Source organism: Gymnodraco acuticeps, unplaced genomic scaffold, assembly GCF_902827175.1.
Source record: "Gymnodraco acuticeps unplaced genomic scaffold, fGymAcu1.1, whole genome shotgun sequence".
In the NCBI taxonomy this organism is placed as follows: Eukaryota; Metazoa; Chordata; class Actinopteri; order Perciformes; family Bathydraconidae; genus Gymnodraco; species Gymnodraco acuticeps.
Window position 1 is genome coordinate 8,088,061 of NW_022992351.1, and position 144,179 is coordinate 8,232,239.

General features: G+C 41.2%; 1 protein-coding gene across 2 annotated transcripts; it reads right to left on the reverse strand.

The window, feature by feature from the left end:
- Window positions 1-14,314: 14,314 nt before the first annotated feature.
- On the reverse strand, window positions 14,315-111,219 carry sema3b (sema domain, immunoglobulin domain (Ig), short basic domain, secreted, (semaphorin) 3B). 2 transcript variants are annotated; one of them, XM_034208989.1, is made up of 18 exons: window positions 110,735-111,219; window positions 41,374-41,964; window positions 39,459-39,616; window positions 38,127-38,189; window positions 28,100-28,219; window positions 26,193-26,286; window positions 25,894-26,013; window positions 25,600-25,742; window positions 25,240-25,354; window positions 23,379-23,448; window positions 23,100-23,244; window positions 20,681-20,900; window positions 20,412-20,503; window positions 20,199-20,240; window positions 19,925-20,082; window positions 19,761-19,816; window positions 18,220-18,359; window positions 14,315-17,893 (listed from the first exon to the last, which is right to left on the reverse strand). In XM_034208989.1, exons 2-18 carry the CDS (start codon window positions 41,549-41,551, stop codon window positions 17,381-17,383), a joined length of 2,427 nt encoding a protein of 808 aa, XP_034064880.1. In that variant the 5' UTR covers window positions 41,552-41,964; window positions 110,735-111,219; the 3' UTR covers window positions 14,315-17,380. The 2 variants fall into 2 exon arrangements, with proteins under 2 accessions (XP_034064880.1, XP_034064879.1); XM_034208988.1 differs by lacking the exon at window positions 110,735-111,219 and adding an exon at window positions 48,832-49,632.
- Window positions 111,220-144,179: the final 32,960 nt, after the last annotated feature.

Genomic DNA, 144,179 nt, shown 5'->3' on the forward strand with positions numbered 1-144,179 from the left:
ATTTCAAATCAACTTTTGATCAGAAAAACAACAAAGGTAAGACATATTTGCCGTTTTGGCTCCGTAAAGCTACGTGGTGTGTTGTCTGGGTTTACCTTCGCTGCCCTGAGTTTTGGTTGTTGTTTTGTTTCGGTAAAAATTGTTCATATCATCAGTTAGCTGAGTTTCTTCCCATACCCACTTAGGGTATGACACATTAATATGTTGTTAAAAGTTAAGAAGCCCTCAGATGCTGTTTCTTGCAGATGTTGCATTTTTGCCCCCGCCTGCGTGGCCGTGGGGCTCAACAGGTTAAAAATAGCTTGTTTGTTGTCCTACATTCCTGTTGAACTCACTCACAAATAGCAAAGGGAAAAAAGTTGATTTATTTTCCATATTTCATATATTGCATTCTTCCTTTGATCTGGTAATACAAAACCCACAACAAACCTCTCTTGACTGTAAATCATGTCACTGAAGGGCTCCGTGTCTTTAATCTTTTCCCCAACTTTTAGTGAACTGGCTCACGTTAAAAATGGTTCCATTCTTTCAGGATACCATCAAACTTTTTCCTTTGAAATCCATGCTTCCTTTCAGAGTTTTTAATGATTGCAGGTGTTTGCAGGGCAGTGGATGAACCCTTTCAGCACCCTTCAGATAAAAGGAACCCTTTACTTGGCAAGCTGGAGCCACACACAAACACCCACACACACATAAAAGCCAACATTACTATACCTCTTAAAATAGATTATTAGGTCTGGTTTTCTTATCAAAATCAGACAGTGATCTGGTTTTTAGTTGGAGTAAATGGCATACAAGATTGCATTATCAGTGTTAATCATCAAATTTAGCACTGTAAGTTCCTTTTTTATAACATAAATGGAAGTAGGCCAGACAATAATCCCTGAGGGACACTTTATCAAGCATTTGGGAAATGTTTTGGCAAATCAAAAGCATTGAAAATATATACAGAGCGTGTGAACACACAGTTGCAGCAGTTATTAGATAAAGACCTGGCCAGACTGCTGTGGATACGAGTTACAAGCTCTTAAGGTTTGGAAGTATATTCTTTAAAGCCATAACAGAAGATTGTTGTTAGCCCTGGAACCAGACTGAGTGTACTGACCTTTCCCTTGTGTGCCTGATCCTGAGCATAATTCTTACAGCAATGATTCACCACTGGCGTCAGTTTATTTGCACTCGCGTCTACCATTCAGTTGATCCACTGTGTTGTCATCGTAAACAGTAGACAGCCTGTCATCAGGAACCGCAGCTGATAATGTTAGGACCTGTTATTTCCTGAGATTAGCAAGATCCTGTCCAACAAATACAAGAACCTCCTTCAAGCTGTAAGCAGATGTTTGTTGCATCGGAGAACATGTGTTTTCAACTGGTCTTGCTGACGGAGTCATCCTTTAGGTATTAGAAACTGATGGAGAGAGAGACAATGAGGTGCTGTTTTCATCCAGAGCGGAATAAACAACTGAGAGGAAGAAGAACACCTGGTGGAAGTAAACACTTCACCACAATTACATGCCAAATGTGAACTGAATGTTGTCGGGACCCGGGTAAATAACTTGCATACCACTGGTTGTTTACTTTCTCACACACTTATAGTTCAGTTCCTGTCCTTTTTCCTGTTAAGGAAGAGTGCTCAAGCTGGATTTGGTCCATTTCCAAATTGCCTTGATTATGTCAGAGGTAATGACTGGCTGTGTTTGTGTGTGTGTGTGTGTGTGTGTGTGTGTGTGTGTGTGTGTGTGTGTGTGTGTGTGTGTGTGTGTGTGTGTGTGTGTGTGTGTGTGTGTGTGTGTGTGTGTGTGTGTGTGTGTGTGTGTGTGTGTGTGTGTGTGTGTGTGTGTGTGTGTGTGTGTGTGTGTGCATGTGTGTGTGTGTGTGTGTGTGTGCGTGCGTGCTCTAGCTGCAAAGCTGTACTGGGTAAGAAGCAGGCACCTCTGGAACTGCCCACATGAGACCAATCCTTTTCTTACACTCTTGCCATTCAAGTTAATGTTGTACCTTTCTTTCACACATTTCAATTAACCTAGATTGACATACACTTTTCAAAACCGTGTAGTCAAACATTTATATATATTATATATATGTCTAATGAGTCTGTGTAAATGAATGACAACACAGAAAAACAAAAATTAAGAAAAACGATAAAAGCTCATGTCTTTTCTGACATTTTATTATCCAAACTTCTCTCTCAGTTCTCTCATCTCATTCCATCCCTTTGACTTGTGTACTGTTTCTGTCAAACACATATTGATTTAATCAATTTTCTTACTTGTATTCTTTCCCCCTATCTCTATCTTCCTCCACTCATACATACACAAATCCCACTGCTGCAGCAAAGAAACAACTTTGTATTCGAGTAAGGTGAATGACAGTCCTGCGGAAAATGTGTTCATTAAATATTAACCTCAACTTACTTTGTTTAAGCACGTTAATTGATTTCCCAGATAAGAGTAGAGAGAAGTGTGTGCGTGCTGCAGAAAGAGTCCTGTGTGAAAGGCAGTGGTGCCTACTTCCTTCCAAAAGGTGCATAGGCAGTACTCAAGTTGTAAAAAAAAATCAGGGGGGATGGTGGATTTTATCACATGGGGACATAATTTGTGCTGATAACCCGCCGAGGGTGGGAGACCAACCAGCATAAAGATAATTATTATACTCCTAAAACAACATGCATGTTATGGATGTTCAGATACTCCTTTCATTGCTCTTGACCAAGGCACCTCAGAATTAGAGTCGGTCCCCGGGCTGCCATGGCACCACTAACATTTAGGGTCAAATGCAGAGGACAATTAGTGCTAAATCTTTTTTTCACTTTAATTTAAAGGGGGGGAGGGGATACAAAAATGTGGTTATAATGGAAGTCTATGGTACAAATCTTGTAGGTTAACAGTCCCTCATTTATTATTCAGAGGATCAACTGATTATACTAATAATAAAGTCAAAATAGTTTTTAGAATATTGAATTATAGTGTATTTTTTCAAAAAAGCAGTTACTGGTATACGATCAAAACTGGTATCTAAAGGGTTACATTTGTATCGTAATTAATTAAATCATTATGTAAATTAAACACTTCATGAAAAAATGTATCCGTCATCATTTTATTGCAGTTCAAATGCAAATATTTTATGTTAACATTCCCAATGTTACTTTTTTTAACAGGGCATTAAGTGCAAATTGAAATTGTTTACAAAATATGAAAATATATTAAAAGATTATACAGATAATACAAAATAGGACCAATGTTGTCAATGGCTGCCTACTCCACTCTCCCCCATCTCAGAGAAGTTTCCAAAGATGTTCATAATCATGTTTTTTGGTGTCAATTTGTCTGGCTCTTGCTTTCGGATTGTTAGCTAAGCAATGGCTTTGAAGCCAAGTCTTGACATATACCTCTGGTCTGAACTTGTTCAGTGGAGGGCCAACACACTTGATGAAAAGCCAGGCTGACATACTTTTTACCTCTAGGGAGCTTCTAGTTGTGGTTAAAATGTTCATCTGACTAAACCCACGTTCACACTCAGCTGTGGAGATGACCAGAGTGTTCACTGCTTGAAGGAGGGGTTTCAGCTCTTCTGGTGCTGGTGGTATCATTTCATCAACAGTTTTGTGTCTTACCAGCTAGCTAACACGAGAGAAAAACGTAGCTAAACTCCAAACTAAGTTGTTATTGCTGCTTATGTCCATAGATTCCACCTTTGGTGAGTAAAGTAATGAGTAATGACTAAGATTACTGACTCTTGACTTACCTGAAATGTTATTTTTAAATATGAAGTCCCTCAGATCGCGTTGTCCTCCTGGTCGCTTGGCCATTGTGATGACCGTTACCTGCGCTTCTGGCATCGATCAAACAGGCGCATCACGGCGCTCTGGCGCCCTCTAGGGCACTCGCATAGTATAGCGTCAGTGACTTGGTAAAAATGTCATTGCGTGTGTGCGTGCTCCCTCGCCCACAGTATTTTACTCAAAATGCGCAAAATTAATGTTGAAATAGCAGTAATACCAGTGCCCCGTTCATTGATAAAATGACATAAGGGATGGAAAGGGGGAATGTCAGTTTTAGAAGGGGGATGATTTTGACCGTTTTTATTTCAGGGGGGATGCCATCCCCCCTCATCCCCCCCTCAACTCGAGTACTGTGCATAGGTCAAGCAGGAAGTCATGTTCACATGAGGTCTGACTGAGTCATTGTCAACAGTGGGACCCCTTTTCTACTATATCTGTGTATTTTTGTGTTACTAAATTCCTGAATATAAGCTTGATTTGTATTCCAAAAAGAGCTGTATTTCCAATTTATTTTAAAATTGACTGATGCAAGAATGAGACTTATATTCGCTTTATTAGCCTTACAAGATGCAAGTTAAAGCATTTGTACAAATTAGTCACCTGTTTTTACTTGATGTAAAAATAGATGGTTTTGTTATACTATTTCGAAGTGTCAGATAAAAATCAACAATTTTTGGGGTTTGGAGAACAATTGTTAATCTGATAGGAAAACATATATCTATCTAATGTGGTCACATGTTTGGGAACATTTTTGTTTTAAGTAGGGCCGGGACTCGATTAAAAAAATTAATCTAATTAATTAGAGGCTTTGTAATTAATTAATCGAAATTAATCGCATTTTTAATCACATATAAATATTTGACCTGAGAACAGTGAGAAGCAATTTGTTTCACATGGATTTTAGTATACCATTAGGCGCATTCACACCGCAATACTTTTCCCACAAAGGTTCATGAGAACTTGGTTCATGAGAACTCTTTGAACCTGGGGGTGGATTAGGCAAATGAAGCCGCTGACGTCACTTCTTCTTCTTCTGCTTTGGGTTTACTGGCAGGCCGCAAACCACCCAAAGTCCCCGGCCGGAAGTCCCCGGAGTTGGGGACTGGCTTCAGTAGAAGCTGCTGGGACTCCCAGCAGCTTCTACTGAAGCCTTCCGAGTAAATCGCCAGAACGCCGACACCTCCTCATCTCCACCGCTCCCATGTTTTATTTTGTGTTGCCATAAGTTAGTCTCTCTGCGTTTCTGCGCTGGGCTAATGCTAATGCTAATACGAGGATAATAAAATGGCGGCTTCACAACACTTTTTGGGAGTTTTACGGGGCATGGTTTGCAATCCGCCCAGCCAATCAGAAATATAGCTCTTTTCTCACAAGAGAGCCGTACGAAAGTCCCTGCTCTCTAGCAGCTCTCTGCTCTCTAGCAGGGACTTTCGTGGGGGTAAAAAGGTTCTCATGAACACATTTTAGTACCGGCTCTTTTTGGTGTGAACGCGATAAAAGAGGCTAACGTCCACGCTAGCTGCTATATGTTTTGCATTGAGGTGATACTTGAGGCTTGATGTGCTGCGGTGATATGCGAATTTCTTTTTGCATAATTTGCACACAACCGTGCTCTTATCGACGCTTCCATCCGTCCGTTTTTTAAAACAACATTTCCCACTGTTGTTCACTGTGGTTTGTTGTTGTCTGAAGTCATGAACGTTAGTTGGTGCTCCAGTATAATCGGTACACCTGAAACTCATCCAGTGAGAAACGTTCCGCGGTGCAAAAATAAATGCGATTAAAATGCGTTAATTTTTTTAACGCGTTAATTTTTGTGTAATTAATTAATCTTAATTAACGCGTTAAAGTCCCGGCCCTAGTTTTAAGGCCTAGCTGCAACCATGTCTATACTCTTTCACCTCTTCAACAAGATAATTGTGGTTGCCAACTTTGCTTAACCATAAAAGTTGCACAAAACTCTCATATGAGTCATTTGTGGGACCATGATGAAGGAAGCACAGAAAAACATATTTTGTCATTTAGCTTTGAGGCATGAACTCCTCATTCGACCCCAACTTCTTCTGTGTAAAGAGGTGATTAAATGAAGTGTGATTCAGGGAAACAGCCGCCCTTTCGCTTGCCCAGATCATTAGATAGCCTGATTTTGCTCAGGGGATATGTCACTTTGGCAGAACATGTATATTATTAGACCAAAAACCTTTTTTAAACAGAGCTCTATACCAGTCTAATAATGTAATTGCCTGCACATTACTTGCACACGGTATTAGCCTACACCTGACATAACAGAGACAGGGGGGCGTTGGTATTAGATGAGCCAATTAAATAAACACTTTCTTAGTCTTTGTAGTACAACGCTATTGAAACTCTAATAAAATGACTAGGCCGGCGGTATGTAGTAATTGCAGATAATTTAAGGTATATTTATGTCTGTGTAGGATAAACTATTCCATTCTGTCACCTAAATGTCCAAGCACACCAGGCCAAACAAGCCTTTTAAAGCCTTTCCTCTCAATATCCTGTTCATCCGGTCTTATATTTGTCGAGCGTTTTCTTTCTTTCCAAGCTATTTGTTTCTGCCGTTACAATATGAGAGCGTATTAGTATAGCTTTAGAAACAATTTGCTGTGGGAGTTTTTGGGTTATCAAGAGCTGGTGGGCTTCCATCACCACAAATCAAGCCTTGGTCAATGGGTGTGTGTGTGTGTGTGTGTGTGGTGTGTGTGTGTGTGTGTGTGTGTGTGTGTGTGTGTGTGTGTGTGTGTGTGTGTGTGTGTGTGTGTGTGTGTGTGTGTGTGTGTGTGTGTGTGTGTGTGTGTGTGTGTGTGTGTGTGTGTGTGTGTGTGTGTGTGTGTGTGTGTGTGTGTGTGTGTGTGTGTGTGTGTGTGTGTGTGTGTGTGTGTGTGTGTGTGTGTGTGTGTGTGTGTAAAGAACTGTTTTGTGTTCTTGATAGCTATGGACTGACTCAGCATGTGACCGAGCCCACGCACAATAAGGGGCACACTCTGGACTTAATTATCTCAAAGGGTCTGAATATCTCTAAGGTTGTGGTGACTGATGTTGCACTCTCTGATCATTCCTGTGTTTTCTTTGAGAGCTCTATTTCTGTTCACAAAAATGTTCAAAAAGAGGTAACCACAAAGCGATATTTAACTGAAAACACTAGGGAAATGTTTACTCAGAATTTTTCTTCCACACTTGCCCCTGCTAACATCTCAGTAAATGAGCTAGTAGATCATTTTAATTAAAAAATTAAAAATGTTATAGATGCCATTGCTCCAACTAAGGTAAAGGAAGTGTCTGGCAAGAAAATATCTCCATGGAGAAAGGCCATGACCGTGAAAACAGAAAAAAGAGAATGTCGAAAAGCTGAACGCAGGTGGCGAAAAACAAATCTCCAGGTTCACTTTGAAATCTATAAAGAGAGACTTGGCCTTTATAATTTGGAATTGAAAAACGCACGACAATCGTTCTTCTCTGACATCATTACCAAAAACAAAAACAAGGCACGTGCCTTGTTTGCTACCGTCGACAGACTAACTAACCCCCCAGTGTCAGTAGCCTCTGAATTTCTATCCACCAGGGCGTGCAATGATTTTGCCTCCTTTTTCACTGACAAAATTCAGAAAATCAGACAAGCAGTCAGTGCCTCTGCATCAGGAACAGCAAATGTGTTGTCCCTATCTCCACTTAACATCAATTCAAACACCATGACACAATTCCATCAGATTAATGATAAAAACCTAGAGGACATTATACAACTTCTGAAATCCTCCTCCTGCTGCCTTGATATTATTCCAACAGGATTTTTCAAAGATGTTTTGCCTTGCATGGCCTCAGATCTACTTCATATAGTAAACAAATCTCTTCACTCAGGTATTTTTCCACAGGCCCTGAAAACTGCAGTCATTAAACCGCTCTTAAAAAAGAATAATCTAGATGCTTCAGTAATGAACAATTACAGGCCCATATCAAACCTCCCATTTCTAGGTAAAATCATTGAAAAAGTCGTTTTTCAACAGTTGAGTAATTTCTTGCATTTAAATAACTGTTTCGATGTGTTCCAGTCAGGCTTTCGTCCAAACCACAGCACTGAGACTGTTCTTGTAAAGGTCTTTAATGACATCCACTTAAACACAGACAGTGGCAGAACTTCAGTGTTAGTATTATTAGATCTCAGTGCTGCGTTTGACACTGTTGACCACAACATATTACTAGACCGACTGGAAAACTGGGTGGGACTTTCGGAAACAGTTCTAAATTGGTTTGAATCCTACTTAAAGGACAGAAACAACTTTGTTTCTATAGGTAAATACACATCTGAGTTGACAAATATGACATGTGGGGTTCCTCAAGGCTCCATCTTGGGGCCTCTTCTCTTTAACATCTACATGCTACCACTGGCTCAGATAATGAAAAACAACAAAATAAGTTACCATAGCTATGCAGATGACACACAAATGTACGTAACAATTTCACCAGGAGACTATGCTCCAATTCAAACACTGAGTAAGTGCATTGAACAAATCAATGACTGGATGTGTCAGAACTTTCTCCAATTAAACAAAGATAAAACTGAGGTAATGGTTTTTGGAGCCAAGTCAGAACGTATAAAAGTTAGCGCTGAGCTTCAGTGTGCAATGTTCAAAACAACAGATAAAGCCAGAAATCTAGGTCATGGACTCTGACCTGAGTTTCAACAGTCACATTAAAACAGTTACTAAATCAGCCTACTATCACCTAAAGAATATATGTAGGATTAAAAGACTAATGTCACAGCAGGATTTGGAAAAACTTGTCCATGCTTTTATCTTCAGTAGACTCGACTACTGCAATGGTGTCTTCACAGGTCTCACTAAAAAATCTATTAGGAAGCTGCAGCTGATTCAGAACGCCGCTGCTCGAGTCCTCACTAACACTAAGAAAGTGGATCACATCACTCCTGTTCTGAAGTCTTTACACTGGCTTCCTGTGTGTCAAAGAATAGATTTCAAAATACTGCTGCTGGTTTATAAAGCACTGAATGGTTTAGGCCCAAAATACATTTCTGACCTCCTGCTAAATTATGAACCATCCAGATCTCTCAGGTCTTCAGGGACTGGTCAGCTTTCTGTCCCCAGAGTCAGAACTAAACATGGAGAAGCAGCGTTCAGTTATTATGCTCCAAATATCTGGAACAAACTCCCAGAAACCTGCAGGTCCGCTGCAACTCTGACTACTTTTAAATCCAGGCTGAAGACTTATCTTTTTGCCTCTGCTTTTAATTGAACTATTCATATCTTAGACTGCACTGTAACTTTTATCCATGTACTTTTTCTTTTAATGTTTAATTGAACTATTTATATCTTAGACTGCACTGTAACTTTTATCCATGTACTTTTTCTTTTAATGTTTATTTTATTAGCTTTTCTTTTTAATGACTGATTTTAAATGCCATTTTCTTAATGTCTTTCATTTTTTGTAAAGCACTTTGAATTGCCTTGTGTTGAAAAGTGCTATATAAATAAACTTGCCTTGCCTTGCCTTGTGTGTGTGTGTGTGTGTGTGTGTGTGGTGTGTGTGTGTGTGTGCGTGCGTGCGTGCGTGCGTGCGTGCGTGCGTGCGTGCGTGCGTGCGTGCGTGCGTGCGTGTGTGTGTGTGTGTGTGTGTGTGTGTGTGTGTGTGTGTGTGTGTGTGTGTGTGTGTGTGTGAATGAGTGACTATAGTTAGCAAGTGGGAGCCCTGTCTCCTTTGTGTCAACAGGCTTTCTGACTCGCTAAGGCTAATCACCGAAGTAATTACTGTTAAATTGGCTCATTAATCATTTGACCTGTCAGACTGCTTTACTGCCTTCTTCTGTTTCCTATGCATCTTGTATAGGTGGGTAAAAGACTGGATAATTGAAGTTAATCTTTTTTAAACCTTTAAAAAGAAAGAGTTATTAAAGTAAAGTAAAAGCAGAGTTTTCCATTGCAAAGCTTTATATAATTGTTCACCACCTTTTATTGATATATTGGTATCCTTTCAAGGGGCTTTCAAAACAAAAACTCCAAGGAAGAATGTTAAAAGAGGTAAATTGCATTGTATGTGTATCGCTTGAATGTTTAAGTTGAAAGATGGAAGCTTTAATGTGACTCTATACCCCCAACATGTATCCTACAGGGGGACTATAATGGAGAAATCATCTAAATGCCCTACAACTAAATGAGCCAAATCACTTCCAAATCAAAATAATTAGTGGCAGTGTTGCGGTTATGCATTCTGTTGGTTAATTTAAAGTGCTTTCCATTTACCATACCATGTGTTTATTGTACAAGGCAGAGATGTAATCACAGGGATACACATTCTCCTGTTTCTCATTTAAAACCCAACATAAACAATCCTGCATAAAGTGGAAGAAATGTGTTTATTCATACTCTAAATGCAATTGAAGCCTCTGTGCAGCTTTAACTCTGAACATGCTCTCATATTATTGAATCAGTGATGGTCACGATGGAAATTCAGAATCTGTGTTAGATAGTATCCCTTTTGTTTACCCCAGTCAGTTCAATACTGAATTTGACAAAAACCTTGTATTTGAGATCATTTGAAAGGGGTACAAAAGTTAATATATTCCCATAGATCTTGCAGTACAGAACCTTTTTTGTACACAATACTTTTTTTGTGAAGAAAACGTATTTAACAGTGGTTTGAAGGTACCCTTTTAAGTTTTTGGGCAGAAGAAGCACTATGGAATAAAGCACCTTCATTCACTGTTAGCTTTTATTAGAAAGTACACTTTATTTAACACAAAAGACAAACTAACTTAATATAGTGGGAAAAGAAAACCCAAGAATCTAAATAAATAAAAGTAGGAAAAACACTTGGTTGAAAGCAGCTGACATCGACAAATGCTGAGGGGTTTGTTTCTGATCTTTTACAATACCATAGTAACATTTCATTACTTTGATAAGGTTGCGTAAAGTGAATGATGTGTCAAAAATGAGCCAGGTTCTGAGTGCACTTCAATATCTTCCACTTAAGAAAAAACTGTCAAATATTCCAACAGCAACAAAGTCTCATATTGGGTCAAAATGGCATGTTCAGAATCTAAATTGAATCAGGAGCTCGATGAGAACTGTAGCATTTAACCGGCTCCATATATATGTTTAATATTGTATTGAATAGCATTGGAATGACTTGAATAAGCTTTGACTATTCTACTTTACTGGTGAAAAACATTTAATGTAAACTGGCTGCTGTATAAAAAAAAGGGCTTGTGTGTGTGTTGAGGTCTCTGTGATATCATGTTTTATACAGAGGCCACTTTGTGCCAAAATTACATTTCCTCTGTTATGAAACACTATAAATGGAAATGTGCTTTGCTTTGAGAGACACCTGCATCAATGTATGTGAATTAATATCTCAATTAGGATGCTTAAAGAAGATACATTTACTTACACACATGTTTGTACTTGAGTACTTGTGAGGACCGTCACTGATGCAATGGCTTCACTTTCAGTATCTCAGTGTGTGTCCACTGCCTCCTGTTTGTATGTTTTAACTATAAGATTACTTCCAAATGTTTACCGTCATACAGCCCTTTAGAGCAAGAATGACTTTAGGTCGTCACTTTAAAAAAAGCTTAGTCCTCACAAGTACACACACACAGAAAGGCAAGTGGTCCCCTATAAAATCAGCATACGGAAATGAGTCCTCAATTGAGACCCCACGGACCATTGCAGACCAATTTAACACACACGCACACTTACAATGTGTAATTGTATGTCAAATGTAATTTGAATCATTACAAATTATTTGACAAAATGTGCCAGAGAGGGGTACCCAAGTACATAATAAGGATCTTAGCCTTTTGGTATGCACATCAGACTATGCAGGTGAAGTGGGGCAATACTGTGTCTGAACATTTTTATGTTGGTAATGGGGTCAAGCAAGGTGGGATTTTATCTCCTTTGTTGTTTAATCTGTACATGGATGATCTGTCGAGGAAACTGAACTTGTGTAAAACTGGCTGTGTCATCGGTGCTACTGTTGTCAACCACCTTATGTACGCAGATGATTTAATCATCTTTTCCCCGTGCAGTGCTGGCTTACAACAGCTTCTGAGGACTTGTTCCCAGTATGGCATTGATTTTAATATTAAGTATAACGCCAAGAAGAGTAACATCATGATTGTACGAAGTAAAGAGGATAAAAAGGCTGTATTTCCTCATTTTATTCTCAGTAGCAACATTCTTCTTGTGTGCAGTGAGATCAAGTACCTTGGTCATTATATTTCTGATGATCTCACAGATGACAAAGACATCCATAGACAGCGCTGCAAACTGTATGCCCAGGCAAACATATTAATGCGTAAGTTTCACAAGTGCTCTGTAGATGTCAAGGTATCACTTTTTAAAGCTTTCTGTACACCATTGTACACGGCTCACCTGTGGAGTAACTACAAGGCTCACCTGTGGAGTAACTACACGGCTCACCTGTGGAGTAACTACACGGCTCACCTGTGGAGTAACTACAAGGCTAGAAGCATGCAAAAACTAAAAGTTGCATACAATGATGCTTTACGGTTGCTGGTGAGGGTACCAAGATGGCACAGTGCCAGCCAGCTGTTTGTTAACTTGGGGGGGTACTACCTGTCACGCCCTTTTAAGAAAATTAATGTACAAATTCATGTGTCGCCTAGTAGACTCGGACAATTATGTTATTTTGATTTTAATTAACCCTGTGAAGAGTTCTACCCGGTTCTCTTCCATGATTTGGAGACATTGGCGCAGCAGCCTCTACAGACAGTGAGCATGTGTGGCTCGCTGTGATTGGACTGATTTTATGTTTTTATCTGTTTGTTTTTATCTGTTTTGTGTTTAGCTTTTTATCTTATTTATTGATGTGTGTTTTGTCTTTTTGTGTGATATGGACCTTGAGTCTGGAATAAAGATTGGACTTACATAAAATACAGAAAACTGAAGGCCATTGATAACACTAATGAGTTGCCAGTTTGAGTAAAATGAATGACTGGTGACTGCATACTGCATTCGTGTATGTGTGTGTGTGTGTGGTGTGTGGGTGTGTGTGTGTGTGTGTGTGTGTGTGTGTGTGTGTGGTGTGTGTGTGGTGTGTGTGAGTGTGAGTGGTGAGTGTGTGTGGTGTGTGTGTGTGTGTGTGGTGGTGGTGCGTGCGTGCGTGCGTGCGTGCGTGCGTGCGTGCGTGCGTGCGTGCGTGCGTGCGTGCGTGTGTGTGTGTGTTAAGTATGTTCCTTGGTGGATCTGTGTTCCCAGTGCTGAAAGGCAGCTCATGATGATATAGGTATGAAGAATGTGGGTCTTAATGTAAAAAATAGAGACACTGATACACAGATGGAACAGGGGGAACAGAGACGGGTGTGGGTCTTTGGATTTATTTTGTTCACTTCTTTCTTGAAAACCTTTGTGAGTGACAATTATGTTGTAGTATTTTTCATTCTTTATCCATCCACCTCTGTAACCATCCATGTCTGTCTGACTTTAGGAGGATAAACAATAATTTGATGTACGTCTGTTGTGCAGGTTTTCGTCATCTGTCAGATGATCCAGTGATGACTGTTTCAAATGTATGACCATTTGACACAATTCTGTGAAGAACTTCATCAGAAGAATCCCAACAAAAGAACAACAAATACTTAAAGGAAATCAAACAAACTGCACTGTAACACCGTAGCATGTGACACAAACACGGTGTCATGTATACAAAGATTCAAACTTAGACTGTACTTGGATTTATACTTTGAAGAATTTATACCATTTCTAGAAAGACCCACTTTGCTTGTTAATATGAATATGTTGAACCTGTCTAGATATATTTTTTAAACCACGCAGGTAGGTTCCAGAGATGACAAACTGGCCTTAATAAACTCACATTATTACTTAAGCCTCCAAATTGTTGAATGTGAAAAGTAAAATTCTTGAGATATTGAGATATCTCATATATTAAAGGTAGGGTAGTTAAGAATGGAGAAACCAGCTCGAGTAAGCTAGAATTTTAAAGTGCACAACCGAAAAAAATCTGCCCCTTGAGGGCACGAGATAAGTTTGTGCACGAGATGGAAGGCTGACAGGCAGGTAGGTCATCCAATTATCTGCCACGGGCCGAGGCAGATAATTGGACTTGCTTTTTACAGCGCCACGGCTTCCACAGATGAAATATATATATATATTCATTGTCAAAGCATTTAATTTGTTTCATTGCTATTGGGATGTTAAGAGCATTCCATGGAATATAACAAAAAGTGTTTCTGAAGTAAATTACCTACCCTACCTTTAAGGAAGTCTCATCATAGCGTGACTGCCACCATGTGGTCAAAACGCAGAAAACATAATTTAGAATCTGGAGTTGGTCTATCTTACTTTATTTATGACATCTAATCCTGGAATAAATTAAACACAGAAATGCATCACATCCTAACATTGTCATGACTGTCATGACTTAAAATATGACTCATATTTGTTAATCATTAATAAAATAATGTTATACTGTTTTCATGATCCCCCTCCCAGCATAGTACGGAACAGATCAGAAATGTTTAAGTAACTGCATATTTTTATTGTGTTAATCAAAAACAATCTGACATGACATTTCACAAAGACCTCTGGGAGTATTACAGTGCACCACGTTAACTTTGGTCTTCAACCTTCGACCTTTGAACTCTCACCTACAGACTGCTCTACACACACACTGTTCCTTTGCCATTATATACAGAGCTCTGCTTTCCCCAAAAACTCTTTCACACACATACACACACACATACAAACACAAGCCTCTCCTTGTGAGCTATCGTACAGGGGTGCGTCACATGGCATGGGATACAACAGGAGTGTTGATTGGAGGGCTGTGTGAACAACAAAGACTAACTGGACACTGGATGAGGTTTTTTAACAATTGGCTGCAATGTCCAAAACAATTGTTGAGTCCTTTTCAGCAGAACATGAACAATACAGATGAAAATCTACATTTATAACAAAAAATAAAAGAATCCACCACAACATATCAGCTTATCTTTGCACATAAATACTTAGGAATAATATTAATATTCAACATTGTGCTTTCTTTCTCTTGCTCTTTCTCGCCGCACCATTGTCAATGCGTTAGCCACTAACATTGGTCATGCAATTTCAAAAGAGCACAAAACAACAGCTGGCTTAAAAAGAGAGACTCAGGCAAATTTGACATCACTACCAATCATCTCTTATTAAAGAAATAATACATCACTAATAATATCCATGTAGTTAATTAGTAGTCTAAATTCAATTTGTTCTGGGGTTTAAATTATGTCAGCATTTAAACAGTTGTTTTCCAAAAAAGGATGTGGTGTCAAAAAGCAGAGTGTCCCTTTTACAGTCAGTACTTTAGAGTCAGTCAGTTCAGTTCGGTTAAAGAGTTAATTACATCTCTATAAAGAAGGTATATAAATAACAACGATAATGGTTCCATACATCTAAAATCCACTCACGGACTTAATTTGTGCTGCCTCCTGCTATCAGGGCCTGTGTGAAATAATGACCACACAAATAGTAAATAGTAAAACTTCAGTAAGCTGAAAATCTTTGAAACCTTGATATTTCTCTGAAATGTGTGGCAGCAACACAAATTAGACTATAAATTCATCATTAAAATCATACGATTTCATGAATGCAAAACCTAAATGCATGATGTGCATGACCAGTTACATGACCAGTGGCGTTCGTTCATGTGGATAGACTATGATATAATAAAGTATGGTACCACAGAGGCTCCTCATCTGAGCCTGTACACACAATGGACACTAAGGGGAAGGCTACACACACCATGTCAGCACAGACAGCAACAAACATGTTTCTTTACAGATATTACACAGAGAAAGGGAGGACTAAAGACAGGAAGTAGGAAGACCTTATCGTACATCAGGAAGATATGACATCATTAAGCAGCTAAAGTAAATGATATTAATGACTAACACTACGTTGAAAGTCATTCCAACGGTGTATAGAGTCAGATGGAATTTGTTTTGTTTTTGCAAACAGTGAAATGCATTGTGGGTCGCGCAGAACAACAGCTTTCTGAGCACTTTTCGTGCTGGAGGAGGTGTCGGCATAACACTCATCTCATATTATTTGCATATATGTATTTATCACAAACAACATATGCAAGAACAGTGTAAAAGAGCAAGGAGTAGAAGTACCGCTTAGAATACAAAAAACAAAATCATAGTTTCACTCATAAATATCATGCTAATATATATACTGTACTGTAGCCCAGAAACATGGGTTGTCATACTAGAGTCCACTTCCCTCTATCTCCTCATCATATTAATGCTTTTCACCCAAAAACCACCATTTCTCCTTAATGTTAATGCACAAAACATTAAACACAGCCAAAAATAAAAACCAATAAATAGTGGATTTTAAAGGAAGGTATTTGGATTTTGTCAAAACTGTTTTATTTATGCACATCTGATGCTTATTACAATAATTTTGAAACTTGCTTAGACGTAATCCACGTATTATTTGGGCTCCATCTGCGTACTGTAAACTCATCTTTCTCTCACATCATGGAATGCCAGTAGTTTTTCCACCCCCAATTCTCTAGTGGTTTTTACAACACAAGCAGTGTAATCATATCTTGCCAGATTTGACGGTTCTCTAACCATAACTGCGTTGAATTGTGTGATTTATTTTTCTGCAACATGCCTCAATGTGCCTAAGGAAACCACAAAAAAAACAACTATATAATATAAGCAGTTTTGCAACATGCTGATCTGTTCCACAGGCGGTCCCACAGAGCTGGTATCTGTATCTCTTCTGTTACTGCAATGTGTTATATGTACACAAAACCATGAAAAAATTGAGGTTACTGTGAATATGTGCACCAACCCCACCTCAGGAGATTGATAAATGTGTGTTTATCACGTTCTAAAATGTTTCTATTAATCTGCATCATTGTGGAATTGAACATAAATAGTTAAACGTGTTTCCAGTTTGAGACCCTTACTAAGCAGAGTATTCCAGTTATTCCATTCCCCCATTTTACGCAGCACTCAAGTCCGCAATTTTTCTTCACTACTATGAAATATCCAGGTATGAAAAGCCATACGGAGAGGTCATCCAAACTAAATTGGGACCTTGATTTTGTTCAGAGTGGTATAGTCCAGAGAGTGGGTGTTCATACTGTGAGCCACATAGAGTATGTGTGGTAGGCCAACTTTAATTACCCAACAAAAAATGTGGTAATCCGGTGTTTCCATATACAGTCAGTGGCAAAGGGTAAGAAGGGTAAGTGTGTTTGTTGTCCACGGATAAATGTAGGTTCACTCCCACATACCTGTTTGTACACTCAACTACGCTAATGGAACAGTGTAAAGGGATCGTGCAGAATGAATTTGGACAGCACATGCATCGGCTGGCCAGTGGTACCGTATAGTGGGGGAATCGATAGATAAATATACACAATGGAGGAGGTGCTGTGTGTGTGTCTGCATGTGTTTTTATGTGCATTGGTGTATTTGTATGCATGAACACCTCCAAGAGTTCTTTGTTTTCTCAGTCTCGTTCTATCATTCTTCTCAATTTTTTCTTGTATCAGTCATTCTTTTCTCCCTCCATCTATGTGCTGTTACAGCCCTGCGCTGCGAGGAGCCCGGGGGTTAGGTTTCCCGTCGTGGGTCCGGCGGTTTCTCCCCTTCCTAATCTCTTGAAGATGCTTCCACTTCTTGTTAGCTGGGCGGACAGCTGGGCCCAGAGGTGGGACTTCCTTCCCCGGAGTAGGAAAGGTTTTATCCGCTTGGTCAGCTCCGGCATTCTTTCGTGCCCACACTTGCTCACAAATCTGGTCGACGGTGCTCAGGTTAGGGTGGTCCACCAGCTGCATGAAGTCGCGGTACCAAAGCTTTTGGTTGGTAATTGGGGGGCCACCTCCGCTGCGGGGTTCTAATCGGACAGGGGCATCGGAGGGTAGGTTGGAAACTGATGACGATGTTGAAGGTACCACTTCCAAGGTGATGCCTAGTAATGTTTGGGTGAAGCCGTGTTCCATGGCATGGCACTGGTAGAGGCCGACGTCTCTCTTAAGGACACGACGAACCAGAAGCCCTCTGTCTGTGTGGAGGACGCGGTCATCGAGACGCACCTAGAAAACATTAATTAATTGAAATGTTTGCACTGAATTATGTGGACTAATGCCCTTCAGTCTTATTGTTCAAGTTTGTTTTTGGCATCAATGTAACCTAGCAAAGTTGTATGTGGGCTACTAGCCCTAATGATGAAAAAAAAAATCACACCAATAGCACATAGCAAAATAAGGGCTTTCTGGTTTGATATACTATATATATATATATATATATATATATATATATATATATATATGTATACATATATATACTACATTAACTTTGGCAATGTCCTTATCAGTGTTATTGTTTGTAACCTCTTTCCTCTCCCCGCCATCCCTCTCACCTCTTCCCGTGGGTTCTGTGGATGTTTCTGGAAAGTCCATGTGACTTTGGCCTGAAGGGATTTGGGGATACACTCCAAGAAAGTGCTGCTTCCCTCAACTCCATACAGCTTCCTCTCTGCAACACGATGCTTATGGTGGTCTGAAGGGGGCAGCAAAGACAAGGACATTATGGGACTGTTACTACAGACATTCACTCACCAATGACAATACAGATAAGGCAAGGCTTGAAAAGGCAACACATTAGGAAAGAAGAGGGCAAGATAAATGGTAAATGGACTGTACTTATATAGTGCTTTATCCAGTCTTTAAGACCCCTCAAAGCGCTTTACATACTACATGTCGTTCACCCATTCACACCCATTCATACAGAGCAGTGTATGTTACTCTAGGACCTAACATTCACACACATTCACACACCGTTGGCCATGCCATCGGGAGCAACTCAGGGTTAAGTATCTTGCCCAAGGATACATCGACATGTTGACTGCATGGGCTGGGATCGAACCCACAACCTTCTGGTTGAAAGACGACCGCACTCCCTCGCAGCCACAGGATGACACGGGACAGGAAAAATAAATGTCAGGAGTAAAAAAGGTCAAACAATCCTTGACAAAACAAGGGCAGGGCAGACCAATAAATGATTTATTAATATGGTACAAAAAATATTTGAGCTGATATTGCTAATAAGAAACCAGCTACTAGATTTAAGCAGTTTTTTCTGTCTATAATGACTCATTCATTTGAGCAAATACACTTAAACATTGGCACAAAAATACATAACCTGAATTACTACTTAGCACAATTGACGTGTTAAAATAATAGTCACATATAACACTGAACAAAAGTCAATGTTGGCTGTTAATAGGAAATTGTAATACAATCTCGCATAATGTGAGATTATCTAAAGGCTGTTGATTCAAACAAATGTTCACATGTTTGATGTTTGAGAACTCTTCTGGTCTTAACAACGACTCATAGTCTTGCATGTTGTCAATATGAGTGGTGAGTTTTAGCAATGGAAAAAGTTCCAACCTCAAGACTGTGATTTGTTCAGAAAAATATCAGTTACTAACTATTCAAGCCACCAGCACCGCATACATAATTGGGGAAACCATAGTTTCTAAATTGCTAAACTGACCTCTGATCAGTGCTTTTGTGCAATGCCCCTCTCAGCAGAGACAATCACTCCAAATGTCATTAGTTTTTCACAACCCGGCTTGCATGCCACAGGATGTAATTGTATTACTCAGGAGCTGCTAAAGTTTGAGCGATTAGCTTTATTCAGTTTTGTGGCAGAAAGACAGATAGCAGCAGAATGCTGGTATTGTGGTCTGGGAACACAGAGGTCACCAGGGGTGAAGGGTTTGGGCTTTTTTTGGCACAGGGACAGTGAGATGTCAGATGCCAAGAGTCTCTGTGAGTCAGAGCAGGATCAGAGTAAAGCTTAAATTGTTGTTTTCGAATAAACCTCATCAGCAGTAAGCCTTAAAAACGTTCATGTTTTGAACAACAAATCAAAGCAATTGTTTTTTAATCATACCTCCAGAGCACAGGGTGTTGGGGTCTCCGTTCCTTACATCCTGGCGACGGAAACGTCTGCAAAATGAGTATGTGTTGATTATACTAGCAGTCTTCTTCGTGTTATCCATGCTCAGTAAAATGAACTATCATCTGGTGAGTGCCATTAGTGCTCGTGTCACATACCTCTTGGTATTTGGCAGGTAGCGAGTACAGGATGTTCCATCCCAGGCGCAGTATGGGTCTCTTGCCAGGCAGCACTCAGCACAGGCCTTCCCATACACACTGCAGCGGTGCAGGGGGACCTGGGCAATGCCTGTGTCTGAGCCCAGATACAGCTGTTGCTAAAAGGACACAAAGTTGAGGGACAAAGATTAAAAGGGAGTTTTAAAAAGAATACAAAAAACTGAAGACATAATGTTAAAAACAAAACATTTATTTTTTGTATAAAACAACATACCCGTTTTGAAGATATTTGCATGTCGATGATAGACGAGGCATCCTGAAGAGCAGAGAAATAGAGAACATATATTACCATGCTACATAACAAATACATTTTCATTATTAGAGATCCATTTAAGATGAAAGAATAGCACTGTATTGCCCCTCAATACAATTCACTTATTAATGCTTTGTCAACTACAATAAATGGGCTTTATCATAGTTTTCTTACTTTAAAGACCTCCAGCTCCTCCAGTAGAAGCTCCTCCATGTTGTTCCAGCTCTCCTTGGGGATATTGATCACCTTTAGTACTGTCCCTTTGTCTGAAATAAGAGATGCGATCCATCAAGTCACAAAACATATTATAGACAGGATATCATAAAGCCTTAATACAATCGAATGTAAAACAAAAAAGTTATGATTGATGAAAGTAGTAAATCGGTCAAATTTGACCCGAAGACAACAGGAGGGTTAAGATAAGAGCCAGAATTGTATTTTACCTGTGCCAATAAACATCACATCATACTGTCCGTCCGCAGCATTGACTTTGTCCACAGCAATCTGTGTGAAGCTGTAGTCCACGTTGGTTCTGACGAATACGGGCCGTCGGCTCATAGGGTAGACCGGGTTATACATCAGAGGGTGGTGACGCGCAAACTGGATCACATCATCTGGGAAACCCTTCGTGGACTCAAAACTGCCAAATGTCTTGCTGGGACACTAATGGAGGGCAATAAAATAAATTAATATTTCAGCAAAAGGTTATATTTATACAAACTTGCAAATCATATACATCACAAAATTATTAATTTGCAAGAACATTTTTGGTTGTTGCGTAACTTTTTAGATTTGTTGTTTTTTCGAGGTCGCATTTTGGTTCCCTTGTGGGATGCAAAATGGTAAAAGTAACTTTCAAATATTCAACTTTAATACTGATTAAACCATCAAGAGTTAAACAATTTTATCGGTGGGAATGTAGTGTACATAAAAGGATTTGGGTACTACCCAGCAATTCAAAGTACTTTAATAATTCAGCCATCTACTTCTACTGTAAGGGATTTGTTTAAGCTCTGCACGTCAGGCCTGCGAGTGCAAAACAGCTCCAGCTTTTTTGATGACATTTTTTTATGTTGTGTATGTAAACATATATAAAATGTGTCAGTCCAGCAGTGAGGTGATTTGATGTAATGGCTCACAGGAACGTGAGAGATTTTCTCCAGGTCAGAGTCCAGCCTTCCTCTCGAATTAAAATTACAGTCCAGTGTTTCTTTACAGATACTCAAATGTTACTTAAATATGCTGTAACATCATGCAGTATTAATGCTTTGTATGTTGTGTACAGAAGATACACTTTCATCATAAAGTGAAACACTTTTGATCTGGTTTCTGCATTTTAAACTCTGAATCAGCTTTTTTTAGGCAGCTTTGCATAGTTCACTAGTAAGCATGATCGGATTATTTGAATTTGATTCGTCCCGCTAATTGTACAACCCAGTGAGGTGATGATGGCGTGAGAGAGAGTTTACTGTGGGTCAAATACAATTACTATTCTGCAGTCATACAATGGGGATTGTTCTGCTTTGGCAGTAACAGCTGAAGCTATAACAAATCTTGCTGACGCCACGCTTGTGTGCTAAGCAGAACGTAAGAGCCCTGATAAGCACATATTGATTGGGAGGGCTGTGGAGAGCTTTGGATGAAATTAGGTCTATTGCTGCAAGTGTATGAAGTGCACACAACTCAATATTAAAAACCTGGGAGCATAAGTATTCAAAGGTGCTACTTAAGAATTGCATACAAGTATTTCAGCAATAAAAGTGACATAAAATTAAACTCTAGACCAGGGGTGGGGAACCTCCGGCCTCCGGGCTGTATACGGACCACGAGAAAATTTGGTACGGCCCTCGAGGTAATGCAAATGTTGCACCTTCGATGCAACGCCTCTGACTCCTTTCTCTCGGCACTACACTGGTGAACATGGCTAGAAACGCAGTTTTTCGCAAACTGCCGGAGATTTTTGGAGACGTCCGTGGCTGCCTCGTGCATACGGACTGAGGCTCGGTGCGCCCTCCGCGGAATGGCAGAGGACGTCGCTCGAGACAGCAAGCCTTCCGACCACATGGAGACTATACACGACCTGCTAGGTACGGAAGAACCCGACTTCTTGTTCATGGGACTGTTTCTTCGGGACATGCGGCTGTCCCCACGTCGCAGCACGGCGACCCAGCTTTCTACGCCTGGCAGATGTTGTCTTCATCTGCCACGACGCCTACCACGGCCCTCTGCGGCCCCCTTTCGACGGCCCGTTCCGTGGCCCGCCCCCCAACCCCTGGTGGGGATGCCCTCGCCCTCGTTGGGGCCCCTACCCTCTTCTGTGGCCTCCTTCCGACGGCCCGTTCCGTGGCCCGGCCCTCGCCTGCGGCCCCACCCTCCTTGGCCCCTGTGGTGCTTCCTCCCAGACGCGAGGATTGTGTCCATGGTTGAATTATGGGGGGGCTTGTGTAGTGATCACTAATTAACTAGGTTACATAATTCACTCGTGGAACTACGAGTTGGGGGTGTTGTTTCCACACGGACACATATGATGTTGACTACTTATTGTGTGCCCCCCTCTCTTCTTTCTCTTGGCTTTCCGGTCTTCAAGCCGACCACATGTGCTTTTCTCCCGCTTAATAAAGCCAACTTTGCAACTTTCTCTCGGCACTACAATATGATCATTATAGTTGTAAAAAAATAAAATGCATGAAAGAAAGGCGAAATGAATGGGCTGTGATTTTAGTATTTTTAAGCAGAGGTCAATCATTTGTACGGCCCTCGAAGGATGTTGAAAAAATTCAAATGGCCCTTGCGAGGAAAAAGGTTCCCCACCCCTGCTCTAGGCACAACTTTGTACCCAGCCCTTTGGAGTTTTGGACATACCATTCCTGGGCGTGGGTAGGGGACTTTTCCTTGGAAGGGGACCCACTGGTAGTTGGGCCCCTCTTTGTGAGCGAAGGGCCCCAGGAAGGCCCTGCGGATGTCATTCATGGAGTAGACACACACGGCTGAGCCTTTGAATACACTGCTGCTGGGGGACAGGGGAAGCTGTTAGAAACATCAAAACACAAATGTAACACACTCTTGTCTTTCTCTCTCTTGCACTCGCTGACACACACATATCTACTTGCATAAACACACACACTATGAGTGGACTCTGACCTGGAAGTAGAGAAGACAGTGTAGACCAGAGGGTTCTTCCTGTCACGCGTCTGCAGCAGAAACACGTCGCCTGAGGACGGACACACACACGTACACACACACACACACACAAACTGAGGTCAGGTTGTGGTAGTCCAGAGGTCAAAGGTTGAGAGAAAGATAAGCAAAGCTTTATTGCCATGTCAACTTTAAAGAAATGTTTCTCTAATAACTCCACAACAGCTTCAAGCAGTGGTTTGTATACGTTTTTTTATTTTTTTTTAAATAGTCTCATTTAAACATTTTCTTTTTGTAGAATACACCCTTCCAACTGGTATCACATGTTTCAAAAGTTATGTAGTCTAGGTATCTCAGCAGAATAATTCCAATGGTTTAGATCAAAACAAATAATTCTACAGGGAGGTCCTTTAAAAAGATTTAGCCTCAGGCATGGTCAGAAAACTCTTGGTCAAGAGATAAGGGGCTCATTGTTCATATGAGGGAATGTGACGGACTGACTTAGCCTGGGGTAGGGTTAGGTTTTGGACAAACTCTTTCTCTGAGATTGCCTTTCACTGCGTCACAAGATAAGCACACAGACATATCATATTATGGCCCACAGATATGGTCAGAAAGATCAATCAAAACCATCTTGATAGGTGAAACCGCTATGTAAACCACATGATTGGAAGGTTTGGTGTTTTTCCTTTTGAGACATGCTATTTGGTTTAGAAAGAGTTGCCAAATGGTTTCACAAAAAATATGCACTCTATTTCAAGTTTACAGCATATCAGTAAACAATGATAATGATGAAAGATCTACATTTTTCATAGTTTGAACAAAACAAATTGAAGCTTGATTTCACACAGCAGCAGATGTTATCAGGGGAAGATAGTTTACAAGTTAAGCTACTGCAGTGTTAACTCCGTGCAGAGTTTTTAATATTTCCAGCTGGCTCAAGCCAAAGCCGCTAAAATAAACTGAAGAAAATAGTAGCCTGGCTACAGGGAACATGCCTAATAGAAACATGATGTTAACTTTTGTCATACGAAGAATCACCAGAGACAAGCCTGCAACTGTCTCTGAACCCACAGCAACAACACTGGCTTCAGATCAAGCCAGGATATATTACCAATTAATCTTTTACTCATGCTTTTTCCAAGTCTGCAGGAATGTGGGTCTGAATGATAATCTACAATATACGTCAGAAATCCTTGTTAATGTATTATGCTTTCCTAGACTTTCTCTTCCTTTGCACCCACAGAATGTGCTTCTGTGTAAAAAACAAATCAAGTCATGGATGGAAAATCATACTCTTTTTTGCCTTTTTCTAATTTCTGCAAAATGGTATTTCTTTATCTATGCCCCAGTATGAACTTTTAGCTGATTGTATTATGTGGATCTGGTGTTTTTAGAATAGTTAATTGATTGTTATAAAATAAAGTAATTGTGTTAACTGTAACTGAAACTGTCTCTGGCCCGTTATGTAAAACGAACCTGTGTTCCTTGTGTGGTAAATCTTTTATAATGAATAGTTAGTTCCTAGGGGGGAAACTCCCTTAGGTGGCGTTGTTGGCAACACAAACTCTTACCTACACCACACCGTCACATTTGGCTGATTTGATTGAATAGATTCAGAAATAGGGATATAAGGTAGCCCAGACGAGTCAAGCGATTTATAAGTTCACTGGACATGACAACACTTGTTTTGTCTAAAGGTTCTAGCATACCTCAGGCAAAATTGTACTTTCTTCAAACTCAGGTTCGTACAGGGCTTTCACCTTGACACAATTGATGTGACCCAATGCTTTTTTGTAATCGTCATATTCAGAAATTACTTTATACACAGTACAGAATCTGTCTGCATGCAAAGAAAACTTACGCAGCTCGTCAAAGTATGTGTCGCTGCCGTCTGCACCTGGCACCGAGCAGATCAGACGGGTCTTGAGGAATGTCGTCCACTTGTTCACCAGACTCCGCTGACCGCCCATGTCATTCTGATTTCAAGATAAAGTCCGTCAAGAGTTGTTAAACAGGGTATTATCAGTTAAAGTGTGAAGGAAGAGAGTATGAGCAGTATTAAATATTGGGCACAAACCACTTTCACAACCATCTTTAATTCCTAAACAGAAAATGACCTCATTTTTGTTATAGTAGCTGTCGACTCAAATAACCAGGTTGAGTAGGCCTGATGCAGACTTGAATTATAATACTGAATTTAGGGGTTGAAACTTTCTCTTACCCTGCAGAGCTGTCCAATGCGGGAGTAAGTGGACTTTCCCAGACCCTGGGCCTCAACCGCCGTCTCACGGAAAAAGAAAAACACCTTGTCGTCATCAGGGTTTTCACTTTCTGGGACCCAAAAGGAACCAACAAACTTTGGTTCTGAGAGACAGAAACAATCAGGGAACAATGTCAGTTTCTGGAACAAGTTGTGAGTTTCATTATAACAACAACAGACTGAGGTACGTTATCACATAAAGTTAACTTAACAAAATAGAATAAAGCATTAGCTGACACACAAACACACACTGACCATTGAGCCAGCGGGAGTCGTGCTGTTCGGTGCGGATGGAGGGGCGTTTCCCCAGGCTTCTGAATATGGTGAAGTCCCGTCCCATTAGGTCTGTAGCTACGCCTGCATATAGCTCATCACCTAAGAGACAGAACGAATCAATTAGTCCGTGATTGGTAATGTGACCTTAAATGATGACTGGATCTTTGTCATAAGCCAAAACCAGCTGAAAGTATGGCATGAAAATGTTTGAAAATGAGAACAACAATCAGTTAATCGCTCATTAGCATCATCAGCTAACATTAACATGAGTTATTTACCGACGAGTACAGATGCAGCATTGTGGCGAGGATCATACGGACTCTTCCCTTTCCCGTCTTCCACCTTAGAGGGGTCAATCCTGAACACGTGGTCCTGACGGCGGGAGAGGACAAGCAGAAATGGATTTAAAAAGTGAAAAAACATACAATGCAATGGACTCAAAACTAATTTGCAACTAAGAACTTGACCTATAATGGATTTGTCTGCATCCGAGGTTCAAGGTTCAAGGCTTTTATTGGTCATACGAACATAGCTACAGTGTAGTTATGACGATGAAAATCTTAGGTCACAGGCTCCTCCAACAGTGCAACACAATAAAACAGATAAACAGAATGACCATACATTGTTAATGTGCTATAAGCTTTCCAAGCATGAGCAACTGCTACATTTTGTTAAACACATACATCTTGTGTGTGGAGGTATGTGCCTGCACTTTATTCAGATGATGTTCTCACTTATAATTAACAGTTTGGCCAACCCTCTGAGACCCACGGGGGCGTATACGATCCCAAATATCAAGTTGTGTTCAAAGCGTCATAACTTCTCCGCTGATTCAGCCAGAGACATGCCGTGTTTTTGCTCTTAAACTACAGAAACGGCAATAAACAACTCCATTAAGTTTTTAATTGAGAGGCGTTTACTTAGGCTACAGTATTTCGGTGAAACTAATGTGCGTAAAGTTTTAAAAGATGCGGATAGTCTCACCTTGATTCTGTCGCATTGCTTATCATTTTCTGTTTTATAGATCTATTCTCATCCACCATCTTTGTTTGTGACGTAAAGAGTGTAACCCCCTAATCGCACCAGGAGCGTCTGCGCTGCGGCTGCGCCGCGCTGCGACCTCCTCCTGCGTCCTAACCCACCAGGCGCGTTTCAAAACGTTGCGGAAGCGGAGCGTCGTGTGTGCAGCCTCGCAGTTGTTGGATGAACATTCTACTTCCTGCCTGCGGCGCGCTGCGCCGCGTCAAAAATAGGATTCATCCTATATTTTAGAAATTCCTTGCGGCGAGGAGCTTCTGGGACGCTTCGAGCCGCGGCGCAGCGCGGCGCAGCGTGTCTGGTGGAATAGCACCCATTGACTAGAGTGGCCGCGATCGCTAAAAACGCCGCAGCCGCAACGCAGCGCAGACGCTCCTGGTGGGATTAGGGGGTTAGACTCACGTTTCTGAATCAGACACTCTGAGTAGATGCAGTCACAGCCAATCGGAGTCTGATTCAGAGGAGTGCCTGTCAGTTCCGTTGTTATGTGTACTGAAACGAAAGCCGAGGCCTGTACGACGAAGCCGGTTCAACATAACCTGGATATGTTTGAGTTAGCCGGTTGGCCTAATCCAAAACATACGCGCTCTCGCTAAGCGGTCCTACGATGCTGGTTATCAAGTGGATCGCTCAAGCCAGCCGTGTCCTATCTAGTTAGGTGCGCGTTCACACGAAAGGGGTGGTATTTGGAGCATTCGACCAATCACAAACATGGACAAGCGTACTGACAGCGCAGCGCGTCATACTTCCTGAATGAAAAGTGAACTTTAATATTAGACAAATATGAAGACGTTAAACTTTAAACATCCATGACTTAAACACTTTATCCAGTATAAAAGCCACATAGTTGCACCTGCAAGGTGAATACAGCTGGTAAAAGAAAAAGTGTTTGAATGCGTACATTAATTAATGAGCACGTTCAGGCATTTGAACACTGTTTCTCTGTGTGTGTGCGCATGTATGGGTAAGTAAGTAAGTGATTCAAGTACTCTTTGCACCAAGTTTAGTAACTGATTAAAATACCAAGGAAATTGTTTTGCGCACAAATATTTTAACTATCTGTGCACCGTCAAGTCTGTTAAATGATGTTGTACACTAGCTCTTCTGATACAGTTCAGTGTGAGTTATTTCATTTTTAATATATTACCTCCATCCTTTGTCCCACCTCCACGAAGGCACAGGTAGGGTGAAAGGCCCCGGTCCCACAGGCGTACAGGTGGGTGCGGTTAAAGTGGTGCACAATCTTCACATAATTCACACAGTCGGACTGAAAGAAACACAGAACGACAGTTTAAGTTTAACTATGAAAAGCAATTTGAAGTGTTATAAATCGATATAATGTTTTGTAATGTTTTTCTTAAAAGCTTTGAAACAACAGAGATACAATTCTGGTGAGGAAAGGCTGTTATATTAATACACATTTTTGCATTTTGCGTCACTTCAGGTCACTAAACCCTTCAGAAATTACCAGAAAAATACCATGGATGTGACCTCAGTTGGCTGCAGCCTAGTTTCAAAGTGTAAAAACAATTAAGCATGACAAGACAAGAAACAAAAAACCCTCAAAACACAAATCCAACGGACAAAACTTGGACTCTGTCTCTATTTTGTTTTGGTGATGTACATTCCTCACATAGCTCCTTTCACCCTGTCCGCCTGTGACAACACTGTTGAGTCCCCAGCTCACTTCCAACAGCCTGTTGTGACAGCCTTTGTGTCCTGGTTCTTCAGACACATGCCTTCAATGTTATTTTGTTTGTGCGTACTTAGGGTAAAAATGGTTATAAACCTTTATGTGAATGCATTAGTTATGAAACCATTAGTTTTAATGCTGAACTAAGCTAGCTGTTAGCTGTAGTATTTCAGCCTGAACATTTAGCTTGCAGTTATTTGACTCTTGACAAAAGAGATAAATTGTTTTAAAATAACTATATTTTACAACTGTGTCATACTACTTACCTAGATTACAACATACCTGCTTGAAATGTGTCTTTAGGAGCCATCTAACATCAACCAAAAGTATAAGAAATTACAAAAGTAAACTTGTGCTTTATTATCTTACTTTTAGCGGAAAAGGGACCCTAACTAAACATAACCATGTTTATTTCTTTACCTCCTTTTGTCTCCTTTCCCGCATCAAATTTCTGGACGCTTATCCCTTTTCTGTCTGATCCCTCCTCTTATTATCTAGACAGCAGGTTATTGACCGGCAGTAACATCTGTCCATCTGGGAGTCAGGTTACAGAAAGCTTGATCTCATGAGACAGCTGTAGAAATGATTTACTGTACACTATTAGCCGGGATAGAACACATTCCTTTTCTGTTCAGAGTACCGTCCTAACCACAGGCCTTGATGTGATTGGCCAGTTTTTTCAACTGCCCCTTAAGGAGAACATGAATACCATGATTATTGGTGCTCCTCTGCCCTTGGGCACTGTAATATATGATGAGCTAATATTATGCTTTTGAATGTCTGGGTTGTCATTCCAGAAGTACTCAATATCCTAAAAAGAATACTCTACTAAATAAGATCCCACTGTCTCACTCTGAGTCCCTCCCTTTCCCCCTTTGTCTACTTTTCCCCAGACAGGCCGCTGTAACATCTGTCTGTCGATCAAGTTACAGACACTGTTGAACCCCTGGGGGCCTCTGGAGAAGAGGTTTTTAGAGTCAGGAATATGACTGTCAATGAACAATTGCCCTGTGCAGATTTTTCACTATTGGATTTATTAGTCTTAGGAGAATAAGTTATTTGGTATTAGTATTAACCCTCCAAGATGGTAGCACTGTTAATATTTGCATTTTATATTGATGTGTTTTAAAAGATGCATGCTGTTTTTTTGTTATTGCATTTCTTTGATTTGAGTGTTTAGGGCCGAGTGCACACCAAATGTCCTTCAAAATGGAGATTGAAGAATTAATGGATAACTGAAAGTCTATGGTATATATTTCCTTTTTTCCATCCCCCTCTTATCTGTTTTTCTTTCTTTCTTTCTTTTAAGGTGGGGTAGGTAAGTTTCAGAAACCGGCTCGAGATACACTTTTTGTTATATTCCATGGAATGCTCTTAACATCCCGATAGCAATGAATATCTGAAGTGCTTTGACAAAAAATCCATAAAAAAATGTCATCTGTGTCATCTGCATATTTAGCAATCCAATCCGTTTAGCCGGCTAAACGGATTGGATTGCCGCCCTGTCTGTCAGCCTTCCATCAGTACTTCAATGACTCGCCAGCAACAGGCGGCCACTTTCACCAGTCTGCTGACGTCATGTGCGCGTTCATGTGTGTTGGAGGAGGTGCTCTGTAAGGAAGTCTGAAGGAAGGGGCGGATTCTTTTCGGCTGTGTACTTTCAAATGTTAGTGCACTCGAGCCGGTTTCTGAAACTTACCTACCCCACCTTTAAGTTAATGTCTTGCTTTATCCCTCTGTTTGGTATTTCGCCCTCATCCGAGGGTGACAGACGGACAGGACTGGTTGTGAAAACAGCGGCAAGCGGAATTGTGGCTCATTAGCCCTGACATACACACACACACAAGCACACACTCACAAGCACACACACACAAGCACACACAAGCACACACACACACAACCCTCAGTGATTTAGAACAAAGGCCTGCAGTTCAGCCTTTGAAAACCACTAGGGGGGTTAGAGTTTGAGTTGTCGGTGTGTAATACACAGATGCTTAGATGTGGGTGTGCATGTGTGCGTGTGTGTGTGTGTGTGTGTGTGTGTGTGTGTGTGTGTGTGTGTGTGTGTGTGGTGTGTGTGTGTGTGTGTGTGTGTGTGTGTGTGTGTGTGTGTGTGTGTGCGTGCGTGTGTGTGTGTGTGTGTGTGTGTGTTGTGTGTGTGTGTGTGTGTGTGTGTGCGCATGGGAAGGTGTTAAACCTATCTACAGGCCGATAAAGCTATTGACAAACACAGGAGACCTCTGTTGGCCATGAAAGAAAGGTAAACACCCACTACACTTTCTCAACCCTTGGGCTGTAACTTTAACACAATCAATGAACAGGTAGACCCTCACACAGCTCACCAACTTCCGTACAACCATGATCCTCCAAAAAATCCCGCCAAGTTTCAACAACCTTTCTCCAATCATTCCTACAGTAGTGTGTGTATCTGAAATGTATAGTCCAATTAGTAACTTTTAATTTGTATGATTTATAATTGAAGGTGACATTTCTGTTTATCTCCACTACAGGAATACTGCCTGATTTGTTTTAAGTTCTGTACAACCTTCAGAAAGGGTAGTCCCCAAAATCGATATTCTGTTCTGGTGCCCCCATACTCCAGCAAAGACAAGAATGTATGTGTGTATGAGGGCAGAGGAAGGTGAAGGAGTCAGCTGAGTAGTTTGACGAAGTCAATTCTTTGATGTGACAAAAGAGATGGAGAGCAAGAGGAAAATAAAAGTTAAGAAGAGCCAAGATGCTTCAAAGACCTAACAAAGATCAGAAAGGAAGGAGGAGAACAACCGAGGTGAATTATGCCAGCCTTCACATTCCCTTAGTGTGTTGGTGTGAGTGTTAAAGGGTTCACCGGCTAACCTTTAACCTACCGCTGACTCATTAGTCGAAACAGAGAGCAAAACGCAGGCTATGACCTCACTGCAGCCTGAGCTTTAGGTCTTGCCTTCATGTCTTATAAAGCTGTATTGTTCCTCAGGGGATGTCTTTTTTCCCTTTTCTTTTTTTATCCTTTCTATTCTAGAAATGATTAACCCAATCGATCTATTTATAATTTCAGGCATTATCTATCCCGTGCCACTTCCCTATATTCTTGTTCGTCTCAAGCATTTTGTTTTGAGTAATCACAGCTAAATCCATAGGTAAAGATTAATTTGCTCTACTTCGTAATGACTTTTCATGATCCTATTTAAATGTTCAATTGTTATTAGTTATATTATCAGGTCATTATTATTTATCACACACATTTTTAAGAATAACCCCCCCCCCCCATGTTTCCCATTTATTTGGGGCTTACATTTTTTGACCTATCTAAACATTTTAGGCAATCTTTTGTATCCTTATTAAAGTTGAGTTATAAAACAAGCCACTGTTTATATCACTCTGCTTTGATTGTGTCTGGCAGCTGAGAGTCCCAGTGGTCAAGTAAACTTTTAATAAAGTTAATGGCTGAGAGCCTTTGACTGAACACACAGAGCAATGGCTCGCAGTAGATGGTTATTAGATACACAATACGGCACAGTGTAACATACCAGGAATGCCTTAGCTCCAGCTGAACAGGACAATGAAGCTGCATTGACATGTGTCTGACATATTCATACCGTGAAAGAATAATTTATGGACTCTCCCTTCTCAAAACTGTATAGCTACACAAATATCAGTTAGGAACCCATCTATGATTTCCTTTTCTTTACTTTAATAGAAATGCTCAAATATTTCTGCAAATGTATTTTCGAATTTAAACATAGTGGCCACTCAGCTGTTTTAGGATTTTGAGTTTCAGGATTAAGTCCATTGCTCATGAGCACTTCAGGTCCTATGAAATAATTAAATATAGGTTTTTTGGTGTGACTCCCAAAACGTAAGTATTTAGCATACTAGTGGCTTGTGACATTTCTTATCCCTAAAGGAATATTTACTTTGCACCATGACCGGTGGAATTAAACCATTTTATGATCAATTGTGTTTTTTGTTGTAGTGTGGACAGTTTCCGTTGGTTAACCTCAACATTAACCTCTTTTCCTAACCAGTCGGTCAATCAATTTTAACAGCCAATCATCTTTTAACATGTGGTAACATGACACAATCCAATCCACTTCTGAAGATTTAAATATGGCTCCCGCTCTACACTCAAAGTGCTGAGTCAGACTGAGTGTCTGGATGAACTGTCAACTGTTTACTGCTACTGTCTGACTGTGTTTATGTACATGTGTCTGTGTTTGTGTTAGTGTGTCTGTGTGCATGTTAGGTGGCTTTGCTTTGGTCTATGGGTGTCTGTTTGAGCGATGAAGTGTTTATTACTTGTCTTTATGTGGGCTACTTTTTCTCTAAGCCATCATATGAGTGTTTTTTGAGCCACGGGGATAGTGTAAGTTTTGCTAAAAAAAACATTTTGAGGTAGCTAACAGTGAACTTAATTAAGAGAAAGGTGAAAATGCAATAACCTTACTGTTCTGTATAGCAAAATGTAACTCATAAAAAAGAAAGATTTACACAAACAAGTACATAGAGATGGTGGGAGGGTCGTAAACAACATGAGAAACTTCTGGTTCTCAGAGAACCACTAATATGAGATAGGGAGAGAGCATGGGAAGAGAGCAGGAGTAGAAGAGAGCGGTAGGGAAGCCTGAGAGAAGAGATCCAGTGGGGGAGAGGGATGTTGGCTTCTTCCTACGGAGAAACACTTCTCTGTAATAAGGGTCAACGGTGTGAGGTCAGCTCAGTTCTCAGTGTGTGGGTGAGTGTTCAAAAAGATACCAAAAGTAACAAGGAAGGAAATTCAGAGGGGCGTAAATGTTTAACAAAGGTTAAAAATAACATTTCCCAGGCCAGAAGGGCTGGAATAACAACTCATCAGGGGAAAGCTCGTTTCAATGCAACATTTGTTTTCAAAATTCAGGTTTTCTTTTGTTTCAATCAACATTTGTCTTTAAAATTCCCCCAGAATTCCCCCATTTTTCTTTTCTTATCTCTTTCTCCCTTGACGCCATCCCTTCTTCCTTTGGAGCAATTGTACTAACTCTCTCCATTACCCCTGCCTCTGTTTCCCTCTGTTTGAAACAAACACACACACACACACACACACACACACACACACACACACACGCACACACACACACACACACTCCTGGGGCCTGTACTACGAAGCTGGTTCAACCTAACCTGGATATGTTTGAGTTAGCCGGTTGGCCTAATCCAAAACATACGCGCTCTCGCTAAACTGTACTACGACGCTGGTTATCAAGTGGATCGCTCAAGCCAGCCGTGTCCTATCTAGTTAGGTGCGCGTTCACACGAAAGGGGTGGTATTTGGAGCATTCGACCAATCACAAACATGGAGAAGCGTACTGACAGCGCAGCGTCATACTTCCTGAATGAAAAGTGAACTTTAATACTAGTCAAAAATGAAGAAGTTAAACTTTGAACATCCATGACTTAAACACTTTATCCAGGATAAAAGCCACATAGCTGTGTGGCACAAATACAGTTTGAATGCGTACATGAACAGGTTTATGATATCACTGCCCCGTCTAAAACACGATCTGACTTGAATTACATTTGTCTCGAGTGTTTCGTCAACTTAATGTGTTGCTTAAAATAATACTTCTGCATACATATGTGACACTGTGAGTGTTGCACTATGGAGGACGGAACATGACTTAAGTATAAATAAATAAATGTATGAAGAAATACAGGAATAAATAAATAAATACGTAAATAAATAAATAAATACAGGAATAAATAAATACAGGAATAAATAAATGACGAAATAAATACAGAAATAAATAAATGTTGAAATGAATACACAAATAAATAAATAAAAGAATAAATGCATAAATAAATGCATAAATAAATATGGAAATAAATACATCAATGTATAAATAAATAAATAAAAGTCGAAAATAAAACAGAACACACGTTATTATATATCTTTCATTTATTTCTACATTTACGCAACATACATTTATTTATTTATGTATTTATGTGTCCGTATGCTAATGAGGTGGGCGGTCCTAACCTCAGTCTGAAGCAGGATTGGTTACAGGAGTGTGTGATCATTTCTGGCAGAGGGCTCTACTACTAACGCCTGGATAACCGCGCTGATTCGAATGCAGGAGCTTTACTGTTTAGCCCTTATCTTTATACATCCATGGTTTATCCACAGTTGTAAGGTTTATTTATGGATATTGATTTAAGAGCCATTGGAGATCATTTACGATCATTAGCGGACCATTTAGAGAACGGAGAACCAAAAGACTATGTCCAGTTTCGTGTGGAACGATGTATAGAGGACTTGGCTCAGCTCGACATGATGTGACTTGCCACAAATCTATTGCTTCTGCCTGGCTCCAACAATTGGCGAATCCTGCTTCAGACTGAGGTTAGGACCGCCCACCTCATTAGCATACGGACACATAAATACATAAATAAATAAATGTATGTCGCGTAAATGTAGAAATAAATGAAAGATATATAATAATAACGTGTGTTCTGTTTTATTTTCGACATTTATTTATTTATACATTGATGTATTTATTTCCATATTTATTTATGCATTTATTCTTTTATTTATTTATTTGTGTATTCATTTCAACATTTATTTATTTCTGTATTTATTTCGTCATTTATTTATTCCTGTATTTATTTATTTATTTACGTATTTATTTATTTATTCCTGTATTTATGTACGTAATTTATTTATTCCTGTATTTCTTCATACATTTATTTATTTATACTTAAGTCATGTTCCGTCCTCCATATTGCACGGCCAGATACGGCTCAACTGACTCAGATAAGGAGATATATGATACATTATGAAGTGATATGCCGCGGACTGTAGCCTACTTAATGTTACTCTGATCCGGTTACTTATGTTGTGGCAGATATTTAAGTAAGCTTTCTTAACGCTAATGTTATAATAGTCAGATTGCTCTGAAGATGGAGGTGATATTATATTAATGTTCACGTTCACACAGTCGGTGATTTTTGCCGGCCGTCTTTCCTGCAACGGCAGCTTTTCTGTATTTCCTTTCTCCTGTAATATGACTTGATCAAGTGCTTTCACTGAGTTGAGCTCTTAGCCTGCAACCTAACCTGCTCCCGACCAGGTTAGCCGCTAAGCATAAGTTACCATGGAGATCTAGCCTGCTAAAAAGAGAAGCAGCTTCGTAGGACCGGAAAGCCGGAGTTCTCCCTGAATTTAGCCGGCTAAGCGAAAATCCTGCTTCGTAGTATACCCCCCTGGTCAGGTGAAACTGTAGCCCGGGATTTTCAATGAATGGAGCCCGTTGTCTGTCTGCTACAGCTGTGTAATCACACTGATGAAGGGTTTGTTTTACACACACACACACACACACACACACACACACACACACACACACACACACACACACACACACACACACACACACAAGAATTACACACACACATCGAATACTTAAATATACACGGACAAACATATGCACATGGTTAAACTTACGAATACAGTATATAAAGGCATATGGGGAATGTCGCCATGTGCATATGTGAAGTTGCTGTTGTACGCACACACATACACACACTCACACACCTAATCACACACACATATAAATGAGATCGCTAATTGTGAGTGATGTAATCCTGGGTGGTCGGCTCCTGGTGGCCTTTACATGTCGGTAAAGCTGAGCCACACACATCATATTTAGACACATAATCAGCACATTCAATATTTACCTGACATATTCTTAGAAATTAAATGTTTCTCTTGTGTCAAAATAGAAAATCTTGATTTTCAAACCGTTTTGGTAGCCGATAAAAAGAAGAAAGTAGCAGGGTGGCTTTGTTCAGGGAAATAGTCCTAAAAGCACTAGTTGGTCATTAGTTTAATACTTTGAACATGTCTATTTTATATACAATTTATAAAGGACATATTTAACCTCAACTAGAATCGCACATCAAGAGTATCAGTGTGTTCCTGTGTTCCTTGGACTTTCCAGTTACCTAAGTTGTGCAGTTGAACTTCCAACTTAAAGTGTTCAAGGCCTCTGATTCTAATTGGGGGAACAACACGGAAAAGGAGAGATGTGCTCAGAGTGTTTAGCTGTTTCTGAGTTGTATGTAGGGGCATAGGAGCCAGAAATAATATGTTCTGTAATCCTGCAAACAGACAGACAAACCAACAAACCAGAGATTAAAAAATAACCTCCTTGGTGGAAGTAATCATGCCTTCCTTGTTAAATAAAGGTTAAACATATGCATTCTTATGTAACCTAACACAGCCTCCAAATTAACAGATTTCTCCCAAACATCCAACCTTATTTTGGAACCACAGCCTAATCACTTTGCTTTAAGTTTATTAGTGAGACAAGATACTCTGTTCAGCTGTGAAACTGACCTCTGGACGCTACTTAGTTCCAATTCAGAATAAGTCGTAATGTTAACTAAATTATTCAAGGACACCTCTTCCTGTCCTTCCCTATATCCCTTTGTATTGCTGTTAAAGCAATACTCACCATCTGTTAAGTCTTTGTAATGCACATGCTCTCTTGTTAAAACTCTGTAATGTGTTTACAACGGATCAGGTTCCTAAGGAATCTCGCTGTGCTAACTGGGTTTATCTAATTGTTTAACTACATTTGGTCACAGCCAAATCTTTGCCCCTTTCCACACTATTCCTGTGTCTTCCTTGCCTATTTGTGTGTGTGTGTTCCTGTTAGTGTGCGTCTTGTTTTCGTTTTGCTAATCACCTTGACCCTGCCTACCATCATACTTGCCAGCAACCAGCTGATCACCTCTCCTTCTTATCAACCCGACACTTCTCCACACTGGATTTTATTTCTCATCTACTGTGGTAGTTCCACTCAGGCCACTTGCTTATGAATTTGTGTGAATAGTTTTTCTTGTTGTCTGCTACAGGGTTCCTGTTTGACAGTTTTTCTCTGCCCATCTTGTTAATGTACATTACAATAAACTTGATGAACTTATTTACCTCTGTGTCTCATTAATATTACATTTAAGGAATATATTTACTTCATAAAACCACAGAATGTACACTAAATCACTGAGTGGAATGTGCAGTGGAAAAACACCTTAGCATTTGACTGACTAAGAATCGTACATATCTAAGATAGGGTTTGAGACAAACAGATATTGAGGAAATGATCTCACCAGGGCAGGTCCAAAAGTAGGAGTGTTGCTCCTATTATTACATGTTATTAATTTAAACATGGTGTTTCTGTCTTGTGATGGCTCCCATGACTGCAGTGGATTAAAAGGTAGCATTGTGTTGTTCTGGGTAGGAGTGGACCGTCCTCCTCGAGGAGCTCCTCAGCCCTTCTATTTAACTCTTAGCGTTGTATGACGTCTGGGGGCTGATGAGCGATTATTAGAAAAGGATGTACAGTCCGCTTGTTTTGCTGATACGTCGTGGATAATAAGTGTGGTCTGAATTCCATGAACCAATAAACAGCTTATGTTTGATAAAAGGTGAAGGGTGTTAGAGACTTACCGTGATATCCTTGCCGGCCCAGTTACACTCCTCCCTCCAGTCGACCGGAGCGGGCCAGTAGATCTGAAACACAGCAGACAAAGGTCAGATGATCCTGTCTCTGAAATAAACATTCTAAATCTGTCTTAATTTACTAATTTTCAATCTGCTTGATTAACATTTTGAGAAATGATTTAAAACCTAAACTCGCTTCTTCCCTCTCTAAATCTGGTACTTTTCCATGTATTATATGGCAAAGATTGTTTCTTTCTATGGATAAAACTCAAAGATTAGAGCTCTAACCTTCTGTTATCTTTTCACCGTAATAGTAGATATAGTCTGATAACCCTGGCCAGTTTTATTTCCTTTCTTTTCCATCATCGCCTCCTCTCATCCTCCCTTCTCATTGTAAAGAAGGATGTCTTGAAAAACAGCTTTAAGTATTGTGAAATTGCACACACAGGTCATAAATCAAAGTCATCCATATAACCAACAACAACAGCGGCTTCACATCTAACGCACCAACCATGTACATTTCTCCAAACAGCTCTGAACAGATGTCCTGTATTTTGTTAGTATATTTTTTATGTGTATCTATGGATTGAAGTGCACTTGTTTTTTCCATTGAATACATTTTTGTGTAAATCTATTATCAGCTCCGGTGTATGTAATCAAGTTTCTGCAGGTGGGCCATGTCTGTGACTAATATTCTACTCCAAAGGTTTCAATCAAAATATGTCATTTGGAAATTAATCACAACGTTATTTTGGATAAATGCTCTCTTTTCATCTCTCTCCATCTCTTTGATGTTCTACCTTTTTCTCTATTAATCCCACATTCCTGTTTCTACTCTTCTCACATGTGAACCCGCACAGTAAATGGTCTCATATGTGCAAGATATGATTCAGTCGTTTTCAAAGGAGCATGTTAGTTAAAAGTTTCCACTGGTTCAAATGTTTCTCTTTCTTCATGGGTCCACATGAAAACAAAATCATAAAGTATCTGTGGCCCGAAAACATTTAGGAATTAGACAATATGGCAGTGGTTGTAAATTAAAAGGTATTTTAATTTCCATCCCGTGCCAGTATAATCTCCTCGATCTAGTTTGTCGTAAAAGTAATAAAGTAATTTTAGACCCATAAAGTCTCTAATCAGTGCAAAGTTCTGGTACTCTTCATTAATACAAAATATCGCCATGAAAACGTAATTTCCCTACGATGAAGAGTAATTACTGCTTTGTTGTGAAGATAAAATACACAATACAATCAAATAATGTGTAGAAAGTCGTTAGTAATCAACAGCCTTTCCATACAGCCACATATTTTATGGTGACTAATTTTGTTTCTGACCAACCTTGTGCTCCTGCTTGGCGATGTTGTCCAGTGATAGCGACAGCAGGAAGTTCTTGGCCCCAACAAAGAGGCGGCCTCTCTCTTCGTCCAGCAGCAGAGCGCTGAAGCAGCAGGAACGCTCCAGCTCGAACCGGCGCACTCCATGAAACTGCTGCAACTCTGAAATCACAAAGAGGGTGGCAACTTTTAAATGTGCGTTGTGTGTATACATACATGGATATACTGATGGCATCCCATAGCTTTACAACACAAAACTGATTTCAGTTATTGCATATGGTTAACGGTCCTCTGCAACCTCCATACCAACAGAAATATACCAGATGCCTCCAATTAAAGCAGTCAAGAAAGATTAAGTAAGTCAGGTTTTGTCCAGTTTATACATCAGGATGATTGTCCTTGACCTAAGAAATACTTTGTGATCAAAGCTTCAATACAAGAACAACCTCAGGTCATCAGATTATTCAGATACGAATCAGTTAGTTGCCCCAAGGGTGCAACAAGTCATAAGGTTGATCAAGAACTGCTTAATTTTAGTATTTACATTTCTGTGTCCTAAGGCCAGTGACATGTTAACAGGCAGGACAAAGCCCCGACAGTAATGACACTGCATTGGTCTCAATGGAAAAATGTAGTGTCTTTTCTCTTTCCAACCTGGCAAGAAGTCACTCTAGGGAAACATTGCCCAGGAACATTTTCCTTGTATTTGTTAACTTAAGCTATAGTTAACCCAAGCCAGTGGAAAAAGAGAAGTCTGAAGAAATAAAGGGACTGCACTTAAACCAGGAACTCACAAAAAGAGCAGGGCCCTCTCTACTCCGACTTTTAAATGGCTTTATTAGTCTGCCATTGTTCTAATGGCAATTTATAACTTTTATTAAGCCTCAGACGCCACCCAAAAGTCGCCTGCATGACATCACGGGCTGTAGGTCTGCTGCTATTATTAAAGTGCCATTTTCAGCAAATGTATTACTTTTCAGTTCCACCCTGATAACATATTGTGTGTTATTAGATTATAATAACCTTGGGGGCAAAGATACTGGTACTGAAAAGGACATTTCGTTTTTTATACATTTTTAAATAATTAATATTGCATTAACAGGCATGTTAATTATCGGCATGATCAATTCCTTATGTTTACCAAGACAACTGACCAACTAACAATGTCATGCTAGGGTAGCCAGTTCTTCTTGGACTTGAATAACCACATAAAATATTGTCTAATGAACGCAATATCATGCCTATTTAGATGATTGCAAGACATGACCTATTCATCAGACAGACATGAATTACTGTACTGGATAAATACATTAACTGCTGCTGTTTTCTGCTGATTTCAGACATTCATGAGGTCATTGGGATCTGTTCTTGTCCTTCATGTGTCAGCTAAAACTAAAGTATTCTGCTTTCTTTCGATCTAGCGTGCTTCTTGTTGCCTTCAGCCTAAATTAAAGGGAGCACATATCCCAGCTGGGCAGACGGCCTTTGACGAGCCTCACAGCCTCGGTGAGTTTGTTCAGCCTGTAATTGCCATCTTTCAATGATGGAACACATCCCTGGTTTATGTGGTTGTGTTGGGCATTGAGCTGCCTTCTTCTAATTTACAACACTCGGGATGAAACACAAAACCCTGCCACTAAGCTGCATTTGTGTGTGTGTTTGTGTGCGCATCTGTTTGTGTGTGGCTGTGAATCCGAGAGAACCACAAATTACAGCTGGCTGCTGTTCAGGACTGTTTACTTTGAAAAATATATGATGGAATCTCACATGAAAGAGATAAAGTGTGTGTCTGTGTGAGGGTGTGTGTAGACAGAATAAAGTACACATTATGTGCAGTGGAAGAGACAAAAACTCCCCCACACACAAGCCAAAAGTGCCTTCTTTTGCTTTTCCACTGCAAAAAAAACGTTGGTTCTTACCTTTGTATGAGAGCTTCATGCGTGGTGAGGAGGAGGACGAAGAAGAGGAGGATGTAGAAGATGAAGAGGAAGTGCGTGTCATGGTAGGGGAGGAAGCGTGGGCGGCAGCCAGACCCAGCAGGAACAAAGAGCTGCAGGTCACCATCATGGCCGCCATCATCATCATCATGGTCATCATCTTGGCACACTTAGAACAAACTGTTTCCTTTCAAAAGTTAAAGTCTGGTAAGGGACTTTCAGCTGGATTATGGCCTAGTTTCCACTTAATGCTCAATATTTGTCTTATTATCTTTTGTTAGAGTCTGGTTCTGGTTCAGAGCAGAACAATATCCCTTGGACTTGTTCTGGCTTAGTCGTTGTTGGTGAGGAATCAGGATCTGCTAAGCTCTGTAAACCCAATGCAGATTCTCCCTCTTGTTGTTTGCTTTTGCAGTAGCTCCTTTCAAGTTCTTGATATTCAGTGTAATCGTTATAAAACCCTCCTTGGTTCTGAAGAGTCTCTGAAGAAGCACTATTCCTCTGGTGAAGGACGACCAAGTTCACCTTTCACATCCAAGACTGGATAAAAACTTCACACATGGGAATAGAGACCTAAAAATAGGGACAGAAAAGGGAGAGGATTTAGAATTGGACACTACTAGCATATGTTTGCAAGTACCAGGGGAGGCCCTTGCACGCACACACACACACACACACACACACACACACACACACACACACACACACACACACACACACACACACACACACACACACACACACAGCACTGGCGTCTGAAGTATATTTAGTCAGATTGATGCCACTGCCAGGCGGTGTTAATGCCAACCTACATTATGGCAACACCACTATAATCTCTTCACATACTCGGGGACAGCTCCAAAACACACACACTGACCATGATGATGGGGTGTGTGTGTGTGTGTGTGTGTGTGTGTGTGTGTGTGTGTGTGTGTGTGTGTGTGTGTGTGTGTGTGTGTGTGTGTGTGTGTGTGTGTGTGTGTGTGTGTGTGTGTGTGTGTGTGTGTGTGTGTGTGTGTGATAGAGATATGCGATGCCGACGGCCAAGCTAAGCATAATCTCACCATGTCTGTGGGACTGCCAACTCAAAGTGGCATCCCTCTCTGTCTCTCTCTCTCTGCCTCCACAGGGGTAGACGGTGTCACCAGATGAGATCTCTTCATTGCTAATGAACCGACAGTGACGTGGATGGATGTATGAATGGATGTATGAGAGCATTGGTGCACAACAGAAAGTCACTTGTGAGCTAGTCCAGCAAAAGCAAAAAAAGGTTGCTTTTTTAATGAGACTTGGTGTAAATATTGAATTACACAATAATATAAAAATGACATTTCAAGTTATCCAAATCTTAAATTGTTTTGCTTTTTATAGTGTTTGCACACAGCTTCTGTGTATGGACAGGGTGTATAAAAAGGAACCTCTATAAAGTTAAAGAACTGGAGTCGAATTTAAAGTGACAGATCTGTTATTGTTTCGGAAAAATCCCCAATAACTTTGTGCCTGGGTTGTGAGCGTGTTGTTGTAAACCACAACTTTACCACAGCAGGGGCAGGAATGAGGTCACTGGTTTGTAAGCCTACATATATATGAATGTTGTGTAGTAAAAAGAGTGCATGCACGGCACAGACATACACTCACACACGCCTCTCTTTCAGTACTTTGGACTCTGTGGTCGGTCGTAACAATAAAGCCTTTCAGGAGAAACAGTCTCCTTTATTATATTACACCTCACAGTTGGCACTCAGTCAGTAACAGACAGACAGTCTGCGTTTTGCTTTCACAAACAATTACCTTTATCACTGTTATTCAAACTGGATGTGTGTCAAGGACTGTCTGCTGCAATTACAGTTATATAATTTTTATTTGGCTTATAGTCTATATATAAGAAACTTCAAAATGTTTAAGGAAGACAATATGGAGAAAATTGGCACATCTGCTACCCCAAGAACATATCCACATCTTGCAGTCATATATGGCGAGACCCATAAATTGCATTTGGACTTCTGGTGAAAGAACCAGCCAACACGCCACTGCTATTATTTCAACTCAGTTGGTAATGTGTTCAGCCTCTAGGATACTTCCTACCAGCCAGCTCAAAGCAGATTTAGGATTTTCTAACTTTTTTACAAGTCTGAAGCCAAGATTAGAGCTAAGTTATTAGTTGAGTAAATATAATAAATGTTTTTAGTGTTCAGTTTTGTATTCTTTTAACTGGCTTTCTTTGGAGATTATCTTGGTTTTGATCAGTATGTGCCTTGACTTGATGGAGGAGGCGTGTGGCGCAGTGGATAGAGCGTTGGTGTTCGGATCAGGGGAGCACAGGTTCAAACCCCTCTGCAGTCAGCATGTCGTTGTGTCCCTGGGCAAGACACTTCACCCCAAATTGGTCCTGTGGGGATTGCCCACAGTATTGAATATGTAAGTTACTTTGGATAAAAGCGTCTAACAAGTTAAATTGAATGTAACATGTAATGATTTAGATTGTTAGACTCATTCATCTATCGCTTTCAAGCACACATGTGAATACTGAAATATGCACGATGACCATGTACACGTACACACACACATGCACACAGAGACAGAGCCGTCGAGGCTGTTGGCACAGTGTTTTATGAATAATGGAGCTATTGAGGCGTGGAGACAGGAGAGCTCTCATAAGCTCACGGCTCCCAGGCCACAACACAACAGGACCGAGCTGAACAGGAACATAAACTCCCACATACCCTGCAGTATGTTAACACACACCCCCCCCACATACACATGTGAATGGACAAAAGCGGACATACAAGCTTCGAACAGCACCATACCTATCATCTGCAAGAACTCTCTAAATCAGAATTGCACTAAAAGGCGTTGTGAGGTCTGAATTGTCCTGGGTTACTTTTATAGTTCTAAACTGCTAAATAAGTTGGCTAAGTTGTGATTATTAGTGTGAAATCCATTAACAAATGTGTGTGTGTGTGTGTGTGTGTGTGTGTGTGTGTGTGTGTGTGTGTGTGTGTGTGTGTGTGTGTGTGTGTGTGTGTGTATGTGTGAAGCAGAATAAAATGCCTTAAGGTTGTCCATGTGTGTGTCCAACATTCTGTTCTGGGCTGCAAAGACACTGCAGTATTTCAAGGAGTAGAACGTCAGCGCACTTGTCAGTCACACACACACACACACACACACACACACACACACACACACACACACACACACACACACACACACACACACACACACACACACACACACACACTGCCCCCTGTCACAGTCCCTGGGAGTGACAGGGGGCAGAAGTGAATCCCCTGTCGGCTGCTATTAAAGGAATGGCCGGTCCCATTGTTCCTCTGAGTCTCCCCGAGCTGTGTGTGCGTCTCAGCGTGTGTTTCTATGTCTTCCATCATGATTTGAGGAGAGTTTTATTGTTCCTTATTGTACATCCTCGTCCCATCCCAGAGCCCTGAGCGAGCACACACGCACATTTATTGGCAAATGTGCTTATATACTCATCTAGTAACTCAGCACTTACCCCTGCAAACACACACACTCACGAATACACAAACTCCTTGCATGCTCCATAATGCATCTTAATAAAAAAAGCCATTGGGCCCGCTGACACTTGCATTCAGTGCAGCTTCAATAGACATGGAGGAGCGGCTTTCCAAGAGGGAGTGGATTAAAAATAAAGAGAAAGACAGAGAGAGATTCTTAAGAGGGGGTGGAGGTGGGGGAGGCAAGCCATCCTGTCAAAAACCAGCCTAAATAGACACAAGAAGACAAAGCAGCGCGCCTCTAGGGTGAGACGTGCTTTTGAAAGGGAGGTTAGAGTGCAATCCTACAGTAGAGCACTATAATGAATGAATGGATATCAGCAGTTTAACCTGTAGCCCTCCACTACCACAGGTTAGAGAGGAGGAGATGGGAGAGACACAGAGGTTCTGATAGAAAGGGACAAACAGAAAGGAGATGAGAAAACCATGATTGACTATAAAAGAGAGAGACAGATAGAAATGATGCATGATTGGAGGGGGAGGAGGACATATGAAGGGCACTGGGGAGGAAAAGGAGGAAAGGTAAATTGAGATAGAGAGAGAAAAAGACAAGTAGGAGGATTAGGGTTCATGGGGGGAGGTGAGACAGTACAGAAGAGAAGAAGGGAAGACAAAGGTGAGAAAAAGATGGAGAGAAAAGTGGGAAGAAGTTGGGAGACAAAGTATGTATGGAGTAGTAAAAGGAGAGTGAAGGAAAGAGGAAAGGAGGAGAGCAAGAGGTTGAGACAGTAAGGAGAAAGGAAAGCCCTGTCCCACGGAAAAAGAGAATATGGAGGAGGGAGGGAGGGAGGAGAAAATAAGCGAGGCGAGAGTTGATGGAGAGAAAGGAGCCAATTGTTTCGCCTGCAGGGAGAAAATAGTTTCCCTGGCCTGTGACCAACAAGTCTAAGCCTCCCTGCGATGGAGAAATTAAAGCAAGGATTGATGGATGGAGGGAAGAAGAGGAAGAATGAGGTGGAGCGGGTGAGGAGGAGGGAGGGTTCGCAGCTTAACGGAGCAAAATGACTGAGACAGCAGGTTACTGGTGGCTTTTTGCACCAGCGAGTGTGATATGGGGGAGAGAGGGAGGGAGATTAAGCACAGTTTTGAGAAATGCAGGAATACAAAATCCAATTCACCTCAGGAAAAGTAATTGGCCCTTATGATCTGATACCTCTTTATCTTTTACGTTATGGGTGAAACTATGAGACAAAGAAAAAACCTAAAAAGTACAACCCATGTGAAAAGGTGAAGACAGGTGACGTAGTATAAACAAAAACCGGACTTCACCCAGAAGAATGCTGTGCGTGTTCTATGTAAACTAAACTAAACATCTTATTATTACGTACGTATTCTAAGTTCTCACCACAGCATTCGTTTCGATGCCAAACTATGGGATGCGCCTCTGTGCGTAAACCTCGGAAGCATCAATCTAAATAGTCCAATCCTGATAGGCTGGTGATCATGGCGGCCGCATCAGAGAATCCACCTACCCATAAGCTTGTGCTACAAGCACCATTCGAAGACCTGTTCTTGCTTCGGACCTCAACTCTTCATGAAAGTAAGCTGGCTAGCTTAACTGTCCATAGACTGGAACTATTTTAAGCTAACATTCCGTTGGCGGGTGTTAGATAGCTTGATAGATAGCTATTAGATAGCTTTGACTTCACCATAGACTGGCGGGTTAATCATTTTGTTTATTAGCATACCAGCAAATGACGTTCGCCTCCCTATTGGTCCTCCAGCTAACCAGGATGGATTGGACGCTATATGAGGAGATAGGGGCTCCTGGATTCGACTCTGCATCTGCAGAAGGTTTAAACATATCCTATAATGGTCTTAATGCCTGGTTTTAATTCTGGTTGCTTTATAACAAAAAGTTAAACTATGAAAATGTCAAAGAACTGTTTTATTTCAATGCTGACACAACACATCTGAAATACATTGGAATTGCATGCACAGGTTTCACGCTACCAACTGTTTTCATTCTGGCATTTTACTGCCTCTATCATAAAAATTGCTCATAATATAAAGCATATCAGAACACAGAGGCGTATTGGTGTGTGCGTGCATTCTTTATACTCATCACAATGTCAAGACTAACCCTAGCCCATCTGCAGACCATTTTTATTGGAACCACCAGGGTTAGCCGTTTATCTTACTGTTAGGAATTGGTTTTAAGAGTTGAGGTTGGAAATAATAACTACAAAAGGGTGGTTGTTCAGCATCTAATTGTGATGGTTTGGGAAAAGCATTCAGGGACTGAAGTGTCTTCACAAGTACTGTAGCACAAGAGCACCAAGCATGTACAAAGTTGGATCCATAACTCACAATATTCCCACTTTGGCTGAGGAAGAAAATTCCTCTGCAGTGGTACCATTTCAAGCTTTGTGGTGTTTTGATTCAGCTCAGATTAAAATGTGCTCATCTTGCGGGTGTGATTGCTTCATTCCCAGAAAAACATACACAAAAGCACAAAGCCTTAAATCTACAGAGAGATGCAAGAGAGGAAAAGCAGGTGATGCATAGCTGCATGTCAACATGCTGCAGACTTTCACAGACAATCCCTAGAGGGAGCAGATGCGAAGTGCAGCGAGCATGCAAAAAGGAGGACTATCAAAATGACTGCAGCTACGGCCTTTTGGTTTTGCAGAACTGACAATTGTCTCATTTCCCTTGAAAAGCGCAGGATTATACTGTTGTGAGTGTTTTTAAGTGGTCCATAAATGTTATTCATTTTGGAAGTCAGGGCTAAGAGTGAAGGTGAAAGGGAGGTTAAGAGAAGGCTTAACAATGATTTGCAGGCACACAAAAAGTAAAAAGCTCATTACAGAAACACTTCAGAAACAGTGTGATGTGTATTGTGGCTTAGACGTACAGTATTGTTTCAGTGGAGGGCCTTGGGACAAAACTGGCTCCAGGTTAAATGGCAGTTTCACACACACACACACACAAGTGAAACAGCTACAAGCCAAAAGTGACTACGAGTCTTTATGGGATTTAAGCTGAAATAACAAAGTGAGAAAGCGAGGCAATCCGGGGCTAGAGGCTTAGTTGTTCTGAAAGAAAAGGAGTGAATGAAGGAGCCGGGGAGGCTACGGCACTCTGCTGGTCGCTGGTACCGAGCCATCTGGCCCAACATCATTAATGGAAAGTTTCCCAGCCTGTGAACCCGTGGCTAGTGTTTGTTCAGTTTGGCTAAATTGTTCTTACTCGTCAAAGTGTGAATGGGAAAAAGCGAAGTCAACTAAACCTGATTGACTGATGTCCAAAATGCAACCCTGTGCACCAGCCACATCTCACCTGCTTATTCCTGATTATTGATATAATAAAAGGAATATTTATTTAAAAAATGTCTTTGGAGAACTACTATCCTTCCTCACAGGATTAAACCTGTCATCTGTTATAACAAGTTCTGAACAAATGAAGACATTATTAAGTAGACGCTAAGGCGAAGGCAGCCTGCTGGTAGCTGGTAGCTGTCTATTTGGCCGAGGAGCAGCAGTAAGTCAGGACCTTACAGAGCTGCCTCTGGTCTGCTGACTGGAGCTGCTCCAAACAGCTCTCCTAGGGAGGACAACTCACTCTACTCTCTATGAAACGGAGCCGATTTATGAAGAAGCCCATATGTGATCATTGTGATTTGTTAAAAGATACTTGACTTTCTAAAAAGGCTCAGGCACTGCTGCACAAGATCAAGTCACAAGCATAGGAGGCTGAGCAAAACATGAACAAGATGGTTTTTTAATCAAGATTTCCTCTTTGGAACAGAAGTTATTTTATATGTAATGTTTTAAGGTACATATTGACAAAATTGTGTAATTTAAAGTTGATCCCCAAAACCCCAAATTATTTCTTGTGCCACATCATCATCTTAAATATAACTTGTTAGGGATTTAAGCAGTGACCACAGTCAAAATGAACTCACCTGTCCATCCGTTTCCAGGGGAACTAAATTCCACAGGAGTTCAGAACATTCCAAGTTGGGATCAGCGTCCACCTGAGCCCAACATGCCTCCGACAGCACTGACCATCTCCATAGTTACTGAACAGCTTTTTCCTGTTTTACCTCTCATAGCCTTTCTGTTGCAATACAAATAAAACTCACATGTCCCTATGAGCCTCTTAATTATTCACTCACAATACAGAGTGCATTTCATTCACACCTAAATGCATTCACTGAGTTCTTGTTATGCTTGCAAAGCACCCATTCTGAGGCTTGAGTTTAAATTCAATGAGAATGCACAGGAAAGAGGAGCTGAATCTCAAAAGTTGAATCCAAAAAGTTTAAAGCAGATAGAATTTCTAGAAATAATCCAAAATGTGCTTTAAATGATTTTCAGAAAGCAGTGGAAAAAAACCTTCAGTAATTCCAGTGATGGGAATGATGGGAATGGTGCCTGGAGGGCAGAAAGAGAGCTGCGGCAAAGTCCCACTTTGGTGCAAATAGTCCAGGGAGTCTTAAAAAGAGTCCAAAAAGCAGCCGGTGTGTGAGTTAAAAAGCGGCGCAGTGAGATCTGAGTATTCCCCTGTCTGCAGTCAGCTCCACTGATGAACGGCTGCACTCCGGCTCCACTTAGAAAAACACACAACCCCTATGCACACACATAAAACTCTTCTTAACACACACACGCGAGGAGTTCACACACACACATTCAAAGAGTTTTCACAGGAACTGAGCGGAGTAGAAGTGCTCAGAGGGAGAGCAGGCAGGAATAATGGACTTAATTCAAGAGGGAAGAGAGCAAGAGAGGGAGGGAGGGGTTGCACAGAGGAGGTGAGAGGAGGGGAGTGGAAAGGGGCAGGCACATGCTGTGTTCTCAATGTGTGTGTGCCACTGTATTCATTTGCATTGATACCTGTATGAAACTTTTTTTCTGTTACTCTTCATCAGCATGATCAGTGACTTTTATTAACGTTGATTGAGACTAGAAAACCTTAAAACAGCGCTCTACAGACTTGTGACTTGGACTCGGGTTAGGACCTGTATTTACTGTTTCTTTTAGGTCCGTCCCTGTTCAAAATTGACAATTGTGAGAGAACGTTGTGTCGATCCAAAAAACTCATCTTACAGTAGATCTCACTTTGAGAAACTGAGAGACAGACTTTAGACAGGCTTCTATTCACATTTTCAATCTTGCCAAACAAAAACTTGTGAAATTGTTCTCATGCTTGCCTGAGGAGAAAACAATAAAATGTTAAAATGAACTTAAACCATTTCTTTTTCAGAAATGGTTTAATGGCACTGGACTAGAAAATATTTGCCACCAAATGACAGATTTGGTATTAAGTAAATCTGACATCCCCCAGATGCACAGTCTGATAAAGATTGCAAACACATTTTATTGGACATATATTGCACATCGTGACATGGGATGAACTTCTGTGGATCACTGTGGTTGCAGTGGGTAGCCTCAAATCACAAAAATCAAGCCAAACACTTGGATGTAACTGATCTGAGACGTGACTTGAATCAAGGCTTGACTTGGATCTTGCTCTGACTCATGACTTTACTCAGAAGACTTAAAAACAGGATTGCAGTATATTGATGTATTTTGATAAGACAGCCGTTTGGATAAAGATCACTGCAAACACAAGCAGAGAGAGAGAGAAAGATTTCTAGACACAGGAAAAAGACTGAATGCTGGTGTGGACAGCATATAGGCTGATAAGCTACTGAAAATACAGTAAGAGGGTAATTGGCAGACATTTATAACATCTGAGGGATGACATCATCCTCTGCAAGTTGAAGAATGGGTAACCTATTCATGACAGCAAGCCTTTGAACACACCAATGTATGAAAAGCACAGAAAGTAAGGAAAAAGTTACAGTTTTATAAAGTTTAAAAAGTGTAAAAGTGATATAGTGTCCCTTCTCAAGTAGAATTCCAGAGTTGATCCATTAAAGTGCCAGAAAGATCAGAATCAGATCAGATCAGAATACCTTTATTAGTCCCACAGAGGGGAAATATATGTTGTTACAGCAGAAAAAGAGCCACAGACAGCTTAATGTTACATTATGTTATGTTACATGCATTAAAAAGTATTAAAGTCAAAACAAAAAAGTTATAATATAATACAAATTAAAAGTTACACAATTTACAAAATACACATCCTGTAACAGTTCTTAGGATTTAGCAGCCAGGTATATATTGCACAGTTATTAACGGCATATATATATATATTGCACATATAGCACATATTGCACATATTTGGTTGGTAATTAACAGCAAGGGGTGTTAGTCTGTGTTGTTGTGTGTGTTGATAAAGTTGAGCTTAACTTTGTACCTCTTAGAATGGTTGCTAAAGGGATATTTTCAGGCAAAAGTCTTTGCTTTCTGATTTAAAAAATAACACGTGGAACGGTTAGCCTAAAAAAACTACAATGTATTCCTTTGATGAAAAGTTTTCATGATGGAAAAATTTATCAAAGCATCCATTCAACTTGTTAAACAACTCGTGCGGCATAATGCTCTATCTTCTGGTGTGCTTGGCACTTTTCTGAGAATAATAAGTAGAACTTTAACAGATTCTACTGAGGTAGATAAAATGATCTTTGTCCTTGCCCTACTGTAGCCAAACCTTACACCTAAGCTGCATTCACATGACAAGCGGTAAAGTGGCTCTGCGCTGATGTTACCATTGTGTTTCTATGGAGAGTGTTGCCGCTCGACTAAGTGGAAGTGTGACGTTCGAAATTATTTAAACTTTGATCCCATTTACCACCGACCTTTCGACACACAACCATCAGATGACAGCTGTAATCAGGGTTTCCGCTAGGATTTTTTCTTGCCGGTCAAGTGTCCGGAAATGTAATTAATTTTACCGGACACAATTTAAACTTACCGGTCATGTTTCGATAATAAGAATAAGAATTGTGTAGCAGAGTTTCCGTTCGCAGGTAATTACCGGACTATGACCGGATATGCTGATGTTTAAAACTCAGTTAATGGGGCTCGTTTTTATATTGCTTCAGTTTATAATCGTAACAGATCGAAAAGTTCAGATTCATTTTTCAATAAATGATACCACAAACAACATAATTATTACAATCAAACAAACTACTTATAGTAGATGAAGTAAATTATTCAAAAGTTTACATTAACTTTGGATAATAACACGGGAGAAATCGGAGCCTCTCTTTTTCCTCTCTCCCTCCCTCTCTCTCCTGACAGCCCGTCAGGAGAGGCTTCTCAATACTCTAATTTCCCCTCCTCGACTCCTCGACTCCTCGACTCCTCGACTCCTCGACTCCTCGACTCCTCGACTCCTCGACTCCTCGACTCCTCGACTCCTCGACTCCTCGACTCCTCCGGTAGTGACCCGGAAATGGATTTCATCTGTCCATCAGACAGAGTGCTGCTGTGCCTCCTGTCATCGTTAATGCTCAGAGGAGAGGAGTTCTCATCTCTCTAACCGCCTGCTGCTTCCCCTCCTCTCTCCTCGGTTCCCCTCCTCGAGTCCTCCGCTCGCATCTCCTGTGGGCGGGACTAAGTCTCGAGGATAGGAGTCGAGGAGGGGAAATTAGAGTATTGAGAAGCCTCTAGTATCTCATGCAACTCGCTAAACAGCGGGCGGGGCTTCAGGTGATCATGCAGAGCTGCATGTCTCAGTCAGACTCAGCAGCAGCTGATCTGATCTCTCTGTCGCGTCCGGTTACGCAGTGTCCACACGGCGGCGTGCGTTGAAGCTTGCCTGTGAGCTTGTCTGAAACTCTACCATCAACCAATCACATGAATCTCACGCCCCGGACACACAAGCACGCGGTTGATTGGCTAGAACTTGTACTGGCATATGATTTGATTGGCTGACGCTTCCGTCGAAGCTTCAAAAGTTGATCATTGCGCAACTTTTGAAGCGAGCAACGCGAGCAAAGCGAAGTGAATGGGCAGAACCGTTGAAGCTTTAACGCACGCCGCCGTGTGGACGGGCCGTTACGGAGCGTCCACACTACAGCTTCAAAAAAAGCTTGGAGCTGGGCGTGTCTGAAGCTTGGGGATTTTATTCAAGCAACGCAACCAACAACCAATCACATGAATCTCCTGCCCCCGACATCCAAAGCAAAAACCCCCGGGGATTTTATGGGAGCAATATATATATAAACTCCCCAAACAGGCGAAAACCTACCAGTTTCACCCACTGTCTCTGCCACCTCCCTCCATGCCTGGTTCCTCCGGTTTGTATCCCGGTAGGTGAAGAGGGTCTGGTCATACAAAACCGGGTGATTTGCTACGGCGATAATTAGTTTCTCCTCCATCTTTTTTTGAAATATAGAAATGAACGGCGGGATATCTCTCCCAGCTTAGACGCGGTTTGATTGGCTGGCGCTGGCTACGCGTCAGAAGTTGATTGTTCAACTTCTGACGCCGGAGACGGCGGAGACGGACCGCGATGCTACCCACAATTCAGTTCGGCGAAAAAGCGAGGCAACGTGACGTCACCCCATTCAAAGTGAATGGGCAGATTGAAGCTGTCGACGCTGTAGTGTGGACGGGCCGTTATACTTCACTCACGTTTATGTCCATATCGATCAGATCCAGCTCTCCTGATCTGCCTTTATAGAGAGCACCGATCAAACTATTAAGAGTGAATATCGGCCGATAATGACCGGCGGCCAATCGATCGGAGCTACCCTAATTATTACCGGACATTTTGACCGGCAGGTTTTTAATTTAAGGGTTTTTAATAAATGTCACCAGCTAAAAACCGGTAATTACCGGCTAATGGAAACCCTGAGCTGTATGTAGCGCCGCAAGCTAGCCGAGCTAACTGGCTGTTTTTCACCGAAAGGCCCTGTGCCCAACCTCGCAGTGAGTAAAAAGCAAATTGCAGAACATGAGAATGTTTACATTTTAAGCCCCGCTCTTATAGGGGAGAGAGCATTATATACATTACTCACATTTTAGCTAGCTTACTAACTTATGCTACATCATGTTACCTATTTCGAAGTTAACGTAAAAGAGTATATGGAAGACAGAAACTTTTATTTCTAACACATCTTATGATAACATTAATTACCGTTAGCCAAAAAAGATTAAAGCTAACATTCCTCTCTTTATATTATCTCTCTTACTGTTGGTGTTATGTATTTGGATATATTTGACATTTAGCATGCCAATATGAGAAATCCAACCAAACAGAAACACACAGCCAGCGCCTGAGATTTTAGAGGTGCGATTGTTGTACAGTGCTTCACTCGCGTCACAATCACGCTTATAATGTTGTTTGTGTTTGTCCATCTCTTCCCCACTTGCCCAACTCCTTTAGTCGTCATTCCAATGGCAGGTGCGCCGCTGTTCCTGGCAACACACACACACACACACACACACACACACACACACACACACACACACACACACACGCACAAACACACTCTTACCAGGGTAGGGTCCACATACAAAGAGGTCAAGGGTCTCACTTTAGGGGGTTTACTGCAGAATGCATGTGTGTGTGTGTGTGTAGTATGTTTTCAGCCCACTGCCCGCCCCCTGCTGACCTGTCTGTCATAAACCAGTCTGATGTCTCTACAGACTGCAGAGTGAGCACTGTGATCCTGACAAAGGCTTTTGTCTCAGCTAAAGCCTCTGTGCTTTTGAAATAGATGAGGGCTCAGTTTCCTAATAGCGTCTTAGTGAATTTTTATTTGTATTACAAGCCAATGAACCAAAATGATCTTTAGACCACAATCATGCTGGCGTCTCCCACGTTGGAGTCTCCCCCTGTGGTCCTTTTCAATTAAAGTATTCTCGACAAAAGATAAAGGTTGAAATCTGATATTTATATTTTTATATATTAGGGTAACTTCACGTTGTAGCCTACAGCAGGCCTATATTATAATGAGTTAGTAATTAATTATGTTGGGCAGGTCAAGAGTATTTGGTTGTGATAGAAATTACTATATCTTTCTTAGTGTCCTACAGTGTTCTGGTAAAAAAAAAAGAGGGGTATGTCAGGCTGTAACTCTCTTGGTGTAAGCTAGAGAAAAAATATATAATTGTTATATTATATTCACAGTGTCGACTACATTTAGATGTATATGCTATACCCCTATTGTTAAAACCAAACCATTGGGTTGGGTTTATTCCAATGATCAGAGTTCAATGTTTTCATGAAGTCATTCTTTTTTGTCATGTGATTAACATGCAGGAATGCTCACATGCCAAAACTAATTTCTGTACTTATGACTTACAGTATTTCAACTGTAGTATTTATGTGAGTTCTTCAAGAAACATGTGATAAGGTCATTGAGTGTATTTTGAGTAAATGTAGATGTCACGTCTTGAACTGGTACATGATGTAAATAAAACCAAAGCATGTTGGTCTCATAAGATGATTAACTTAACCACATGTTATATAATGCTTAATATGTATAATGTACAACAATGTCACACACCACCACCACCGAAACACAACTTCAGGATCATGCTGGATTACAACAGTCCTGCAAAAAAACACTTGAAATGTTCATTATATATATTTTTTTGATACACTTTATTAATCCTTCGTGGGGAAATTGTTTCCCTGCATTTGACCCATCCTAGTGTTAGGAGGGTTAGGAAGAGTGGGCTGCCATTTTGAACAGCGCCCGGGGAGCAGTGTAGGGAACGGTGCCTTGCTCAGGGACACCTCGGTAGCACTTGGTCTTGCCGGGACTTGAACTGGTGACCTTCCAGTTGCCAAGCCAAGTCCCTATCAACTTCGCCACCACCACAGCGATATAAACATGCTTCTATAGTGCATGAATGTTCAAGACGATATGCAACGTTTTTTTCCAGGAGAACTGTTATTATCTACTCAGCAGCTACACTAACCTGAGCGTAGCTGCACAACGGCAGCTGCCAACAATCTAAATTCCCTTCTACTTCTGGTACAAATTAGAAATATTCGGTCAGACTGGAATCTTTTTTCCAATCCAGAGTAGGTTTATCATGTATTTACAATTAGGTGTTCCAACTGCTAGGGCTTATTATACTAATATTAATGTAGCAATTAATCATATCTGAAGGCAACCTTGAACAAAACACCCAGAATAAAAGGAAAATACAAGTGTTACAGTGTTAGGAGGCCATGCTTCATTAAAGTTAATGATACCATATTGACTTTGAAAACTGGACCTATTAACAGTGCTGGAAACAGAGTGTTATTGTTGGAAGGGAATCTATGAGGTAAATATTGGCTTCGAATAGTAACTTCAACATCTCAAGATGTGTTCTGGTGCAGAAGTTGAGTTTTCCAGCCTCAAGCTTGTGTCCCTATTGTAATGCGTAGGAGTGCACATAACTGTTACTGTGTTCAATTTTAGTTGCTACCTCTTTCTGTATCGGAGACAGCAAATGTGTGGCTGTCATTGGATGAACGATGAGTAGGCTGGGCTACAGAGTATTTGCCATTGTGTCATCCCATGTTCTACCCTCATACAGTCAAGTAACCATAATTTTGGGATAGGCACTGGAACATGGCTTTTGACAATGTCAATTGATTTTGAATGGTCATCATTTGCAGCAGAAGCCTCAGGGCTTACTGTAATGGAGTAGAAAAAGCCGTATGCATAGTTTTTTGGCACAGAAGCTTTGTGGGTCGCTAATGTGGTGAAAAGTTCAAATGGATAATGTTTTAACATATGTGAAACGGTTACATTTAGGTTAAACTGTTCATTTCAAACTGGACACAAGCACGGATCATCTTGAAGAAATTCCTGTGTTTGTTTGACTCATAGACCAAAGCAGACTTCTTCAGTTGTAATACTACATCCTTTCCTCTAAACGTGTACAGTATATGAATCAGGATGTTGTTGAGAAACCCTTTAAGGAGGCAGCATATTATACATCCATGGGCAACATACACCACTTTTTCGGTGTTCAATGCAGCTAATAAGTGATGTCCCTCCTTCAGGGCCAAACTTTCTCTGTTAAAACCTCCATGCTTCCAATTTAAAATTCATGATAAACTTAGTTAGACCTAGTAGAGATGAATAGCTGACATAAATCCACAGATGCAAACTACATTGTTGCTACACCTCAACGAGGAATCCCAGAGAACAGATGCAATGCCGGGCAGATTCTTCATAACCAAGGGAGGAACAAAAGATTCAAACAGCATGTAGTTACAGCGCGCCAACAATAGCAGTTAAACAAGTGTGACGTTCCAGTGAAGTAACACCTGCCAACATTACAAGTGTTGCATTATAAACATTTGCTCAACAGATGCGGAAATATCCAGGCCTAGATGCCATGTCTATAAGATTAGCGGCATGAAATTCCATTGAGACAACCAAGAACTTTTCTCTGTCCCTATGTGATATCAGAGCTCTGTGGGTGTTACACACTGACCCAACATAAAACAAACACCATTTTAAGTGGATCATTAGCATCATTGCAACAATGGAGCTAACTCTACCAGCTGTAACCACATGCTAATCTAAATGCACTTTCGTCTATACATAGCTCCAAGAGAAGGGGATCAGGAGCTGAGTTTAGATGGGGAGAACAAAAAACATGTTGTGTTCTTTCGGGGCTCTATGGTGAAGTAGCAGCAACAATTCAGGTAGTTCTCATTCACTTTTCATACTTATTCCTTAAAAAGCAATGCACTAAATATCCTATGTAATCGTGATTCATGACATTTAGATGCCATAAAGAGCAAAACACTTTGCAAAATGAGGAGGCTGGTGTGGATGGACAGATCAAACAAGAACAGGACTTTCAACTTAAAGACCATTATTTACTATGTCTCCTGTGAAACCTAAAGTAAGTGTTTACTAGTTTTATGTACTTCTGTTACATAAATTCTATTTAACTGTATCATACGTAAATTACTTACCAAAAGTACTTATTTGAACCCAAACAACAAACTTCTTCTAGACCTAACCAAGAAGTTTTGTTGCCAAAATAGGTTCTGCACTAACATATATTAGGATCCGTTGGATCAAGTTGAACATTGAAATGCTGCTTTGGTTACAGGACAGAAATCAAACAAAAATGTAAAGTGGAAAAAGAAAGAGGAAGAGCAGACACAAACAAAGAAATACATAAAGGAAAATTGAACAAAAGACATCAATAAAGAGGGAAAAAAGGAGACATTGAAACATCAACGAGTCCTTTAGTCTTGTCAAGTCTCTATGTTCAAGCTTAGCTAACTAGCAATCCATATCCAGCTGTACTATATGTGTCCTGACGGCTCGTCTATGACACGGTGCCCTGACACCACAGGGATTAGAGGGGCCCCAGTGGAGAGTGGCAGGAACCAGAAAGAGAGAGAGGGTGTTACAGTTTGAGAGAGAGAGAGCTTGGGAACCCTGGAGGCACAGGAACCTGTAATCCTCCCTGTTTCACTTTGATGTGATCACACCCAACTGAAAGGATGGAGATGAAGGGGAGGGGGGGGGTGGTCAGGAGGGCAGCATGTGTGGGTGGGTCGGGGGGACTGACTGCGGTGCCATGGGGCTCAAAGTTGGGACACACACTCTCACAGGCACGCCACACCATCTGGCTCTGAGGGTCAGCGGGTATGAGACCACCTTCAAGCATAAGCTTCAGTGACACATTTCACACACATACACAGGTTCTGAAGGTCACCAAGTGGATTACAGCACCTTGCATTACCTCGGCTTTGTTTCTTTCACACACACACACACACACACACACACACACACACACACACACACACACACACACACACACACACACACACACACACTTGCAATAAACCAGTGTTTCTCAGTGGAATGCACATTGCTCCACTAGTTCCCACCACCATTATATCTAGCTGACTGATCAGCAGATAATGAAGGCCTGTATGATGTAAGCAAAACATTTGAAGTTACTAAAGTAGGCCTTAATTAAACTCCCGTCACATATTTATTTAGAGAAAAGTACACTGACAAGACTAAATCAATCTCTTTTCGTTATTATTATTATTATTATTTTTAATCAAATATGGACTATATGTGATAAGGAATATGAGAGTAAGAGTATAAAAGCAGATGCTGGGTTCGAGCCAGAAGCTGAGTGAGGGCCCTGTAATTCTGAGCTACACTTTAATCAAACCTGAGCTGTAACACTGCTGCTATTTCTGAGAAAAACTTAGGACAGATCACAGTGAGGATGGATGAAAGACAAAAAACTGGGAAATCACCTACTAAAAGACAGAAGCTTCAAACTTCAGCCCGCACACAGACAGCACACTCAAATCTAAAGATTTTAGAGGCCCACACAGGCATCAGTTCCTGCATGCCACTAAATTAGCCATGTTCTTCTTTTTGTTTCATACAACAGGTTTAAACGTATTCCCTTAACACTTTAAAATTATGTTTCACACGTAGAATCACCTAAAAGCTTTTAAAATATAGAGCATATCAAGCTTCTCAAAAATAACCATGACACTTTGATTCTTACTTGTACATATTTAACATATATATGTGGTTACTAAGCTACTTGCTCTGCTTTAAATGCTAGTTTTATCAATCAAATATATTTAAAAAAATATAAATTACATGTATAACCTTTCTGTGAAGCCTATTCCTCTATTTAGAACATGACATGTATTTCTGTTAATATATGCCAGGAGGAATGTTCCTCTCCCTCATTTTTTAATATGCGTGTGAACTTGTGATGTTTGAGAAATTCTTGCTTACTTGTGCCTAGTGATGTTATGTATTGCGCCGAGGCTTCGGAGCGTGTGTCGAGTAATCCCCGAAGCTTTTTGTGAAGCATGTATCGAGGCTTGTATCGTTTTGGGCCAGTGACGTCATCGATGACAAACGAAGCCTCGCTGCCTGTCGATACCACGTGACTGCTTCACGATGCCATTCAGATCGGTTGAACCGTTGAACCACAACGCTCATAACACCCATGGATGTATAACAAGAACCATATTACCCCTCCTGTACCCGGGCCCGAAGACACGATGGAATCAAAAGAGCTCAGACCCTCACTAGAGGTCGGAACATGTCATAAGTATAAATAGATACAAGCATAAATAAATGTAGGAATAAAAACATCAATAAAAACATGAATAAATACAGGAATACATATCTTGCAGTGTTTTCAGGGAGCTTCAGTGTGTGTGCTGTGGCTCAGCTGGAAAGCAGTTGACTCCTGACCGCAGGGTCCCTGGTTCAACGACTGAACAATACGTATTTGTTGTTGTTTATAAAAGCTACAGCTAAATGAGATAATGTAGTTAACAAATGTATTATTTGATATGTTGTAGCCTTTCTCAGGCTACAACATGGTTACGTTTATGAATATTATTAAGGAATACAAATCCTTCTTTGCAATGTTTACCAGCCTCCTTAGGCTTTTCAGTCACAATCATTCAACTGGAATAAATACAATATTGTTAACATGAAAATATGATTTAATGTTCGTTGTTTAGAGTTATTCTAAGGCTTTACTCATTGGGAACTCAACTCGGTATGATAGAGCACACTGTTGAGATGTCCTGTTTTACACACTTTGACCAACAGGGGGGTTTGTGTTCAAATGAAGCCCATGATGAAGCCTCGTGAGATGAACCCTTTTGCCAACCAATTGGCTGGAAAGCTTCAAAGCTTCATAAGGCTTCATCTCGCCATCACTACTTGTGCCTAAAGTCTTTTAGCTGAAACCGATTCTTTGTAAAGAGGGATTTTCCTGAACTACCTGCCCCTTTAAGAAGGAGTACCCTTCCCTTTTAAGATATGTTTGTTTTAATTTCCCTGCTGTAATGTCGGTCAGTTCTAAATAAAAGAAGGTTTACTTGTTATTGAGTTTACTATCAGCATGTGTGTGTTTTACCCCTTGAGAGGACACATGATTTTGTCAAAGTGCAATTGATTACCAATTAGCTCTGAATTATGGGAGATTGATGCCACCTGGGTCAAAGTGGGATTACTCCAGAGCTGCTCCCTGATTGGCTACAGGCAGCAGCTGACATGGTATAAAAAGGTTTTGAAGACAGCAAACTGGTTGGTATTTTCACTCTCCAGAAACATGGAGGAAGGCTGACTTGTTTACTGAACGTTTATTTTCCCTTCCCGGACAGATTAAACCTAAGAAATGGTTTATATTTCTAGTTTTTGTGTCTTTCTGATTACTTTTTCATTACAGTATTTGGAAAATCAACACCTGCAAGCTGGTCCATTGTTTCCACTGACATTTCCAACCTTCCTCAATTACAAAGCAGCATGCTGCTATGGCAGACAAAGTCATCCAAAGCTCATACTGTATGAGCAGCCAATTTGATGTTGACACTAGGATCATTTGAATTTGAAATGTGCTTACTGAGAGTAATGTTGTACTATATACAACAGGGAGAGTGTGGATTTAAGGATCTAAAACGAGTAATATAAACTGACAGATATTTTTATTCTTTGATTTTAAAGACAGTCTTAAAATCCAAACTGTCGTTAAAACGTTTGGATTTAAAAGTCATTTTTTGCTGAAAAGTAGGCAGATAAGGCATATGTAATGGAACACACACACACACTGCTGTGCTGCCTCATTAAGGCCTCTGACATGATAGCAGTGAGCAGACCCGAATAAATGATTCCTGATCCTGATGGGCACTGATCCAACCAGACAGGCTGCTCTCAGCACCATCGAGGATTAATAACACACACACGACACACACACACACGAGCACACACTTCCCAAGGAGCTGTTGAGACACTAGATTTAGTAGTTATATGTAAATCTGCGAGCGTACCCTCAGGGAAAATATAACACAAGCTCAGCAATGAGCAGATTTCATGAGAACATTAGTGTTTCTGACACACAGGTAATTATATTGCAACACAGACACACACACACACACACACACACACACACACACACACACACACACACACACACACACACAGCCTGTCTTACACTACCTGCTCCTGTGTAAGAACAGTGTGTTTGTGTTGTGTTTTGATTTGAAACATTTATTAGTACCTTCCCCAAGTGTTTTTTGTCTTTTTAAGTTTGTTGAGTACCGTTTTTGTGAGCCTGTTTGTCAGCAGGATCACTTAAAACCTCCTTAACAAATGTTCATAAACCTGGTGGACGGGTGAAGCATGGGTCGACCAATTACATTTTATAGCAGATCCAAATCAGTGGGCAGAACCCTTTATTTTTTTAATTATGGAACTAAACCTGTCTTGAAAAGTGTGACCATTGCTGAATGTGTAGATTTCGTGGGGGATATCATATTTTTTCCAAGCCCCAAAAGTGCAGATACGGTCCCCAAAAGTACGGATATGGTATTAGGATTTCGGAATAAAAATATATAACAGGTTGAATTTCACAGGAGGTGTTGAATGAATGAAGAAGAGGAGGCAAAAGAGCTAGTTTAATAAAGCTCTGTGCTATTGCCAAAGGAAAAAAGGCAAATCTATCATTCTACTGCTTCAGCTTCACACACGCTTGTCAAAGCTTTTCACATTATTGCAGTATCAGACAGTAAAACCCAGTTGGTAGCACATAAAGGTCACATAACTTCAGTTTCATCCTGTCAAACCAAGGGGTGAGATTTACTTCTGTTTTATAAGGGTAAAGATAACGTCGAGTTGAGCTGCATTTATTACATTATTTTGTAATTGTATTCAAACAGAATGTAATAATCAGGGCATTTTGCTAGTATGTAATATTTTACATTCTCCTTTTTTTTGGCATAAAGAAAAAAAAAAGGCTTGAAAATCAGACCTCTTTCAACTCCCAATACAACATCTTTAAATAAGAAGTGTTTTCAGTTTCAAAAGTGTCAAAACAAAAGCTTTGGAGATTTATCACACTGGTGAGAAGAAATTACTACCTATTTTGGCTTCTTTGAACACAACACGCTATCGGCACGTAAACATTCACAGACCATGTCAACCTTCACTTACAATCACTTTCCCAAAGTGAGGAATGCAAAAAATGCAACTGCCCACTTTGCTCTGCCAGACAAGCAGAGCAACACACACACACACACACACACACACACACACACACACACACACACACACACACACACACACACACACACACACACACACACATCCATCAAACACACATCCATCAAACAAACACACATACTGTGATCATAACTTCTACAGCAGATTACAGAAGTGGTTGAAGTACTTTGAGCTTTGCCATAATTGTGATTTCACTTTTAGATTTAGGTTGTCAAAACAGCCGCTCCCACACAAACACTTAACTCTCGCACACACAGACACACAGACACACACACACACACAGACACATGCACGATTTCAAACATGTGCACCTATCTCTCAGGTGCTCTGAGTGCCGTCTCTGTCTGGCGGGCAAGAAATCCCCACCCCAGCCTAGTAATTGAAGACAGTTAGAAATAAAAACGGGGGTGGGTGAGTGGAAAATAAGATGCTTATGGATATGATGCCGTTTCAGGACTGCTGCACATGGGGTTTCATCTCCTTATGTACAGCATCTACGTACAATACGTTTAAGAGCCTGTCAATTTAAAAGTTTAATTTCCCACTGAAGCCACCCATACATTTCTTATTACCTAACGTTGAGGCAAAAAACAGAATGATGATAAATAAGTGCTACAGGAAATCTCATAAACATACAACTTTAAAGGATTAAATGATGAGGAGAGGGCACGAGAGAACAGGATACAAAGAAAACGATGCTGTTGTCCTGAATGCTGCAGAGAGGCATCAATACGTCCATGACACAAGCACCTGTATTTCACTTCAACACTACATCTCAAAGCTACCTACAATGATAGGTGCGAAGGTGTCACCAATGCATTGACAATAACTTGATCCCTCACTTTGCTTCCCATTCGCAAACTCACAGTTATCTGTTTCGTGGACACAGACTTTACTTCTCGAACTTCCTTTGGCTTACATTTACTTTATTCCATTAGGTAATCCACTAATTGCAAGTTGACCATGCTAAGGTGGCAAAATACAGTTCGGTATACATCCTTTGAGCAGGATCACCAACAATAGATGTATTGACTCCACAAGACCAACATGTTATTATTAAATAAATGCACTGTTTTGTTAGAAAGTATGCTCCCATGACTACCTGATAAAGTAAGTTAAGTACATTTAACATGTTCATGTTCAATTGTGCTTCCTAGGAACAGATGCAATTTCACATCTGCTCATTTTATGTTGACCTGTACTGTCTGGGACAAATAACTACTTTTTACAGGAACATGGGATAACTTACTGCAAGATTGAAATGCTTATAAAGTTCAAAGAACTTGTACAAATTGGAGAACAAAGACGTTTTAACAGCAGCACTAAGCTCAATGGCAATGCAATCAAAGAACATTCAACCCTGAATACATTCCAGAAACAAAGCAGAGCAAACACACAGTAAATGACAAAGGTTGTGATTTTGGGTTGCCAGGGAAACATAGGAAATCACCTCTTATCATAGAGGTATAGCTGTTATTAACATTGCCCTGAAATGAAAAGGAACAAACACACTAAACATTTCTAAATCCATTGAAACTGGATTCTATGATTCTTAAGGAATTATGCAACAACTTTTCATCTGATGCCAACCTCAGCTAAAGATAGAACAATGCTTTCGACATGCACTCAAGATGTCCAGAAACATCTGGCAGACGGGAGAGATTATCAAGGCAATCTGGAACTTCTAAACCTTTGTTTTCTCCTGCTTATACAGAAGTCAAACATTGGCTGTGTTTTGACCTATAAATGCTGCTTTTTTTGGTTGCTGTGTTTATTTTAAGGCGGGCATTTATGGAAATGTTATGCTGTGCCTATTTGAAGAAAACCTGGTAGTTATTCTATTTATGGTGCTACATTTGGTTCAAATATACAAGTTAGTCCACAGATATAATGAAATAATTTCCAAACCACAGCCTCCCTCCACCCAGCCTCCCTAATTGAGGTTACAGGTAGTCGGCCAAGTAAAGGAAGATTAGAGTGTTCAAAGTAATAGGCTGTCCTGACCAAACACACTGTCATGTCCCTCTGTTTTGGCTCAGCTGTTCTTCTCCTTCCACCCCTACTTTCCTCCCGTCCTTCCACCCCTACTTTCCTTCCCTCCTTCCACTCCTCCCCTCTTTTTAGAGCCAACGTGTCAAGGGGAAAAAAACAAAGCTGTTTAAACTCTGCGAAGCATTTAAACCTGGACGTAAGAAGGAAGGGATAAAAGTACAGAGGGGAGGTTGAAGGAGACAAAAATAAGAGGAAAAAAGAGAAAGGGCCAGACTTTGTTTAAATGTGCAGCTGATGTCACTTTATTTTAAGATATAGAAAATAAAAGTTCTTTACCACACGTGCATCCAACATGCACCTTTGGGGATTGCCCAAATCTTAATTCATACACACAGTTTTGGAGTGTACTGGACAACCGTCTCTGGATAAGGAAAAGAAAGCTGCCCTATGGATCGGTATTTGGTGAGCTTCCATGAAATGGACATATGACATTTGTGGAAACCTATTACTTACTGAGTGCATCGTGCTTAAATGATAACAAAATCATTGTCTTACGGTCATTACAAATCTTTGAAAAAATATTTATTTCCTGCCTGTGTTAACAAACTGCCTTTGTCTTTATAACTATTAACTTTCACTAATTTCCTGTTTTCATATTAATGAGTATGACAAAGTGATCGGTTGTATGTTTCTGTTTTAATATGGAAAATTGGTCCAAGAATATTTCCTTTATTGCGTTTTTTGAGTGTTTGTGTATCCACTAGACTAAAAAAGCAAAGATTGCTAGAGTAACATAGAATATTTGTGCTGCTGGGTTGTTCATTGCTAATCAGGAGCCATAACTAATCAACAAGTACAGGACATCCAATCTTGACACACTCACTGTCCACAAGAAGATGGATCATGGTCATGTTCAATCCAGGGCACACACACAAACACACACTGTCTCTTTGCTTTGAGATCTTAAAGAACATTAATTCGACTTGTTCTTTTGACTTTAAGTTTTTTCCATAATTAGCTCCTTGCAGTATAAACATAAATAACTTGTGGGCTGTATTATCTTTACTGTCTATCTGAATGTGTACAATACTTTTTTTCATTTAACTACAGCAGTAAAAATGTTACCAAAAAGCATGAAATCTATATTTGAGCATGTCGGGTCAGAAGACTAAATGCCAAATTGGGAATTATCAAAGAGTGAGACGAGTGAAAAACTGAACTCTTCTTGTTCACAGTATTGAAAAATGATTAGAAAGTTCTAAAGAAACATGTCTTCCTAGAAGCAGTAACCCTATTTTTACAGAGTAATCCACAGGATATATTTGTAGAAAGAAGATTCAAAGATCCAATGAAAGCCCTTAAACAGTTGTTTCCCTTTAAATCTGATTCCCCTTTACTCCAGTTTCCCCCATAATTCCTGCAGTAATATAAGGATGCGTCAGCCATCGCTCCCTCTGATGGACACCTGGTTTTCACCAAAGGCTGTGATTAATCACAAGGTCTTCCAGCAGTGCTGATGTGCCTCAAACGGCAGATAAATAGGCACATGGTCCCTCTCTCTGTGTAAATGAAACCACAAGGCCATTGATGCCAGCTTGGCTAACGTGACTGCTCCTGAACACATTAAAGAAGAAGCCTGCAGACTCTCCTGCAACCGCAGCACATCCGCTTCAATAATAAATACAAAACAGACAACAGTGTACTGCTTCTCCACATGTGTTATCACTTGAAGATGAATGCTATGTTGGCTGAATCACATGATATTTGTCCTCTAAAATGAGGAAAACGCTTTGGCATAGAAAACATGAGAGATAAAGAAGAGGTGGTAAAGAAGTATGTATGTGTGGGCATTTGTATCTTTTGGAGGACCTTTTGGACAGTTTTAATTTTTTTTAGAATAAGTTAGTTTAGGATATGGTTACATAATGGATTTCATAAGAGGGACATTTGCAAGAATAAAAGTATGTGTGTACTTGATTAAACACATTGTAGGGATGCATCTCCCAATAGTGGCTTTGGGGCATATTAATGAATGAATATACAGAAATGCTGGAACCATTTGGGGCTGCATAATTCAAACATTATGGGGTGAATACTGGGCTCTTTTGCTGATAAATGACCACTATGTTTCCTAGCTATTCCTCTCTTTGCGGTTGTGAGCATGACATAAAGCATATGACATTTTTGTTGATCATTTAGCTTAAAAAAAAGCTGCCGCTGTGCCTGAAACAATGCTCATAAAAGCAATGACAGAGAAAAATAGTCGTAGAAAACTAAATCAAGCTGAAAGCACCATAACCCTCTGTAGAGCATAGGGTAACTGCAGTGTGATGCTTTTTCTTTCTGGATTTGTCAAGACGAGTACACAAGTTCAAGTTACAAGTAGTCAATTGATCTATTATTAGTTTGAGAAATATTGATATATCAATTTGAAGCAGTATTTGCAAGATAACACTTGCTTTGGTAAAAACTTTCACTTGTTTCTGAAAATAGTTACTCGATACAGCTTTGACAATAAAGGGGAACATTGTGTAAAAAAACATCTTTCTATGATTTGTTTACTCCTTTCAAATCATTAAAGCAGTTGTACTACACATGCTGCGTTAGTTAAAAGTAGCCTTGTAGCTTGCTAATAGTACGATTAAGGGCAAGTCGGTAGCACAGAGGAGTTATACTTGTTAAATAACTTTCCCCTGTTTGTGTCTGTGTGTGTTTCTGACTGCTGTCGGTATACAACTGAGCCGAGCGTGTGGGATTCTCCCTCTGAAACATTCTGTCTCGCTGCCTGCCATTTCTTCCTCGCTCTTTATCCTCACTTTCCTCTTTAGCATCTGTGCTTATTTATTACATTTAAATAAATTGATTAATAGATGAAGTCATATTCAAAAAATATTTACCCTTCTCATAAATGTTTCTTCTCTATTTGACCCCGACCAAAACCTCAATCTGTTGTGATGAATTTGAGAGATAATTAAGATAAACTGCACCAAGAGGGATAACATCTCAAAGCCGCCTGACGTAGCTGAGCCCACAGAGAGTGAAATGTGATGCACAAGATGAGTTTTTGATTTCCCATTTCAGGCTTTTTTTACTTGATAAATAATTGGCGGAAAGCTGGAGGTGGTAATTTAAAATGGTCTAGTCAGGCTTTTGGAGGATATTATGACACACAAAATGCAGCTCTGCTCTCGCAAATCTTATTCTACCATTAAATTAGTGTGTGTTTATGTGTGTGTGGGCTCTTACTATCAAACACAACCGATCTGGAGTTTCCAGTGACCAGCGGTTTGTGCTGTGTGTGTGTGTGTGTGTGTGTGTGTGTGTGTGGTGTGTGTGTGTGTGTGTGTGTGTGTGTGTGTAGTGGTGTGTGTGTGTGTGTGGTGTGTGTGTGTGGGTGTGTGTGTGTGTGTGTGTGTGTGTGTGTGTGGTGTGTGTGTGTGTGGTGTGTGTGTGTGTGTGTGTGTGTGTGTGTGTTGCATGCAACCTCACATAACCCTATGGGCTGGACCAGTGTATTAGGATATTGAAAGAACATTGCCTGCGGTTTACCAAAGCTTGGCCAGAGCACTTGAAAAAAAAAAAGAAGAATTTTAAACATATAAATAATCGGCCAACATGCTGTTCATTCTTCCTTCCACCACAAACCTTTTTGCTACACTGGTTTGATCAAGTATTTGAGTCCTTATTTCAGTTCTTACATGAGGCTTTACAGTCAGTGGTTTGACTAGTAGGCTACCTTTTATAAACTGTGAGTAATTATGTTAGCATGTTAATGTTTTTTTCCCCTTTTTCTTTCTTCCATCACATCAGTGTATCACTGGCAAAAATAACACAATGGGTTGATTCCATTTGAAACACAGATGCATGATAGGATGTTTGTCAAGGCCATCACAGTGAACCTGGCATTGCTTCTCTTAGCATGTGTTTTGAGGAAGGATTGTAAAAAAGGTGGTGCCTTTCAACATTGTGAATATGAGGTCAGGAGGAGTTCACCAAGCTTTGGTTAGAGGAAAGAATGAGGGAACAAAGTCGTGAAGACGTTTTTCACTGGTCAGGGAAGCCACACACACACACACACACACACACACACAAGCATATTTTGGCAGTAGTTCACGACCACAAGAGCACGCTGAGATTTTGAGGCGCTCTGAAAGGGATTGTCTCCTTTTTATTCCTGCTCCTTTTCTATTGTTTTCCTTCTTATTCATTTATTTTCCCTCCTCTTTGTGAACTATCCGTTTACTTTCCTCTGTCTTTCTCATTTTTTCCTACCTCTAACTTCATCATCCTTCATAATCCTCCTCTGCCTTGACTAATAATCTTTCCATCCTTCATGACCTCTATCTCCTCCTTCTCATGTCTTTTCCACTAAAACAGATAATAAAATAATACACTGTAAAATATGCCTGAATTAAACTAACTGCGAAGGCAGCCCGTACCCATTGCGGTCAATTATTTTTGTTTTTCTCAATGCCACGGATTTCCCCGCCTGCAGCCTCCTGCCAACACCTCCAGTGGATCCCTCAGATGGGAAACACATCAGACGCCCTGAGATCATACTGACAGACGTTTGTATCTGCACTCCCTCTGAAGCTGGATAAATGCAACGCACCTGCAGCAGAGATCTGTCAGGAAAATCAACACAGGGTGGACGGATTTCACAGTAATTCAGCTCAAATAAGTCTCTGATTTGTCTGACTTCCATACTGGTTTAACTGTAATACGTTTTAAAGGACACAAGGTAAACCATTTTATTAGGAGAATTATTATATGAAGAATGAAGCATTTGATGGGCTGTTTATGCTTATTATGTGAAGGCTAAACTGAACCCAAATAGTTGGATATTCAGTGGATATTCAGTGAAGACAGCTGGCTCACACACACACACTCCATTGCAAGTTTCGATGAGCTTAAGCAACTCGAAGTATTGTTTTCAAAAGATAACTCTAGTTTAATCTAACTTGATATATTTGTTTACCTCTTTAGTCACGTTTCAATGTATTGATAGGCCAATACAAATATTTGAGTACCTCAATTGTGGTCACTATGATGGCTCACAAAGCAAATACACATCTTTTACAGTATATAAGTGCAATATTTAAGTAGTGGAATCGATCATTCTCTAAGAGTGAGCGGTTGGCAGGGAAACAGGGTTCAGGGGGAGTGGCTGTACGGCTGTACCCGAAGAATAGAAAAGGGGGAAGTGACGTCTGACTCAGAGGTCGTGCGGCTGTGGAGAAGAACGTGTTTCCCACATTCTGTTACTGAGTTTAGGCAAGTTAGCAAGCAGGTTTATTGTTTTGGGTGCAGTCACTTTTGCTTCCACTTGCTGTTCAAATAAATGTTGAAAGAAAAAGTAAATCTGTTCATATGGGTGTTGAGAGATGTATCCATAGATTTAGTCCCTAATTTTGCTCTCAAAGTGCACCAGATTGATGCATTTAACTTCAACATTTAAAAACAAATCTTCCCTTGGGAGCTTGTCCCCGGACCCCCCTAGAGGAGGTTAGGTCCACCACCTGCCCACACCCCCTGTCAAATTCTCTCACCCACATTGAGGATGCTTCCTACGCCCATGTTTTATTCTATGTGTCAAGTCAGGCGAATTGGGTCCAAATGTTATTGCATCAATGATCTGTTAACATTAAAATCAATAAATATATGCTGTAACTATTTTGCTCTAGGCAACTCAAGGGCTCAGGTAGTGTGATTACTATATGAATAATTGTCCAAAATAACATAAAATGCATAGGGTTTTTTGTTAAGTTGCATACTTTCGTCGCCGGCCGGCCGATACATGCCGCGCATTAAGTGGGCCTGTCTGTCAATTAATCCCCGGGCCACTTTTTTTTTTATATAATATAATTACTATGAATACTCACTCTATGTTGCAAGTGAAATCTGAGCTGTAGGCTAGACGCAGTTAATAAGGATAGAATAAAAACACTGTGTAGACAGAGACGACAACATTATGGAAAAGAAGACAGATAGACAAAGGGCGAATAATAAAACCAGAAGAGGAAGAAGTAAAGAAATAAAAGGATAACTGAGGAAAGAATAATACTGCATGCTCATAAATCATTTCCTTTTTCTTCCCCTGACAACACTTCTCACTGCTCTGCCATCCTACTGCCAAATGCCAAAGTCCCACTTGGAACGTCACATAATTACACCAATTACAGTAACCATCTGTGACATTTTACTGTACATTGTATATGTCTGGATTCCTTTCTTTCACTAACTGGTAGAAACAGTGATTGACTCTAAACCCAGTTCATGGCAGCTTTTAAGTCTCATTGCCCACAGTTTATTGTCCACAGTGGTGAGGGAAAATGTCACACACTGTCACTATCAAAGGACATTTGTAATTGTAGTATCTTGATAAGTGTTTTACCAGTGTCTAGTACCGCTGCTGCTTTACAGTCAACAAGGTGCAACATTGTCCACACATGTGCATGCCAAATGATTCCTAGAAAGTATTAAAACACCACAAAACTGTCTATACAAGACATTTCCAGCATACCAGTTTATCATTAAAAAAGGTTTCTCAAAGATGCACAAATGTGCACATATTTCTGGAGCATTGGTTTCCTCAACTCTTTTTAGTTTTATGTTCCAGTTTGTACTTTGTTCATGAATGACATCAAAGCATTTATCACAGTTTCTTTTTTGTTCCTTGATGACATTAAGTGTATTTATCCCAAACACTCGGAGCCAAGTACAGAGAGGAGAAACCCAAACATGACCTGGTATGGCTGAACGGCTTTGGTGACCACGTCATCTTTGACTAATGAACTGCAGCCATCCCACACAGAGATCAGAGCAGAGCACGGTCAACCTCATATTTCTCTCAGGTCTCCACATGGGTAGTTCACAAAGAGACTTACAAAGGAGTAAATATGTTCAGAAGTCAGAAGTTGATTTTTGCAAACTATAGCCGCTTTCACACCGGAGTACTTTTCCCAGTATAGTTCCGATATAGTTCAGAAAATGTGCGTTCACACCAAAGAAATCCAGAACTAGAACTTACTTCATGGGAACCTTTCCACCCCCTTGTCAGTCCCTGCTAGAGAGCAGGTACTTTCATGGGAGAAAAGGTTCCCATTTCTGATTGGCTGGGCGGATTGCAAACCACGCCCCGTAAAATTCCCAAAACGTTTTGTGAAGCTGCCATTTTATTTGCTCGCATTAGCATTATTAGCATTAGCCCAGTGCACCAACAGAGAGAGACTAACTTATGGCAACACAAAAAGAAACATGGGAGCGGTGGAGATGAGGAGGTGTTGGCGTTCTGGCGATTTACTCGGATGGCTTCCAGTCCCCAACTCCGGGGACTTCTGGCCGGGGACTTCTGGTGGCAGTATACGCCGTGAAGTGGTTTGCGGCCTGCCAGTAAACCCAAAGCAGAAGAAGAAGAAGTGACGTCAGCTGCTTCATTTGACTGATCCTCCCTCAGGGACTTATTCCGGTGTGAACGCAATCTGCTCTTTAGTTCATCAGAACTAAAGAGTTCTGATGAACTAAGTTCTCATGAACTAAGTACGGCAAAGTACTTGGTGTGAAAGTGCCTTACTGTATATCCACGTCTTGGAATGGCTCTCAGCTGCATATCAAGTCCTTAAATATGAGAGGAGTTTATAGAAGCCAGGTAAGAGATTTCCTTGAAACAGGCTAACAGACCTATAGTAAACAATGCAATGATATTTTCAGGATTGTTTTAGTTTTTCATTTTTAATGTGTTGTTGCTTTTTTGTGTTTACTATGTCTTCTAACATCTTTGGACTGTGTTGGAAATACGTGTTTTCACTTTAATAAGTGAATCTTTGGATACTTGTGTTTATTTGTCTGATAATTCATTAATGTAATTATTCGATGAATCAATTAAAAACCTGTTTGGCCAGTCTGATCAAGATCAAACTTATAATTATGAGCATTTGTATTTAATGTCCAATTTCTGAAACATTGCTAGTGTTGAAAAAGATTGGGGAACATCAGTAGCCCTCGAATATTAGGAGTTGGTACACAAAGAAACACAAGACACCCTGTCTGCTGTTTGTACTTGTAACACAAGTCTCAACCATATATGTTGCAATCTTGGCTAAAAGAATCCAAGAACAGAAAGGCCTTGGTGTTCTCAGGCAGATGATCACACAGAGCAGTGGGAGGGGAACACTATTCACCCTGCCTAATTAATTAACACACTTAACGAGTTCATACTTAACGAGTTCAGCCTGAACACTGCCCCTAATTGGCCATGTCAAATGCATGTGTCCCATGCTAATTGGCTCTTTGATTGGGGCTTCATAGAGTTAATTAGCCAATTAAACACTTACATCTGCCAGCTCTTTCTCAATCTGGCTCTGGCTCGGATTTTGGGTAGCTCGAAAAGTACACCAATGTTTGCCTGTAAAGCTACAAATAAAAGGCAAAAAATAATAATGTGTGTTCAAAATGGAACAACTACATTTTTATGAATGTATCTTCAATTGTTTTTGAAGAGCATGGTGGTCAATGAGAGTAGTCTTATTATGAAGAGGAGAGAGAGAAAGGGTAATGGGGAGATAAAGGAATGGGTCAAAAGATAAGTGAAGCAGTCTTTGTTTTTTAAATTAACGGTCAGCAGTTAAAATCCTCACACATCAAATATTCACATTTGTTTTCTCATTTTCCTCTAAACATTATCAAGATTCCTTATTGAAACTAAATGGGACAGCTAGAGGCTAACACGGCCCAACTGTCCCTTTGGTCTCCATGAGGAATGTGAACAATGAGAGCTAGTCTTTGCATGCGAACTGAAGGTCAACTTTAGATATGTGGCCACAAGTTCCACAATGTAGAAACACATTGTGAAATGTGTGTGATCTCTTTCATGCTGAACACACCCCTTTAGATTCTCCTACATGTGGCCTTCATCGTTCTGTGGCTGATTTTGCAACACAATATTGCAAACTGAGTTACAATTGGTGCATAAACAAAGTTCAAAATGAATATATAAGAATGTTTATTTCACAATAAAATACCATAATTCTTTATCAAAATCCATTTTCCTTTCATAATTAAGTAAAGAAGTTTCTGTGCTTTCTAATTTCTCAGCAGACATTCAACTTTTCAGTGTCTGTTCACCTTTCAATACTATGACAGTGTATTTGTTCATAAATAATTCCTTTTGGGGTTGATGCCAAACAGGTGCAGCAGAAAACATGCATTAAAAAGTGATTACACACTGTAGGTCCACAACTATAAAAAGCATCAACAGCAAAATCACAGTTCACTACATCATACAAATGTAATTACTAGCAAGGATCAACAGATTTGGATTTCAACATGCGTAAGAAGATGAAGACTGGGATTGATTACAAATCCAAGGCAGCTTTGGCTCAATTCATTTCCTTAAGTGACAACATGTTTGAGGAATTGTCGTCTTCTGAGAAGTTACACCATGCGGGGTGTGACCCAGAAGTGAGATGAATTAACAACTGTCACAACGTAATTCGTTTTCCAGAGAGTGAAGTAATGCATGCTGCAAATGTTGGAAAATATGTCATTTCAGTTTCAAAATAACCTTTTCTGAGTATTTATCTGATGGAATTTGAGCATGTTGTTTTATTTAGATGATGAACAATGCTGGCCAAGGGATGTTGTGTGTATGCCAATATTTTTGCATATACCTATGAGCTGCTGCTACACTTTGAAGCTAATCTACAGTAATACTTTGCAACAAAGCTCTTAAATGGCTGTTAAGGTTTCTCTTGAAAAATAAATCTGTCTATGAAGCCAGAATTTAAATAAAACCTTTACCTGTAAATGGCTTCATCCTCACTGCAGCCCATCATCCTCTCAGAGGAACGAGCATATAATCCACAGTGCAAACCAGGATTTGAGACCACTTAGGAAAATGACAGATGGGATTGATAACAAATCCCCTTATCCTCAGCTCAATTCATTTCCATAAGTGTGAACTGAAGTCTTGTGGTGAGACAAGAAGTTGCAGCCAAGAGAGATTTGACGCAGGAGTGTTGTGAATTACACAAAAATCATGAAACCCTCAAGGATAATCAGTCAGCGTATACTGGAATATTCATACCGCAATGAATATTGCAAGGCAGCCACTTGGGAACATGGGAGGCAGGTGAAATTACTTTTAAAGATAAAGTCGCCTTAGTCATTTAATGTGAAGGGATCGGAAATCCCCTGCTAGTTTGTGCATACATGCAGTGCACAAACACACACGTACACACACTTCTTAAAAGATGCATTGAAGCAAAAAAGTCACAGAGGACTGCATGAAAAACACCAAGAGAGTTAAGAAGCAACAAGGTAATAAGCTACACTGTGGGTGAGAGGATACACACACACACACACACACACACACACACACACACACACACACACACACATAGGGGCGCAGGGGAACAGATTAGAGGATATTAGGTGTCACATCTACTCTCATTCTCATTGCCAAAGAGAGTAGAGGTTGGACAAATGCTTACTCTCCACTAAAACAAGCTAAACTGAGAGTGTGAGACAGAGAGCCAGATCATGAGACAGACTGACAGTTTAATTTGCCAACAGAAGAGTGTGAACGTGTGAATGAGAGACCGGGGGGACCACGTAGACGGGGCCAGAAAAACATTGGTGTGTACGGGAGTTTTTCATGGGAGAAAGAATGCAGTCAGGAATTATTTTAATTGTCCAAACTCCGCCTCGATGCTCAGCCTACTCACCCGTCCTAGGACACACACACACACAGATATACACATTGTAGATAAATTCACATACCAGTAACTCTGTCTGCACTGTGCTCCACGGCCAACCTCTATAATAATCCATCTCTTGCTGATTTTCCTGGCCAACCTTCACTTTCAGTTCAGGACACTATTAACAAGAATGACACCATGGATATTTTTTTTCCATTTCCACTTCCAAGTTCAGCAAAAGGGATTTTTTTGTCAACCCTCTGCACAGGGAAGATTTTAGAAATGCATCTCAACATGAAACCAACTTCTTTCTTTTTTTTTAAGTGCATTGAACTCCAAAGTGTGGAAACATGTTTTTACTTCTTTTACAAAACATTTGAAAGACCAATGTTTTAAATGCTTATATCTTTGATAACATTGGCTAACAGTCTTGTTCCTTTTAGCCTTCAGCTGGCTGCTTTTCTTGCTGCGTTACTGCCACAAACTGTTGATCACTTTAAAATAAAGTTTTAGAAACACTGGATAGAAATGTGTGTCATGTCATCCACATGCCAACCCTGTCTCTTACATAATCACATACCCATTCAACTTTACTGCATTCTCGAAAATGTGTAGAGGGAAAAGTACATTATGGTCGCAATTTTAAACGTGGTTATCATTGTTATATGAAACAAAACTAAACAAAAATGCAAGAAATCTACATGGATAGGGGAAGTCAAAGATCATGGTTTGTCTAAAAATGGTTGTGGTATTTAAAGTACTGAAATAAATTAAAACGATTGATTTTTGATTACATATGAGACACAAACAGCTAAGTCCTGGGTAAAAGTTGGGCTTGTTTGACATAACTTACCACCATGTCTTGTTCCACAGACTTTGGTCAGTGTAAAAAAATCTAAATATGTATAGTATGATACATCTAAAATAATCCTAATCAGAAAGAAAGAACGTATCCTTTTAGTAGAACAGGCTGCACAAGCACATACATACAAAACAGGGACCTGCTCCTCAAACATTCCTCCAACATGCCCCAATTGCTCAGACACTCCACAGGGTAGCTTTAAGTGGTTTAAGTGGTGTGCAGTAAAATATTCTTGTGCCATAAATCAGAACTGCGCATTTCCCACAAAATCTGACCCAATGGCACAGATGTGAAATTCAATGTGGATGTGTTCTTTAAAACAAATATACATCTCAAAGAGAACTAGCCTCTTTAATTAACTGTAACCACCAGTTTGAATGTATTCGTGTTCTAACCATCAGCTGACTCTGATCAGCGGCCACACTGTAGCACTGCAGTGTGATAGCTGCTTAGTTTCTGGGGTAGGATTCACTTTGCCCAGGTGTGTGTGTGTGTGTGTGTGTGTGTGTGTGTGTGTGTGTGTGTGTGTGTGTGTGTGTGTGTGTGTGTGTGTGTGTGTGTGTGGTGTGTGTGTGTGTGTGTGTGTGTGTGTGTGTGTGTGTGTGTGTGTGTGTGTGTGTGTGTGTGTGTGTGTGTGTGTGTGTGTGTGTGTGTGTGTGTGTGTGTGTGTGTGTGTGTGTGTGTGTGTGTGTGTGTGTGTGTGTGTACTATGTATAGAGTTACAGAGGGGCCAGTGAGTACAGCTGTCTCAGATCAGAGTGAATCAATGAAACGCAACACTGGTATATAACTGACACTTTCTGTTGACACACTGTCATTATACACTGTACACTTCTACACATAATACTGTTTTTAATATAGTTGCAATTTATTTAAAAAAAGGGAAATGTAGTGAAACAATGCGTCACACACACACAAAATACAGACATGGAGGCGACAGTCACAGTAACCTGACATCAGATGTCACCTTGTCATGTATTTCCCTCCTTTGTGTCTGTTGCTTTCCCATTTATTCCATCCCCCCCTCCTCCTTTCTCTCTCGTGTTTGTCGCAGGAGTTTGTATCAAAGGGGGAAATTACCTTATTCATACTCAAGACACACAATCCCAACAAACCATCTGTCATGCCCTACAGCACTGATTTTCCCTCACCGCCTCTATTACCTCCGCTCCCTCTCGTAAGAAGAAGAGCTGCTACCGGTTGGCATTGCTCTCCAAAAGCAGCTGAGAGAACAAGTGAAGATGTTTTTATGAGTGGAGGAGAGATACCATAAAGTAAGGACATTCAGAGGAGAAAGTGATGTTTAGTGTTTCAGAGATGAACAAACTACACTTTTTTCTCTTAATCAGTTCAGCTATCTTTTTGGCCTAGTTTCCTTTTCCCACTATTTGTTTTCATCCTCCTGTGCTCCTCCTTCAATTCTTACCTCTCCAAGTCTCTTCTTCGTGTACCTCTCACTTGTCTTTTCCTCTGCTCTTACTTGTTCTCTACGCTTATATTATTTAGAACCTGTCGGCAATAGAACAGGAAATCTTGTCATGCAAGCCATCTGACGTAGCATCACACACACACGAGCACACACACACACTTCCCGATGCTGACGCACACAGACCCGCATACATAGGGTTCCAGATAGTGTGGACATGAACTGCATACATACACACACACTCCTGGCGTTTCTGATGCACATTAGCTAATGTGGAAAGACGGCTGGGCTGAATTACCATTAAACCTAATGACTATTTCATGTCAGGATGAGAGGAAGAGCAGAGAGGAAGATGAGAGGCCAGGAACTGAGCATGGATGGATTCAGCAGGACTGATTCTCCCTATTTCCTTTTCATCCTATTAGTCTCTCGTCATAATAAATGGATTTCAAGGTCTATGGATGAAATTCTATCGTCTGACAGATTTGATGGTATTGACACTCTAAATCTAGCCAATGAAGATATCATCTTAGTCTTAACCATCTAAATCTTATCCATGGTTGATTTGTTTTTAATCTAACAAGATTTTAAAACTGATTTAAACCAATTGATTTCAATAAGTGTTTATTGCAGTTCAATCAACTGTTTGAATTCAATATGACTAACTATTATACTAACTAATATAAATCCTTGAAACCTTGCAAAACAGTGTTTTTTAACAATAAAATAGGATTTAGGATATGACTTTCACCTGCACACATACATGTAAATATATTTAACATTCATAACTCATAATGTATACATGTACATTCCAGGGTTTCCGCTAGGATTTTTTCTCGCCGGTCAAATGTCCGAACAGAATTTATTTTACCGGACAAATTTGAAACTTACCGGTCATGTTTCAATAATAATAATAAGAGTTGTGTAGCAGAGTTTCCGTTAGCAGGTAATTACCGGACTATGACCGGATATGCTGAGGTTTAAAACTCAGTTAATGGGAGTCATTTTTATATTGCTTCAGTTTATAATCGTAACAGATCGAAAAATTCAGATTCATTTTTCAATAAATGATACCACAAACAACAAACAACATCATTATTACATTCAAAGAAACTACTTGTAGTAGCCTAGATTAAGTACATTATTCAAAAGTTTACGTTAACTTAAGAAGAATAACACGGGAGAAACGGATCCTCTCTTTTCCCCTCTCCCTCTCTCTCTCTCCTGACAGCCCGTCAGTTTCTCATGCAGCTCACTAAACAGTAGGCGGGGCTTCAGGTGATTATGGAGCAGCTGATCTGATCTCTCTCTCACGTCCGGTTATACTTCACTCGCGTTTATGTCCATATCGATCAGATCCAGCTCTCCTGATCGGCCTTTATAGAGAGCACCGATCAAACTATTAAGAGTGAATATTGGCCGATAATGACCGGCGGGCAATCGATAGGAGCATCGGATATTTTGACCGGCAAGTTTTGAATTTACCGGTTTTTATTACATTTTACCAGCTAAAAACCGGTAATTACCGGCTAACGGAAACCCTGGTACATTCAACAGATCAGTGTTTTACCTTGTTATTGTGATATTTTTATTCAAAACGTTACTTACATGTCTAATCTTATTTTACATTTAATTATCCTTGTGTAAACTCTTATCTGTGGTTGCTGACACCTGAATTTTCCCTACGGGGTTCAAAAAAGGTCTATCTTATTTTAGCATAATTTCGAACAGAGAACAAGGGACATACATGTACTTGTTTCACACACATTTTACAAAGTAATATATCATGTTTACCCATCACGTTAGAATTCATGTATGGTTTACAACAATTGTTAACTTATTAGGACAGTGGCCCCATACAAAGGTACCTTAGGAGCTGTATCACCGTTTAGTTTTTGTACTATATACTGTGCTTGTTCTGATATGTTGATTAATTTATCTCTGTAGATGTATCAAGGAATGTGTTACTCCATGGCTATTTATAGATGTTTTTTATGCATTTTGTATACCTCTTTGAAACTGTGATAAGACACATTCAACCTTTAAGGCCCTCAAACCGTTGTGTAAATGCAACAAATGTAACTTCAGTAACTGTTAGATCATGAATTCAAAATCTTTAAAAATGAAACAGTGATGCAGAAGGACTCAAATGCAGCAATGAATTTATTTGTTCAACAGTAATAGAAACTAGAGAATGCAATTCCTGAAGAAATTGCTAGTGCTGAAAATCTGCTAAATTGCTATGCTGAAATGTAATGTGTAAGAAGAAAGTGAAGAATTTAGATTGAAATGATACATGAACACTGGGGGCTTGAATGTGTGATGAGAGAAGAAAAGAAAGTAAAAAGGCTTGGAAAAGCAGCAGAATATTTGAACTGCAAACTTTTGAACTAACTTGATGGTGAATGATCTGTCGCCATGCCAACAGCGTTTGATGACATCCCATAATACGCTTAGATGCGTTGATGGCTGCATCGTTACCAAACCTGTGAAGTTTTGGGCCATTTGGAGCATTTTCACTGAAGTTATGAGAAAACCGTGTTTCATGGCGGGCATTGTGTTGCCATGGCAACGGCATGTCCCGTAGATGTCTCCACAGCTGGACTGTTAGCACACATGTGAAATTTGATCACTTTTTGAAAATGTTCATAGGAGTTAATGTATAGCGACATCGTCTTTTATGGCGAGGGATGCGTTTCCATGGAAATGGCATATGATGACAGCCCATAATTGACGTAGAGCTGTTGAGGGCAGGACCATTAACCATTATCTGAAGTCTGCTGCTCTGAGCATGTCAGTTGGAGTTATGACATCATCGTGTTCCATGACACAGGTGTTTATATTTGAGCTAACGAGGTGTCCAGAGATCAAAGGTTTCCATTGTTCTGAATGAGAGATAAACCTCTTACATGTGAACGTTTTGTGGAAGAACCGTAACAAATATCGGTGAAATTTCAAATCGTGAAGCATCTCAAGGACCTTGAGTATCTGAAATGTGCTTTTTGTGTACTTTCGGGTCAATAATGTGGCCTTTTTGGCAGATTAACTAAAGGTGTGCGGCTGCTGCTGTGAGGAAATATCAGCCTGAAATTACAATGGGCTTTAATGGAGACATGTTGAAAGTTGTTGCACTTCATGCCCTCAAGAGGCATTTTGTTTAATTATTTTTGCTTAATTTTTTTAATTTTTCAAGCTATGAGATGTTTTCCTACGTTTGTCATGACAAATTATGTGTCAGAAGTGTAGGGTTTTGGAATTATGGCAGATTTTTAAAAAAATATGAAGGCAAGGCAAGGCAAGTTTATTTATATAGCACTTTTCAACACAAGGTGAATTTCAAACTGTCCTCCACTCTAACTCTGACATCACATGCCTTAACGAGCATTTAAATGTTAAAGTTTAAGTTAAAGTTAAGTTTAAGTTAAAGTTAAAGTTGAGCTATGTTAAAGTTAAAATGTTAAAAATGTGATGAATTAAGGGCTATATCTCAGGAATTATGAAAGTTATGAATGAGAAAAGTAATAGCCATCGATTCCCGACCGAGCTGAACGTTTTGATGTTTGAACGGAGTTTCTGCGATGTGAAATGTGGGAGAAGAAGAGGGCCAAAATAACAGGCGGAATAATAAAGAATTGTGTGCGTAGAAGAACAGATAGTTCATTCCCACTAAATGAAATGGAAAAACAGGAAAAGAAAACTGAGGAGCATTCTCAGTCTGCGTCTTCAAGCAGCAGCATCAGACTGTTTCTGAACCAAGAAGGGCTGGACTCGTCTCTTCCTTTTGACCTCACGCTTCCTGATTGTCCGTTCATCCCGCGCTGCAGTCATGACAACAGGTCCATCATGGGGGGTTGGAAGAGCCAGAGTCACAGCAGGGCCTTGTTCTCCGCTGAGCTCCACATCCTCACAGTCTGTCTCTGGTGTGCACAGCTCCACTGGATCAATCTGGCTGGTCGTCAAACCATCCTGGGTGACAGTGATGGCAGGAGGCTCATCAGCAGTGGTCACAGAAGAGAGCAGGGCTGGAACCACAGCAGAGTTGTATTCAAGGTTTGGCGCAGAGGAAAATGGTTCTTCCTCCAAGCTGACTTTGGCAGAAGGTTCAGTACTTGGTGTCAGAGGAGTAGGTGAAGGAGAAGAGACAGGTTCCTGAATTGGTTCTCTGTCTTCCTCCAGACCAAGCTCCTCATTCAGATCTCCAGCCAGGGTGTGAATGGTCTCTGCACCATCCACTACATCTGCTAGCTAGCTGCAGTTTCTTTCGTTGCTTGAATTCTCAACCACATGTGTGTTGCTCTGAGGCTCAAACAGCACACCTATCTCGCTCACTGCAGCATCTGCAATGGTGTTCAGTATTTGTGCTGCAAAGGAGTTAAGCTCCCTCCTCCAGATGTCTTGAGCCGGGTACATCTGTCTAACCTTTTCCTGGATAGACACGACCATGGCATCTCTGATGGAGCAAGAGACGGTGACCTGATGGTGCACATTGGACAAAGCATTGGAGAGTTTGTCCAAAACACACTTAGTAACCCCAACAGCCATTTGATTGAGCTTCTGCGAGGGCATGTTGAGAAAGGTGCTTCGAGGAGGTGACCAGAAGCCTTGTAGGACTTTAGGTACCACCTGCAACACCACATCTCGTGGGCCGAGCAGTTTGGAGCTGGGGGCAGACTGCAGTCGCTCTGTCAGTCTCCTACCGTACTCCTGAGCCAAGTTCATCAGCTTTGGGTGACGAAAACCAGCAGGGATGTCATCTGGGGACATGAGCAGCCTTCTGGCTTCAAACACGATGTCTCGCATTTTCATGCTGTTGATCACCTCCCACAACAAATTGAGAATAGGCTTTGCAACGTCTTCATCACGGTCCTCTAGTTCAAAGTCCCAGAGCTGCACTCTCAGAGAGCTTTTGCTTTCTTCTCGCAGCAGGTCTGTCATGTCATCGACAGTCACCTCAGATGGGATCATGTCTTTCTGCTGAAGCCGCAAAAGTTGAATCACTAGTGCGATCTTGGTCTTGTAAGAGCTGATATGCCAGCAGACCTGCAGAGCCCGCTCATATATGGGGGTGTCGAACAACACCCTGATGGGTCTGTAGATGCCTTTGCTTCCTTCAAGGAAATCCATGGACATGTTGTTGCTGGACATCAGAAAACTCTCACTGACTGTTGAACCATCCTGGGTAGAAGCAGGGGTAACAAAACGTGGAGTTGCTGAAGCCATAGAAGAGTTGTCTCTGCTTTCTTCAATGGACTCCATTGATATTGTGTTTCTGGACATCAGAAAACTCTCGCTGACTGTTGAACCGACCTGGGTAGAAGCAGGGGTAACAGAGCGTGGAGTTGCTGAAGCCATAGGAGAGTTGCCTTTGCTTTCTTCAATGGACTCCATTGATATGCTGTTGCTGTATATCAGAGTACAGATTACAGAACAGACTTAACAACACAATTACAATTTTCCAACAAGAGAATAGACAGCAAGCACAGTTGATCAGTTGATCGCACAGACAGAAGTGAACAGCGTGTGTTCATGTGGCTGAATGTGGCTGGAAGTGGCTGGAAGGAAGGAGAATTCTGACTCCTTGCGTTGAAAACTCTGTTCCGTAACGCTTAGTTTTTGGAACTCTTGTCTTGTGGAACTTGTTTTTTTGCTAAACGTACTGCGTGACAACCTGTTTAATTTGTGAAACCTTTGAATGCATCAACAAGCATTTTCACACAAACTATGACAGTTATTAGCAATGAAACTGATGACAATATGCTGAGTTTTTATATTTTCCGATGTATAACCCGAACAATAACATTGTTCTTTCCAATTATCACAACAGGGTTTACATTCACAGAGCATATTCATGTTTTGTGTTGTTGTAATGGTTTTATGTTATGTTTATGTACACAATCCCATCTCAATTGCCTCCTTAAGCCACTCTTTATACAGCTCATTAGAATCAAGACAGATGATAAGAAAAAATCTATTTCGTTACCACACAGGTAGAAAAAATACATGCATATATACTGTGTATGGTAAATAATCACGCATGTTTCCAGACCAAAGGGTATGGAATCAAAATATATATTTTTAGAGCTCTGCAGTGTATTTTCAAGCTCAATATCTCTTGGTGACAGTGGTGCAGAGATGAACTGACAACTTTACAGGGTCTTAACAGACTCTCAGAGTTCATATGGAAGATGGATGACAGGACCTCACATAAAGATCACTGTGAGATCATAACACACAGCATGGCACCAAAGTGGTTTTACTTTTACACCCTAGGGTTCATTGGCTTTGAGAGAGGTCTCGCTTACTCGGCTAATAATTGTGCTTGAATTTTTTTTTTATCATTCCAGGAAGCAAGCATCATACTGTCAGTGTGTAGCTGTATCCTGCTGTTAAAGCTTGAGGACTGACGACAGGGATTAAAGTGTGTGTGTGTGTGTGTGTGTGTGTGTGTGTGTGTGTGTGTGTGTGTGTGTGTGTGTGTGTGTGTGTGTGTGTGTGTGTGTGTGTGTGTGTGTGTGTGTGTGTGTGTGTGTGTGTGTGTGTGTGGTGTGTGTGTGTGTGGTGTGTGTGTGTGTGTGTGTGTGTGTGTGTGTGTGTGTGTGTGTGTGTGTGTGTGTGTGTGTGTGTGTGTGTGTGTGTGTGTGTGTGTGTGTGTGTGTGCTCTACTACAGTACATACAAAGGATGCATTAAAGTACACTTTCAACACTTAAGACTAAGCGAAAATTGTAATGTTAGAGGATTTAGGAATCTGAAAACTCTTGTTATCTAAACTCTCACTGACATTATTTGTAATTGTTACCCTTTGATGCAGTATTCATCTGACTGACTGTTTTTATTGCAGTTATTTCTGTAATCTTTAGTAGTTAAACATTGGTAGCAAACATTTCCAACTAAGTTTCGGCCAACTACAAATACATCAATAAATAACACACAACTGGTTTTCACAGGTTCACCAGATTTTGATAAATGCTTTTTTCTTTCTAACTGGTGGATTCACAAAAGTTAACAGAAAGTATAAGCAGGTATACATATTTTCTGTATGCTGAGTTTAGGTGTGTCCAGGTATGTAGGTGAAAACAACTGTTGTTCAGCATGTCACAGCCTGCTCTTTTCTTTCCTCCACGTTTATTTCCAGCACACAGACTAAACTCCCTGCAGAATGCTGGTCACTCATTATGTCTCTGCCTTTCATCCATCACCATTACTGTCAAAAGACAGACGGGGCCATTCATGAACACAAAAGAATACACACTCAAACACACACTGAATACATCAAATACAGGTGCTTTTCAGGTGTTGTTTTTTGAAGTTACAACTTATATCTTTTCATAGACCACATCTTGAACTGCATATAGACGTCAAATGCATCATGGTTACACAAAGGATAGATTCGTAGTCACAAACTAGATTCAATAAACTGCATTTGTCCCGAAAAACTAAAGGTAAAAGGCTAGAAAAAGCAGCAAAATTAGGTGTAAACAAGGTAAATGGGTGTGTTTATGTTCCCCTCAGGGAGATACCGTCATCAGCTACTGCCCTCTGACTCTGACCTTATCAGCTAAAGGTTATCAATGCAGAGGCCAGTTGTACCTGCCTTATTGCCAGCTCTTTTCATCCTACTTCTGAAACCCCAATCATTTCTTTAAATCTTCCCATCCATCTTACATTATGGAAAAGTGGTTTTAAGAGAAATTATAAGTAAAATAATACAAATGAGAGATGAAATGAAGTAAAATAGAAGAAGTTTACTTCAAGATATTTAGTGGGAAGAATGTGGAGAGAAGAAAGCTCTAGGGAGTAAAGCGACCTGTTGCCTCCTTTTCTCTAAGATCAGTAATTACACTTCTGTCTGTCTTCATTACCTCATGAAAATTACCAATTACAACCTGATGTAGAACATTTCACATGAATCAGTCTCCAGAAACGTCCTCCTCCATTATTCACTTCAAACACCAAATTTCCTTTTTTCATTCTGCTTTTCATTATCTGTCAGCTGTCACATGTAAGTGATCTATCAAATGTTTTGTCCTCCATCTAAAAAAATATCATTAAAATGCTGTTTATATACAGTATATGCATGATCAAATATATAAATGCAAGATACAAGAATACACTCTCCCTCTTTAATTCACAGGAGAATTGCCATTTTGTGGTGGTCATCAAAAGAAACACACACACACACAAATATGTCTAATGAGGGATGCAGTTTGCAGTATATAAGCATATGGGGTCTGAAACATGAAAGACTTTGCTGTTTGAATCCCCCTCACCCACACATAAGACACCAGCCGATTCTCTTAGTTTCAGTTCCTTATTTATCTCCACTAATTTGAGTTTTTCCATGGCATTTCCAACCTTTATAGCGACATAAGGAATACAAGTTGAAACATTAACCAGCAACATCATTATATGCCAGAATATTTTTGTACTGGTGAGACTCCAGCAGTTTGTCGGCTAATCATGGTCTTTTGCTTGCATCATAATCAAATGCTAAACCAACTCAACAGTCTCCTTAATATGTAGGGGTGACAATCTAATACAATTAAAATCTTCGGAAATAAAATATTTTGTCATAGGTAGAATAAAAAATCCAACAATTATGTCTAGCTTTTTTGTTGCATTGTTCCTCTTTTGTCCCAATTTGGTGTAGCTGCTATCTCCCCCTCTTGGCCTGAGTTCCAGGTACAGGGGCCACATGCGGATCTTTAAGCCCTCTACTCTGGCTCCCTTGAGCTTGGACAAAAATAAGAAGGAAATAAAATAAAAATATTTGTACGACTATTTATATTTTGTTGCACGGTTGAAAATGTTTCGTATCTTGCATTTTGAGGTGATTCTGTGACACGTAAAAAAATTACAAAACAGTTTTAATTAGGTCAACTCAAATGTGCGTCATATCCTGCTACAGTCCCTAACCAGTGCCTTTTCTTGCAGGTGAATAACCTGACCCCCGGCCAGATGAGCGAACTATGGATAAATCAAAGAAAATAAAAGTATTGAAGGAAAACAGAGGGTTTAATTCTGCGTGGAGAGAGTTATATGCTTTCACAGCAAACGATGCTGGCTTACCGGTATATTTGATCAATGGAGAGAAGTTGTCAAAGGTGCTGCAGCCTTTACGTATTGGAGGAAAAACACGGAAGAGGAAGACAGCTGACGATCTTCAGTCATAATTCAATCAGTTAACTCTTTTCAGGGTGCAGCTATATGTTTTATTTATTTCAAAGTGGGCCCATTTTAATTATATTAATTGTCTTCAAATGTACCAAGGGATGTGTTGATTTATTTTAAAGTAGAGTTCTTTGTTTATTATTAGAGCTAAACAGTTTTCTATAATGTAATAAATAATAAATGCAAAAAAACTGTAGTTTTTGGCCATGATGTAACAATATATACAACTTTATAAGCTATCAAGCTATCGAATATGTTTTGCGGCTCCAGACAAAACAAATTGGTGAAAAAGGGGGCAAAATGGCTCTTTTGGTAAAAAAGGTTGCAGACCCCTGTCCAGGTAGAATGTTGATTATTGGCTTAACCAGTTTAGCTCTGAGCCTCTTTTTCAGGTCTCAGGCTCGAAAATGACATTCCCAGAACAAATGACCATATCTTCCCTTCTAAAAGGGTTACATTAATAATCTTTTTTCTCAAAGTAATGATAAACCTGTGAGTTGGATGTAGAAAAGTCAGAATCAATATAGATGTTTTTTATTTTAAAGAAAATTCAGATTGAACATAGTAAAAAACTGTAAATTATAGTGTCCGTCCAAAAATTCTTTTTTTACTTATAGTGAAAACTACCCTTGGATGATGGTAAGGTAGGCTAAAAGCTTTAGGAATACAAAGTCCAACATATAATAAGTACCCTGTATCAAGATTAATGCTAAACAAGTGACATGTGACCTTTTTAGAAAGGTTTAGCAAACAAAACTCCACCTCTAAGGTGATTTGGGTGGAAATGGGGGTTTTACCGTTTCTCTGGAACCCATTGGTCCATGTTGGTGATTGACATCTCTTTCTGACCGTTAGAGCCAATATAATCGAAGGGGAATCTCCCCACTCACACACAGTCTAAAACAAAAAGGTGTGGGCTTCGCGCAGAGTTTTTTGCACCAGAGTGAAGCTGTCTCTAGGTCTGACTTCTAGAAACGGAAACGCAGGTTTATTGCTTATGGATTATCAGAAATCATTTCAAAGAGACACAGACACATTGGATTAACCTATGGATTAACTTCAGGAGCGTTTTTATCGTTTTAATGTCATTGAAGACCACTTTTGACCAGACTACGACACAGGTGAGCCATGTTAGCGTTTTTAGCTACCTAGCGCCATATATTTTGATGTCTGTTCTTGTTATTATCTCCGCAAGTTCATATAATTGAGTGATAATGAGGGTACCCTTCGATTCTGTCTCACCTCACGATGTGAAACGATGGGTTGTTGGATGTGCAAAGATAAATAATAAGGTTTTGTGAGTGAATTTCGGTGCAGTCATCCGTTAGCATTTTTCGCTCGTTGCTAATTCAGAGGCTCAGCGTTAGCATTGTGGGGTTTTAAAAAATTTTTTTTTTAAATGATCAGTTAAATGAGTTTCTTCCCGTTACATGGATATAAAACATTCATAGTTTATTAAATGAACATGCCCTCAGACACTGTTTCCTGCAAGATGTTGCGGCAGTGCCCTGGTACCGGGGTCTCTCGGGCTTAACAGGTTGCCCGTGGGCCACATAGAGTGCCATGTGGACCACCAACCACTTTTGTTATTCAAAATTAATATTTGTTTACTTGTAACTAGGGATGGGTATCGAGAACCGGTACTAAGTCAGTACGGTATACCGTAAAGCCATTGGACAAACGGTGCTGCTATCCAATTTCACTGTTACACGGATGACACCCAGCTCTATTTATCCACCAAACCCACTTCCACTCTCCCCCCCCCCCCCCCCCCACCCGCTGCCCTTTCCAACTGCTTACTGGAAATACAATCCTGGTTCTCATCCAACTTTCTAAAACTAAACAGTGATAAAACCGAGTTATTTTTAGTTGGCGCCAAGTCCACTCTGGCCAAAACTGACAAATTCTTCCTTACTATTGACAATTCCACAGTCCCCCCCTCCCCCCAAGTTAAGAGTCTGGGTGTCATCCTCGACAGCACCCTATCTTTTGAAGCTCACCTCAACAACATTACTCAATCTGCCTACTTCCACCTCCGCAATATTAACCGTCTCCGCCCGTCACTCACACCCAACAGCACCGCCATTTGCATCCACGCCCTCGTTACATCCTGTATCGATTATTGCAACTCCATCCTCTCTGGTCTTCCTCACAAATCCCTGCGTAAGCTCCAACTGGTCCAAAACTCAGCCGCCCATATCATTACCAGAACTCCTTTCATTGATCAAATCACTCCGGTTCTTCAACAACTCCATTGGCTCCCCGTTAAATATCGCATCGACTATAAAATGTTGATCCTCACCTTCAAGGCCCTTCACACTCTTGCACCTCCATATCTCTCTGAACTCCTTCACATCTACACTCCCTCTCATGCTCTCCGATCCTGCTCTGCCTTCCAACTCACTGTACCTTCTGCCCGCTTGACCACCATGGGGTCAAGAGCCTTCAGCCACTCTGCCCCCCATGTCTGGAACTCTCTCCCACAAGACATCCACAATGTGGACTCACTCTCAACCTTCAAATCCTGCCTGAAAACCCACCATTTTAAACTGGCGTATTCAATATCTTAATTCTTCTAAACTGATTGTTGTTTTTAAGTCTTTGTTTTTTAAGTCTTGAATTACTGTTTGATCTTCTTTGTTGCTTGTTTTTAATTATGCTCTATAAGGTGTCCTTGAGAGCTTTGAAAGGCGCCCATAAATAAAATGCATTATTATTATTATCATCGGTATATGAATTACGCTACTTCCTTAGTTTAAACAATTCTGGTTGGTTGGGAACCCCCATCCCGTGTGACGTATCCGGTTTTAGTACCACTCTGATTGGCCACTGTGAATGCCACTCGTCATCTCTCCTAACAGCGCTCTTATTATTGTGAGACTCCCGGGGACAGACCATAGGGGCAGACAACCCAGTCTCATAAAAAAACGTGTAATAACTACGTTGGTCCACAACGTAGGACGTAGTATTTCTACAAAAACGCCTCTGAAATTGTAAAATACCTACTTTTTTTTCACCATTCATTCCAATGACTGGCGTCTATGTCACGTGATCTTCAAATTTCTCCCTGCAGAAAAGAAAAACATGGCCGAACTTTGTTTTATTCTCGGTGTAAAATGCCTATTTTAAAGTTAGTTTGGCCATTCAAATGCCTTTTGATGTCATTTGATGCGAGAAATATGAGTTGTTATTTCAGATTATGTGTGCAGTGGATGCACATGATCTTTAGTTTGCTAGTTATTACGAAGATTACTTCAGGAAATGGTGTCTATACAACGTTTTCATTGTCACCAAGGTGGTTGCTAGGGATGCTGCTATCGATATTATTTCTGTTATGTTGTGTAAAGTTGTTTAATGGTGTTATCTTTATTGCTACCCCCTTCCCCGTCAATGTATAGTGTTGGTCCACAGCGCAAACGTATTAGTTTAACAAAATCTGCATCTAAAATTGTGGCATAGATAGCCTACGTTATGTTCCCCTGTGCAATTCTCCATTTACTCAACAATAACACATAATTATCCTTGTGTTTATTTATTTGTTTGATTAATTAATAAACACAAGTTGGAGTCCGTCAGGACCGAGGGTCGGAGCAGCTCATATGCTTTACAGAATATTACACCCGGAAGTAAGTATTCTCTCCGCTACGCTTGACAAACCCTGTGATAGTCCTCAAGCTCTGTGATTGGAGAGTGTGCCGAGCGTCGAACAGCACTTGAAATGGGATGGAACCACGGCAGAATGTCGAAAACTGAATTTGAACGGGTCTACCCCGTCCCCCCCCTCCCCCACCCCGTCCCCAGAACTACAGTACACATGCTGGCTATTGTGTTTCGCAACATGTTCTCTATCTATGGCACGTCTCTACTGGGAGTGTAGTTTTAAAAGATGTTTTCGTATTTCCCATAATAATAAGTGGCCAGTATTAAACTGTGTACATCCCTGGAGGTTTAGGGGATAGGAAACACTCAAATGTAAAACATATAATTAATAAATGGGTGAAAATTGCTTGTGCCCATAATGGGTAGCATTACCCACATGCCAGCTAAGGTCAGAAGAGCTTTATTTAACAACTGGTCTTATGTTTGTGACCCCTCCTGTTGTTAATTGATGAGCCTGAAACATGCACTTGTCAAGGTTCAGAGGCACATTTAGCAAATATGGCAGTAGCCATCGATCATCTTAAGATAAGATGTACTTTATTGATCCCAAGTTGGAAACATTTGCGTTACATCAGCATGTGTAACAGTTGTAAATATGCAGTGGTGTTTATTTGTAAATCATTTAGTATAATCACACACATTTTGTGTTTTATATTTAATAATTCTGTGTTCTTTATTTATTGATTGTTCAATACCTGACAAGGCCAGTATTAAACTGTGTACATCCCTGGAGGTTTAGGGGATAGGAAACACTCAAATGTAAAACATATAATTAATAAATGGGTGAAAATTGCTTGTGCCCATAATGGGTAGCATTACCCACATGCCAGCTAAGGTCAGAAGAGCTTTATTTAACAGCTGGTCTTATGTTTGTGACCCCTCCTGTTGTTAATTGATGAGCCTGAAACATGCACTTGTCAAGGTTCAGAGGCACATTTAGCAAATATGGCAGTAGCCATCGATCATCTTAAGATAAGATATACTTTATTGATCCCAAGTTGGAAACATTTGTGTTACATCAGCATGTGTAACAGTTGTAAATATGCAGTGGTGTTTATTTGCAAATCATTTAGTATAATCACACACATTTTGTGTTTTATATTTAATAATTCTGTGTTCTTTATTTATTGATTGTTCAATACCTGACAAGGCCGGAGATGAAAAACTTTGGTCGCAGGTTCCTCAACAGTGCATTACAAGACATCTATCAATATGTGTGTACCTCCACCATTAAACTGTCGTATTCTGCACATTTATTATACTATCTACATACATCTTATATAAGAGTATAATACATATGTATAATATCAGTTAAAATAAGTGCTTCGACATAGTTAACATTGCTGGAGGTATACACAAAGGTTTTCATTAATTGCATAACTACACCGTTTGTGTATATGATATGTCAATAAACCTTAGAAAATCTTGAAATCTTGAAAGGGATGTGCAAAATAGTCATTATATACAGTCTTTAATTAACTATTAGTAGAGAATAAAGAGTAATGAATATACTTTATAGGGATCCTATTAATATCTAATAATAAAAATAATGAAATTCAATAACATGCTTTAACCACTAAGTGTCCCTTTATATCAGCTGTGCACCTTTATGGTGTAAATACAGTCTATCTACCAATTGGATCAAATATAAAAGTCAGCCGAATTAGTGTTGATACCGCAAGGAGACGTATTGTGTGAAAATAAATGTAAGATGTTGTTTAATGGCTGATATATTTATGATCCATGTCACGTGTTCAGTGTTGGCGGCAGTTCCTCATGTTTGTCTAGAAGTCTTCTCATCAGGGCTCTATAAATAGAGAACTACGGCAGATATGTAATATTTAATGCAGCCGAACCGTGTATTACAATGCCGTTATGTGATGACTTTCAAAGAGAAAAGCAAGCACACTCGGAATAAAGTGTTTTCGGTCTGTTTCTGGTATTTGTTTATGACGATGAAAATAACGTATCTATGCCACAATTTTAGATGCGGATTTTGTTAAACTAATACGTTTGCTCTGTGGACCAACACTATACATTGACGGGGAAGGGGGTAGCAATAAAGATTACACCATTAAATTGTTACACAACATAACAGAAATAATATCGATAGCAGCGTCCCTAGCAACCACCTTGGTAACAATGAAAACGTTGTATCGACACAATTTCCTGAATTAATCTTCGTAATAACTAGCAAACTAAAGATCATGTACATCCACTGCACACATAATCTGAAATAACAACTCATATTTCTTGCATCAAATGACATCAAAACGCATTTTAATGGCCAAACTAACTTTAAAATAGGCATTTTACACCGAGAATAAAACGAAGTTCGGCCATGTTTTTTTTTTCTGCAGGGAGAAATGTGAAGATCACGTGACATAGACGCCAGCCATTGGAATGAATGGTGAAAAAAAACGTAGGGATCTTACAATTTCAGAGGCGTTTTTGTAGAAATACTACGTCCTACGTTGTGGACCAACGTAGTTATTACACGTTTTTTTATGAGACTGGGTTGGGGCAGACGCAACATCTTGCAAGAAACAGTGTCTCAAGTAGGGGTGGGCGATATTGAAAAATATGTTATCACGATATTTTCAAGCAGTATAGACGATATATATCACGATATTTTTTCATGTCGGTTATTATGGTTATTTTTCAAGTTACTTAACAGTACAAGCACCTACAAGGTAACAGAAACTAAAACAAAAAGGAGTAACAGACCAAAATAGCATTTCAAGCTGGTTTTATTTCTGAAATGAACAAGTGAGCAGTGAACATCAATAAACATGAACATCAATAAACATATTATTATTATATAACAAATATAAGCCAACAGAATCAAACAAGACAATACATAAAGTGCAAAACTGTCTGAATCCTGACTAGGAAAAATATTTTCGACTGGGCACCTGGTACCGTGGGTCAACTGTTTTCATCAGCCTCACGAAACCTTTGTTTTCCACGCTCTGTATTGGTTGCATATCTTTGGCCACATAAAACGCCACCGCGTCAGTTATGTCTTTCCACCGTTTGCTAGTCTTTTCATAAGGAGCCCCTTTATGAAATGCCTGACCTATGGTAGTTTGTTTTGGTGCAGTCGCTGCGGTAGATTGTGCATTCACACGCGGGGGACCTTGCACTCTTACAGTCTCTGCATGCTCTTTCTGGTGCTTGCGTTTGAGGTGGTCTCATAAGCCTGACGTGTTGCCATCTGTCGCTTTGAAATGTCCTTGTTTGCACATTTTGCAAATGACATTTGTTTGCTCCGTGTCTGTTGTCTTATAGCCAAAATACTTCCATATCACAGACGTAGAGTTCTTTTTGGGGACTAAATCTAATTGTTCTACATCAGAATCTGACTCTCCGTCCATTATTGCTGTGTGTGCAGACTGTCAACAGTGTATTTTCCCGCTGCAAAGAAAGGGGGCGGGGACTTTGGGAGCGTGTCAAACAACTCGGACTGAACGAAAGCAGAGGTGCGCTGACATTGTGAAATCGATCGGGCTTGATATATGGTGAAATTAAAATCAGTAGGTGAGGCTGGGGGAGCGGGAGGGTAAGAGGCTCTCCGTCCGCTGTCATAGCCCCCTGTGCCGCACACGGAGAGCCTCTTCCCCTCCCGCTATTTTTTTTTTCCTATTTTTTTTTTATCACGATAGGACGATATCTCTGAAAAAGCATATCGTGGAGACCTAATATCGTCACGACGATATATATCGTCATATCGCCCACCCCTAGTCTCAAGGCTTCTTAAAATGTAACTGTCACGATCTGTCTTTATGGTGTCTTGTCTTGTCTTGTTTCATGTTTTATTTTGAAAGGTCTTCACCTCCTGTCTTGCCTGTTTCTGTCTGCGTTGTCTTGTTTGGATTTGTCTGTGGTTCCCTGTTGTTAGTTTCCCTGGTGTGTCTGATTACCCGATTGTGTTCACCTGTGGCCCCTGTGTTTTCTCCTCCCTCCTCACCTGTGTCTTGTTTGTGTGATTAGTCTTGTGTGTATTTAAGTTCTGTTTTTTCTGTCTGTCTTTGTCGGTTTGTCTTTTGTCATGACTAGTTCGTCGGTGAGTGTTCTGTTCTGTCTGTTATCACCTAGCCTTGAAATAAAGGAACTTTCACTTTAATCTGCATTTGGGTCCTACCTGCTTTACACACCGTGACAGTACGAACCGACCAAACAAATGGACCCAGCAGATGATCCATGGGAGGTAGAATTACAGCATTTTACCTTCTATCTGGCTTGCTGCTTCGATTGGTGGAAGGGAGCGTCCAGTGTTCGGCAGAAGAGGGCCGCTCTGGTAGAGGCGCACCGGTTGGCAGCAGAGAAAGCAGTTCTTACCTGACTGGATTTTGGACTTCCTTGAAACATGTGATTCCCAGCCTGCTAGCCCCAGGCATGCTAACTCCATTTCTCCCAATTCCCAACCTGGCACCATACGTCTTGGTGGGTTCCGCCTACAGTCAACCCGTGCTTCTGCCCCAGTTCCTGCTCCTGTCAAGGAGTCGTATTCCGGAACTCGTCAGGCTTATGGAGGTCCACGGAGTATTCAAGAGGCTGCTAAGAGGAGTCGTCGCAAGGCGAGGCTAGCAGCCCGAGCCCCAGCAGCCATGGTTCCGGCTCCAGTACAGGCCCCAACAGCCATGGTTCCGGCTCCAGTGCCGGACCCAGCAGCCATGGTTCCGTGCTCCAGTACCATCCCACATAGCCATGGTACCGTACTCCAGTACCATCCCACACAGCCATGGATCCATGTTCCGGTTCCTTGCCCAGCAGCCATGGTTCCGGCTCCAGTGCCGGCCCCAGCAGCCATGTTTCCGGCTCCAAAACCGGCCCATACAGCCATGATCCAGGCTTCAGCTCCGGACCTTACAGCCATGTTTCCGGCTCCAGAACTGGATCTTACAACCGTGGTCCCTGCACCAGAGCTGGCCCATACAGCCATGGTTCCGGCCCCAGTTCCAGCCATGGTTCCGGCTCAAGTACCGGCTCCAGCAGTCATGATCCCGACTCCAGCACCTCGTCTCCTGCTGGCTCCCCAGCCGACGCCAGCTCCCCGAGTCTTGTCGGCGTACCGGCCGACTCCAGCACCTCGTCTCCTGTTGGCTCTCCAGCCAACACCAGCTCCCCGAGTCTTGTCGGCGTACCGGCCGACTCCAGCACCTCGTCTCCTGCTGGCTCCCCAGACGACGCCAGCTCCCCGTGTCCTGTCGGCGTACCGACCGACACAAGTTCCCTCTCAAGTCCCCTCTCAAGTTCCTACCCGAGTCCCCTCTCCAGTTCCTACCCGAGTCCCCTCTCCAGTTCCTACCCGAGTCCCCTCTCCAGTTCCTACCCGAGTCCCCTCTCCAGTTCCTACCCGAGTCCCCTCTCCAGTTCCTACCCGAGTCCCCTCTCCAGTTCCTACCCGAGTCCCCTCTCGAGTTCCCTCTCGAGTCCCCTCTCCAGTCCCCTCTCGAGTCCCCTCTCGAGTCCCCTCTCCAGTTCCCTCTCCAGTCTCCTCTCGAGTCCCCTCTCGAGTCCCCTCTCGAGTCCCCTCTCAAGTCCCCTCTCCAGTCCCCTCTCCAGGCTCCTCTCGAGTCCCTTCTCGAGTCCCCTCTCCAGTTCCCTCTCAAGTCCCTTCTCGAGTCCCCTCTCTAGTCACCTCTCAAGTTCCTACCCGAGTCCCCTCTCGAGTCCCCTCTCCAGTTCCCTCTCCAGTTCCCTCTCCAGTTCCCTCTCGAGTTCCCTCTCGGGTCCCCTCTCGAGTCCCCTCTCCAGTCCCCTCTCGAGTTCCCTCTCCAGTCCCCTCTCGAGTTCCCTCTCCAGTCCCCTCTCGAGTCCCCTCTCGAGTCTCCTCTCGAGTCCCCTCTCGAGTCCCTTCTCAAGTCCCCTCTCAAGTCTCCTCTCCAGTTCCCTCTCAGGTCCCCTCCCCCTCTCTAGTCACCTCTCAAGTTCCTACCCGAGTCCCCTCTCGAGTTCCCTCTCGAGTTCCCTCTCGAGTTCCCTCCTTTAGTCCCTCCTTTAGTCCCTCCTCTAGTCCCCTCTCTAGTCCCTCCTCTAGTTCCCCTCGCGAGTCCTCTCTCGAGTTCCCTTCTCTAGTCCCTCCTCTAGTCTCTCCTCTAGTCCCCTCTCTAGTTCCCCTCTCGAGTCTCCTCTCGAGTTCCCCCTTGGTTCCTCTCTCGAGTTCCCCCTTGGTTCCCCTCTCGAGTCTCCTCTCGAGTCTCCTCTCGAGTCCCGTCTCAAGTCCCTACCCAATGTCCTGGTCCGTTGGAGGTTCCGCTGGGGGTCCTGCCAACTCCATGTACTGTCCCGTTGGAGGCCCCGCCGACTACTCCTCTGCCGGGGGTCCTACCAATCGTATGTCCTGTCCCGTTGGAGGCCCCGCCGACTACTCTCCTGCCGGGGGTCCTGCCAACCCTTTGTCCTGTCTCGTTGGAGGTCCCGCCGTCTACTCTCCTGCCGGGGGTCCTGCCAATCCTATGTCCTGTGCCGTTGGAGGCCCCGCCGACTACTCTCCTGCCGGGGTTCCTGCCAACCCTTTGTCCTGTCCCGTTGGAGGCCCCGCCGACTACTCTCCTGCCGGGGGTCCTGCCAACCCTTTGTCCTGTCCCGTTGGAGGTCCCGCCGTCTACTCTTCTGCCGGGGGTCCTGCCAACCCTTTGTCCTGTCCCGTTGGAGGTCCCGCCGTCTACTCTCCTGCCGGGGGGTCCTGCCAACCCTTTGTCCTGTCTCGTTGGAGGTCCCGCCGTCTACTCTCCTGCCGGGGGGTCCTGCCAATCCTATGTCCCTGTGCCGTTGGAGGCCCCGCCGACTACTCTCCTGCCGGGGGTCCTGCCAACCCTATGTCCTGTCCCATTGGAGGTCCCGCCGACTGCTCTCCTGCCGGGGGTCCTGCCAATCCCGTGTCCTGGTCCTTTTCCGTGGGGGATCCTGCCGAGGCCTGTCCCACCAGCGCTGACACTGGTTCCTGCCCGGCCTCCGGAGCTGTCTGGTCTTCGCCCTCGAGCCCGGCCCTCTGAGAGCCGCAGTCTTCACCCTCGATCCCGGCCCCCCTGAGAGCCACGGCCTTCGCCCTCGAGCCCGGCCCCCTGACTTTCCCGGCCGCGGTCCTCGCCCTCATGCCTTGCCCCCGGGCCGTCCGCCCGAATACCCCTTTTTGAACTCTGCCTTGCCCCCGGGCCGTCCGCCCGAGAACCCCTCCTTGAACTCTGCCTTGCCCCCGGGCCGTCCGCCCGAGATCCCTTCCTGGTCCTCTGCTGTGCTCCTGGGCGGTCCGCTCAGTCCCGTCCTCCTGACCCCCTCCACCCACCCTGGTGGCCTAGTGATACGGCTACTTTAGCATATCACTGGCAAAAGCGATATTTTCTACGTCATTTTATCTGCACAAACAATATATCACATGCAAGCTGAGATTCCACAGATTTCATTGGTATAAGTCTCAAAACTCAATGAACTAGCAGCCAGGAAAGAGCAAGAAAACAACCTCATTTTACGTAGCCATGATGATAATTATGTCTTACCTTTGCTGTTTTGTGATCAAAAGTTGTGTTCAAGGGCATAAAAACGGTTAATCCAATGTCTCTGTGTAACTTTAAATGATTACTGATAATCCATCATTACAATTATAAATAATAAACGCAATAAACGGATTATAATCAAGCCCCCAGGAAGAGCGCCGGACTCTGATGAAAATATTCGTTGTGTCCAAACGGCAGTACTACAATTTCCGTATCAGTCCGTGACGTCATTGGGCCCAGAAATAATTTTTCCCATTGACTAACATTGGGAAAGAGACATCTGGAAATCAGCGGATAATTTTTTTTAAACTGAACTATTTTATAGCCCTTATTATAATCATTAGGTCCTTAAAATTGTAAAATGCACTAAAAGCCGAATCTAGATTTATTTTCTGTCTCCATTCATTCTACTGAGCCGAGAGTGGGAGCTCTGGGGGGGGGGGGGGGGGGGCTTAAGGGGCGCATGCTCTGTGAGCGCACATACGGGTTCTTCTGCTCTGACAGCCAGGCATGATGGGTAATCTGTGACGTTTCACTCTCTCAAGAGTTGGGCCATTTTGTCCTCATGCGCCAATGAGCGGCTCTCATAGGAAAGAACAAGACCCCTTCTCCGACGCTGTATCCAGTTCTTATTATACATCCATGATTATAATGGTTAGCCGACCGGAGCTTCCGGTTTAGGAGGTGCGCACGCAGCATCTCGTTTTAACTGAATAATGGTCATGTTTACATGGATTTATGCCCCTAATTACAGCCCCCTTCCAGAGACACACTGTCACTATGTTTAGATCAGATATGTGGGCAGGCAGTCAAGCAACGTGTAAAAAAGCCTCAACCCCAAGTGAGCTTGTAGTCTTAATGTTAGCGTGTGTGTTTCAGAATGAGTCTTTGTCTGTTATAATCCAGGCAGCTAAAAAATACATGATGTAATTTTTCTCCCCAATTTTCGGCGCCCCCGATGGGTTGATGCGTCCTTAGCATTCGCCTATACTGCCTATGCCAAGGGCCGGCCCTGGTGAAAACAATATGACTTCAACAAAAAATAAGACAGACAACTACACACCACACATGATGGTTACTATTTAGGGCTGCCTGTATGGATCAGGTTTTTGCCAAAGCGAGCCCTTTTACTAGAATAATAATATGTTATGTATTATATCAACCGTATCGGTACAATGAGCGACATCTAGTGACGGATTGTGGAACATTGATTTGATTTTTCTCATGGCAGTTAGACTCTAGAGACAAACCAGGGGACTTTATTTAAATTTTAATCTGTGTCTGTCCATTTAGTGTAGTATTTGATCCAATATTACATTTGGTTTATATATTAGTCACTTTCTTATGAAATGCCAGGTTTTAGGCCTTGATTTGAACATTCAATCCTGAAAATAAAAAATCAACCAGATTAATGTTTCTTTAATCCTTTTTTTAAAACTTTTTATTTTATTTTTTTATCAACAAACAGCCAGACAGACAACGCAATAGCAGTTGGCAAACAAGTTAGGATGACAACAGTGTGATTTGAGTCCGACAGGATAAAAAACAAAGACAAGACAAAAAATAAGTGAATAAAACAAAACAAAAATGGACTGCGACAGGACAAAAACAAAAAAACAAAGTCAGAATCTAAAGGCTCTGAGTCTAAGTCCATTATTAATTCCATAATGCAATTTAGAGATCAAATAATGTATATAAATGGAACAAAAAGACCAAATATATCAAATTTTAAAAAAAACACAGCACTTGTTAGTCAGTCAGCCGTCCGCTAATCACAGTTTAACACCGCAGGTACACCACCCTATTGTACAGAGACATCCGGCATGTCCAGCTCCCGTATGTAGACGGGTTTCCACGTCTTGTGGAATTTCCCCAAGGAGCCCCTCAGTATGCACCTTGTTTTCTCGAGTTTGGCTGAATTTAGGACTTCTTTTAACCACGAGGTGTGTGAAGGGGATGTTGGAGACTTCCACATGAGCAATATCAGGCGTCTGGCTAGTAAGGTAACAAAGGCTATGAAGGCTGTCTCCAGAGAAGAGAGTGGCCATGTGGGTGGGGTTACACCAAACAGTGCGGTCATAGCATTAGGAGCGACCGGTTTTCCAGTAATTTCTGACAGTGATCTAAAGATGTCAGTCCAATAAGAGTGTAAGACCGGACAAGACCAGAACATGTGTGCATGACTCGCCGGTGCTTGGCTACATCTGTCACAAGTTGGGTCCACTTCCTTATATATTTTAGAGAGCCTGAGCTTAGTGAAGTGTGTGCGATGTACTACTTTGCACTGAATCAGTCCATGTCTAGCACAAATAGAAGATTTGTGTACATTAGCAAGGGCTTTTTCCCAAAGTTCTTCTGAAATCTCCTCCCCAAGATCTGTTTCCCAAAGAGATTTAATGGAGTTCAGGGTAACCAAACGAAGAGAATAAATCTGAGCGTAAATACACGTCATCATTCCCTTCAGAGTAGGTAACGGCCTAAGGAGTATGTCTAGCGCCGAATCAGTTGGGTGATTAGGAAACTGAGGAAATCTATTATTAACAAAACTGCAAATCTGTAGATACCTGAAGAAATGTTGCCTAGGTAGTGCAAATGTATCAGATAGCTGTTGGAAAGAGGCAAATGTGTTGTGAATATAAAGGTCTTTGAATGTTTTAACGCCGTGGTTAAACCAAATAGTAAATGCGCCATCTACTAAGGATGGAGGAAAAACATGGTTTGCAGTTAAAGGAGCTAGTGTAGAGTATGTTTGGAGATCAAAGAAACGTCTAAACTGATTCCAAATGTTCAAGGTTGCTTTGACAATTACATTTTTAGTGTAAGCAGAGGAGGGGGTCTTAATGAGAGAGTGAGCCAATGCTGAAAGAGATATTGGACTACAGGAAGCAGCCTCCATTTCAAGCCAAACAGGCGGAGAGTGCTGTAAGTCAGATTGCAGCCAGGACTGTATTATTCTCAGGTTTGTAGCCCAATAATAGAACCTCAAATTCGGCAGAGCAAGTCCACCCCGCACCTTTGGTCTCTGTAAAAATTGCTTGCGTATCCTTGGGGTTTTCTTGTTCCAAATAAAGTTAGAAATAATAGTGTCAGTTTTACGAAAAAAAGTTTGAGTGAGGAAAATGGGCACACATTGAAATAAATATAGAAATTTGGGGAGTATATTCATCTTTATAGAGTTAATTCGGGCAACCAGAGACAGATTTAACACTGACCAGCGGTCGAAGTCTTCCTGTACGCGGGACAAAAGGGGGGCAAAATTAGCTTTATAAAGATCTTTAAATGTATCGATCACCTGGATCCCGAGGTAAGTGAAGCTGTGTAGTGCAATTTTAAATGGTAGACTATGTAGAGGGAACTCACGCGCCGCTCTATTTAAAGGGAACAATTCGCTTTTACTTCAATTGAGTTTATAACCGGATACAGCACCAAATGAGCTAAGGATAGAGAGAGCTGCAGGGACAGACACAGATAAATTAGAGAAATAAAGAAGAAGGTCATCCGCGTAAAGAGAAGCTCTCTGTTCTACCCCATTTCTGAAAATACCTCTAATGCGGGGGTCACAACGAATAGCGATGGAGAGGGGCTCAATAGCTAAGGCAAATAAAAGAGGGCTCAAGGGACAACCCTGCCTGGTGGAGCGGTGGAGAGGGAAATATTCAGAGTGCGTATTATTCGTTCCCACTGAAGCTAGGGGAGAGGAGTACAATAGCTTCACCCATGAGGTAAAGTTCTTTCCAAAGCCACATTTCTCCAAGGTGTGAAAAAGATACCTCCACTCCACACGATCAAATGCCTTTTCTGCATCTAAAGATATCACAGCTTCAGGTACAGAATGTGTGGAAGGTTGGTAGATTGTGTTAAAAAGTCGTCTTAAGTTAAAAAATGAATGCCTATTTTTGATGAAGCCGGTTTGATCGGGAGAGATAATGGTTGGTAACACGGTTTCCAAACGTAAAGCGAGCATTTTAGACAGTAATTTAAAATCCACATTTAACAAGCTAATTGGTCGGTAGGAGGAGCATGCAAGGGGAATGTTTCTTTAATCCTGACCTGACTAGAGGTAAGTAAATCTGTATAGGAAGACGAGTTAAGGGATAGAGGAGAAAAGGTTATGGTATAATTACAGAGCCTGTCCATTTATAAATTGAGGAAATCAATGTTAGTCTGTTAACCAAAGTGCAGCCATCTATCTACCAACTATCTACTATCTGTTATTAAAGATCAGAGGAAAAGAACAGAATGAGAGGGGTAAATCCGGAATAAAAATAAAGAAGCAAAGAGATTGTAGAGCAGTGAGAAGGAAAAAAGCTCGGTGTGTCAATTCATTGCCAGTATTTTTCGTTGTTGTGAAAAAAAAATCGCCCCCTCTGATTTTTTAACAGCCCCCTGAGTCATTTAATCTTAGAGCCGGGCCTGCACATACTGTACACATTTTAACCAGATGTATTATGCATTAGTTTTGTAATGCATACAGGGAAACAAACACAACCTGTCAAGATGTGTAGTACAAATGGCAGGCAGTGCAATATGAATAAATGAATAATCTTTATAGGTTCACAAAAAAATCTCTAAGGGTTGTAAATTCACAAAAATGTTTTATGTTGTTTGGTTTACAACATTTTTAATTCCCAAACTGGGCACGCTGGAGACATTTTAGATGGATTTTTCTGATTCTGAAGTGTGATACAATAACAAAATGTCTTTGTTCTCTGTCTTTCTGCTTGTTAGTGGGATGAAGCTCGATTTGAAGACACACACACACACACATATTGAGACACGCCCAATGTAGTCCCCAGGTGCGGTTTGGGGAGATGGAGGCTCTCTGAAGGTGAACCCCATGGTGAGGAAAGGCGAGGTGCTGTGCACTGTGAGCGTGTGTGTATCTGTCCTTTCATGTACTCACTTGTCTATTATGTCTGAATTTTGGGGTTGTCAGTCATGTAAACAGCCCGCTAAAGAAAGAAAAATATATATCTATGAAAGAAAAATAAACGTCACGTTTTTTAACATATGAAAATGTAAGTTGCACCGTCTAGACTGAAAAGAAAAGTGAAACTTTTTTTTTTAAATGTAAAGGGGATGAATTGAATAGAGGCCGAGGGGTTAGAGTGGGGGGGGGTGAAGGATGGAGGGATGTAGCTTTTATCTGGAGGAGGGGAAGCCAAATTAGAAATGTGGCATGATCCCCCCCCTCCTGGGACTGAGTCAATTAGCCTGCCTAGAGGAGCTGCCAAGAGGCTAGGGCTGGGGGATGGTGCCGGTAAAGAGTGTGGTGGTGGTGATGGTGGTGGTGGTGGTGGGGGGCTGGTTGAGACGGGCGAGGACTAGGGCGTAGGCAAGGGGGGTAACACTGCCTACAGGATCGAACATGAGGCTGTAGTGCAAAATATTACTTACAGGATCAGAATATAATGTCAGAAAAGGTGAATGTTGTAAAATGTCCTTGAATGCACAGATGGAAGATGTAGGCACACCAATCTTGTCAAGCATGCTGCAGCAGTAGGCCTGTGTTTATTTGACATCAAACCATGACTCGATTAATAATATAAGATAACTCTCGAGAAAAGTGACAAATATTTGTTTCTTTGGCTCAGCATATAGCGCAGGTCGTCCACTTTAACATTGTTGATGTTTAAATCCCCCATGGTTGACGTTTAAAACCCCAGTAACCTTTGTCCACACTTCAAAGTGTCAAGAGGAAGTTACTGAACCCCAAATTGTGCTTGATTGTCAGGCCAACATCTTTGTGTGGTAGTTTACTCCAATCAGCAAGGTGCCAAATAAATGCAATTTATTCTCAAATATTGAAAGTTTTTAAATAATTTTAAATTCAACTCAGTTTGAAGACACCATTGACATGGGTTTTTAATATCACTGTCATCTGGGACTTATTAGAAAATACAGGATGATAATCAATGGACTGAAGGGCTGTTGGTGTACTGTACACAATTTAACAGGAGTGGGTGGAGAGGATGCTGAGGAGCTGGAAGCACTGGCAGGAAGCCAGTCTCTCACCAAGCAGCTCATCAATGAAACAGACCAATAGTTACTGCACCAGCTTAGCCAGCCCCAAAAATTTGCCTCAAACTAAGACATCAAACAACAACATTTTGAAAAAAACAGCAACAGTAATGTAAAACAGACTGCTGCACTACATGTTAAATTAAAATGTTCTCTCTCTGCTTTCTTTAATTATTTTTATTTTTTCAATCTGTGATCCTGAGCAGCTGCAGAACAGCGGTATAGCAGCATTACAGGTGGGGAGAAGAGATGAAGATCAGGAGGAAGAGGGGAGCAAAGAGGGGGAAACAAGGGGGGTACATAAGGGAGAGGAAAGGTGGGAGGAGGCGAGGAAAGCAAGGGTGAATACAGAGTTGGGGGTTGTTAAGAAAGGTGGCGGGACGAGGTGAAGGAAATAAAAATGAGTAGGGGAAGAAGGAAGTAAAACAGTATCAAAGGAATGACTGTGTGTGTGTGTGTGTGTGTGTGTGTGTGTGTGTGTGTGTGTGTGTGTGTGTGTGTGTGTGTGTGTGTGTGTGTGTGTGTGTGTGTGTGTGTGTGTGTGTGTGTGTGTGGTGTGTGTGTTGTGTGGTGTGTTGTGTGTGTGTGTGGTGTGTGCGTGTGTGGTGCGTGTGTTTTTAAGTTTTCCAAATGAGATGCAAGATAGTGTCTGTGTGTGTCTGTGGTATAATTTCCAGTGTCAGCAGAGGGTGGCATGTGACTTGAGTGACAGGGTAAAGAGGGACAGGGAGGTAGAGGAGGCTGTACTGCACGCGCTCAGTAGCGTGTCACCAGGCAGGCCTGCGTCTCCTTCCTTATCTGACAGGCACACTGCAGAACAGCAAAATCCCCTGCATAAGCCCCTCGAGCACTCCTCTGGGACACGGTGTGTGTGTGTGTGTGTGTGGTGTGTGTGTGTGTGTGTGTGTGTGTGTGGTGTGTGTGTGTGGTGTGTGTGTGTGTGTGTGTGTGTGTGTGTGTGTGTGTGTGTGTGTGTGTGTGTGTGTGTGTGTGTGTGTGACAGGGACTGTGAGAATCTCGTTATTTTCCTATCTTCCTGTGTAAATCCTCCTAATTCCACCTCAACTCCAACACTCCATGACTGCTCAAGGTGAGGGGATAGGACGGACCTGGAGTCACTCACACATACATACACACACACACACACACTAACACATGCACGTGTCTGCACAAATCGAGAGTGCAATTACAGGTCAGTCTGGCAAATGAGAGGCAGTTCTGCAACACCGCTGGGCAGAGCGGAGCATTAGAGGAAGAAAGATAAATTAGAAACGACACACGTGTGTGTCAGAGGAAATCTGCAGTCCTGAGCCTATGGTCGGCTGCCAGTGTGGATTACGTTTTCAAACAGATTCAAAAGCAGTGTTAATCTTTGTGGTTTTATCAAAGTTACTCTTGAATCTTGATAGAAATAACCTTTGGATCCCTCTGAAACATGTGCACATTATCGGTCAATGTTGTCCTATAGCATGGATAATTAATTCTTATTTTGTAAAAGAGTTAACTGAAGTTTTAATAGTTTAAAAAAACCTCCCTGATCAGGCTATACCAAACCCAGAGACCAACAACCTGATCAGAAACCAGTTAACCCAGTGGTCTAACAATACACATCTATCCATCCACTGAGAAAAGCTCGATGATGACCTGAGATTGACTGATAGTCTTTACTCCGGGCCATCAGCACGTTCGAGTGATCTGCTTTTATGTGATGACATGGAGCCTCATTACCATCAACCATCCTGTATCTACGCCATCTGTGCTGATACGTTGATCCTAATTAACCTCATTACTGTGTGTTGGGTCTCTGGTTTAATCTGTTGACATCTTGATCCATCCATTATACTAAAATCAGCACGTCTGTTAGACCGACATCATCACTTAGCTTTTCACTTGTGGAGCCTCAGGGCGTCTGAGGAATTTATTTTATTGTTTTGGTTGGTCAAATTTCGTCCTTCTAATTCTTGGAATAGTTCTGATAATTTGACACTGTGCAAATTAGGTAGAAACCCTGTTTTGCCTATGTACTTACAAATCACATTGTAAAGAGAGGAAGATGTATTCTAAATAAATACTATAATGTATTGTTCTTTCTAAGAAATATTCAATACTGATCTACTCTTGTGCAGTTTTCTCTTTATCTGTTGTTTTGAAGAACTCTTCAACTTAAAAGGTTGATCTTAAACACCGGTAAAGTGTTATCTAAAGAAAGCATGCTCTCTTAACTTCCCTTATTCCTTTTATAACACAGTGATGAATTAGGGAAACCAGCTTTGCTGACCTCAGGTTCAACTCTTTTGTCACCCATCCATCCATGTGAGGAGGTTATCTACACATATCAAATGACACCTTTAAAACATATCTATTATCTTCCATTCTATAACACATAGGTGTGAGCAAGCTCTCTGATTGGTCAATAGGCGTGTTTGATTCCACGATCAAAGAACGGTCAAATAGAACGTGCCTTTTCACAACAAGTCAGTATCCCTCCGCGTCTGAGAAAAACGGTATACCCTTGGCCTGAAAAGCAAACTGCTCCAGTACAGGCGTACGGACCTCGGCGCAAGCGCCTCGGTCCTGCCGCAGTACTGTCGTACCAATAATGACGTTAAAGAACGGCCTCTCGTGTATGATTGCTTAAATCAATAAATACAGTACCAATATTTCAAAAATAGTTTAAGGACACCTTTTCATTTGTATAAATAAAGAATCTATTCCTTTGTATATACTGTAGTGTATATAGGGATATAGTAATACAGTTAATACTAGGTACAATGTCTCCAAAATGTGTGCATCTATACTGTAACGCATTCAGAAATTCTACAGTTAAACACTCACTCTCTCACACACACACAGACACACACACATACACATTTACCCATCATTAGCCGCGACCTACAGATCAAGGGCAAGAATCAGGCATCGAAAAAGAAAACAGAAAATGAATAAATAAAAGAGACTGATGAAAGTTTGATGTTAACAGCCTTATGCTTTTTATTTGAATAAGGGAACAACCTCTGCTACTGTCTGTCCCCTCTGGCTATATAGGAAAAAGTAGATATTTCAAGAGAGCAGAGACACTCGTTAAATATTTCAAACAAAGGAATACTGACATCGCTGCCCAGTATCTCCCCCTACCTCTCTCTATACGTAGCCTCATCATTTCTCTGTGGCTTATCTTCTTGACTCCAGACACATGTAAAGACAAACATGACGTGAAATTGGAAAGCACCAGCTGATGCACCAGCCCTGACAGTTCAGAAGATAATATATCCTGTGCTCTACACAGTATGCACATGTATATAAGTTACCCTCCAAATCTCATCAATTGTTATCTACTGTCTGCTGACCTGGTAGATATTTCAGGGTTAAGAGGAAGGTTAATGGGTTTTTCCGCAGAGGAAGGGTTTAGATGGGGGTTAATGGGTTTTAAGGTGTGGCAGTGGATCAGTGTATAGCCACTTTAACCATAAAGTTACCTTGGTGGTCTATTCATCACCAGGCAATCAGCAGACCCACCTTGAACCCACAGGAGCTGTTAGGTTAAATAAATGTCCACTTCGCTGCTCTCTCATGTCAAATGATTGAACACACTTCAAGAGCGGGTGACCACATGGTGAAAGCGGTTATATTTATGCTGTTCTAAACACTTCTGATTGTCTGTGCTGGGAAACATCTTCTGACACACAGGAAGTGCTGTGTTTCAATGTGTTTGTATTACTAAGAAAATTAGCGGGGTAGTTAGCATGAGCAGCAGTAGCCATATAATGACATCTACAATAAAGAAACTCAAGAACATGCCAGAAATAGTACTGGTCCCTATCTGTACTTTACATTACTTTCAATTAATTTGGTGCCAGTAACACATAGTGTAGTGCAAACACAGATGCAGATTGTATTTTTAATGATTAAAACATTTCTCTGAGGCAGAAGTTCCTGAAGGGACAAGCAAGAGTGTCTTGATTCTCTAAATCCATATGACTCTCGATTGTCAGTTCATGAGTTGAGTACCGCAAAGTGCTAAGGCCATAAAATCAAGTGTATCATGTATTCGTGTGTGCAGACTTTTTCAAGAGGAGATATCATAAAATAATAGCAGTCCTAAAAGAGTACTACACTGATTAAGCATTGCACTACAATGTGTTTTTAAGGATCAACAATATTATGTATTAATATATTTTTTTAATTGAGCATTCTTCATGCATGCAAATGTAGTTTTATCTTCCTACATTACCCACAATACAACTCATCACCAACAACTTGCTCACAGATTATGGTGTGCTTGCTAGCAGCAGCTAATTTAGTTTTAGGTGCTAGCAACAGAGGGGAGGGGCAATTAGGTAAACTGACTTCTGTCTAACACCACACACTTCATTTTCACAATTTTCCACTTGTAGACTTCAGTCCAAACCTGACACTAACTCAAGGGACATCCCTTGAGGAAATCTATCAGAGTAACACAGTTTCCTTTTAGCCAAAAAGAGGCGTTATTATAAAAATCAAATCTTTAGTATATGATAAGATGTTAAAACTAGGGCTGTCAAGTTAACGCGTTAACGCAATTTTTTTTAACGCCACTAATTATTTTAACGTGCGATTAACGCATGTGTATTTGTCCTCGGCCCGGCCCGTACTTTCAGAGCCCAAAGGCTTGTTGTTGTTGTTGTTGTTGTTGGGCCCTTTCTCATTTCTCTAACTCCCCTCCTCGACTCCGCTCCTCGACTCCTATCCTCGATACTTAGTCCCGCCCACAGGAGATGCGAGCGGAGGAGCTGAGGAGGGGAACCGAGGAGAGAGGAGGGGAAGCAGCAGGCGGTTAGAGAAATGAGAACTCTCATAATAACGTAACACCATCGGAGACTGGATATACCCGAATACCTAAATGGGTGGCGGAGGCTACAGCTTGCAGGACAATTAACATTGTGGAAGACGAGGGAATGTGTGAGATCATTCGGATCGCATCCAACATGTCGACTGCACATCACAGCGCATTATTTTGACCCTAGGTGGGAACTTCAGTCTCATGCTTTGACTGTTATGAAGACAGAGGAGCGGCATTTTCGCCGACTAAAGCATATTTGTCCACTCATAGGTTGATAAGAGTATTAAAAACTTGAAAAATATTCCTCTAAGGTACATTTAGAACAGATCGAATATGGACATCATGCCATTAATCGCGATTAAATATTTTAATCTGACAGCCCTAAAACTACAATACTGTCCAGTGAGTGTCCATTAAACTAGCAAGACATGACTTAGGTAAGCTTTAACTAAACTACATCTCAAAAAACAACCAACATGAAAGGCCTTTGTGGATGACCACATTACAATTAACACAACACAGGATAAGTATCATGTTACACCATGTTGTACCATCCTCTGCACCCTGACCACTCCTCACTGCAAAGGTAAATTAAGGGTTAAGGTAGGCTTCAATGGTATGGTAATGGAGGGTTACTTTGCAGGTTAAGGTGGTTTTGAGGCAGAGGGGTAATAAAGACTGGGATTACTAGACTGAAAAGGTGAGATGACAAATGCACACCTGTGAGTCTAAAACACGTATACACCCTCTCACAGACAAAACATGCTCGTGATAGCTAAAAAAAGAAGATTCTACAAATAGCATAAAAGAGAATAGATATTTAAAGCTTTATAAAGGCAGTTGAATTGTCATAAAGAGGATGAGGAAGAGAAAAGAAAAGGGGTGGGAGAGAGGATGAGAGAAAGACAGAGTGGCATGGGATAAGCCTCTGTCATTAGATGTGGGATTTTAGCAAAAACCTGCAGCGAAGGCAGAAGTAAATGAGATTAGAAAACAAAAGTGGCAGAGTGTGGCAGGATGGAGAGTCTCACAATAACTGCAGGTGTAAAAGGACCAAAGACTTGTAATCTTCATTATGTCCACTGGTTTCTTATTCACATCTGATCTGATCGGTCTGTTAACATTCATAGAATGCTTTATTGTGCTTCTGCGCCTTGCACAAAAGCTTTTGAAACTAAAACAGGTGACATTTCAAAGATATAACACAAACCCTGTGTTCTCAAACTGAAAACATAACTCTTGTGAGACTAGCCAATGCCAACTGAAAAAGATTTTCTGGAAAAGCAATACTAATTTCCTCCCAATCCTCCACTTCCACCATCAGGAAAACAACACATCCAAGACACACATGCACACACAACTCTTTCAACATGTTCTCCTTTCCTGATGTATGCCCAGAAGAACAATCTGTTAATCAAATCCAATTGAGGGTAACCCACAAAATGTTCTCACTTGCATGTGCTCCCTCTTAAACTCCACTCTCCATCGGTCCAGCCAAGCTATTATGTTACTCAAGGAAATCACTCAAATGATCAGCACAGATGCTAAACCACAAATACAGCCGGGTTGACACAAAGTCAGAGCAAATCCAACACAAACATCTACACAGGGTATTCCCCAGCTCCAGTATGACAGTAAGTCACATTCACAATGTTAACCCAACACACCAACTACTTCCTACATCAGTTATTTATTAACGTAACCCTCCTATCAATATCTGCTCACAGATCATGGCACAAACAGATACTGTAGGTAATGTAAATCTCACCTTCATCCGCAGATTCCTCCGCCTGCGTCCCGGTTCAGTCCTCAGCCCCTCCTAGACACTTTCCCCCTTGGCAGGTGCCATCATGGTCAAATAGTCCACAGGAAAGGGCTTTAAAGGATTCTCTAATGTCCCCTGTCTGTCTCTTTCTTTTACTCCCTCTCCGAGTCTTCCTGAGATTTGTATTACCACAAGAAAAGCAGCATGTGTGTGTATCAGTGTGTGTGTGCGTGCACAACTCCAAAGGTCCTGGAATTCCTGAGTCCTGCGCTAAAGAGCGAACGTGGTTGAGCTCCCTCTCCGTCTCTCTCTCTGTCTCTGCACTGCTTTTCTTTTTCTTCTCGCTCCCGGCCGGGCAGAGAGGAGGGAGGACAGTCAGGGGGTGGGAGGGAAGACAGAAGCTGCTTTCAGACAACTCTTTCTCTATCTCTTCGTTCTCCCCCTCTGTCCTTCTTTTTGCCTAACTTTTACTTATTCTCTTTGGGCTTGTTCCTGTGTTAGATACTCTTTCACTGCTCAGCAAGGCGTGAAAGCAAAGCTCTCTCTGTCACACACACACACACACACACACACACACACACACACACCCTCCTCTTTCTTTCCGCGCCACTCCCTCTGCCACAGTCCAGAGGTAAAGTCACTCCCTCGCTGTGTCACCAGCCGCAGTGTCTTTCTTCTGCTGTTATGATTCAACATGCTTTATCACCACAGATTTCCTACTTTGTTGGTCCAAGTTTCTTCGTGATGCGGACAATCTTTTGGCCGATCTATTTGTGATAAGTATCAGGGAGAGACTGGGATAAGGGTAGACTTCACACTTGGATTCAGTTTCAGTTTAAAGTTCACACATTCTTCCAAATGTCAACTCGTCCATGAGTCCATTGTTCAAGACAGAAAGTGTTTGCATAAACTTCTCTTCTGTTTAAAAGATATAGATTGATTTAAGTGGTTGGGTTCAAGGTTCAGACCATAACAATAAGCCCTCCACTCTGATACCCTTAACCTTTTCACCCCTGCTTTGCAATTTAACAAAAAAGATTAGGGATTTAGGGTATGCTTGTTTAACATGTGTTCGCTTCTCTGATTTGAGCCCGTCCTGGGAAAACCCGTGAAGGTTTGATAGAACAGACACATTTCCTCCCTTCAGCCATAAATGCATAAACAGTACAATAACATCAATTGACGCTGGGGAGTATAATTTTGGGACTAGCTTTTTTAATCTGTTGTTCAACAATAAAAGGAAAGAAAAAGAGATCGATCCTCTGTGTCTAGATTTCTAATGCTGAGGTAGAATCCCAAATTACAAACCTCATCGCCAGCCAAGAACATTGATAGAGTAGGACTAGAATCTGCACTTGGTTGAGGGCCAGGAAAGATTATTGTCATGGAAAATAAATTATGGTTTTGGCAACTATAAGAGATTGTCAGATTGTCTTAGATTACTGTATGGTGTAATGTTAGACAACTAAAATAACTTGATTAGGGTCTATGAAAGATTGTGGTTCGGGTTATAGGAGAACATTAAGTGGGGGTCTGTATTGGGACCACAAAACATGTCCACCAGCTCCCCAATCTTGCGTTCTGCCTTGCTACTACAGTACTTCCTGCACTGGCACTCAATGGATGTACCAGACGTGAACCCTATGGTATACATCGTTCAAATGACATCCCCTTATCCTCCTTGAGTGGTGAGCAGAGCTGTGTCTAAGGGTGGATGAGGTCTGATAGCACCAGAGTGGTGATTAAGGTGGTGGAAGGTCAGTCACAATAGCTTTTACTTACTTTGACACTGTGTTCACCATTCCACACCTTTGCCTTCAATAAAAAGTGATTCAAGAAGGGAAAGAAAACAATTCTCATGGTGAATGACCTCGCTAATACTCCAACTTTTTTTGTTTAGTTTGATCCCTAACAGGACAGAATTAGTATCGACAACTGCTGTTGATCATAAGTGCACATAAACATTTGTTAACCCCTCAAAGGTCAGCTCTGTCAAGTTGGTGTCAGTTAGTCAACAGTGTGATTTGTATGTCAAAGTTCATCAAAATTGCAAGGTTGGATCATTTCAATTGACGTCATTGTGGAATGTATACCAGTACTTGCACAGCTGACCTGTAAATGATTTACTTACAAGATATCGCAACTCTGGTAAATATAATGCAATTTATATGAAGGTTAATCCATTAGACAAACAAAGGGAGAGAATGAAACAAAAAGAGACCATACATCTATAAAAATCAAGACCTTCTAAGACACACTCACGCCAAACAGGGACTAATTTATTGTTTTTATAATCAGGTCCCAGACAGCGGGGCGCAGCACAGTATCAGCGATGCACACACACACACACACACATGTAGGTACACACATGCACACACAAACACCTGCTGATGGTGTGCTCATGTAACACACACTCACACACAAACACACTGTGTCTGTCTGGCGTCTAGCTGGCACCATTCAGACGGACATCCCTAGAGGATGCAAAGGTAGCCAATCACCACTGCCAGTCAGCAGCGGTTCATTATCACACACATGTACACCCACAGGGTTGGTCCTTGGGGATGTGTGTGTGTGTGTGTGTGTGTGTGTGTGTGTGTGTGTGTGTGCGTGCGTGCGTGCGTGCGTGCGTGCGTGCGTGCGTGCGTGCGTGCGTGCGTGCGTGCGTGCGTGCGTGCGTGCGTGCGTGGACTACTGGTGATCTGCTGCGGTATGTGTCTTCCTTGTTGCCAGTAAGTACAAAATAACAGAATAATTTAAAGTGACAGGACTAAATAAAAATTCATATGGATTTATTTTTCATTTTTATTTTGAAGATTTTATAAAAAAATTAGTGATGCAAAGATTAGGTGAAAATTGGCTTTCAAAACTACCATTTGCATTGAGTATTATGTCTGCTGACAATTTATTATAACAAATATATATAAATCTAAAAAGGATGAAGCAATTTGTATATTTCTTACTTTCCTAAAAAGAAAAAAAGAAAAAGGAGATAAGCATCCTTTAAAGGTCCCGCCCCCTTCTTCTCCACCATGGTTTTTCCATCTTCATAGTGGATTTGTTCTTTGTTTAATTCCTTCCGTCCGTGTCTTTCTTCCTTTCTTTACATCTGCACTTCCAAGCACTGACCTGCTTTATGTGTGTCTTTTCACATAAACTGATACCTGACACCGGACAAAAGACTGATAAGCCCGTAAAACCTTCTCTGATGTCACAAACCGGACGTAACCGTGTACAAATGTCACGCTGTGCTGACAACATCAACACCATCACAACTGATCCGGCACATATTTTCCATTGCAACAACAGTGACACACACACACACACACTCACACACACTGCAGTTCCAAACCATCCTCTTTGCCCTGTTGCTTCTGAATACTTGAATTATTTGTTACTGCTGGTGCCTTTTGAAATGTTGTTGCTTATAATTTATTTAACAGTTATTGATTCGCTACGCATATTACACCAGCACACGCCTGACACACACACACACAAGCACACAAACACACAAACACACCACTACAACCCCTTTCCCTGCCTTTTCATTCACACAGAATTAGGCAGGCTTGTGCAAAGCTAAGCAAGTTCTCTTGTCTTTGTGTCTCTCTTACTCTGACTCTCTCCTGCACACACACACATACACACACACACAAACAACCACACACACAGACTTGACCCTGTTGCCGCCTGCGCCATCGCTAACCTTCTGTGGTTTTCCTTTTTTATTCATTCTACCTTTATCTTAAATTGCCTTAAATTGCCTTCTTGCCCCTTTAAATCCTTCCATCATCCATTCATCTCAATCTCCTCTCATCCAATTCTTCTCCTTCACCCCACCCATCTTTTGTCTCCTCCCTTTCACCGTTGATCCCTCCATCTTTAATCATCCACTACTTCCCTAATCCCTCTTGTTCTCCTTCCTTGCTTCCAATTAGTATTTTATTCATCCTCTATTGCCTTTAGTTTAACTTTTGGGCAAAATGTAACATACACAATTTCCAAATAAAAATAACAATTAGAAAACCAATAGAACAATATTCATTTAAATACAAATCTAACCCTATTTCCCTCCATGTTTGACTTAATACACCCCTCTTGTTTTTCTATTCCCACAATTTCCCCAAAATCAATTTTCATTATTTGTACCTTTTCCCTCCCTTTCCCTCCATTTGTTCTCATGCTCCCCACAAAAACCCATCCCTCCCTCCCTTCCTCCCTCTATCCTTCCGTTTCTATTCTCTGTTTGTTCAAGGCCGCTTTTAACGAAGCCAGTCTCCTCCCCGATCTCAACAGGCTATTGTCAATACTGACGTCTGGCCTCACACACACAGATACACACAGATATACACACACACACACACACACACACACACACACACACACACACACAACACACACAGAGAGAGACTCACGCCTGAGCATGAACTCACAAACCAGCAGACTCATAAACATGTTCCCAAAAGTACACATGGCTCTCGATAAAGGTCTCAGCCTCTTCTGTCCTTTGTCCTGTCCTCTAATCGCTTAGTTTAGATTGTAACTCTCCCTCCAAACACACACACACACACACACACACACACACACACACACACACAGTACACACACACAGTACACAGTACACACACACAGTACACACATACACACACACACACTCTCACACACACAAAAGGAGTGTCAAGTTCACCAGCTCCACTGAACTCCTTTCAGGCCTGTATTCATGCTTTAGATTGACAGCGCATTGTAATACATTGAAAAGCGCAACATTAACAACACGCGGTTCGCGCGTTGCAGTGGCGACAGTATGCAAAGGTACTAAAAATGGAAACCTCACCCTAAATGACCAACATATGCTAAAAAGGAAAGGAAAGACAATTAGATTAGCACCTTTAAAAGTCTATTGCAAAGATAACACAGATTTTAGTTTGACAGTGTGCATCTGTGCATGTCGTTCTCCCTAACTCATTTTAGCAGGATTGACAGACTGGCAGAGCTTATGATACATGATTTGATGACCAGGAACACATATTGAAAGTTAAATTCAAAAGCCATATAAATGCTAATATATGAGCTGGCTGAGAGGTAGAGGGAATTACATTTGGTGTAAGCAGATAGTGGAATAGCAGCAAGGATGCAGTGCTCAATGGCTGGTCAATGCAAATAGGATGGGCGTCAACCAGAATAGAATGCTGTGTACGAGATTTATACAAGTTAGACATAAAGTCAAATGTACATCAAGCTGTTACTTCATTGGCGTGTGTGTGTACCTTGGACTTGTCCCGTCATGTCCTGTACCACATTGTTAATGTTTCTATTAACCATAACCAAGAATTATCCCTATCTTTAACAAAGGGCGGTTGCCGAACCCTTACCAGACATAGTTTCTTTATCATAATCATGATATTTTCCAAATCTTAAACAAGGCGTAGCCCTCTAAACAAAATCAATATACTGTAAATGCTGTTAAATGGCTTAGTTACTGTTCAAAAACTCAATAATGATGACCCCTTATCAATATATTATGCATATTCTAACCATCCATCAGGTCTGCAATGGATACATTAAAGTAATCACAAGTTATATGTCAACCTCTTAAACTGTAGAGGAACGACTCAGAGGAGGAGGAAATATAACAACTATGTATTTTCACAACCTGGCAACCCTAAAGCTGTTCTTCTGGCTCTTGTCTAGTGTATATCTAATTGCCAAAGTTATATCAAAGCTAGCAGGGGCTATAATTGAAAATTCCCAAATAATGTATGGCAATAATAAAGATATCTAACAATATGTGATGTGACATAACACAATCTTCAATTGATTTAATATGGACTGGATATAAAAAGCACAGAGGACCTTTGCATACTTTTTGTGCAAACCGAAGTTCATCTCCTTTGTCCTCATTCGCTTTCCCTTAACTCGCCCTCCCAAAGCAGCATTCCTGCTCATATAAATATTTCACATCCAAAACTTAAAAAGGCATGTTACTTTACACTTCAAAGACCCCAGTGTATGCTTCACTTCACCATACACACACCAACGCACACACACTAAATACAAAAACACGTTTGCACAATAATAAACACATAATTGCCAAATGTACACGGTATCACGCCCGACTCACACTCACACATACAAACACACACAGGTGTATAAACGTAAAGAAATACAATACATATTCACACACACACACTGCTGTGCACTGCAGGCGAGGGAGAGGTGCAGGCTGATACACACACCTCATTAAAGATTTATTGTGGATGAGAAGAGAGGAGTTGATAGATTCTGCTCTCCAAAACCCTCCTCTTGCCTCCTGCTTGACCAAAACACAGATACTGCGGATGATCTCATGTTTATTCATGTAAATATCAAAAGATAAATATTAACCGGCGTGTATCGCTTTATGGAACTCTCCACTGCATGTGTGGGTTTAATTGGATAAATAATTAATAAAGGCTTTCAGTTTTAACAAAATGAAAGAATTGAAGAGATTTAGAAAGGTTGTTGAGTGTCTAAGATAACCATTTTCATATTTGAATACTATTTTGGTATGAGAACCCAACAAATTAGTATCACAGCATTGCAGGAAGCCAAACTGTCTGGAAGAATATAACATCGTTTGTGCCTTTCTTATAATAAACCAAAACGATTAAACGTGCAGTGAAAAAACACTCATCATAACAAAAGAAGAGTCCATGATTCACAATTAAACAATATTTCAGTGACTTTTGGGGTCAAGGACAAGCTGTATTATTTTCAGTTTAAGACATAACTGGTCAAAAATATTCTTGGTGGTTTAAATCAGGCCTGTACAGCACTGTACGTAAGAAGAGTAAGAGCCTATAGAGCCATGCTAGCGATTCTGTGAGGCTGACTTTCTTTCCATCAAGGATTTGAGAGTTGTGTCATATGTAAAACAGCTCTTCTTTCTTCTTCTTATAAGCATTTGAAACTTTAAAGACCATATTTAAGTCCTTCTCGGGCCAGGAAAGGACATTTTCAAGGCCAGTGGAAACCCAGCACATTTCTTTGTACTCTTCCCTCCCATGGCCTGTAAAAAATGTATTTGAATGTGTGTCACACACATCAAGCAGGTGCAGTCGCAGTGCCTAATAACAGTCAGGCAGCCGTCTGCAGAGCCTTTGTAAGCAGATAGAATTAACCAGGACTCGGTGGTGTGTTAGACTCATCAAAGCCTGCCAACACTGGACCTAAAACCATTTTACTGCTTTGGAGAGCACACAGCTGCGTTGATTGGAAAACCACCTGACCTCACTGAGTGTGTGCATATGTGTGAATACAGCCCCAAGAGTGAGTGACAGGTGGCGACCGGAAAGTGTGCTTGGCGTGGATTTGGATATTGTGACTTTTTTTTAAAAGCGTGAGGCTTGTGTTTAGGCTATGTGCTTGTGTGTGTGTGTGTGTGTGTGTGTGTGTGTGTGTGTGTGTGTGTGTGTGTGTGTGTGTGTGTGGTGTGTGTGTGTGTGTGTGTGTGTGTGTGTGTGTGTGTGTGTGTGTGTGTGTGTGTGTGTGTGTGTGTGTGTGTGTGTGTACAGTAATTGCCTGGCTGGGAAACCCTTGACTTTATGACATTTGAGCCTGCAACAATCTCTTTCCCTCTTTTTTTTAAGTGGGCAACAGTGATCCATGAAAAAAAAAAAACAAAGGAAGTGAGTGAGTGAGAGAGAGTAAAAAGAGACTTAGAAATGAAAATGAAGAATGAGAAGGACACAGAGAGACAGAGAGGAGGACAGAGTGTTCCCTGTGCTCAGTTATGAATCCAGAGTTCTGGGCAATCCTCCCAGCATTGGGAGTCAACCAAGAACCAAAACCAAGAGCCAGTGATCCAAAGCACAGGACTGAAACACAATGAAACTTAAGGAAAGAAAACATACTGGTGGAGCACATTCATCCAAATAGCCAAAGCTTAGAGATATCAAGTAAACAGAATCACTTGATATATGTTGGCTCTTTTGAACCAAACTGAGAAGCCCTTGCAAACGAAAATGATTAAGTATTGTACATCATTTTAATACAGTTACTTTGCTGCTGAAAAAGAAAACATTTTCACACACATTCTCAGACTTTCAGTTGTGCCAGCAGCAAATTATTTGTCACTATCTCTGCGTCTGCACCTCCCATTAAAGGGAGGACAGGAATCCAGAAGCATCCGAAGGTAAACACGCTTGGCTAACATCCTTCACTCCCTTCATCGCTCACTGCACACGGCCCCTCTAATTAGATAAACTGCCCGTCCAAACACTGAAGGCAGCAGCTACTGTATCTGAACTTCACCCCTTCCGTGTCCTCAGCTCCTCACAACCTATCCCTCATTCGTCTTCATTTATACTCTTAATTTTTTGCCTAAGCTTGTCCTCTAAACCCTTAATCTCAGTTACAGTTACAGTACAGTTAACTAACACTGTAGTAAAGGTTCAAGGAAGATGATGCTTTTACGGAGCTACAAAGTCTGTAAAGAGAAGGTTGAGATGGTTGGTTCCCATCATATGTCCTCAAACTGTAGACTATAGTCCTGTTTTTCGTCTGCTGTGAACTGGAAAGAGCCATGAAGGAACATAACCACTTTAAATTCCTGGAAGTCCTAGACCTGCATCTTTCTCCAGTTTTAATGATTTCCACAATGTTGGTTATCTGTTGTTCTGCCGGATCTGGTAGACTGGCCGGCTCTATTCTATGCCTCTTTATCTTCTATACACTCCCACACTCATCCATCCATCACTATCACACATGTCTTCCTACTACTGCTTACTTTCCCCCTTCCTTGGTCCATCTCTCTCTCTGTGATTGTCTCTTTCTCCTGTCTTTTAACTGTTAATGCACTTGGGTCGGAAGCCAGTTTTCCATGAGTCCACATTTCTGACAAAACTTAAGACAGAGCGTGCAAATAAATATCAGTTTCCTTCTATTACAGTTATGCGAATATTAAGAGTTGGTCACATGGAGATAAACAGCTGGTGCGGCTCATTCTCCAGTCGGGTGCCTGCAGAGTTTGTATGTGCAAATTGAAAATAAAAACAGGTGGATGGACTCGTACCAATAATCTGTTCCTCTCTTCTATTTTTCTCTTAAAACCCTCTTTCCTTCCTATCCCATGTGTTATTAGTTATATATTTGCTTTGGCTAGGCACTCAATTATTTAAAAACTAAGTGTTTCCATCTGAACACTGATTTTGTTCTGAGACACTAAATGAACAAAAGATGAAGGGAAATGAGCATTTACGGCAAATTATGACTGTCAAAGCAGATTTGAAAAGAACGGTAATAGAAAACTTTACGTATATACATTGATCAAGCTAATCATTTGCTTTTTTTATTCGATTTGCCATTGAACAACTTCCCCCTAATAAGAGGAATAGCTCAAGTGTTAATGCCTTGAATTTGGATTTACACACATTCCCGTCCTTTATTTTTCGTTCACTTCTTAATGACATCCCATCCTCCCTTCTCCCCTCTTCTTTCCGTCACAGGATTGCTGACAGGGCATCGGTAGGACACTGGCCTGATTGTGCAACATGATCCTGAGGACTCACTGCCATGGTTATTTCCTTTTCCATCTGTGTCACTTCCTCACCTGTGCCGGTTTCTTATATCACTTAAATATTCCTCCGACACAATTCCCTTCCTTCTCCTATCCGACCATTTTTCCGGAAGGAAGAACAATATATTAACAGCTACAAGTATTCTGTTACTAAACGGCAATGCCTAGAGACATGAAGTCTACTACAGTGACCTTCGAGATAACACAACTATCTTTCACACACGTGCAAATTATTCACTCCTACACAATCTAAAGCAATTTAACAGCAAACTTTATAAATATATGTTGTTTTGTGGCAAAATTGCTGTGGATTTAGATGATATATTATATTATACATATTGGTCCCCTATCATGAACACACACATCAGAAGCACACATCTTTCCCTAAGTCTTTCCGCCTCACGTTCAGACCATAGACTCAGTGGCGTAACTATCGACGATGCAGCCGGTGCAACGCACCGGGGCCCAGAGCTGGCAAGGGGCCCATGCAAAAAAAAAAAAATTATATATTTTTTTAATATTTGGGGGCCCCAATAGAGAACTGCAGTGATGAGTCCTAAACCCGGACGTAAGTTAGCATTTTTATCACTTCCGGTTCCTTCGACAAAAAGCAATGCAATTTCTCCATAGGATTTTGGAAAATAGCTCGAAATAAGGTCTGTGGTTGACACAAATTGAAGAGACAGATTGCGTTTTGTTCTACGACATTAAATACATCAGCAGTGACCCCACCGGTGATTTTTGAAGAGTTTACGTATCTGAAAAACTATGGTTGTTAACATGTGGCTGAATAGGACTACAGAAGTTGTTGAGGCCGTTGTAAATCATTACACCGAACACGTAAACACTCCCGCTAAGTTTGTTTGCCCTGTTTTGCTTGAAAGCAAGTACCGGCCTCCTGCAAACTGTTCAAACAAACGCTTCTACTTGTACAATTTTGAATCTGTATGTTTGAATATGGATCTTAAGTTGGCGTGACGTTGAAGCAGTGACCCTGTTGTAGCTCGTTTATAGCATAACGTTAGCATTTTGCTTCTGGCGACTAGATTTATGATTCGAAAATTATAAAAGTAGTGTAGACATGTGGATATTATCCGGCTGAACAAAATGTGATCCCTCTCTTAAATGTGTGTCAACCACAGACCTTATTTCGAGCTATTTTCCAAAATCCCATGGAGAAATTGCATTGGTTTTTGATGAAGGAACCGGAAGGAGTTTACTTTTGGGTTTTAGGATGCGTCACTGTGGTTCTCTATGAAATTGACCGGTTCACGCAGTCTTCAAAGTAAGAAGCAACCTAAATTAATTTGTAATTTGTCTGTCCAGTGACCTTGCTCCCTTTCATGTCATGTGATACCTTGCGTGACGAGCGAACCGTTTAATTAACCTGTACTGTACTGTAGATAGCTTTAGCAAGTTTGGCAGCATTATAAAAAATGTAATGGCTTGCATTTATAATGTACAGCAAACCAAAGCACAAGAGCAGCGCTCAAAAGAGAAAGGACTAGAGAGAACAAGGAGATGTAACAGCTAAACTGACTAAATTAGACCGTTTTTTTTGTCATACATTGTCCTCGAAATCAAGCGCTAACGTTAGCAAAGTTGACGTGCAGCAGCAGCCGGAGGCTAACGATAGCTCACCTGCCTCACCACCATCATTGCCATCTAGCTCCACAAGTGAAGCTGTATCCGTGGCCGTGGCTGTGCAACCTTCTTCTCCAGCCAGCCAGGAGGAGAAGCTGGATTTGGCTGTGCCTGGTGGTGGTCTAACAGTTCCCCCAAGGGCCCCAACCGCTATTGAGACCCCCGACGCCAAGATCAAAAGCTATATTATAGCAACCAGTCCATGTAGGCCTACCGGCCCATTTCCCAGAGACAAACATCAAGGAAACAGGTGTAATCCTCTTCTTAGTTCGCTGTGCCGTTGTCAGGCTGTGGTGGTCTGAGGCCAGGGCAGGCTGTTGTTAATAGCCTACATGTGGCGCTTCTGAGTGGTTGTGTATGTCCGTGTGTGTGTGAGCGCATCAGCGTGCGCTTATGTTTGGGGCGATGGGGGGGGCCCCAAAACAATATTTGCACCGGGGCCAATCACAACCTTGTTACGCCACTGCATAGACTGTATATATAAAGGTTCAGACCCACATATTTTTTTCATTCACTTAAAACAACTCATGCCTTCACAATTCTGTGTCCTTTTGTTTTGCAGCTACAGTAGATAGTATATTTTCTCTGCAGCTTTTAGTGATAGAAAACCATTTTATTTCATATTTTCAATTATAAAAATTTCACTTTTACAGGTTAAACCTCTAACTTTATGTATCTACAATGCATACACACACACACACACACACACACATATATACACACAGAGCTGTTATGAAACAACAGACATATAAGCCTGGCACTTGCAGACCAAATACACTCAAACTACACCATGGGAAACAAGTGTGTGTGTGTGTCTCAATTTACTGTCAAACCTATCAAACATGGATGCAAACACGCTTGTGGATATGTGTGTGTGTGTGTGTGTGTGTGTGTGTGTGTGTGTGTGTGTGTGTGTGTGTGTGTGTGTGTGTGTGTGTGTGTGTGTGTGTGTGTGTGTGTGTGTGTGTGTGTGTGTGTGTGTGTGTGTGTGTGTGTGTGTGTGTGTGTGTGAGCGTGCGTGCGTGCGTGCGTGCGTATTTTTCAGTGTTACTCAAGGACACTTAAACACTGATAAGTGGCAGGACACAACAGCCCCACACCTAGGAACCTTGAGAGCAGTCAGCCGAGGTGTCTCACACAATAACAGATAAACAGACACTCACATATTTGTCTTACTGTACTCGTGAGGACCCATGTTATAAGAATGTATTCCCATGCCCCTAGGCCTAAACTAAACATATTTCTAAACCGATCCTTAAAACTGTCTGAAACACCATACATCCTTTTGAAGGTCTGTGCCAAAGTGAGGACCTGCCAAAACGTCATCAGCTACCAAAACCAATATTGGTCCTCGCAAAGTTAGATGTACAAGTATTATACATACACACTAACACAAAACAAATGTGTATTATGTCTAAATTGATAGGCTGGTTTTGGAAATGGTAGATAAAACCCACAGGGTGGGAGAGCATTTTATATATTGGACGAACACATGCTTGGTGGTTAATGGCTAACACTGACAAACAGTAAACTCTGTGTCCAACCAATTCATTAAGTCTTTATTTTTTTTCTCCTCCTCTTCTTCTCTTTCCTGTCCTTGGCTTTTATCTGCCCCTCTCTTTTCTTATTTATCTTTCGCTTTTATTCTCGCTCCCTCTCTCTATCTGTCCTGTCCTTGGCTGTCTTCTGTTCTGTCGGATCCTATTATCATCCATGTTTTGATAACCGTCTGCCTTCCCTACTTTATATTTATATACAACCAGCCCTGCTCACTGTTAGTGCACTGTGTACATGTACAAAGGGTGTGTATTTTTATGTGCGTGCATATGCGTAGGTACATATAATACACACATTTCATTTATAAAAACTGGGAGAGGAAGCAAAAAATGATGTGTCAGAGCGAAGAGGATATAAGGTACAAAAAAGGAGAATATATTTATCACACCGTTAACATGAAAGTAAAAATCCTTTTGTAGATTCCTCCATTAGTGTAAATTATATTTGATATTCCACTTCAACCAGCATAATTGTTTATTTCCTGCTCCTGCTATACCATACAAGTTATTGATGAAAACATTTTGTTACTTTGGAGAAAAGAGAGGGCACATAGAAGGATGTGGAACTAAATATAGAAAGTTAAGAGAATGAGTGAGCTGTATTGTGTATACCATCTCTAAATAGGATACATACATCCCAGGCTAAAAATTGAAGGATAAATAGACATTAGTAGGGATTCAAATGATCCTAAAAAACACAAAAGGGGGGAATGAAGGAGCAGCTGGATTGAGGGATTGAATCGGGGTGCTGCAGGGAGAGGAAATGCTGGTTGGGGGGGTGAGGGGATAGAGGCAGAGGTAGGATAAATGGGGGTTTTACTGGAAGAAAGGAGAAATTGAATGTGTGCAAAGGGGATAAGAAGGTGACCTAAAGGGGAGCGATGGGTGCCAGACGGATCAGATAAGAGATTGAGAAAGAAGAAGAGATGGAGAGCAGAGACAGAGATGGATAAAGGTACTGAGAGAAAGATATCACCATTGTTCAAGATTGTGAACTTGTGCCAGACATGATTAAAGACTTGGCCAAAAAACCCTTAAGCATGGGTAAAACCCATTGCTGAAATCTAAGCGCTAAAGGGATGAGTGGGCGGGTTAGTAGGATCAAGAGAGAAATAGAGAGAGGAGGGTTAGGAAGAAAGAGGGAGGAAGAGGGAGAGGAAAAACAAGAAGGAAGGTGAGGAATTCCCTTGGGAGGCTAAATAGGCTTATGTAAGGACCCTGCAGAGACAGACGGAAGTCATGGCCATTTACTTCTGTTTAAATGCACACACATACCGTACACTTGCACACACACAAGCACACTTGTACACACAAATGCAGGACCAGTGACGTGCTGGCCAGAGTCACAGATGTCTCCCAGCATGAGTATATATATGTACACACTGGCACACTCAGACAAAGGCCTTGATCAGCAGACACACTTTCTGTAAACACAAACGGAAATGCTGAGACAGAGAGACATTACGGCACGATAACGGTATAACACGAAGATAAACTGGTCGAGGTTCCCATGCATGGATTAACCCCAAACCTCAAGATTTAGTCTAAGTTTGCCATTTGGAATAAATGGCTGGAGATAAAAACAAAATAGATTGAAAAGGTCAGAGAGGAGGGAAAGAAACCACGACAAACAAAAGTTTATCTAACATTTAACTGAAAACTTGGAAGGTTAACAACTGAGTTGAGTACATCGGTTATGAGGACTGAACGTCATATCACTTGTTTTGTTAAAAATATTTTTCTTCAGTCTTTAATTTGACACAAGTTGCTGTTGTTGTGTACAATAAACGAAATTGACAGAAACAGAAACCGAGCAAATCGTATGAGGTAACTTGCTGTTTATTTGTTTGCATTGTATCTAAATCTTTACTTACACAAATAGTACCGTCAAAAAGCTAATGTTGAGTGCCTTCTATATAAAAGTGTAATTTGCTCTTGTGTAACGTGTTCCATTTGCAAATCTTTACGAACCATAGTTCCTCATTTCCTGCCAGCACACCGGAGGTTAGAGGCGAGACAGAGCTACTGTTAAATGGTTATTTCTGTCATAAACCGACACACCTGCAGCAATATTAGAGAGAGACGAAAGAGAAAAAAGCAAGGGAGATGATGCAGGTGCAGCCAGTAAGAGCGGCTTTTAACTATAGGTCTTGAAACCTGGGAAATCCCACAAATTATCAACTAAATCTTTGTGTGCATTTCTCAAGTGTCACTCATCACTATAATTGAAGGCTGAATCCAAGTACTGGTCTCAGGACTATTTATATCTGACACCTGTTCATTCCAAACTGAATTAAAGCAACAAAAAACTACTTTTCTGGAGGGCATTTATATTGTTTCACTAATTTGTACAAACTTTATTTTGTTACTTCTGCCAAGCTTTACAGAAGTAGGTGTGTAAAGAGTTATTGTTTTGTTTTTTTACAAGTTACATAGAAGGATTATACCACACAGTAAACATAAAGCTACAGCCAAGCATCAGTAATTACACTTGTTCCAAAACCAGTTTCATTCATCCCACAAAACAAACTCGTAATGCACACTCCCTACAGACTCCCTACACATTCCCCTTGCAAGAACAGAAGTACAGGGTTAATTATTGTTCAGAATGATGTCATCAGACTTTCTTTATATTCCTTCTGGTTAAGACAAGCTGCTCCACTCTGCTTTTGATTGGCTAATAATCATTGCCTTTATTGTTTTTGGTTGGCAAGGTTTAGGCATGAGCCGTGGCATTGGTTTGGATTAGTGAAACAATATCGGGCTAAATTAATCCGAAGTAGGGTTAGGGTTAGGTTTTTGTGTTGGATTGGGGTTTTGGGTTCTCGGTTGAGAATAGGTGGCACGGGCCGAAGGATCTGTGGATGGGTGTGTGTGTGTGTGTGTGTGTGTGTGTGTGTGTGTGTGTGTGTGTGTGTGTGTGTGTGTGTGTGTGTGTGTGTGTGTGTGTGTGTGTGTGTGTGTGTGTGTGTGTGTGTGTGTGTGTGTTATTCGACATAAGGTCAAATGTGAGTTTTTAAGGTGTTTAGACCAATTCTGGATAATGTCTGTGCTCATGATAGGTTGAAGGCTGAGGGGATCCTGGGCAAAGATCCTCAGAGAAGTCAGCAGAAGAATGGGATTCTGGGTCCCAGTGGGTGGGGCAGCTGGAGCCAGAGCCAAGTTCTAGAGGCGAGCTGGTCTTGGTAGGGGAAAGCAAAGGGGGAAGTAAGAGATAGTGTGTGTGCTTGTGACTGGTTGTAGGCTGAGGGGATCCTGGGCAATGATCCTCAGAGAAGTCAACAGAAGAATGGGATTCTGTGTCCCAGTGGGTGGGGCAGCTGGAGCCAGAGTCATGGTCTTGAGGCGAGCTGAACCCCGGAGAGGGCCGGCCGGGCAACGGGATCCCAGGAGAGGGGTCACGGGAGGGGTCAGAGTGGGCTTGTGAGTGGCATGACCCTCTTATTCCATTTAATCACGGACCCTCCCTGATTTTGGGTTTGGTCTGAAGGGACCTGTCGACCGGCCGAGCCCGACCGGAGACCAGCATCGCCTGTAGGGGGGAGACACAGAGGAGAGGTGGTGTTAGGAAGAGAGTTTTTGGGGAAGAGGTGTGTCCTTCTAGTCGGCTGGGGAGGGGGAGATGGGAAGGGAGGGGAGGGGAGGGGAGACTCCGGGATGGGAGTAGTCAGGTAGAAGGGCTTAGGTTTAGGGCTGGGGAGAAGGGGAGGCCTCCAAAAGAACTGTTGAGGAGACCTGGGCACCTTAGGCTTAGGAAAATGGAAGGGATTGGGATAAGAACCATGGTTCGGGTGGGCGGGGCTTAGGGTACAAGGGGAGGGGAGGCTCTATCTATGGTTGCTGAGAGGCTTGGAGTGGTTTGGGGTTAAGGACGGGGTTTGCGTAGGAGCCCTGAATAGGGTAGAGTGACTTAGGGTCAGGGTAGGGGATGGGGTTTGGGTATGTACTCTGAGTAGGGTGTGGGAACTTAGGATCAGGAGAAGGGCTGGGATTGGAGTAAGCACCCTACGTAGAGTTGGGGGACTTAGAATCAGGGTGAGTGGTGGGAGGGGCCTGGCGATGGGTTCTAGAGGGGGTCGGAGCAGAGGTTATGTCAGAGGTGGAAAAGTTCAATGAATTATGTACCGTGGTTACCGTTTCCTGGGTCAGCCTGGGGCCTTACCGTTTTCTGGCCCACCCTGTGGCAATCTGAAAGGCTAGAGTGGGGAGGGTGTGGGTGTATGTAATGTGTTTTTGTAATGTTGTTGCAGTATGATCATGTTGGTATGCATCCAGTTTATTGTGTTGGCATGTATCTGTGTGTGTGTGTGTGTGTGTGTGTGTGTGTGTGTGTGTGTGTGTGTGTGTGTGTGTGTGTGTGTGTGTGTGTGTGTGTGTGTGTGTGTGTGTGTGTGTGTGTGTGTGTGTGTGTGTGGTGTGTGTGTGTGTGTGTGTGTGTGTGTGTGTGTGTGTGTGTGTGTGTGTGTGTGTGTGTGTGTGTGTGTGTGTGTGTGTGTGGTCAGTTGGGGTGGATGGTTTGATGAATGCAGAGAGTCTGGTGACTTGTCTGAGCATACCTGGGGGGAAGGTGTGTGTGGCAATGGCTCTGTCTGTAGTATATGTATGGTGTGTGGCCTGGAGGAGTGTAAGGTAATGTTTGGTTAACTTTCTGGTGGCTGGGTCTAGTGGTTTGTAGAGTGTTTGTGTGTGGCTGGGGTATGAGGCTTTAGCTCCATGTGTGTAATTAATATCAGTGTGTGTTGGCTGTGCATACTCTCCACGTCCACTCAATTGCACATACTGGGCTCTGGGTTTGAACATTCAAAACTGTGTGGGCTCTTACCTGGGTAGGTTGTAGTTGGGCCTGGTGAAGACGTTCCGGGGTGTTGTGGTAGGAAGACTTTGTAGATTTATTTTTGCAGGTCCAAGTAGGATGGTTGTGAGTATCTCCTTTTTAGAGTTCCAGGCGGTAGTTTCGGGAAGGTACAAGGTCCCAACAGTTTAAAGGAAGTGTCTGTTTTGTATAGGACCGATAGAGTGCTTGGGGCAGAGCCCAACACAACAGTTAAAAGTTCAACATTTTAATTAACGCAAATTGAGAAAGGATTAAAAAAGCTTGCATTTAAGGCGAGACACGGCAAGCAAAAACATCGTTTTTCAAGTACTGGTCAATTTTGAGATTTTGTGCTATTTTGATTCTATAACATGTTTTTTTCAGGCTTTTTTAAGGAAAACGTACAAAATACACATTTAAGTGTTTATTTAACTATAGTTTGTCTATTTGCGTCTGTAGATTTCTCCTAAATTCACCAAAAGTTAGCATTCTAACGTAACATAAAGTACCGCGACCGCTGTGTGCACCATGTCATCAGAGATATCGCTGGAAAGCTCCGTCTCTCCTGCACAATCTCATCGGATCCAAATATGGTAATTTCCTTTGTATCAGCAACCAATCGTGAAAGCACAAAGGGGTCTTAAACCAAGAAACGAAATCTCATTGGCTGGTGTCAATTTCTGACAACGCGATTCGTTCAGATGCGTCACGTGGTGTGCTAAAACACTTCCTGGTTAGCTTTCCGCTAGAAATTGAAATCTCAAAATGACAAAAGAACGGCGAAAAAAACGTTCACAGAGAAGACGACAACAATTGTCACTTGCACGAAGCAAGGTTATATAAAAAACAAATGACCCCGAACATGAAATACCTTCACGGAGTGCGTCGATGCGCAAGCTGTCATCCAAAGAACAGGAGGGTTTAGCTAGCGCCTCACTGCAATCTTTAAAGGTCGTTTTCTCAAAATGAGTTTTTTCTCCTACTCTGAGTTCGAAATGTGAACTTCAGTAGCACGTAGATACACCAAACCTTCCAGTTATATTCCTATCAATATTATGAAGGCTTTTACAGAAGGGTTTGTTCATATATCATTCGTAGCCTGAATTATACAACATTGTATACCTAAAAACATGGTGAAAATTGATATTTTAGGGCTGTTGACAGTATTTTCTGATTTATGGAGTGATAAAAAGAGATATCCAATATCCCTTTTGTAAAAGCCTTAGATACTAATATGCCTACAAAATGAAACAAGAATTTTGAACCTGGCTTTATCCAAAGTTCAGATTTCGATTCCTGAAATGTGTTAAAATATGTGCATATTTAATGAGATAATGGATAATTTGCATATTTAAACATGCTATTTCAGAAAACTTGTAATACAAAAAACAATTGCCTTATTGTACGTAATTAACTGGAGAAATTTCTAGCTGATACATGTACCTTTAAGTTAAAAAAAATTACCCTATTCACCTGGGGTGTCTCGCCTTAAAAGCACTTAATACATTTAAAAATAGAGTACCGTTCCGTGTAGGTGAGTGGAGGGGCTCCTCGACGTTTCGAGGGTGTATCTTCTTCAGGAGGGAAGATTAGTGCAACAATATCGGGGTAAATTAATCCGAAGTAGGGTTAGTGTTAGGATAATGGTTAGGGTTAGGGTAAGTCTTCTTCACTAACCATCAAGCATTTTGTTTGACTTGAGATTGAAAACAAGGAATATTCAATGTGATTTGATGATACACTTTTTTTGTTAGGTAACAGCTTTACAACCCAATATGCAAACCAGTGACCGCTGTAAAATACCTACAGAACGTTTCCAAGCAAACAAGCAAACATCTTCATGTTTCCCACATCAAATGCTCTTTTTTCATAATCGCAGCAGCGCTCCCACAGAGTTAAAGAAAAATAACAGAAAAGGAGTGAGTGATGTCATTTTTACTGTCTATCAGAGAATGCTATTCATTAGCTACAAAGATCTTATGGTGGTCCATGTGAATGATATGAGAAGAAGGCAGTTAGATCATTATCAGCAAGGGCTATCACACTCACACTTCTCTCATTTATTCTTATCTCTCTTCCTCTCTCAGGTGCAAACAAACCCTGTCAAAAGATGTGCAGATAGTAAAAAGATAATAATGAACTTTACCAATGACACAAAGAACGTGCTGTTGTCATGCCATGCCAATGAGCTCATCTTCCTTGAACTAGATGTGCTCTACTGACACTGATGTCATCTGGTGATGCACAATAGGGCCGATAATGACAAACTAACACCACAGACTGAGTAACAAATGACAAAGTAACACTCACAAGTTAAACAGGAGAGGAGGAAGTCGTAATTTCTAATGTGTAGTTTTGGACAACGCAGCCTGTATTTGTGAACATGAAGATTATTGGCTTCAAAACAACTGTTGTCAGTGTCATGAAGAGACACACCTTGTAACTGCCATCTTCTCACCTGAACTTGTTGATAGATTGAGCCAATGTCCCATAAATATCTCCAATACAATACGTGTCATACAGGTCTGAACCAGTTTTTGTCTCAGCCACCCACTTCATTCTTGACCGATGAGACTTTGCCATTTCCATCGCGTGGCCTCTGCAATTGGAGGCAACAATGATTCATTGAAAGAAATCAACTGTCTTTCTGTTTTTGCTCTTGCTGCAACTCATTTCAAGCCTGTCTTATATTCCAATTTACATCACTTCATCTCTATAATTCGGTTGAGGTCACTCTGCCCCTACCGCAGCCTGTCAAGCAGATGTGTCACATTAGGCTCACCACATAAAAGGTTAAAGCAGCTTTTATTCTTAAAACGCAATTCCAGATGACAGATTTGCAACTGGTTAACAAGGACCCATAACAATAATTTTCTTTTGGAGTATGACAGGCCTGAAAATGTGATCCAGATCCAGTCAGAACACCAACACCTCTTGTATGAGCCAGTGTGGTGGCCTACTGCTTTTAATGAGCCTTAAACTAAGCCCAGAGTTAAGAATAATGCCATAGTTATGCTTTTTTTACGCTCTCAACATGGTGTTTAAATCAATGTAGCATAATAGCCCACCTGCAGTGTCGATTTGCGCAGGAAATTGATGGAGAGAAGTTCTTGAGGAGTTAAGGCCTGGATTTCCCTCTTCAAGTGTATCCGCACAGCTGAAATGTCATTAAGTAAAACTCGGAAGTAATGATTCTGACGTCAGTTCAAGTAATGCATCCACAAACAAATATTTATTTAAAGATTAACTTCAATACAAGTTCCAATTCCTCACTGGGTCCCTTAAATTAATCCCATCATTACTAAGAAAGATTCATTCTGGGAAAAACATGAGAAGCAAGATAATCACGCAAACCAAAGTTACGACAAGTTTGCCTCAACAACTTTACTGGAGATTAACCTAATCTTTCATGGGCTAAAAAGCCTGTGACGACACAACTAAGGATTCAAAATTCACCTCTGCAGCTCATCCAGAATGCAGCGGCTCGTCTGGTCTTCAACCTTCCTAAATTTTCCAACACCACTCCGCTCCTCCGCTCCCTTCACTGGCTTCCGGTAACTGCTAGAATCCACTTCAAGACACTGGTACTTGCTTACCATGCTGCGAATGGATCTGGCCCTTCGTACATCCAGGACATGGTTAAACCGTACACCCCAGCGCGTGCACTACGCTGTGCATCAGCCAAACGACTCGCTGCACCCTCGCTGCGAGGGGGACCCAAGTTCCCATTGGCGAAAACACGTGGGTTTGCTGTCCTGGCTCCAGGATGGTGGAATGAGCTCCCCATTGACATCAGGACGGCAGATAGCTTGCACATCTTCCGGCGCAAACTGAAAACTCATCTCTTTCGACTCCACTTCGAGCGATAGAACTATTAACGAAGCACTTTTATACTAATAAAGGACTGGCTTATCTAAAGCCAGTTGAGTAGCACTTGAAATGTTTGGCTCTATGAAACCTGATGTACTTATATGATTCTGTTTTCTTCAAGTTTGTATTTTGTTGGTCGAACGCACTTATTGTAAGTCGCTTTGGATAAAAGCGTCAGCTAAATGCAATGTAATGTAATGTAATGTAAAATGTGCTTAATCATGAAGTCATTCTTTAAGATGTGGTACATGTTTTACAGGGTTATTTAACATTCTTATGGGGTTTCAAGACAAAATATATGGTGTTTTTCTGAAAGTAGGCCCATTAATGTCTTTCAGCTTTGGTGGGTGCCAGTTTATTTTAAAAACCTCAGCTCCCCTAATGTCAGACTGTTGCCCAAATGTCATGGTTTCAATAATTGACCATTTATGGGGCTCGCAGACAACTCCAAATTAATTGCACTTTTCCTTACCTCACATCTTTTCTGTTTCCAACTTACACAATATTTTTTGGATCACTGTATGTGGGTTCTCCTTCTAGACTGCTCCTTTTGACTTCCTTTTAAAATATACTCCTGCTTCTCTCACTGTCCCGTCCCTTCATCTGCTCCTGCAGTTTCCCTTCAATCCCTCCATCTGTTTCACTTCACTAATTCTACCAGGTGAAAAGCCCCGTGACCCCATATCACAATAAACCCTCACTGTGACCTTTAGATCATTCCCCACACCATGTCTCCTCCCTCCTATCACGGACCCTAACATAAGCCTCTCGATCATCACCTATTCCTGGTTCAATTTTGGTTTTGTTTCTTTTTTTCTGTCGAACTCCTATCCTTTTTTCACAATGTATGTATCCTTTTCTTTTATCATATGCCTTTCCCCCCTCTTGCTTTCATTCTTTCCTCCGATTACTTTTTATTTTCTTTGATCTGTATTTCTAATCTATTCCAGAGGGGATCGGTCTGCTGGTTTACACTGCATGAGTTCTGGAAAAAACCTCCTCACTTACCCATGTTCATCGCAGTGCTGTACAGCATGAATCATTGAATTTTGTGAAAATATTATATTATATTTAATTACATTCTCTAGGGCTCTTCAGTGCTTTAGTTTAGGTAAGACCATAGCACTACGTGATGTTAAGAAAACTTAAATGAATACGATATAATCAGGCTGATTTAGCAACACAGTCTCACAGCATTTCGTGTTATAGTCACGACATTTAATCTATTGATTCGTGTTCACCAACACGATTTTCCCCTTTTTTTCATGTCACACAGAACAATTTTAAAAGCAATGTATTTCTATTGGTAGTGTGTTTCGTGCCTGCAACACGTATTTTTGTCCGGGTCGGGTCTTGGAAGACCGGGAGCTGTGGGGTTCATAAAACATCTTCTTACTCGATATCAAGCCACGATTATTGTTTTTATTTTAAATCGTATCATGTCGGACTTTTTTTGTCGTCTGTGAGGAAAATAAATGGGACTCAGAGCCTCAAAATACTGAAATCTGTATTTTTTTAAATATTTGTTTCCTTCTAATTTGTTATTCTTTTCTAAATAACACACAATTATCCTTGTTTTTATTTATTTGTTTCATTCCATAATCTCGGGCTTTTTTGGCGTCCGTCAGGAACTGAATTTCAAAATAAAAATAACCGGAAACAGACGTAGGCCTATATGGGACATTTTGAGCATCATTGCGATACACAGCCACAGAACTGATAACCCAAGATCCTCAGCTATGGTTTAAGCTCAGTGATTGGATGTTTTAGCCGCAATGCACGTTGGGATATGGTGTTAATGCGATATTAAATCCGAAAAACATTTCGGAGTTTAGGATGGCCGAAGACACTACACTACCCATAATCCCCAGCTATCTTTTGGGACTACAGTCCCCGTGATTAATCTTCAAACTCTGGGATTGGATGTTGGAGTGGCAGTGCGCCAAGGTTACGCCGAGCGTCAAACAGCTCTTTGAAATCGAACGAAACCACGGCAGACTATCCAAAACTGGACTCGAACACCCCCCCAGAACTACACATGCTGGCTATTGTGTTTCGCAACATGTTCTATGGCACGTCTCTACTGGGAATTGTAGTTTTAAAAGACGTTTTCGTTTTTCCCAAAATTAGAAGTTGACAGTATTAAACTGTGTACACCCGTGGAGGTTTAGACGATAGGAAACAAATTGGTGTGTACAAATGTAAAACATGTAATTACTAAATGGGTGAGAATCACTTGTCTACATAATGCGCAGCATTAATATATACTCACATGACAGCTCATTTTTACTTTGTAATTCTACTCCACTACAATTCAGAGGTTAACCTGGTATTTTTACTCCACTAAATGTATTTTAGTTACTTTGCAGATTCTGATTAATGATGTGAAATAGACTTTAGTTACACCTGAGTAAAATTCAGGGATGGTGATTGTCAAATGCCAACAATCAGGAGAGATATTTGATATTGGTGCTTGAGAAGACTAAACATTTATCTGCAGATCCCTATAAAGTATATTCATTACACGTTATTCTCTACTAATAGTTAATTAAATACTGTATATAATGGTTATTTTGCACATCCCTTTCAAGATTTCAAGATTTTCTAAGGTTTATTGACATATCATATACACAACTAATTCAATAACGTGCTTTAACCACTAGGCGGTGCACACAAGGTACACACAGCCATAATAACTTTGTATTATCAGTGTAGGACACTTATGTATGTATAACATCTGAAGATGTGTAGTTTTATTCTTGTTTTCACATAATTGTACAGGATATTGCTATACTATTTCTCATGTTGTACTTCTACACATTAATATCTGATTTGTAAAACATCACAGACAGAAAGGTATATCCGTCATTTAATGGTAAGCTATTGGAATTCTGATTCCATAGATGTGTCTCCCATCACCCAAATCCCCTGACTATTCTCTCAACTCAGTATTTACATTCTTATATTCAAAGACAATCAGTAATATCTTTAAAAACTACAAGTCCTTTTCTATCAGCTGTGCACCGTTATGGTGTAAATATAACCTATCTACCAATTGGATCAAATATAAAAGTCAACCGAATTAGTATTGATACTGCAAGGAGACGTATTGTGCGAAGAGAAATTGAAGATGTTGTTTGATTGCTGATAATTATGATCCACGTCACATATTCAGTTTCCGTGGCAGTTCTTCCTGTTTGTCTAGAAGTCTTCTAATCAGGGCTCTATAAATAAAGAACTACGGCAGATCAAATATCCCCCCCACCCCCTTGAACCTCCTATCTGCTTACATTTTGTTTAAACATATTTCCATTTGACCTGGGTTATAGAGTATATATCTCTCTATGCTGCTATGTTTAGCTGGCCCTGTTCTAGATAAATGTCATCGTCAGCCACCTTTCTCCAACCTTTTTCCAAATCTTTCCCTGGTCCTTTCCCATTGGCTCAGCCTCTTTTTCTTTTGCAGTATTTTCCGTGGTGTGACTCCTCTCCTGGAAACTACTCACTCAGCAGCTTCTGCCTCACCCTGGTTTCACCCCATCACACCCAGCAGAGGGAAAAACCTAATAACCGCAACTCTAGTTTTAGTTTTGTAAATGTTTTTGATTAAATATGAATGTAATAGTTTATAGTAATTTAGTTCCATTAAAAGAAACGTGTGAGTCACAGTTGTTATGCGTAAAATACTATAAAAGATACCTTAGGAACACCTGCTTTTATTATTACATTACATTACATTACATTGCATTTAGCTGACGCTTTTATCCAAAGCGACTTACAATAAGTACATTCGACCAGGAAGACACAACCTTGAAGAAAACAGAATCATATAAGTACATCAGGTTTCATAGAGCCAAACATTTCAAGTGCTACTCAACTGGCTTTAGGTAAGCCAGTCCTTTATTAGTATAAAAGTGCTTCGTTAATAGTTCTATCGCTCGAAGTGGAGTCGAAAGAGATGAGTTTTCAGTTTGCGCCGGAAGATGTGCAAGCTATCTGCCGTCCTGATGTCAATGGGGAGCTCATTCCACCATCTTGGAGCCAGGACAGCAAACCCACGTGTTTTCGCCAATGGGAACTTGGGTCCCCCTCGCAGCGAGGGCGCAACGAGTCGTTTGGCTGATAGAGAGCGTAGTGCACGCGCTGGGGTGTACGGTTTAACCATGTCCTGGATGTAGGAAGGGCCAGATCCATTCGCAGCATGGTAAGCAAGTACCAGTGTCTTGAAGTGGATTCTAGCAGTTACCGGAAGCCACATATTATCACAATGTGCTGATGGAGTAAAGGTTACTCATTGTTAAACAGAAAAGTAGTACAATTTGAATAAACGTTGGCATTCTTCTGCATAGCCTTACAGACACTAGTGCCACGCTAATGAAGGATACACAGAGAAGGAAATGATTGTGTGTGTGTGTGTGTGTGTGTGTGTGTGTGTGTGGTGTGTGTGTGTGGTGTGTGTGTGTGTGTGTGTGTGTGTGTGTGTGTGTGTGTGGTGTGTGTGTGTGTGTGTGTGTGTGGTGTGTGTATAGTCAGTTGGGGTGGATGGTTTGATGAATGCAGAGAGTCTGGTGACTTGTCTGAGCATACCTGGGGGAAAGGTGTGTGTGGCAATGGCTCTGTCTGTAGTGTATTTATGGTGTGTGGCCTGGAGGAGTGTAAGGTAATGTTTGGTTAACTTTCTGGTGGCTGGGTCTAGTGGTTTGTAGAGTGTTTGTGTGTGGCTGGGGTATGAGGCTTTAGCTCCATGTGTGTAATTAATATCAGTGTGTGTTGGCTGTGCATACTCTCCACGTCCACTCAATTGCACATACTGGGCTCTGGGTTTGAATATTCAAAACTGTGTGGGCTCTTACCTGGGTAGGTTGTAGTTGGGCCTGGTGAAGACGTTCCGGGGTGTTGTGGTAGGAAGACTTTGTAGATTTCTTTTTGCAGGTCCAAGTAGGATGGTTGTGAGTATCTCCTTTTTAGAGTTCCAGGCGGTAGTTTCGGGAAGGTACAAGGTCCGAACAGTTTAAAGGAAGTGTCTGTTTTGTATAGGACCGATAGAGTGCTTGGGGCAGAGCCCAACACAACAGTTAAAAGTTCAACATTTTAATTAACGCAAATTGAGAAAGGTTTAAAAAAGCTTGCATTTAAGGCGAGACACGGCAGGCAAAAACATCGTTTTTCAAGTACTGGTCAATTTTGAGATTTTGTGCTATTTTGATTCTATAACATGTTTCTTTCAGGCTTTTTGAAGGAAAACGTACAAAATACACATTTAAGTGTTTATTTTACTATAGTTTGTCTATTTGCGTCTGTGGATTTCTCCTAAATTCACCAAAAGTTAGCATTCTAACGTAACATAAAGTACCGCGACCGCTGTGTGCACCATGTCATCAGAGATATCGCTGGAAAGCTGTGTCTCTCCTGCACAATCTCATCGGATCCAAATATGGTAATTTCCTTTGTATCAGCAACCAATCGTGAAAGCACCAAGGGGTCTTAAACCGTGTGTGTGTGTGTGTGTGTGTGTGCGTGTGCGTGCGTGCGTGGAGAAAATAAGTGATTGTCTTTATAGAAATGTAAAGAATATACTCAAGAAAGCTTAACGTGTAGTATTTCATAAAATCTCGATAAAGCTGCAACACTAAAAAGGAATTGTAAGGCTTAACAGAGTGTAACGTGTGCTATAAATCTGCACTTACAGTAAAAATAATCCTACTCTTGTGCGTGTCTCTCACTGACACTGACAAATGTACAGATTTGTTGGGATGGCCTGGTAGAATACCTGACACTGTGAGATGACCGTACCTCACCCTAATCTGTTGCAGTGCGGTGCTGTCACACGCTCCGCTGGTTTTTAGTTGGATATCCAGAATTTGTCCACAGTCAGCAGCTTCAACCAAACATCCTATTTTTCATTTTTCACCAAGCTTTGCAAGAGATCTTCAGAATAGTTCAAAACACCATTATTTATAACTGTCAATTTGGTTAACATTTAATGATTTAGACATTAAAGGTTATTGATATATTGACTTTTAGATACATATGCTAATAATTAAAATAGTAGCATAATTTGCCGTGTTTTCAGAGTCCATTCTTACCGTAACTAACTTTAGACGCAATGAAATTCAGGCAGTTTCAGCTTTACTGCAGTTTTCACAGTGTGTGAGAGTACATGGCCTTCAGGTAACGTAAAATGTGAAAGGCCAGAGCCAGAGTTTGGTTTGTCTGTTTTGAGCTACTGTAGAAACATGGTGATGCAAAAAACAACCATTGTAAATATAAAGGGCTATTCAAAAGGTAACAGAAACACAACAATTCCTAGGTTGAAATAGATTTAATGAATATTGCATTTCCACTAACAGATCCCCCTAAAAACTTCACACTGGCTGATTCCTTGATTTATTTTCTGCTTCCGTCATTTTGGTTACTTTTTCCGTTTTTTTCTCCCTCTTTCCTCAAGAGTAAAGAAACACTGAACATGAAGAGACCGCCAGGCATCGGTTAACACAATAGTCGGCGTATCAATCGCACTACAAATAATACTACGGCTAATAAACCAAATCAGTTTAGAAGCAGACATCATCATACGTTAATTAATTACAGTTAGATTTGATTCATTTGTTTTGACATGATTGTCCACCGCATCAAGGTTGTGTAAAAACTTGACTCTGTGCTTATTGTCTTAGTGCAAGTCTTTGGCTAAAGGCAGAGCTTAAATAAATATTTCCCGAGACTCCCAAACTGGCCAGTATTAACAACTCCTGGAATATGAATCAGCGTTCAGCATTCACTCTCCATATTGTCTTCTGTCCCAGTCTTACCCATGCCTGTTTGTCTTTCTTTTACATTTATATTGCTCCTTCAGTCCACTTTCCCTGTGTCATTCTCTTTTATTTATGTTTCTGCATCTGACTCAATGCAACACACAGTGTGTTTAACTGTGAAAACAATGAGAAGAAAAATACAGACATTTTTCAGGGCCGGCTCCAGTGGTTGGGTTTACTGTGGAATAAGGTGTCAGGTTTGATTCCCTAATTTCATGTCATGAAAATATCTGGAGCGTTCAGTCTATCAGTTAAAAGCATGAACCTTTACTATTGTCAGGTTTACTTGTACAAATTTGGCCTCAGGAGGTTAAACGCTTAACCATGCCACGTATATTTCCTCTTGCTTTTTATTTGTTCCCTTCTCTCTCCATATGGCAGCACCAATTCATTTTAACAGTCACTATATTCCCTAATTTTCACACACCCCTTACAATCCTGCCCAGCATCTCAGTGTTTTACCAGTTAACCTGCTCCGTGAACCCCCCACGGCCAGATGTCTGCCTGCTCCATCCATTATCAATAATGAGTCAAATTCCCGGGCCTGATTCTGGGATTTTCCACTAATTATCTTTCTTCCATTTACCTCTCAAACTTTCTTTCTGTCTTTCGGTTTGACCAGCCTCCATTTGACAGCAGTGAGTCATCTGAATCTGGGGCTGTGTTCACAAAACATCCTGATGCTAAAAGTAGCTCTTAACTGGCTGAGTCAGGATAAACTCATAAAATACATGGACAAGTCCAAACTAAAGGACTCCTGCAGAATAAAAAACTATAAAACCATATTTTCTTTTGGGGGAATGGGACATATGTTACCCACTACACTGATTAATAATTTTAAAAAAATGTTATTGTCGCCAGAATGTAAAACTAATGTTTTTTTCTAGATTCAACAAATAAAAAAGACCTTTGATATTAGAAAATCTTACAAAGCTGAATGTTGTGTTTATATGAAAGATTGTAGACAGACCTGATATCACACTTGCAGACAGAACCAAGTATATGATGAGTGAATATTTCATGCAACACAAGTTCATTTCAGTCAGACAACTCACATGTTTCTTTATATGTTTATTAGAAGCAGCATATAGTTTGAGTTTGGCGTCTAGGCTCGGGCCTCATCACTCCACAGATTTACAAAGAACATTGAGTGATGATTAGATAACAATCCCCCCGAGGCTACAGGTGGATGCTGGGATGGAAGCTGGGATGGTGGTGGGGCAGGCGAGCAGCAGCGAAATGAAACACAGCAGCAGTAGCAATGTGAACGCAATAGCAGGGCACAAACGCAGCACCAGCAATAGCGAAGCAGAGGCAGGCAGATCTGGCAGTGTGCTGCCCCTTTAAGAGGGCCTGCAAAAATGTTTTGGGTTTTGCACTGGGTGTCCATAAATGCTTGCCGTAGTTTCCTGTTTCTGTCTGTCTATGGAGCACATGGGTTGTTTCCTGCCAACAAAATCCTTGCTCAAATCCTAGGGTCTTTATGTCTTTTACAAAAATGGAAAGGAAAATGGAACTTAATCAGTAAACATCCAAAACTGAGCTGCTGTCTCCTGGGTGTTTATTTCCGTGTTAAGCTATCTGCCAACCTGCAATCCGAAAAGTATTCTTGCGAAGGCTGAATAGTAAAAAGACAACCACGCCTGTAGGATTTGCCACAGAAGATGGGATACCAGTAGAAACAACCGCATTCTTCTGTCATCAAAGCTACAGTCTACATCAGGGGTGGCCAACCAGTCAGAGGTTAAGAGCCACATTTTTTCTATGTTACTGCAAAGAGCCACATCAAACACACAGTCACTGATACCGCTTGTTTCTGTTTTTTGTTTTCTGGAGACAAGATTTCAACCACGTCACTGATGCATTTGTGTGGCATTGGGATATATATATTTTAAATCCTCTGGAGCAGAGAGAAGAGCTGTGGATTATTGTTATTGATTAATGCATCAGTGTTTCTTAGGGTCAAAAACACTAAACTCACAACTTCAAATGAAAGCGTTTAGTTTATTTAATAAAAGAGCACATGTTCAATGTGAAAAGTGACAGTAGTTATAGATTATTTGCAATTTGGTGCTATATATATATTTTTAAAAAAATTATATATATTTTTTAAACACCTTGAATTTCAGGGGGGGGCGCGGGGCTCCGTTGGCGGGGTGCAAGACAATGGTATGGGAAACACTGGATAGTAGTGTTTAATCAACGATAGGTTTTCCCCCCCTCAAAAGGTGATTGGTTCACTGCATCGCAGGTATTATTGTGATTGGCTCTTGGGCCACATCAAAATTAGATGCGCTGTCATCCTCTCATACTGACACCTGACACCACACATACACACGTAGGGAGAGCCCGGACGAAAGTAACACGGGACGAAAGTAACACGGAACGAAAGTAACGGAGCAATTTTATCCGAGCCCAAACAACTTTGACCGGCCAAATTACGTCAGAATGATCAGCATTCAATACTTAACAGACCTACTAAATATCAGGTTTAACTGTCAGGAGTAGCTGGTGTTGTCACGATACCAACATTTTGGTTTCGATACCAAGTCAAGAATTGCGATTCCGATTATTTTTCGATACTTTTCTTAAAAAAGGGAAACAGTCTTAAATGTAATTATTGTGCTTTATTTCACACCAGAACCAGAACCATAACACAAACTTTTAAACAATGAGAACAATAAATAAAATAAATGACAAGAATTCGTATTAAATACAATTAATATATCTCTTACAGACAGGCCTCGTGGTGTCCGTAGGCTTGCCCTCACTGTCAGAGATATAGCTCAAATACATCAAAATGTCGCTTCTGGCGTCTTTTTTGTCAACAAGCCGAGGCGCAGCGGCAGTTGCACTCCCACTTGCAGCCATGCTTCTCGTTTTCTCACATGCTCTGGCAGCTAGCGCGTGCACGAGAGCGGGGAGGCACTTGAGCGTGCTTGAGAGGGGCGGGACTGCAGGCACGGCTGCAGTGCAGGGAGTGGAAGCAGAGCGCTGAACACACACAGCTCTTATTTAAACGGCGCTTTCTCACCGTCATTCTTAAACGGAGGAATCGTAACTTTTTTAACGGCAGGGTATCGCGGTATACCTTTCAAATATCGGTACACCTTGCACCACTAGTCAGGAGTCAGTGTCTCTCCCCCAAACTCACACATATAAAATTCAATATGAACTGAAGAGCCGCATGAAACTAGGCAAAGAGCCGCATGCGGCTCAAGAGCCGCAGGTTGGCCACCCCTGGTCTACATGATGGCAGACAACAATGATGAGTGGGAAACACGATCACAATGCTCCAACACCTCACGTTCAAGCCGCATGTCCTCAGTCAACACCATGGCAGCTAGAGCTCGTGCAAAAGCAGAGGCTGCACGTGTCCAGGCCTCTTTTGCACAAAGAGAAGCTGAGATGATTAAAGCACAGGCATCTATTGATGCTGAAGCTACAAGAAAGAAAGCGGAACTTAAAGCTTGTCTCAACACATTGTGGCTAGAAAGTGCTGCTGCAGTTGCCATCGCTGAAGCTGAAGTTCTCAAAGCAGCTGCTGAGGATGCATATGGAGATCCAGATCGTGCAAGCCTAAAGAGTGCGTACACTGAGTGGTACAAGGGGAATCCAGCACCTGACTCTCACCAAGACTCAAAGCCACAACAACCCATACCCACACCGGGGCGCCAGCACGCAATGGACGACGGTGAGCAAGCTAAAGGCTACATGGGAAGAGGTGCTGTACAGCCACGTGGGGTCGTTGAAGGTGGATTTCCTAAACTACCTGCTCAACATGCACACAATCGGGAGCGAGATGCCAGCCAGATATATAGCCCTGCTGAAGGTCCATCCAGAAACATCTACAGTCATCATGGGCAGTCACACGCAGCAAGACCATCCAGTCATGTTCAGCAACCTGCTCAGCCACATGCAGATGTTTCACCCAGAGCCAATGAGTCTCATTCATCAGCTACAGCAGATTTGGCCAAGTATTTAATACGTCGGGAAATGGTTAGCTCCCGGCTATTACAGTTTGATGACCAGCAGAAAAACTATTGGGCCTGGAAAGCATCATTCCTCAGTTCCACAGAGGGCTTGAACCTGTCATCAAGAGAAGAGCTTGACCTCCTGTGTAAATGGCTTGGACCGAAATCCTTTGAACATGCAAAGAGAATCAGATCGGTTCACAACCATAATGCGGAAGCAGGTGTCAATATGTTATGGCAAAGGTTGGAAGATTGTTATGGGTCACCTGAAGCAATAGAAAATGCACTCCTCAAAAAAGTCGATGATTTCCCAAAAATCAACAACAGAGAAAATCAAAAGTTAAGGGAGCTGGGAGACATTCTTCTGGAGCCTGAAGCCGCCAAGACAGATGGATTTCTATCTGGTCTGAGCTACCTAGACACATCCCGTGGCATCACTCCCATCGTCCAAAAGCTGCCATATTCCCCACAAGTGGGTCTCTCTAGCATCACGTTACAAAGAAACACACAGAGTATCGTATCCACCATTCTTTATCTTTGCAAAGTATGTTTGTGACCAGGCCAAGATACTCAATGATCCAAGCTTTGCCCAGCTCACAGGTGGTCCGAGTATAAGCAAGATTGAGGAGCCTTTCAAACCCAACATGAGAACGCCACTCTCTGTAAGGAGGACAGAGGTCTCAGCAAACTTTGATAACAGCTATGAAAGCTCAGCAGCAAAAAGAGCTGTCGACCCAGACAAGCAATGTCCACTCCACCACAAACCACACCCTCTCAGGAATTGCCGTGGTTTCAGGTATACATCTCTGGATGAGAGAAAAGCCTATCTTAAGGATTCAAACATTTGCTTTAGGTGCTGTGCATCAACCAGCCACCAAACCAAAGACTGTGACAAAAAGGTTCAGTGCAGAGAGTGCAACAGTGACCACCACCCTACTGCACTACATCCAGGACCGGCTCCATGGACAACAGGGGCCGCCGTAACCTCAAGATATCAAGGCGGGGAGCAAGACGAATCTCCTCCTTTCGCTGTCACTTCAAAATGCACTGACATCTGTGGGACTGAAGTAAAGCCAAGATCATGCACCAAGATTTGTTTAGTCAGAGTGTATCCAGCTGGCCAGAGAGAGAGAGAGCTGTCAAAATGTATGTTGTCCTAGATGAGCAGAGCAATAAGTCCTTGGCAAAAACAAAGTTTTTGTAACTCTTTGACGTTAATGATG

Excerpts from the sequence above, each read along its gene's own strand:
- sema3b (XM_034208989.1), bottom strand. The coding sequence starts at position 41,551 with ATGATGACCATGATGATGATGATGGCGGCCATGATGGTGACCTGCAGC. Across the intron at positions 26,014-26,192 it reads TGCTGCATCTGTACTCGTCG|GTGATGAGCTATATGCAGGC; the intron begins GTAAATAACTCA and ends TCTGTCTCTTAG. Across the intron at positions 17,894-18,219 it reads CACAGAACCCACGGGAAGAG|GTGCGTCTCGATGACCGCGT; the intron begins GTGAGAGGGATG and ends AATGTTTTCTAG.